The sequence below is a fragment of the Nymphaea colorata genome, chromosome 9 (genome assembly GCF_008831285.2).
Source record: "Nymphaea colorata isolate Beijing-Zhang1983 chromosome 9, ASM883128v2, whole genome shotgun sequence".
Classification (NCBI taxonomy): Eukaryota; Viridiplantae; Streptophyta; class Magnoliopsida; order Nymphaeales; family Nymphaeaceae; genus Nymphaea; species Nymphaea colorata.
The window spans coordinates 24,565,216-24,687,111 of NC_045146.1; the positions used below are offsets into that span (position 1 = coordinate 24,565,216).

Here is a 121,896-nt window from a genome sequence, read left to right on the forward strand (position 1 = left end):
GGTTACAATCAAGAACAAATATCCATTGCCTAGAATCGAAGATTTATTCGATCAATTAAAGGAAGCAAAGGTGTTTTCTAAGATAGACTTGAGGTCGGGATACCATCAATTGCGAATTAAGGAAGAAGATATTCCCAAAACAGCATTTCGCACACGTTATGGGCATTATGAGTTTCGAGTGATGCCTTTTGGACTCACAAATGCCCCAGCAGCTTTTATGGGTCTCATGAATCGGATATTTCATGAGTACTTAGACCGATTCGTTATAGTATTCATTGATGATGTGCTAGTATACTCCGAGTGTGAAGCGATGCATGCGGCACATCTCGAGTTAGTGATGAGGATTTTGAGAGAAAATCAACTGTATGCCAAATATTCCAAGTGTGAGTTTTGGCTTGACAAAGTGAATTTCTTGGGACATGTAATATCTAAGGAGGGAGTGGCAGTTGATCCGGCCAAAGTGGAAGCTGTACAACAATGGAATGCGCCAACTAATGTGTCAGAAATCAGAAGTTTTCTTGGCTTGGCAGGTTACTACAGAAAGTTCATCAAGGATTTTTCGAAGATTGCAACTCCATTGACTAAACTGTTACGGAAAGGAGTGAAATTTACGTGGACAGAGGATTGTCAGAAGAGTTTTCAGATGTTGAAAGACAGTTTGACTAGTGCCCCAATTCTAACACTGCCAAATGGGAGGAAAGGATTTGTGGTGTATACCGATGCTTCGGGAACAGGATATGGAGCGGTGCTTATGCAAAAGGACAATGTTATAGCTTATGCCTCTAGACAACTAAAACAACACGAGAAGAACTATCCAACACATGATTTGGAATTAGGAGCGGTGGTGTTTGCACTAAAAATATGGAGACATTACCTATATGGTGTGGAATTTGAAGTATTTTCTGACCATAAATCCCTCAAATATTTGTTCTCACAGAAAGAATTAAACCTAAGACAAAGAAGATGGCTGGAATATCTCAAAGATTACGACTTTGAAATAAAGTATCATCCAGGAAAGGCCAATGTGGTAGCCGATGCACTCAGCAGAAAGACGACTGCTAAAGCTAGTGGACTATTAATGCAGACATGGAATTTGGTGGAAGACTTGGAAAAATGGCATCCATTGCGAGATGATAATGGAAAGGTGAAGTGTGCAGGAATAATTCGAGATAGCTTCCTTGATGAGATTATTGAGAAACAAAAACAGAGCCCGGAATATGCGAAGTTGAAACTTGAATGTCACAAGAAAGAAGAAACTCCTTATTTGGAGGACGAGGATGGATCCGTGTGGTTCAATGGTAGATTGTGGGTTCCGAATGATCCTGAAGTGAAGAACAAGTTATTAGAAGAGGCACACAAGACAAGATACACCATACATCCAGGAAGCACAAAGATGTATCAAAATTTAAGGATAAACTTCTGGTGGCCAGGAATGAAGAAAGAGATTGCTGAGTTCGTCTCACGATGCTTGGTGTGTCAACAGGTTAAAGTGGAACATCAGAAACCAGGTGGATTGATGCAACAGATAGAAATTCCTCAATGAAAATGGGAAGACATCACCATGGACTTTGTAGTGGGGTTACCACGTACTCGACGACAACACGATGCTATTTGGGTAGTGGTTGACCGCCTAACAAAATCTGCACATTTTCTTCCGATCAAGATTTCACAATCACTAGAAAGTCTGGCAGATTTGTATGTGGATGAAATTGTGAGACTTCATGGAATCCCTAAATCAATAATCTCTGACAGAGATCCAAGATTTACATCTAAGTTTTGGAGAAGGTTACAGGAAGCATTGGGAACAAAATTGAAACTGAGTACAGCATTTCATCCGCAAACAGATGGACAGTCTGAGCGAACCATCCAGACTCTTGAAGATATGTTAAGGGCTTGTGTTTTGCAATGGAAGGGTGAATGGGACAAACATGTGAAGTTGGCTGAATTTGCCTACAACAACAGCTATCACTCTAGCATTGGAATGGCTCCGTTTGAAGCTCTTTATGGCCGACCTTGTAGATCACCATCATGTTGGACAGAGATAGGAGACAACAAGATTGAGGATCCTTTGGTGATTCAACACTACACTGATCAAGTCAATATGATTAGAAAGAAACTTTTGGCTGCTCAGAGTCGACAAAAGAGTTATGCAGACCAACGACGAAGAGAGTTGGCTTTTGAAGCAGGAGATCATGTCTTTGTCAAGATATCACCCACCAAAAGTGTTTTTCGATTCGGAAAGAAGGGAAAATTGAGCCCAAGATACATTGGTCCATTCGAGATTTTGGAAAAAGTTGGAGAGGTTGCATATCGAATTGCACTTCCACCGCAGTATAGTCATGTTCATCCAGTATTTCACGTGTCGATGTTAAGGAAGTATGTACCTGATCCTTCGCATGTGATAGACTATGAAGAAGTCGATTTGCAAGAGGACTTGACAACCGAGGAAAAGCCGTTTCGAATCATAGACCGAAAGGAGCATGTATTGCGAAAGAAGACAATCCCACTAGTTCAAGTGGAATGGCAGCATCATGGCATCAAAGAATGCACGTGGGAGCCAGAAGAAGACATGAGAAAGAGTTACCCTCAATTGTTTCAATAAGGTACGCTCAAATTTCGAGGACGAAATTTCTTTTTAGGGGGGGAGGATGTAAAACCCACGACGTTAATCCTTCCGTTTTCTTTTGAAACTGCCCATTTTCATTATAAAAGGAATAATATGGAAAGAAGACGAATGATTTTCTAACTGAAAAGAATTAAAGGGATGAGAAAGGAAATCAAGAGGCAGTTTCCTTTCTTGTGAGAAACTGAAAAGAAAAAAACGGATGACAATTAAGAAGGCCTGTAGAGGGTTATTTAACCCCATGTTTCAGAAAATGATCATTTCTTTTACTGCATTCACAGAGGAAAAAGCTCAACGGCAAAGACTTTGAGAGAAAGAGGGAGAAGGTGAGGAAGAGATCCTCATTTGTGCTGCTGGAAAGGAACGAGAAGCAAAAAGAGGTTGCTGCTGGAAATCAATCTCGATTAGAAGGTATGGGGATTTTCAGCCATGATTGAAGCATGAAGCCATGTATTTTGATCTCTTATGGATACCTATATACTTAGAAGATGAATCCATGTAGAGAAATTTCAGTCATAAACGTGAAGCCTCTGTATTTTGGTTTTCTGTACGTATGCTACTTATGTTCATCCGTGAGAACCCTAAAACTGAGTATGAATTTCTATGTTATGGGCTTCGTTCAAGGATTTGACCAAACCGCATGAAAGTTATGACCGGAGGCATGTTAGTCTTTGTTAGGTTTTGGAACCTCTCGGATGTTCATGTGATGTTGTTTCTCTTTTCTGATTTTTTTTTAAAGAGAGCATGTTAGATATGAAGGTGAAGCATGTCGTTCTATGTTGCTACGTTGTTTCTTCTTGTAGTTATTTCATTCATGAGAAATCAAGACTAGAGTAACATAGCAGATATCTCTGAGATGAAGGAGACGTTAGAGAAATCAAACCAACTTCAATAAAATTATATACAGAACCCTCACGGAGGGTTTGACCATGGAATTTGATATATAGAATGTCAGTGGGAAGACTCTATTGTCCAGAACGACGTCGACAGAGGGCAACGCCTGCTCTGCTCGACATACAGTAAAGGAAAAACCAACATACAGAAAGGAGGAAAGGAAGGAAACACAATGAGTTTGCCAACGAATAGAGGCAATCGCCCAACCAATTGGAAAACCAGCCATTGTTCCTCACGCTGGTTGAGTAAAGGTGAAACGCAGCGTCCTCCTCCTACCGTTTCTCTTCGTTGATGGTTCATCCCCGTCGCAGCGAAGGTGGAGACTAAGAGCCATTGAAGCATCGGCTCTTGGGTAGACTGCCTTCCCCACGCTGGTGCAAAATGAGGGCAGAGGAAGCGGCGATTTTTAGGAGGGAAATGTCGGACGGTCGGTGGGCGGCGCCATAGGACCCGAGCGTTGGAGCTCGCGAGAGGAAGGCGCTCCTCTCTCTCTGGTTTGTTCCCCCCCTTTGAACAAGGAGGAAGATCCACCGCCGGGCGAGGAAGGTGCTGTTGTGAAGAGAGAAAGCCAACGAGAAAAAGAAGAGGAGCTCCCTTACGAAGAGAGAGAAAACGCGGGTGAGAAATGAAGAAAACGAGTGGGTTTCGTTTTTATAACAAGACTCAAAAATTACAAAGCGGGTCCACCTCTTAAGCAGAATTCACGAAAAGGCTGTTAAAATTTTTAATCATTCATGCCGCAACGTTTTTGCTAAAAACATCTTCAAAAAAAGGGGTCCGCAAAAGTTATTTTCTATAAGAACCAAAGAACTCTTTCGAAATTGTGAATCAGTACCCTTTGAATTCTTAAAATTGTCAAAAGAGGGTTTTTATAAATTGGTTTGCAATTTCGATGGAAAAACCGTAATTTTATGTATTATTGCTCTGTGGTACCTTTTGTATTATTTAAATTTCAGGAATAGGGGTATTGAACCCCCTTGTTTTGAAATGGTGATTGTTGTGTTTAGTCTGGATGTGATATGCTCTATATTAGTGCACGTATTATCGATTTTGTTTTGGTGCCATTAAATTAAGATTTAAAATGGTTGAATTATTCTGTTTGGGAAACCGAGCCTGAGGGCGGTTTCTGAGAGGGGTATTAGACAAGGTCTAGTAAGGAGAAACCCTCACTTTTGAAATTCGAAGGCGAAACGTGGGCTTTGTGCGATGGTTTATGCGAGTGCGAGCTTTCTGTTTTACCCAGTGTTTGGTTTCGTCCCGGGAGGTAGTGGTCACACTCCTCTGGCTGTACTGGAGGGCCCACAGGGTATTGGGCGGCACAAGGGCTCGGGATTCTGTTCTGTTTCTGTTTGGGAGCGAGACTCCTGGTCTCTCCACCCGGGTTCCTAGAGAGACCATGCTGCTGCAGCGGCGATCTGGGATATCTCAGGAGGCTTCACTTCAGGTGCCCTCGATCCGTTGGATCGCCTGGTGAAGAGATGTTCTGTTCTGCCCGTGAGTGCCCACGGGGATTTCTGTTGCTCGGCACGATGACCATGACATTGTCAGAGAACCACGGTTGGAAGCCTACGAAAATTTGGAGGTTGTGCACACCTCATTCTGTCTTTGGTGATATGATATGTGTTAAGTTTTAGAAAACTTATGGATTGTAGTTTATAAGGCCTTTTTGGAATCGTTATACGAAATTAAACATTATTTTGGGCCATGTTTCATTCATGGCTGGATTTTCTCATACTCAGAGGAATTCTGACCTTTCTTTCTATCTCTACAGGTAGTCCTTGATAGATTTTGGCTTTGGAGTGACGACCTTGGTCTTGTGATGGACGGGCATTGGCATTCTGGACACTGCGTCGGTTTTGGGGACTTGTGTTTATTTTGGTTGTTTGGGTCCATTTGTTTTATTTTAATACGGTGCATTTGTTTATGTTTTGGTCATGACTCAGTGTTGCTTCCGCTATGATTTATGTTAATAATAAAAAAAAAAAAAAAAATTGTTGTCAAAAATTGGGTCGTGACAGTATTTCTGGTTGGTAGTCTCTCTTTCAAGAGGACTCGTGACTTTGTTAAGTTTCTTTGCCTCGCAATTGAGTTATCGACCCCAAAACTATACATACTAGGAGAATCAGTACTGTGTTCCTTCTGTAACAATACAGGCTTCATAGCGTTTAGGTATGGTACTGCTTCTCCCATTTGTTTACATAGCAGGACTCCGGTACTCGTTCCCACTGTAATAGTGCAGTCTACTTATACTGGTTCAGTCACTTGTTTATGTATTTCTAAGGAACCCTGCTTTTCTCCATGCATTTGGGACTGAAAGAACCAGAAGCAGCTACCAAATGGCTTACGTCCATGGCAACCTACACGGGTTGCTATCAGTTTCTGAGCTCACGCGGTCTCCGTTCTTCCTGTGAAGAATCGGTGTTGTATTGCTGCCGGACCTGCTTCGGCCTGTTTTTCAGGCGTGCACACTCAATATCCAGGCGGTCATCTTTCTTCACAGATCTACTACTTGCGTCTGTTTTGTTTAAGCATCGTTGTTACATGTGGAGGCACAAGCTCATTTCTTGCAGATCTGAATAATCGGTCGAACCATATTCTTACATTGAATCTGCCGATCAGATTAGATGGTGCAATTAATCATTAACGGGCAATGTGAAACGGATGATAACCATTCGTATCCTTGTCAATATATCATCATAAATATACTGGCAAAGGTTATCATGACATACGTGTGTTCCCTATTCTGAGATGTGGAAAAGCACCTGGTGACCTAGGTGTCCTGACCGCAACTTGCTGCTAACTATTCTCCATCATAAATACACTCGTGTAAAGCACCTGGCGAGCTTATCAATCTTTGATGCTAACTATTCTCAAGGCATGATGTACAGCTTATGGAAAAGTTCACCACTGCTGCTCACACTTAGGTGGCTATTCATCGTCAAAGTGGGTGATGCAGATTTTTCATCTCAGTAAATATGTGGTTTGGCAACTTATTTGTGGGCAGACTTGTGAGATTATCAATAGATTGCTCCAATTCTGGTTCTGATTGGTTTATCTTCTCCACCAACCTTATATGCTGCTTCCAGTTGGCGCGTCACAAGTGTGAAGGACTCCAAAGGGAGTACCTGTAACTCGTATTTCACAAGCATTCGCTGATGGGTATCTCCATGACCAGTAAACTGTGGGTGACTTCACCAGGAAAGCATCTTAATAAGATCTGCCCGGTAACCTGAATGTACCCGTACCCCCATTCATTGCTTATATGGAATATACCACCAATGCGTGGGCCTATAGAGATGGCCTAAATTTATTTAAGTAGAACTTTATACACATCTCATTCGCATAGATTCATATCCATTGTTATTGCTTCCTACTCACTTTGCCTTCACACAAATGTTTCAAGAATTTGAAATGTCTGCAGATTCTTGATTCTAATTCCCGTAGTGCTCCCCTTTTAGGGTTGCCGCTGGATCAGATGGCGATCAATTGAAAGAATAAAAAGCTCAACTGTGCAAAAGTATATGCAGGGTCACACCTAACCTGCTTAATGCTCTATATTTCGGGGAGCAACGGTGAGATGTCAGTTTAAATTTGAAAGTAATTAAGAATTTCAGTCTGATCGTGGTAGATTCCACAAGCAGACGCATCTAACTATTAGCAATGCTGAATGCTGTATTGAAACTTCATCACGAACCTGAAGAAGGTTATTATTGCAGATGCACCATAGGAAAACTTCCACGTCATCCGTATCCAGGAAAAATTATGAGGGCATCCGCATTCTTTTACAGAAAATGAACTCAATGTTTGTAGAGGCAATCAGAAATCCAGTAATTATTTTGATGCCAAGATAATCAAGCTTCTTTCACAAACCTGAATTTCCAAAATGAATCATGTCAAGTTCTGAATGCAGAAATCAAGAACTGATTGCAAGAACCAAATTACAATGGACACTGCTGATACTATTGAAAGCAGATGACTGTTGAGGACTAAGAGCAACAGGTGGAAGCGATCCAGAGAAGGGTATTGATGATCGCCAAGCCAGAAGCTGGATAGTCAAGTGAAACGAAAAATACCATGTCAATATATAGCAATCTTAGTTCTAACCTTATGGAGATTTCTCTGCACTGAGAAAGAAGAGATTGGTTGTGACTATTGAAGTTACCACTCAGTATTGGACACAGTATGAAATATAAGGTTTTGCTGCCATTGTTACTCCCATTCTTGTCTACTACTCGGTTGCATTATTTACTCGTTGAATGATTCCTTACAAATATGTACATGTCTTATTCTTTTCCAAAAAGTCTCATGATCTCTAGTTCCTTTCTCCGAAGTCTTGAGCGTATCTGGACACGGGTTTCCCTCTGGACCTAAATTGTGATTCAGATCCTCGATGGTTCGTATGTGACAGGTACGCAACATTTGTGAATCGTGTGGGTTGGGCAAGAATTTACATGTGATCACAGGTAGAAACAGGTTTTACCTGTCTAGTTGAGCGGATGAAGGCTGTCAATAATTGATTCATTTATTACATGCATGTCATCCGCTGCATATGCTCTGCAACTGTACGAACTTTGGATTCTCATGTTCAATACATGATCTACTGAGAGAATAACCAGAACTTCCAGTTTAGAGCATTCATTTCTTCATAAGCAAATTAAATCCCGTGTATGGCAGGTGTGAGAGGGAACCTCCCTGCTACGAAGCAATAAATCTCAAAGAAGTTATGTAGTTATGAACATATTATTTCTTGAAATTAAACAGCAAAAGACAAGCTCTTGAATGGAAAACTTTCTCCATAAATTTTCTTTTATATTCTTAAGGACAAAAGAACTCGAAAACCCATATAACCTTTTCAAGCAACTGGTTGCGTGGAAGCGCTCAACTTTTTATGAGTGGAAGATTGTTGTAAACTGTATATGAGTGGAAGGTTGGCGATCATCGGAATGTTATCGGATTCCTGTAACTCAAACCGCGTTTTTTCTTCTTTTTTCTTGAAAAGATAGGCCCACCACGTAAAACTGCATAATTCCCTGCGCTTTCCATGGCTAACTAGTAGGGTTGGAGGCAGGTTCTGATGCGGGGGAAGATCAATCAATAGAATTTACTTTAGAATGACATCCACTATCAGAAAAGAAAAGAAAAAAAATCCTTAAAGCAGATCAGAGAAAACCAAAACCATGTTTGGTCACTGTGTTGAGTCGACAATCTCATCAATATAGGTTTCCTATTGTTTTATTATTTTGATGTTTACAACAAATTTAAAATACGACCATGATTTTTTAAATACATAAAAAGTAAAAGTGGGCGACACGAGCCGCTTTTTACAACGTTTGTTGGTTTAAGTAGCTAGCAAGCAACCAAGAGAGGGAAGGAAAGAAAAAAGAAGGGAAAAGGACGCCTGTTTTTTTTGGGGAGTCGTCATTTGTTATCACTTTGACTCACCTTTGACTATCAAAAGATGAACTGTTTCTTACGCCTTCAATAATAAACCGTATGTAACTTCTACTCCATCTGCCACCCTTTCTTTTGCAGTAATAAAAATATTAGTGATGATAAAAATACACAGCGAGTTCAGATGGATTGGAGAATCTTGTAAGTTCAATGGATGCCAAACCCTTTTCCAGTGGGTCCTTTTCAATCAATTAATTCCTATCCAAACTTACATTGTCTGAATAAGCGTAAGTTTGATGGATCCTTTTGGTGCCTTATTTGAACAAGGTTAAACAAATGTAACCTCTGAGAATAAGTTTCCAAATGAAGTGCCAATGAGATATTAAACATAAAAGTAGCCACCGACGCACAAGTTGAAGCATGGTGGAAGCAGCATCTCGAGGCACTTAAATTTTGAGGCACTTAAAGTGGATCTCTTATACCGAATAAACATGAAAGGTTGGGTAGGAGCTTGGACTTGATGATGGTAGGTTTCCCACATTCACCAAAAGTGTAAAAGTAAAAAATTTTGATCTTCGGTGGAATCCAAGATGGGGTGCAATTTGTTGTTGGGGCCCAATCTGATCCAAATCCAACTCCCCATGTATTCAGCCCCGATAACTTGGTCAAAGACAGGCATGTGCAAAGCTAAGATAAAGCTGTCTTGAACTGTAAAAAGAAAAGAGTAAAACTTGGATTAGTCCATTCCACATGAGATCAGAAGGCATCGAAACGGATGGGTTCAAACTTATTTGGATCTTCAAAGATCCAAACCTGTTCTTGGTTCTGTTTGTGTACTGTTTGCGTGGAAAAGGAAAATGAGGCGCTCTCATTGTTTTTGCTGGGGGTTTGCTTGTGCCCCAACAGTGCTTCCAATGGTTAAATTTTTCAAGAACAATTATTCCCTACAAAACTGGCGAGCTATTTATTTATATATTGATTTGTTTTATAATAATTGTTCGATATTTTTGCACAGATAATATGCTAAAGAAGAGGCATCATGCAACAAGATAAAAGTGGGAGAGGGCTCTTCCTTTTTTACTCGAAACAGCGAAACATAAAGCCACAGCCTTGTCAGTAAGCAAATGTCTAACAAAACAAAAAGCCAGTGCTCTGATATCGACTACCAAAAAGAAAGTTACTTCTAGCGAAGAAATATTGAATCTGTCATCCCCAAAATTGCTTGATCCAATTATAGTTGAAGACAAAAAGTTCAATGCTTGGGTTGCAAATCTTGATATAAAGCCAGTAGGATCTGCCAAAACTCACTTGTTTAAGGACAAAGGGAAAAAGAAAACGAGAAATCGACCTATGAAGAGGCCATATAATAGTACGAATATGCCAACGTCGCTAAACAACTTTTTTTTTTTTTTTTTAATCTCATGATGTTCCATTCTTTTGTTTAAAAAAAAAATTACATGTATTTATAATTCTATAAGAATTAGGTTAGAGACGCTTGTCATCTTCATTCTTATTGTAAGAAAAATAAATCTTGTAGAAATGAATCGGTTTTTATTTTACTCACTGCAGGTTTAACTCCAAGTAAATCTCACATTAAAACTGCAGAATTTGAGTATAAGAAGGACCTCTTAGTGTGGTCCAAGCCTCCAAGGCACACAAAATAAGCTTTCCGGGGTGAGCACAAGATTAACAATCTATTTACTTGAAAAAGACCCAAAATGGTCCACCGCCTCCTTCCCTCCCCCGAAAACAATTCCCTCTACCTCTGAGTTATGGGATGCATCGGGGCCTGAGTGAGGTACAACCATTCAACTTGATTGTCACGATCCTAGCTTTTACAGTCTAGGAAAGTAGTATTCATGGCAATCGACCAATTGATACGCCTTCTATGCACGTGCCTGCCGACTACCTGCGTTTGTTTCAATTTCATTCCTGTTCTAATAAAAGTTTCATTAATTGTGGTTTTATATTTTAGGGTTGTGAACATAGAACCTAATTTTATTAGACCAAACAGTTCAATCTCCTAAACTTAACATATAATTTTTCTCTTAAATTTTGGAAAAAGTAAAAGGAGAAGCAAAGTTAAGGTTCTAGCTGAAGGACAGAAGGGACAGTCTAGTCAAAGAAGTAAAACTCATTACATAGAACACTTTCCAGCCTCAAAGTCACGGGCGGGCGATACCCCACGAACACGCAGAAATTAAAAGAGAAAGGCATGAATGATTAAGAACTTTTCTTTCTAATAAAGATGGAGACGAAGGGCCACCACTTGTATCAATTATTATCATCAAGCATGCTTCAATGAACAATAAGAAACTCACTCTTGCTCCAAATGGAAAATTTCTTATTTCCACTGTTTAATATTAGATTCACATCTGGTTCAAAGTCTCATAACTAAGCATGCGTCGTTTGCCACAGTGTTGAATTTTTGAACTACTTTTAAGTCGAACATGGATTGAGGTCATCGAGCTTCATGCAACCGGAGTTTAGGGGCTAATTTTATTATGCTTTTTAAATTTTTTGTTTTTCTTTGTAATTTTAGTAGTATCGAGGAATGATATGCATAGGTGGTTGGTATGATCGTCGCATTGACGATACATCTTTTAAATTGTAAATGATGGTATGCGCAATACTTAAATTGAATGGTGTACCATAAAACCATCCCGACCAAAAAAATCCTACTTAGGCTTAAACCAGGCAGGCAGGCCTACTAGGTGAGGCCCATTCACAATGCGGACCAACATACTCCGTTCCGTTGGACACGGCACAGGAAGTTGCAGATTGGAGCACAAATGGTGGAGGAAGTTTTTTTTTGCTTTTTCTTGGCTTTGAAATGAAGAGAGAGAGAGAGAGAGAGTCTCATCAATTATGCTTCTAACATGGAGCAGCTGCAGTTGCTACTGCCAACAAGAAATGATGCAGATTTATTACTGGGCCGAGCAAATCAGGATCGTTGGAGGTGCCAGGTGGCAATCATCCGCTGCATGGACCGGTCTCCTTTGGCTCTCCCTCCCTGATATAAATGAAACCATGTAGTGATGTTGCGGGTAGAAAAAGCATCTGGTAAAAATTTTCGTTGCTTGGCTTTTCTTCATTAAATTAAATGTTTAAGCATTTAGTTCATCCGCTACTCCGCACTTCCGTTTGCGTGTTTCCGGGTTTTTTATTCTGTTTGCAAAATTTACATCAATATCTGAACAAATTTGTGTGAGAAATTACTTATATTTCGACATGAATGCGATGTATCAGAATTGTCATCCCAAGTCAAATTTTTTGGATGGCATGCAATAAAGTTGCGGTTTTAATGACTGGATTCCGATACGACATGACTTTCTGTTCACATGAATTAAAATCCAAATATTTTATCCAATTCTGGATTTGGGTAGAAGATGGGCTTCTGAACTTGATGGCAGAAAAGTTGATGGCAGCACTTGAACGAAATGAAGTAAAATTGATTGGGATATGAATGAAGGCGGCACTATTTTATAGCAAAAATAACATTGAGATTAATTGATTCAAAGAATCTTTGAACAAAATCTATCAGCATAGTAGCAAAGCAATAAAGTTGTCCTGTGGGCTTTCTAAAAATAACCAAGGGATTCGAATTTCTACATCTAAAAGCTTTCTTGGTGGTAAAGTTGGCCCATGTTTAAACATGCTTTCCAAGAAAGGGATACAAATCTATCTTCTTATCATCGATGATGCTGGCAATTTTTTTTATTAACTGCTTGGGGTCGGCTCTCTTCATTAAAGCATTTATATCAATAACTTAAAGATGTTGTGTCTTACTGTCCTTCACTTTACTCACAAGTTTTTTTCTCCGAAGCCGATTCAGTCTCTCGATGAGACCGATCCCTTGGGAGAAAACCGATCCTATTGGCCCTCACCGAAACGATTCGGCCGATTCCATTTCCCGGACCGACCAGCATCAAATAATACCTGATTTATTTCTTAGATCCGAAGACGCCTAAGAATTATTTAACATTTTTACGAAGCGAAGCGAGCGAGGGAGGGAAAATGGTCTTCCGTGAAACTAGGGCTTGACTGTGGGGTCCACACTCGCAGCCAACTTTACTCTTCACCCCCAAAATTTCACACTGCTGCTGCTCTCTCACACTCTCCTGTATAAATCCTCTGCTTCTGCTCCCACTTCCGCCACCGCCGGCCATGTCCCCTCTCCCGCTTCTCCTCGCCCTCTTCCTCTGTATCGCCGGCGCTTTAGCTTCCGGTGCCGGCCGGAAAACCTTCATCTTCGTGGTAGACCACGAGTCCAAGCCCTCCGTTTTCCCGACTCATAGCCTCTGGTATGCCTCCGCAGTCTCCGACCCTACCCGCCTCCTCCATGTCTATGACACCGTCGTTCACGGTTTCTCAGCTTCCGTTTCTGACGAGGAGGCGGCCGCTTTGAGGGACCACCCCTCCGTGCTGGCTTCCTTTGAGGACCAGCCTCGGAGCCTCCACACCACCCGATCGCCGCAGTTTCTCGGCCTGCGCAACCAGCACGGCCTGTGGTCCGAGTCCGACTATGGCTCCGATGTGATAATAGGAGTGCTCGACACCGGGATCTGGCCGGAGCGCCGCTCTTTCTCCGACTTCAATCTTGGTCCGGTGCCGGCTCGGTGGCGCGGCGCGTGCGAGGAGGGCCAGGGCTTTACGGCGGCGAACTGCAACCGGAAGGTCATCGGTGCGCGGTTCTTCTCCAAGGGGTACGAGGCCACCGCTGGAACACTCAACCAGACTGCGGAGTTCCGGTCCCCCAGAGACTCCGATGGTCATGGTTCGCATACGGCGTCGACTGCGGCAGGACGCTATGTTTTTCAGGCTAATATGTCCGGCTATGCGTCCGGAGTCGCCAAGGGCGTTGCCCCTAAGTCTCGCCTGGCCGTCTATAAGGTCTGCTGGAAGTCGGGGTGCTTCGACTCTGATATCCTCGCGGCGTTCGATCGAGCTGTTGCCGACGGAGTTGATGTGATATCCGTTTCCATTGGTGGCGGCTCTGTTCCTTACTACCTCGACTGCATCGCCCTCGGCTCGTTCGCGGCCGCTTCCAAGGGCGTCTTTGTCGCCTCCTCCGCCGGGAATGAAGGTCCGACCGGAATGTCGGTCACGAACCTCGCCCCTTGGATCACCACCGTCGGGGCCGGGACGATCGATCGGAACTTCCCCGCTGAGGTCAAGCTCGGGGACGGTCGGACGTTCTCCGGTGTGTCGCTGTACTCGGGCAAGCCCCTGTCCGGGAGCATGTACCCTGTCGTCTACCCGGGCAGCAATGGCGGCCTCTCTGCGTCGCTCTGTATGGAAGATTCCCTCGATCCCAATGCCGTGCGTGGAAAGATCGTGCTGTGCGACCGGGGAAACAATCCTCGCGTGGCGAAGGGTCTTGTCGTCAAGAAGGCCGGGGGCGTCGGAATGATACTCGCCAACGGGATTGCCAACGGCGAGGGCCTCGTCGGAGACGCCCACGTCCTTCCGGCGTGCACGGTGGGGTCACAGGAGGGAGACGCCATCAAGTCTTACGTCGCGTCGACTCCCAACCCCACCGCCACGCTCTCCTTCGGCGGGACGATTCTCGGGGTGAAGCCCGCGCCGGTCGTCGCCTCCTTCTCCGCCCGCGGCCCCAACGGGCAGACGCCCGAGATCCTCAAGCCGGATCTCATCGCTCCGGGCGTCAACATCCTCGCCGCCTGGTCCGACGCCATCGGTCCCACCGGCCTCTCGGGCGACGACCGCCGGACGGAGTTCAACATCCTCTCGGGCACCTCCATGGCCTGCCCGCACGTCGCGGGGGCAGCCGCGCTGCTGAAGGGCCTGCACCCGAACTGGAGCCCCGCCGCGATCCGATCCGCTCTGATGACCACGGCTCGTATCCAGAACAACCGGCTCCAGTCCCTCACCGACGAGTCGGGGAGGAAGGCCTCGACGCCATACGATTTCGGAGCGGGCCACGTGGACCTCTCCAGGGCGTTGGATCCCGGGCTGGTCTACGACATCGGGACCCAGGACTACGTGGGCTTCCTCTGCTCCATCGGGTACGGACCCAGGACGATCCAGGTGATCACCAAGACCCCAGTGAGCTGCCCCGCCCGGCAGCACCAGCCGGAGGACCTCAACTACCCGTCCTTCGCCGCGGTGCTCGACGTCTCCCGCTCTCCCTCCGCCACCAAGACCTTCGTCCGCACCGTCACCAACGTCGGCCCCGCGACGTCTGTCTACTCCGCGAGGGTCAGTCTCTCGGACAACGGCAAGGGCGTCACCGTCTCCGTCCAGCCGGCGAAGCTCGCGTTCACGGCCGTCAACCAGAAGCTGAGTTACACCGTCTTGGTGACAGCGAACCGCCCGAACCTCTCCCCGGGCGAGTCGGACACGGTCTTCGGCTACGTGACGTGGTCGGACGGCGGGGTGCACGTCGTCCGGAGCCCCATCGTCGTGTCCAGGATGCAGCCCTTCTAAAACTAACGCCCCTAGGCTTGCGTGTAGGGAAGGAACGGAACGCGCGTGTGCTGCTGGTGCGTGCTCGACCCAGTTAGTAGTAAGTACCATTTCGTTGGTAGCAGACACTAACTGACGGAGGGAGGAGGTGTGGGAGCCCGTGGCTTGACGACAGGGATGGTACCGTGGGGTCCGCGTCCCCTTTCTTCCTTCCGAGAGACAAGGCTTGTGTGTGTGTGTAGGTGTATGCGTGCTTGCACTGCGTGTAAAATCGTGGTTATAAAAATCTGGTGTGTGTGAAATTGAGAAAAGAGATGTCTTCCCTTTTTTTCTTCTTTGCCTCTTGGAAGAAGTGTTGTTTTTCTCGAGGGGAGGGGCACACAGGGTGGGTTGGTGCTACTTATCTTCTATCGATAATGGAAAAACTTGTGTACTAAACTGAAAATATAGGTGTTGAGGAGCGGAAGTCACGAGAATGTAAACCGTCTTACTGTTTTTGTTTTCTTCTCTTTTTGTTTATCGGAACATAGCATGCCTTTTTGGGTTCCAGATTGATCAGTGGCTTGAGTTGAATATTTGGGAAGGATGATGCGTCATCGACTAATGATGTTCTACTTTTAGTTAGGGAACGAAGATTACCCTGCCGTCGATCGTCTCCAAGACTTACTACTACTCAACTAGGGCGGAACACCGTCTTGTCACGATAATTCTTACGGTGTATAAAGAAAGAGGTGTATATGACAAAAGGTCTATGTATTTAGTGTCCTAGACTGTGTTTTGTTGTTTCGTGTGGTGGGCAGGCAAGCCTTCCTCCTACCTACGCAGCAGCGTATAGTGAGGTGTCCACAAGAGAGCTAGCTCATCAATGTTTGATTGATTGATTGATTGATGAGGTTCCCCAATTTGAAGAATAAAAAAAGATGGGCAGCACCGCGACAACTAGATATTTAGGCGACCCCACCTTTGATTTTTTCAGTCCCCGTTTGGAAAAGCCATGTGAGCTTGTCCTGATTCTTCGTGTTCGTGTTAATTTACCCTTTGTCATGTCATGGTCCAACTCCTTTTGATTGAGGGCGTAACGTTCTCGGACGGTGGAGAGAAGACACAAACATGGTCGAGAGTTCGCCAAAAACCACTCCCCGTTTTGAGGGATGCGACGGGAAGTAAGTAGTGGTGTATTTCAAACACGCCCTAGAAGGGATGGAGAACGGACGAGACACTGCACAGCTGACTTCGGTTTGGTCCACACCAGCTCCTGAAATCCCTCCGTCAATCTCGTCGGCATCCCACCGACCACGAAACGATTGGTTGGTCCCAGGTGCACTTGAACTGGACTCGATGAGTGAACCCAGTTCAGGTTCACGAGGATCATGATGCAGACCTTGCCAAACGTTGGCACTTCACGGGCATTTTGCTTGGTTGGTTGGATAGAGAAAAGCTAAAGAAACTCCATTTAATAATGGGCATGTTTGGATGATGACTCATTAACCATGTTAGAAAAGTTAGCTTGTGCCAACACCAGATTAAAACAGAGGCCATTACTGGACTAATCTTTTTCCCTTCCACAACATTGTTTAAGCTAATGCCTTCTCTTTTTTTTCCGGAAAAAAAATATATACACCCAGAAGTCGAAACATCCAGCAAGGCCGAGATTTTTTTTTTCCTGAAACCTTTATTCCGGGACAAACAAAAAGAAAAATTTACGCATCCATCGCTTTCTTGATCTCGCTTTCGTTCTGCAATGCCGCAAAAAAGCATGACAAGAACGACGTTCACACATTATTATTTGATACCCAATCCTACTTTTCTTGAGGTTCTTCACTAATTGGGCTCTGTCTGAAAATCTATTGTAAATTCATTGAAAGCTAGCAACGGACAAGTGCGCAAAATAGTCGTTATCCATAAAAATGATTCTCCTCCGTTTTTCAATTTTGACCATCCACCTTTCAAGTTTTCCAAATACCCGGCCGTCCTCTCCGTTATGGACCGTTGGCATATTCAATCTTTCTGAGATGCACATGCCTTTTACCTGCTCTAGTTTGACAAATTCTAGCACGAAATCAAATCCATTGCGAGTTTTATTCTTTTTCCTTACCCTCTGCAATAGCTTGTGAGTTGTGTATATCCATTTTCAGCTATTACGGGTGGGTGGTATGTTTTCGACTGTAACAGACAAAACAAAACAATGCTTGAGCAAAGATTCAGAATTACCCAGGCTTGGTTTGAGGTTCAAATCTCAAGCCATTAAAACCTTGGCCTGGTCTGACACATTAAGTAGTTCATATGTTCTGATTCGAAGTAGTTAGATAGCAGTTAAGAACTTAAGGAAGAATTCAAATCAGCTAACTACTGGATGGATGTTGCTGGATGATTAGATATTTAAAAACGGCAACTAAAAGCACTACCCTTTATGAGCATTAGGCAGTGATTGTTCATGGTGATTTTGGTGATGGTTCATGGTGCTTTCAGCAATGCGTTTTAAATATTTAGCCATTTGACAACATTGGGCAGTCGGCTTATTTTAATTTTTGGGAACTTAAAAGATTGTTAGACACATGGATTCATAAAACTGTTTACTTACAATGAATGTGGTTTATGATGCTAAAGAACTGGTCTTAATTAATGTGGTTTTTAACTTCAGCAGTTGGATCTTCGAGACTTGCGTTGTAGAAACTGGCAAAAATCCACATGGAGCCCATGACATTCTTTGACTCTGTCCACAGTGGCCAAAGATCCCACAGAGACAGAGGGGATCGGACTCCACTGTTCCTCAACGTACATATTGGGCATGGAATTAAAAAATTGCTCCTCGGTCCCCGCCATTGTACTTCGAAAAGAGCACCGGCTTCTCTCCCACAGTAACGACTATCTCTTCTCTTTCTTTTAAACAATTCTTGCTTGACAGCAGCAGCAGAGAGTGAGACGACTGTAGGAGCAGTAGAAGCAGAGGGGGAACAGATGGTAACGGTCGAATTATTGGGAGTGGAAGATGAGGAGGAAGGGAGAGGGAAGCGTCCATATGAGCCCAGTTAATGAATTGTTGGGGACAGAACGGGTCCACCTCCTCGTGGGGAGAGAGAGAGAGAGAATAGCATTTTCGCTTCTGCAGAGATTGCGTATTTCGAAGACTCCCTCTGATCTTTCCTCAGAGAACGGCGCCGGACAGATCCCCCGTTCTTCAAAGCTTGCCGTTTCTTCCCGCCCTTTGTCTCAATGCAGCCAATCGGTGTGCGGATAGTTTATTAAAATGCACTGCTGCGTTTGAATGCGTTCGTGTGCGCGATGATCTGTGAGTGATTATTTTATCTGTGGAGTGATTAAATACACGAATCACATGGCAAGGTTCCAATTTCATGACTTGGGTGTGTTTGTTTGAATCGAGAACCCAGCTTATGTTTGAATGAATGGGTGAAGATCTTCAATTTGTTGATGATCTTTGGTCGTTTGGCGTATTAAGAAAATTCTCATATTTGGTGGCCGTTCTGAAGCTCTTTTATCAACTAAATCGATGTTGTAAATATCGGTTTCTATCAAAGCATCTGAGTTAAAAATTATGCGCCACACTGGCTAACACCAGTGGGCACATGCTGGGCTCTTTCAGAAAGAGATATGTATATATATTCGTCCTTGCATGTGTGAAGGGTCAGACCATTCGGACGGCTGGAGAAATCCGTGTCCAATATATATAATATATATATATAACTTTATTAAAATATCAGCTGATATTGTTTTCACGTGTCGGTCATTTTCCAATAAGAACGTTATAATGTTATTTTATTGAAATATCAACACATACAAGCCAATATAGCCGGAATCTGTGTCATCCTAGCTAGATGATACTTAAGACAACGCCATCTATTGGGCCCTGGCTCATTATGGAGAGGGACCTGTACATGAGCATGCGCCCTGGCTCATTATGGAGAGGACCTGTACATGAGCTTCGGCGATATATGGCCAGATAACCACAAAAAATTGTATGATCTCTGGATGAAACCACTTATCAATCTACGCCGCGCCGCAAGTCTACTGTTCACCGTTGTTTAACGAAGGCAACCTCATTAGCGATCTCAATTATTGGTAAGATTTCCTTCCACTTCATCATTTATTTTCTCACTTTTTCCAACTGCAGATTTCAGATCCACGGTTATCCAAGGCCACCAGGAGCTCAGATCCCCACAAAAAAAAAAAACCATTGGCTCTCAAATCCATGGTTTTCTACATATAGATAGATTTGAGATTTTTGCTAGTGAGATCCCTTAAATGCTACACCTTTTAAAGCAGTAACATCCAATTTGAGATTTGATGTTACAAAAAACTACCTAAGTATATTCTGTGTCCTTGTGGACAATTGGGAGAAAAAGAGGTCATGATTGAGAAAATGAGTCCGACTCATAGACTTTGATCAGTTGACTAAGTTCATAACAAACCAATATCTAATATTTAATTGATCATATAGAAATGATAGGATAACTATGTGATGGTAAGTAACCATTCTATAGTAATTAATCATGATTTATATTTCATAATTAAGGATGGTACTTTAGTTGGGAGGTATTTGCTTGACAGTAAGCCATTTATGGACTGTTCCAAATTTTAATTAGACATTCGTAAGCTGCTGGTGCATTCATCTCTGCCCAAAATTGTGAGCGTCAGAAACACTTATTGTGAGAAAATCTTGGATAATATTGTGAAGAAGTTCTCTTGGAACGACAACGGGGTCGCAATATTGAAGAACATTTGTCATGAGCAAGCAACGGGCAGTTGAAGATAAGGAAAGACTGGGCTTTAATTTGCTTACGATGTCAATGTCAACGATATCGAAGGCGGATCATTTTGTAAAACAACATATTAAAATTCGTAAGGTTAGATGCTCGATACCCTGCCATTTTTTTGTCGTAAAAACAATTCTAGATTTTTATATTTTAAAAGGAAACTCAAGATTTATATTGGCCTAGTTGCTCGTTTTGGCAAGGGACAGAAAATATCCTTGCTTTTATCCTTCTTTCTAGATGATACATTTCGTTTTGGGTAGGTATTCAATGAAGTTGCTTACTCTTCATCTTGGTATGAGATTTCTGGAAAATATTTAGTTGACCAAAAGCATTCGATGGTGCAGCTAAGTTCATGAAATCAAGACGTGCGGCGGTGACTTATTTTGGTGAGAAGGAATGCCTCTCAAGGGCAATTCACATTTCCAAAGGGATCCGGAAGCTTTTGATCATTCGTTTTAGTGATGAACCATTATGCCAGAATTTGAATTGAAAGGACCTCTACAAGGGGAGAGAGTGAGAGAGAGAGCTCATGAGATGCTTCGTACGTTGAAAGGGGGTGAATGTATTTTTGTACTGAGAATTTTTGTAAACGTCACATACTGATTGCTGCTGATCTTCTTGTCACAATTCCAGACTTCTACTTTGCAAAAGGAAACGAAGAAGCCAAGCAATTGAAAGTTGATCTAGAGACAGGCCTGTCCTTTGTCAAAAGGCTATCGGCAATAGCTGGTTAGCTAAACTAAACAGCTACCAAGGAATTTGCAGAGAGATGTGGAATATGGGTGAAGCGCAGAAGCAGCCAACTTTTCCTACCTACGAACCTCAGCCTTCTTCCCCGTCTCTTGAATGCTGGTCCCAGATTGATATCTCAGCTCCCCAAAATAGTTCCGGTACTGACAACTTTTCAAGCAGGCAATTTGTTAAAGGTTTTAGCTTAAAAGATGAGAATATAGGGGAAGTCTAAGGCTGCCGTGTCGGGAATGTTGCCAAATGGTTAAAATTTGTTACTACAGCAACTAAGTGGTATTAGGCTATTAGCCATAGTTTATGATACAATTATGGTTTATAGTGGTTTTAGCAGCGATTTGTGGTTTTTTGGTAATGAATTTTAAAATTTAAACATCCAACAACTATTTGACACATGACAGCATTAACTTTTCCATATACATGTAAATCTAATTATCCTTCCCGTCCTACAATTCACAATGCAAGCGCGGGGCAATGCATGTTCTCAAAGTGGACGGTAGAGAGTTTTTACACTCTTGCAGGAAAGTGTTGTTTGGAAGATTATATGATTTTCTCACACCTAGGTGACCGCAACACTCATGGCTGCAGTCGAGGCTCTTACATAGCTCCGGACGTGAATAGAGAATCACTTGAGCCTGTGTAGGTGCGTATTTCTGAGGATGGTTTGTAAAGCCAGCCGAGAAGAATAATCACCAGAGGGCAACGATCAGAAGGTCGAATGTGAAGGGTGACAAGTTGAAGTCCGTGGATAAAAACCATGTGATTTGTTGTCTGAACTTTTTCATGGTGTTCTGAACTTTTTCATGATGTTCAGGTAATAAAATTTGGTGGTCGGAAGAAATTCCAAGTCCGTTGCCTCTCTCTATGGACATAACTGAATTACTCCAAACCGTCTTCTGACGAAGGCAGACATTGTTTCTCTCAAGAATGATAAGTCAGAGCGAGATGCCTTCTATCTTTTCCATGGCCTGGGATCCTCCTACCCATTATCTCTATTTATAGTCCACCTACCAGTTGAAAAAGATCTTGAATCCAGATGCATCAGGCATGCATGCATCTTTGCATGGACAACAACCGTTGGGACCTAAACACTGCCTATTTAACTTAAATGCAGAGGTCTCATGGCATGAATATCTATCTGCTTTACTGCTGCGACCAATGGCTACGCCACCGAGTTCGGCTTACTTTCATTTCTCTAAAAGCTAATACAAATCATCATACTTCTAGCTCCTCGTTTTAGTGAAATCACTTGCCAGACTATGCCAAGAAATGCAGAACCTTTTATCTTCTTTCAATTTGAAGGTCTGCGATCCAGCGCCATAACCACATGTACAGACCTTCAAATTGTAAGAAGGAGATGCCCAAGATAGTAATGAGCTTGGCCTTTTAAACTGAAGGCTTTTATTCCATCAGGTATCCCATGGTAGAAAAGAAGTCATCATCAACGACCTTAGATGGAGAAAGCGTCTCACTAGCATGATCAAAGGGAGGAGGAAGATTTCTGTGCAATGGGAGGCAATTAGAGGTAACATCCACCGCATCAGTCTACTGTCTTCATCGCCGACAGCTTCAGCTGGATCTATTTTCAACAGCTATGCGGTCAAAGATGGGAGAATGACACATGTTAGAAAGGCCAACAGTAGCCCTCTTGAGTGTCTGTTTGGTGTTTGAGGTGCAAGTCGCCCAAGATGTTTTCCTCGTCTTGGAAGGATTTCTTCCTCAGCCTCCTTTTTTTGTTTTGTGCTGCTAGTGTTAGCAGTTTGTTTCTTTGCTACCCCGTTAAGCCTTGTTCGATGCTCAGCATCCCCCTTTCGTTGTTCTTTGGCCAATAAAACCAACTCCCAGCATACCTTACGATTGGAAGTGAAACCGAGAAACTTATTAAATTATGTTAAATTAACACAGCAAAATAAGTACTTTGATTACTTTGCCTCTCATATGTCCACCAATATTTTCCTTTGAAGTCGTTAGCGACAGGTATTGGATTCACGGGAGCTGTTTATCGCCTGAGTGCATGGAGAATTTTAGATCTCAAGAGTGCTGAGACAAGGATCCGCGCCTCTAGGATCGTTTTATGGGTGATCATCGTCAATGGCCAATGGGAAGCCCAAAACTCAGTTTAGGACCTTCACCCCGTCGCCACACCATTTTTTAACTAAAACTAACCTTGGAGTTCTGACAGAACAATTCTCGCATCCGCATCTCTCCCTCCCTCTCTCTCGTCCTTTAGATGCAGAGCAGAAGCACCGTAGCCTGATTGATACTACGTGCGATTCTGGTCAGATGTACGTAAGGTATGGATGATGCACATGGTGGCCTGCAGATGGTGCTACACGTACAAGCATGTGCACCCGCAAAACCTTGAACTGAAAGTGGAACACGGATGTTCATCTAGGGTGCAATTCATTGCGTGTTAAAAATAATATTATATGGTATTACATATACAGATAAGAGGAACTCAGCTTCACCCGGCTACAAAAGACATTCATGAACAAAATCATAAGCAATCGCATTACATTCACATCTTGCCTTATTATACGGTTAACATGGTCCCCCATCACTGACAGCAACATTTCACTCTTTATCCCTGTCCTTGAAGCACAAATAACAGACAAAATTCCCTGAAGAGAGCAGAATATGTATGAAGAAAGACATGAAAATTCAAGGGCATCAATATCATGCATGCCAAGGTGCTAATTGCTTGAAACCAACGGGATAAGGCTCCCACCCACATTCTGGCTCCTTGCGCTTTAGGGTGGGGCCAGAACCAGCAACCTGCAGTCCTGTTGTCTTCCCCGTTTCATCTATCAATGGACCATGGCCATGGATAAATACAGGCCTTGAAACCCCCTCCCTCTTGTCACTATCTGCCAGTGACATACCTGAATTTAGGTCTAGGCTTGGACGCATAACCCCAACACCGTTCATACCAGAAGGTGTGCTTGTAACACTCATAAAGAAGGGGGGCCTTGAGAATGCTGAAGGTACAGGGGGGGCCAGAATCTGGGGTATAACTGTCGCACCCCGAGTGTCAACCATGTAAGGGAGATGACCTGGAGTGTAAACTGCCGAAGAGAGAGACATGGCAGGACCGACTGCAAGTCCATTGTATGCAAAAGGCAGCTGAGCTGTGGTGTAAGCCAGTGTGGACCTTGGGGCTTCTCCAACAACTCTTCCTGAGGTTGCTGCTAAAGATGAAAGGGGACCCCCTTGCCCAGAAACAAAAAATGGTTGGGCAGGGCTGGGGAAATCCTTTCTTTCCACATCCATTCTTGAACCCATAATGGAAACAACAGGGTCATCCAATTTTCTGTCTGCAAAAGATTTTAAAGGTTGAAAAGGGAACTTATCAATCTTCTGTTGATCATAGCTGCATGGATCCAAGAAAGTTGGGTTGTCATTCAGGTCGATGTTTCTCATGGCGGATTGCCTAGACGATGATGACGACGAAGCTGGAGAAGGAAAATGTGGTCCATTTTGCTGCTGGGGCAAATTCCGGTCGATTCTCCAATCAGAGGACTGGTATTGGCATCCGTCATCATCATCGACACGATTAAGATCCAGATTTAACCTCTCTACTCGTTTGGAGTTCACTTCAGTGGAGGAATCACCAGGATGACGATTAGATGTGAACGGAATCTGTTTTCCTGATGGTGGAAGATTGGTTACATCAAGATCACCATCCGCTACATTCAGATCAATTTTTAGAACATTTTGAGACTGCTTTGCAGTGTGGGTGCTTGCATCAGCCTTCTCTACTTCAACAATTTTTCGAGGAGAAGCTGGACGGAATGCACTGGTTGCTGCTGTTCCCTTCCAACCAAGCTCTCCTTCAAAATGAAGTGGGGTGACGGGCAAACCTGCAACTCCCTTTGAAGCAGCAATTACTTTGATCGGATGATTAGTGTGGGCAGCTTTTGGGCGATCATCTTCTACCATCAGAACATCCTCATTCAAATCAAAACCACATCTAGGCACAACAGAGCCCAGTTCTTGAGAAGCTGGCTTTGATTGAGAAGAATCCTGTTCATGTATCTGAGTGTCTTTCCCCTGCTCTAAGTTTTGAGCCTCTTGCGGGGCCTGTCCTACATCAGAAGAGCTAACCTCAGCCAGTTGCTCATTCCTTTGGATGGGAAGATCAGATGGAGGTTCCTCAGGCGCATGAATATTAGACTCAGGAAGAGTTGGCTTCACAAGAATGTTATTCCCGTTGTCCCCATCATGAGAGCTATGAAGAGGCTCTACATAAATTCCCACTTCTTTCTCCAGGTCCTTAACTACTTGTCGTGCACATTCTAGAATTTCATCATCAGTCCCACAGCCTAACCTCGTTTCTGAAAGCTTCTTTTCTGGATCTCTGACATTCTTCTGATATCCCTTTGCTAAAAGCATTTTATGACTTGTAGTGGCAAAAGCGCTCTCATCGGCCTTTATCTTTACGTTTGCCTCAATACGAGACCCTTTTTCATGGCTAGCCTTCATAAAGCTATCACCATCCCTGGGAAAAACTTCTGGACCCTCAAACTTGTTCAAAGTGCCCGCAACTCCACTGGAACACACAACTGAATTCACATAACCTATTTGACCTTCAGGCTTTGGATCCACCATGCTCATTGTCTTGTTCCTTGAATGGAGCTCATGTGTACCATCTTTACCAAGAACCACAGAAGATTTTCTAGGACTAGTATTACAATCATTAGCATCTGATTTACAGGATAAAGTTGCCTCATCAATTCCCTTTGGGTAGCCAATGTGTGAAGGGAAGACAGATGTGTTGGAAACTGACTTCTCTTCCTTTTCTAGGCTCACAGTCACCGAGGACTTACATGAGGATCCTTCCCTACCACTGATTACAGATTCTGTCCTTTCTTTTAAAGAACCATTACCAACATCTGGCTCTGAAACCGTGGAAGCCTTGTTATCAGAACGTTCTCTTGCAGTCAAAGAAACACATGAACTAGCAGAAGCAGATCCTTCCACTGATAAAGCAACTGAGGCACCTGCTACAGCATCCACCTTATGCACCATAGCACAATATCCATTTGCTTTTACCCCAGCTTGACTGGATGACCGGTTCGCATCACTGATAGATTTATTCTGGAACATATCCAAGTTTGCAACCTTTACCTGTGAGCTCCCACTATCAAGAGTATCCGAACATCTATCACTGGAGGTACCTTTTGGAGGAAAGGCACTAGGAACTGCAGTCTTCAAGGACCCACCATACACAATAAGCTTGGTTTCAGTTGAATGCTTGCGCTCAATTTCATGGCCTCCACCGTCTTTTCCTACATCAGACTTTTTACTTGTTTCTTTCACCTGAGTCCAGCCTTCCAATAAATTTCTTGCTCTTTTCTGGATCTCCATGCTCTTATGCCCAAAGAGGTGTTTGACTGTAATTCCTATGCCACTTCCAGCTGACCTTTCTCTGTTTATCGGTAGTTTCTCCAGGGCTCCTAGTAATGCACTAATTGCTTCTTCTGATCCATCATTCCTTGCATCACCATTATATTTCTGTGCTTCCTGAAGCCACTGATCAAGAAAACAGAGACCTTCCAACCGGACAAAATGATCAAGACAATCTGCATTGTCAGTAGCTGCTAAGATAGCTGCAACAGTCGACCATTGCCTGGCTGCATCACCAAAGTTCTTTATTGCACAGTTCTTCTCCTTTTTCATACCTGAAACTAGCTCTTCAACCCTACCCAGGCTTGACAGCCCATCCTTCATCTCAGTCAATGTAAAGAAGTCCTCCAGCGTCATAATGGCTGTCCACCCTAGCTAGATGCTTCTTTCCTTAATAATCAACTTCATAGGATAACATTCACCATCAACTTCTAACTTGCTTCCGTTGGCTAGGTGCACAAATTAATAGAGAAAAACTGATGATGATACAAAGTTCTGTCCACATTATCTGCAACAAGAAAATAAACAAATATTATCACTTCAATATGATAGTGATAGCACTTTGAATAGTCTAAATTAAGAAAAAGTCTACTAAGGCAAGTTTTTCTCTTTCACTATTTCTTCAATAAATTTGTTTCACATTTTCTTCAATCATGGTCATTTTGTGTCTTACTCATTTTATCACCCAATGGCTGTGTCCAGTTCCATTTTTTGTCAAAAAATTGCAAACCTTGAACTTTGTTGATCTACCTACTTTCCTATTACTGCTACATGACTGCAAACCGATACATCATGTCTATTCTTTGAGACTCTGCACTGCAGAAAGACTCTGCACTGCAGAACATGGCTTGATCAATAACAGTAACATTTACAGGAAATGTAGACACATATTATTCATTACCATAACTTTCTACTTTGTGGAGTCAATTGTGGTGGATTCATTGAGCAATGCCATTCTGGAAAGAGAATGAGAGTGCACAGATGGCAGCGATAGAACCACTAAGATGAAGCTGATTGGACAATCAGCCACTTAGTCATAACACAACTTGTAATAACTAAGTAACAAGTGCAGCCACTAGACAAATTGCCAAAAGACTGACACTATGAAGGGCCGAAGGTTAATGATGCTATGATGGGAGTACATATATAATAGATGAAAAGAAGAAAACAGCAACACCGAAAAGAAGAAGAAGCAAATGCAATTTAAGACATCTGAATACACACAGGCAAAAAAAGGAACAAAAGGGATTTGATAAAGCTTTCTGCACCTACCTGGCTTCACCACGCAAAACCTTCCATAGTCCATAGGCTAACTCGACATCCCAGTGCAAGTTTAATTAAACAACTCCAACCAACATCCAATCCTGTCGTGAATATGACCTACATGTGTATACTTGATGTCTTGAGAAGATGAAGCCAACTCTATTGGTACCTAACCCATTTTTGCTGCCACTCAACATACCACAACTTTTTAGGAATGACATTTCAGCAATAAGTTGTAATTGTTGGGTTAGAACACCAAAAAAATCATGGGTATCCTAAGCCTAGGATGAAATGCGTCAACATGGGTATCAGAAAAGGACAAGGTTGTTTGAGCATCTAAAATGAACAAATGCATATGTGCAAGCAGAACCACACCTGCCTGCACAAATAGCACATGAATAGGATGTAATTAGGAATACTGCTGCATCCCAGATTCCTCAGGTATGTTTCTCCAGAAGCAAGCCACCCTTTTGCATCTTTTACCAGATAAGTCAATCTGACAATCCTATAGACCCCAAGAAGGAAGATCTGCTAAGTCAACCAACAGAAGCACTACACGTAGGTACAATCAGATCATCCTTTGTAGTGTCTTTTGAGAGGTGAGCATGAACTATCCATTCAATCCATTAATGGAAGCAGCAGAAAATCCTTAGCTACTACTCCAATAGTTCTCCTAGCAGGGAACGATTGTAACCATAATGTTGGATCCCATTTTCTCTTCTAGGCCAGTAAAGCATGCAAATGATCCTAGCAAGAAGCGGAACTCACATGAAATCCTAAAGGACAACATTACCAAATATTTTGCAGTTTAAGTAATTTCAATAATATCCTGGGGTTCCCTATACTTCCCAAACCCAACATGATGGGATGACTATTAAAATAATACAAGTTATTAGAATTAGAAAACTGATATTCACAGTAAATGTTGCAACTCCATCATACATCTTCAGCCAAACCTCCAAGACTTTAATAGTTTACAAGGGTTCTATTCTTCCTGCAATGACGTGCTAAAATCACATTGAATTATCCTTATAGCACATTCTAAAGACAGCAGTGCAAATGTGCTCAATCAGTTTGCTATTTAGAGCAAGAATCTAGCTTCTGGTACAGGAGACAGATGCACCCAAGCATGTGTTATATACTCAAAGGAGCATAACAAGACAGAAGCATAACATGCACAATATCAGTAACACAAGAACCTTCTGCTTGTTGTATGAACAAACTTAGCATAAAAAGTTAAGCTTATTTCACTTTGCAGAAAATATACCATGAGCAACCAGCTCAATCATAACTACAAAGCAGATGGTTCATCCCCTCTTCCTGATCCCATCCACTCAAAAGTCAGCAGGCCAGGCAAAACCTAATCTTTCTACCCCCTGCTGATTCAATCCAAGTGCTGCATCAGCTGCCCTATAGGTCAAGTTCACCACCCAGGAAGCACCTACTAGGGAACAGCAAAAAGGTAAGCAGGCAACATCAACCAGCTGATGATCAAGGCAAGTTCGACCAAATTATTTCATTACATGGTTGGACATGAGGTGAGTTCTAGAATATGCAGGAGGTTGCAGAAACAGGTGACATTATGACTACTCAGTTTAACATGAACAGAAGTGCATTATAACGGGTTTACAATTTGGTCCAGAAACGAGCAGGCTCACACATGGATATTCAGCAGCCAAGAAAATATTTAGCAAGTCATCCTAAGAGGTTCGGTCAATTATCTGTTTATAAGCAATAGGACATTCAATCATGTAGTATTTGTACCCTGCCAGACCATTGACGATTCTCTCTTCAGTCGAGGCTTATATTGTAGTGTGAAGCAAAGGATAGATAACGGTCTCCCTAGCTCAACTTAATCTACTACAACAGCAGAACACAGTCGGACAGACTAGCAACCTGTGCAGCTGATGCCTTTCAATCTTGAGGCTCCTCTTATGCATCACTCGGACAGTTACTTGGAAATCTAAGGTAATGTTTATGATAATCAATTATAGCATAGGGGCAATGGATTTTTTGGAAAAGATATCTTCCTGCGTCCTCTAATTTGCTCCACAGCCTCCCCAAACAAAGCTCAAGCGAAAAGCAAGCTTTCCACGGGATACATCATGTAAATCCAGACAAAATCCTTGAAAAGGCACGGACAGACATATATCTGAAAGCATGTATATTCGAAACTGCTCAAAGTCGCTTGAAGACCATAAATAATGTGTCTTGAAGCATATCAGCACCACGGACATCCGGAAACGTGAAAGCAAGTGAGACCACGATCTTAGTGCATCGGAAATACCACCAGTTAGGAAACTCGTCCTTCACAAGGCGAACTTGTACGATCAAAAGAGTATCAGAAACAAGAAAGAGGTTCACAAATAGTCGATGATCAACACACGGAAAGAAATATTTTCACCAACATTAAATTGAGCCCATCACCGATGGTAGCCACCAATCACGATCTCAATCCCATCAAAAGGATTCGTCTCCAGAAACGCCGCCGAACTTAGAAACGCATGGTCGCAAAAACAGATCCCCAGAAATGATGTCGATTTCCAGTGATCCGAAGAGCAACACCACAACGGCCGATCGATCAGAAGAGGCCGTGAAATCTAATTGCAAGGAGCGTTACTCCCCGTAAGAAAAACGGCTTTGTTGAAGAAAAGGGAAATCAAGCTCTACCAACAGGAGCGCGCCCACTCAAAACCCTCAAAGAAGAATGGGAAGGGAAAACCCCGCACGCAGAGAGAACCAACCTACTCCACATCATCAACATCATGCACTACAGGAAATCACCGAAAACCAAGAGAACCAGAATTTCTTAAAGACAAAACCCCAGAGGGGGAGAGAGAGAGAAAGGAACCTCGTCACAATCAAGAAAAGCAGGGGCGGGGCACGGGGAACCGCCAAGGTTCCTCCAGTCTTATTACGAAACCCTAAGCTCCACGATCGAGATCACGAGTTCCTCCAGATCTCGAGTTCCTCCAGGTTCCGCTATGGCGAAACCCTAGCTCTCCCTCCCTCTCTGTCGCTCCCGCTCTCCCTCCCCCTCTCCTGCTGCTGCTGTTTCTTTTTCCTCTCCGTCTCTCTCATTTTAATTTTTCTCGCACTGCCAGTTCCTGTACGCACGTGAGAAGAAGGCCCCGCACGCTTGAGCCAGCTGACGGGGGGCGAGTTCAGAGGCATGAGAACGTGATTCAATTACGAAAGAACCCTCAGAGGGATCTAGAAATTACCGACCTTGGACCCCAGCGAAGCGAGCGAGGCTTCGGTTGCCCGGTGTGGGGCCGCAGGGTGGGTCCCACGAGCGGGTCGGGCCTAATTTGGAGCGGGGCCCAGGGACTTTTAATCTGTGGAGGGGACCATGGGGTCAGATGGTTGCGGGGCCCACAGCCGTGTTCCCTTCCAAGCGAGGTGGGCTCCACACTTCCTTCTCCATGTCGTCCAACTGCCTCCTCGGTGTGCATGCTCGGATCGAATTTGAATGGGATTTGAAATACAAATGAGGAAAAGTTACATTTGGATCCAAATTTAAATTTCGAATCAAAACTGATCGATTTTCAAAATCGAAGAGTGTTTGATATGAGATATTTATTTAAATCCAAATTCAATCTAAATCTAAATCCAAATGTGACATGATTTAGTATATTAATTTTTTTTTTTTCTATATGTCGAAACGGTTCGATTGAATATCAAATAGGATATATTAACATTCCTAGTACATGTTTGAATGCAGTTACAGATATATTTTAAAAAGCCTTTTTGTTATGATAAACTTAATTCTAGGTTTTATTCAGGCTTTTATAGTGACTTAATCACGCCGTCAGCATGGTCTTTTATGTTGCACTTGTTTGACGTCCTTTTTAACTCTTTTCGTAACAATCTTTTGCTTAGAAAATAACTTTCCAGCATTTTAATAAAAAATAGTAGTAGTGATTTAGAAAAAGATAAACTAGGAAGTGCTAAGCGGCCCATGATTTAAATAATAAAATATGTCTTACCTCTGAGGTGCAACGTAGTTGACCCAGTTATGGGCATGAAGGCCTTAGATCATCAATTTGGATGTTATGTTCTTATGTTGTTGCATGAATAGAACTGGACTTATCGGACAAGGTGGATCTTAGATCTGACACTATGATTGATTGACTTTCTCTTTCAAATTTTGGATCCGACTTTACACGTGTAGATCCAATCGCAAATCTAGACTTCAAGAATGATGCATATAGAAAAAAATGGGTCAGTCAACCAACCGTGCACCGTTTCGTTCTATGTAATCAATGATTGAGATGGACCAGACCAGACCCGTTCCTGTAAGGGAATTATATTATTGTTTTCGCCTAGACAAACTTCAATTGGCTCAACATCAGTAAGGCAGACCAGCCTCGGTGCATGTCCATAACATGTGGACCCTATGTGTCCAGTTTTTAGGTTTTTTTTTTTTTTTTTCTTTCTAATCATATAACACAAACCATAGAGCATTCAACAGGAAAACCTCTCTTTCGTTATATATATATATATATATATTCCATGGGAGGAGGTAGTTTAATAAGGGCAATAGAGCTGGCAAGAAAGGGAAGGAGGGTAGGCATGGCTTTTGTGGCTGGCACGACCATGGAATGTCCCACGATGAGTCACTAAACGTCAAAGTCAATGGTCAAACTGCCATTAACCCAAACCCAACAGCGGTTAATCGGTCTTCATCTTGTGCGCAAGCAGCCAGATCTAACATGGCCCCGTCAAGCCACCATCACTTTCAGTGGCCCATAGTGCCGACGTACTTGTCGGTTCACATTTTCAAACGAACTATATATATATATATATATATATATATATATATATATATATATATATATATATATATATATATATATATATGTTTTTAAATGACGAAAATGAAAATGAAATCGAAGGTTCTACCAACAGAGCGATAGGAGATAAGATTGGTTCATAGGCACTAATTTGTTATGCCTAGATTGTTATAATGTTGGGTAAATAATATTGCTTACACTAAGTGTCATTAGCCTGGATTAAGACATTCTTAGAAGCTATGACATTTTTTTAACTTGCCAAATGACTCTATGGCAAAAAGTGCGTTTCCTACTTTAGAGAAAATAACAAAAAAAAAGTCCAATTATGTGAAATGGAGACAAGCCGTCAGCATTGAAAAGGCAAGCATTTGATTTCGAAAAGAAGTGTCATTTCTTAATATATTTATTTCGTTTGAATTAGTTTGACATCAACTCGTATCATTTTTTTTTTAATATGCTTCGATCATTTGAATTAGTTTATTACCAACCAATATAAAATGTTCTAGCTAGATATTTGATTTGATCACCCTTCTCTCTCTCTCTCCATATATATATATACACATATATATTATGAAAGTAGCAGTAGGGCAATTTTTTTTGCTCTGGGGGAGAGGACACCTTTAAAAAAGAGCAGAGGAGAGGAGAGGAGAGTAGGTCAACAATGTCCCAAGGCCACAAATTTTGTTGCTTAAAAAGGGTGCAAGGGGGTGGTGGGTCAGCTTTAGTGGAATATTGCTTCAATGGCCAACCTTAGCCTAATGACAGCAATCAAAGGGTGATTAAACCCCCTTTGAAAAGGAGGAGGAGGAGCTGAAAAGCATGTTTCTCTTCCAAGAACGTGGTATTAACCATGGAATTGGAGAAAAGTTTACCCTAACTAAGATGAGTTCGAGACTTTAGCATTGTAGTGTGGTGTGAAAGAGAAGATAGTGGAAAGGTGTTTGAGTCCAACTTCTTTTGCTTTTGCTTTTTCCCTTTTTTTAAGTTGTTACATTCTTCCAAGAGCTGAAGAGTGCGATGGGAAAAATTGAAAATCGAATCATGTGGGCTAATCTAATCAACTGTGCATTGGCATAAGGATATTAGTATATTTACACAAAGAAGAATGAAAATAATATATAAGAACAATTTTATAAGTTAAGAATGCTAAAATCATTTAAAAATACTAAAAATGAATAATAAATTTCATTTCAGTTCCTGTATAATATCTTTGAAATATAATGAGACACCTAAAAACAGCCTTGAATCCTAAAAAGATAGGAAGGGATTGCTTCCAACTCACTTGAACTGTGAAGAAAATTGCACCCATATTGTCCATTTAGGAGGTTTAGTATCAAATTATTGACTTCCATATATATATATATATGCATATACATGATCGACCCACTTGGGCTCGGTAGCTCTATTGACATTTAAAAACAAAAAGAAGAAGGAAAAAAGGTGAAAGTTAGGCTTTAAATGAAAAGGGGAAGAATCGATAGAACCATAACTTTCTTCAATGAGTGTCATTTATGAGCGTTGCCACTTGCTCCATGTCAATGATCAAGATAAATTCTTTTTGCTTCCTAGAGTCAATTTCTTGCCATATTAAACTATCCATACTTGTCTGCCCATATATTTTCCTTGCAAAAGACCCCCATTGTATTAGGTTTTTGATCAACAATTGTTTACTCCGTTTCTCTCTCTAGACTATATATATATATACACAGAGAGAGAGAAAGGTTTTACATGGGCTTTCGTGCAGGGCATTCAATGTCATGGAGTAATTAATGCGGGGAAGAAATTATTTTAACTATTCCTTGCAGAAGGAAAATATTTAACGAGAGGAAAACGAGGAAGATGGAACTTTTCGGTGTGACACAGCGACCTCCACATAAATGACAACCCTCCGAAGCTCTTTCATTAAAATACTAAACAAACAATAAAGTCTGACCAAAGCACATTCCCAGAAATATATTATATACTTAAATACGGACATTGATAGTTCGGTCCAGAGTAGAGTATGATCCCCACCATTATAATATCACCTGCGCTTAAGCCATCCAACCACGGGCCAATACTATCATTAACCAATAAGTAATCATGTTTATCCTTTAATGTACTGAATTATCGCAATAAAAAATTATTAACTAAATAAAAAGGTGAGCAAGAAACTGTCAAAGGCCGGTACGGAAGGGGGTGGGTGGGGCCCGGAGTCGTACCCTGACCGGTGAGTGCACGAAGTGACGTTGTGGAGCCGACTGACAGCTGTCCCTTCCCCACCCTGCTTGTCGGCCTTCTACGGGCCACAAGTCTCTTCTTTTTCTGACCATGGGGCCCGCATATCCCCTGCCAGCCACGTGTCCGTTTTTAGTGGGGCCCGAAAAGGGCCGCTTACGTCAGTGCGGAGCCCAACCGATGCTCTTTAATTTGGATTTGGGTCGCATTTCTTTGTTCGGATTTGAATCTCGGGTCCGGACTGCGTGTCCAACCAGATGGGATCCATTTAATGATTCCCCTGTGGATTGAGGCAGCCAAAAGAGAGCATGAGAGGGACTCGGTAGAAGAATCTAATTCTCCTCCTATGGGGCTCCACATTATGTACATTAATAATATTCCCAATTATTAATGGACATCGTGGATCCTCAAGTGAAAAAAAAAAAAAAAGATTGGCACTTGAGAAGAATTTATGAGGAGAACATCAACTCACGCCGACTGCATTTTGGCCTTTTTTTTTTTTTTTTAAACTTTTTGCAGTACTGTTAAATGTATTTTTGTCGTGCTCCACCTGCCATGAATAGGCGCTTGAACAACTTCTATTGATTCAAACTAAGCTCCTTTTTGCTTGTTAAACTGAAAAAACATATTGTTAAATGCATGTAATTTAGTTCACATAAAACAAACTCCCAAGTCCCACCAATTAAATTATGCCACCTTAAACTTATTTCAACTCATCGCCAATCTCATAAATGACAACCATAAGAACGGATGAACATATTTGAAGCTTAGAAGTGGATGGAGGAATTGACGAGACAAGTTGGGATGGAGGCAGTGGAGCTAGGACCCCGATGGGGCCGACTGCCCACTCGGGTGGTGGACCGATGGGACTCAAAGTCTCGGAAAAACTGGTCTCTATCGCCCTCGGAATTAAAAATCTTAGGACGCGGGAGACGGGCCCTTGCGTTGTGATGTGATGTGACTGGGAGAAAAGCACTGCGTGGATTGTCCGAATCTCCGACTTGGCATTTATTTATAAATGATTAACAACAACAGGAGGAGGAAATTTAAGCTGTACTTTGTCGATTGGAATGGAATAAATGAATCGATTAGAATAAGTTCGGACCTTTAAGCGGAGCCGTGCGTTTGGCAACTTGCAACTCACTCTCATTAATTGCTTTTGTTAGGTCTAACAGTGAGAGCCCCGTCTACTTCGCTAACGGGTTCGGACTCAAAGCCATCGGCTTTGAGCGTTAGGGATTTAATAGCCCGTCTTTTTTGTTGTAACTAGGCGAGTTATCAAAAGAAAATAAGAAAAAAATCATATCCTTCTCGAGACTTCAAATCTCTTACGTCTCAAAATCTTAACCTTTTTCATTAGCTGGCGCTAGGTTTGACGTGATTGATTAGCTACCGGCCCGGGTCCTCTTGATGTTTAGAAGGAACAAAAAGTCCCTGACGATTTGTCCCTACAATATGGTCCTTGGATTTACGAAGAAGAGGGTGAATGGAATATATTAAGTTAATAGAGAGGCCCGTTTAACAAGTACTTTCACCATTAATGCGGCAAATCTTTTTCATACCCACAAACGGTATAGAATAGATGAAGGTATGGGTGGCCACAGCTAAGTAAGTACATAGGGAGCCGGTAAGAATCAGATTTATAGTACAGAAAAGAATGACTAGAAATGCTTTGCTCGATCTGTCTGCATCCTTACTGCCAACCTCGGCCTAGCTCAGGCTCTTCTTTTAATACAATTAATTGCACCAAAGAGTACAATTGCACAGGTACTCCTTTGGCAACTTCGTCTATTTTACTTCTAATGGCGGAGTAAAAAAAAGCAAAGGAATAGTCAATACCGGAGTAACCTCATGATCTTCTCTCGCCATAAATAAACCCAGGGTTTTCAAGTTTGGCTCATTCTGTGGAACGAGATGAGATCGAAGCTTCTTCAATGTCAAAGCTTTGTCTAAATCAGCAAGCCTAGGCTGAGCAGAAGCCAATAATACACGCTTGAACCAGCTCAAGCTGTGGTGTCTCTTTGCTTCAATGTTTAACGAGACAAAGAGTTGAGCTTGGCAACAAAACCACTATTACATATATGTGACATTAGTTTATAGTTTTCGTTTGAATTTGAGGATACATACGTGAGCTTTGTCGAGATCGAAGAAAGTTATGCATAATTGAGTTGGCTCATGTAGTCGAAGTAGTGGTTCAGATTGACTATTTAATGGGCGAATCACGGTTCACAAGCGAGCTTAGCTTAGGCGAGTCAAGTTCAAGCCAACTTACCTCGGAATCTAGGTGGTTCTATCGTACAGCTTTCAACTTGAATGTTGTTCCTGCCATGCCACTTTTGCCCACTTTTGCTATATAGAAGAGTAGCACTAACTAAAAAGTGAATTAAGCAAGTGTCGTCTATAGATCCTTCACTCCTCTCGGCATAATTTTATAAACTGAGTACATTTACTTTAACACCGGCCTTTTTGAGTGAAGCTTGCTTTAGTTTAGTTTGTTATTGAACAAGCGGAGCAGTTTCAAGTCCGCGAACCTCCTTCTTAAGATAAATTTTGTAGGGGTGGGGGTAAGGAAGATCAAGACACACCCGCCGCCGCCCGGTGACAGAGCTAGGTGTGGGCAGCTGCTTACACGGAGCTGATGTCATGAGAAGTGCCATTTGGATTCAACAAAAAGCTCTAAGACGCATTGTATTATTTTCTCCACCATTCATACATGCCCTAAGTTTGATTGGTTCAATCATTTTTATTCATGAACAAGTTCATAGACTTTGGTAGAATAAGAAAGCGGAAAAGAATAAATAAAAAAAAAAAATCGGCACGTGACATACTGGCTTTCAGATAGGCAAATAATTAGAATGGTTGAGAAGAAGAAGATGGCGACAATAATGAATCGACGCTATCATGGACCACAAAAGAGTAACCAAAGTAATTACTAAGGCCATGCAGATAGATCCTTGACATCACATGGTCCACATCTTGATGGTTACTTTTCTGCCCTTGCTGGATACGGATCTGCTCAAACTGTTCGGACTCTTACTGAACTCAGACATGTATGGTACTACGTATATACTAATACGAGGATGGGCAAGACCCAATTGTTTCATATACGGATCCATGACATTCTTCGGTAGATGCACCACAATCTTAGTTGATGGGAGTTCTACTCTCTATTCATATTTCGACGCAGCCCAATACCCCAAAAATAAGAGAGAGAAAGGGCTTCGGCTTCCTTGAGTTTTCGGACAATAAAGGTCATGAAAATGGTAAGCAAGAACCACCAAAGATTTGGCAGATCCATGTTTTTGTCCGCCAGTATGAAACATAACAATCATAAAAAATTGCCAAGACGTTAAGATATGGAGATAGAGAGAAGTAATTAAGTCAAGGCAGGTTCTTGACAAGGTTAAAATCTTGGGTGGCCACTGGTTTTGCCTTCATCGGAACATGACAAAAGAGGAGGGACGCATGTTGTTGATCAAACTCCGGCGACCCAGTCTCGATTCAACGTGACCTGTCTGGAAAGCTGCCGAGGAGGTCTTGATGCTACTGGTGGGGTTTGATCTTGACACTTTCACCATCCCGGTTTAATGCGAAAAAGAAAAAGATCCATCATATAATTTATTCATGGGGACAGCGCCTCGCAAAGGCTGACCATGGTCTCCACTCTCAAACAACATAACATGTCATGTTTATATATATATATATATATATATATATATATATATATATTTTGTTTGTTTTTCTCTCAACCATCTATTACAAAGAATGAGACGGTTCTCTCGGTGATTTTGAGTAGCCAATCACCACTCACTTACTTTTTCTCTCATGTATATGTACATATTGGTGATTTACAGAGATATTTTCAGTTTAATTAGCAGCACTACAATTAGGAGCGTGTGTGTAAGCTAACATGGGAATGAGAGACGAATGGCTCTATTTTGCTTTGTCTTTGATAACCTCAATCCCCATCTCGGTTGGGTCGGTCGCCTGTAGCTCATAATGAATCCCCTCTAGAGCCCTCCTCAAGCCATCCTTGAAAGTTGCATACAACATCTTCGCTCTTATTTTTGAAGCACTTGGGGACCTGCACGGAAAAGATCTCGTGAATCATTTGAATTAAGTTGCCGGAATCAGTCAGCATTCGGAACGAGAAGTTCGACATATATTTAACTTCGAGAAAAAGGATAAACTTGTTTGATCTATATGCCTCGCATATATGATGATTTTTAAGCTTTTCATTGTCAATTTTAAATGTTTGTTTTCTCCTAACAAGACACAGAAATTCCCCAGTGTTGCATGAAATTTCCCCAGAAAGATCAGACAGACCTCTTGTTAAGGATGAAATAAGATTTACTATACATGGATAAGATTTACCCATCATTTCAAAGCACCTCATCGTCCTTTAATTTCTTTATCGATGATCTTGTTGATAACTGGCCATACATGAGCTTATGAATAATATGATGAATCAGAAAAAATTACTTAACATTAAAAGTAGGAGATATTCATAGTAAACGAAAACAATGATATTATATATAGATATATGAAAGAAATACTATTCATCGTCCTCTCACCGTGGAATTATTATACTATGCTTGTGTAACGGTGGAATCGAAGACACAGTCATTAGATCGATCGACTCGAGCATACCCACTTTGCATAGTGGCGCAACCGAGTCAACCTATCTCAGAATTATAGTGCCAAGGATCATAACGTTACCAGGTGATCAAGAAGATCTTGCTCATCGGGAAATTGTCAATCGTGACAAAGTCGAAATCGAAGACGGCATATCGGCAATCGTCGCTCGGAAGAGACGCGGCGAGTTCTTCATAACTTGCAGCGGATCCGCCGACCTGGTCGACCATCACCAGCTTCGAGTGCTCGTCGATCTTGAAAACGATGAACTTGTGCGCCTTCTTCTTCTTGAGCTCCGTGAACATATTCTTGCACTCATCAGAGATCGGCAGCCCAATGTTTCTCTTGTGAACCAGAAAGCAGGAAAAAGGAGACCCTTTTGTTAGAAATGAACAGGTGGGCATCTCGATTAACGAGACATATTGTCTCCAAATTGAAAGTGAACGGCAACAATAACAATAAACCTGTACCATTCTGAATGCCAATGCCATGGAAGAAATCACAGAGCAGGCTTCCTTCTTCCTTTGCTTTTCTTAAAGTTTACTTGCTTTATAGGATGGCTGACCCGAGTGTTATATATAGAGGAGCCTTTTCTAAACGCCCCTTCTTGTTTATATATATATATATATATATATATATATATATATATATATATATATATATATATATCAAAGGCCCAAGTGAGAAAATCGTTGGAGGTGCTGTTTGACCACGATTAATTGAATGAGAATGATTGGATGAGTCCTACTAATGATGGAAGTACCAAATCTTTGGAAGCATATATGGACGATGTTTTGTTGTCAAGCACGAACAAATTTAAAAAACTTCGTAGCAAAGTGCTTCACCATCAATTGCGTAGTTAATGGGGAAAATATTTGGTACGTAGTAGTATTGAAGGTAGAGGAAGTAATTAGTAGCTGATCATATGAAAAACCTACCAGGCTTAATCCAAATATGTGGGTTTTGGCAGTTTATCTAGAGGAATGAATCTTGTGTCATGATTGTTTTATAAAACAGAATGTAGTGAAGCTTCGAATTTTTGTTTATGGTGGGCTAAATTATTGAGCATTGTAGAAGCATGTATGCACTTTGGAATCGCATGTTTAAAGTTACATGAGGCGGATGCCCATTATACCCCAAGGTGCTTTAGCGCACATGGCAGCAAGGTAGTTGGTTTTTTTTATAGGGACTATAGTTGTGTTCAAGTCTTGGAGTGATCGCTATCATGTTCGAGTGTTCGAGTGCGCTTCTCCTATAAACCATAAAAATTCTAAAGTATGTTATGTCTACCCTCAAGGTAGAGGACACAAGGGGTAGTGGCCTCTATTAAAGGCAGTGAAATGAACCACTCACTCGTACCTTAAAAAAAAAAAACAAAAAAAAGACCCAATATCAAACCAAAACAAAATTGGAAAGTCCATTAAAATATCAAATATTTCCATGCATTAATTTTCAATAGTACCAAATATTTTTTTAAGAGAAGTTTAATTCCCCAATGATGGACCTACACGTTTCGAGGGACACATTATCAAGATGCACTTATATGCTTTGTCTATGCACCACTACACTTCACATTTCAAATGCATTTCTTTTTGCTTGACTTACCATTTGATTGGATCCCACATGCTTTTCGAAAAATTTTGAAGTTGACCAAACAACATCTTTTATTGCTGGCTTGCCGGGCCAGGCATAGTCGGTCCGGAAGAGTAAGATTGAAGACCTTAAGTTAAAAGAAGGTCAAGAGTTGAACAATGAAAATACTTTCCGATTAAATAGAATGAATGCAACAAACATTGAATTATTTTCGTACCACTAAAACATGCTAACCGTTGACAATCTGCGGTTTATGAGTTGTGTGAAAATTCATTAGCAGGAGGTGTGAGGATGTAGAGACTGCTTTCGGCATCTCCGAATTTCATTGGATCCCAAGATAAAAACAGGAACTTGGAGGAACTGGATACTTCTTTGCGAAAAAATGATCCATAGAAGGACCACCCACATGCACTAATTAAATTAGTTCTTCTTTTTCTTAATGAGAATGACATCCAAGATAATGCTTTACGTGGTTAGGACCACCTCAAGTATTAGGATAAAAGACATGATCAGAGTTCAACTTGGAGTGAAGGTGTCGGATTTTGCATTCTGGTGCCCAAAGTAAATTATTGGCTCAACTTTAGTATCAACCACAGATCTTATAGGGGAAGGTGTACAGGTGCATAGATGAATGCACACTCGCACCTGCAACATGGATTTGAGAAATAATTCATATTCTGTACATTGTAAACCCTTAGTCAAGTTGATAGGATGACTTATAATAATTAGTTGATATATTCTTAATATTTAACTAATTCACAAATCTTTCCATCGTTCTTATATATCTTGACAGTGCCATTTAAAAGATTCGACATGCTTCCCCATGCCCAATTGTAATTTGTGCATATCAGTAACACCAAAAAACAGTAATTTGGTTCTGCCAAGATAGTTTTTTATGATTTGGTGGATTACTATTGATGCCATGAAACATATGGATATCTGAACATCAAGCCATTGATCAAATCTAGCCACATTTTAAAAGCAAAAATGTCATTGGAGTAAGAAATTCAGAGCTTTTCTTTTCACTCTGCCTCTCACTTTTTCCTGCGCCGGGCTAGTCAATTTGAACCCATTCTTTTGAAAAAGGAAGAAAAAGGCCAACTCTCGGGATGCAACTTTTTATTATACCTGCAAAAGTCCCCCTTTTTTTTTTAGAGGGAAAAAGTTTCTTCTCTTCAACCAAATTGATGCATTATAAAAAGAAGGAAGTCCATGCTTGTGGAAAAAGTAAAAGGAAGGAGGTGCGGGCCTCTCTGTCTCTGGAAATTCAGAGAAAAGGAAGGCGGAGTCGTGTGAGATCCTTCTCGCTATAATCGCTGCAGAATATGATGGAAAACTGTGGGAAAAGTGTTATGGGAATCGGTGTCCCTCATAAAGTGTGCCATTGAAAAGGTCTGTGGTCCGTCCGGTCTGAACGCCCCATCAAGACATTTTACGAGGGAAATCTGCAATTCTGCTTACCATGGTAAATCTACTTTTCGCAGCCTGATTATATTCAAATTACTTTTCACAGCCTGAGCCGGTCGACGGGGTCGTCCGGCAACTTCGGCTGGAAGATCAGGCGACAAGATGACCTGTTCCGTGACCGTGATTATCAGGTTATCTCTCTTTCTTGCTCTCTCTCTCTCTCTCTCTCCTTTCTCTCTGCTGTGGGCCTGTGCCCGTGGGTACTGGGTAGGCTGTAGCATGTAGCTGGTAGACGGTAGCCGACCAGATGTTTCCAGCGAGCAGCCTTTCGTTGCCTCGGGTCCTTTTGAGGATTTCTTCAGCGACCTTGCCGGGAATCTATGCCGATGCCATGGTTCCTAACTTCCTTGACTATGCCATGTTGGTTTCCTTTTTCAGCATTCATGATTCAGGTTTCCGAAGATCACGTAGGATATTGATGGAGGTTCATCATCAGTTGATTTGCCAAGCATATATAACATAGTAATGCCTGTCAGTAGTTACCTTTCATTCAGTGATGCACCGTCCCACTGAGTAGAGTATGATTTTAATTACTTTTATTTTTCTGCTTTACCTTTATGTATACATGACTAATAATTTCGCCCGTATAACAAAGAGGCCATCACATTCATTTTCTCAACTTTGTCGTTCGTTAGACAATGGCAGGTATGCAATGAAGATTTTGATCCATTCAGGGGAGGAACTAGAGTTGGTGAGGCAAAAACTACGTGTTTCATCCCTTTTGAGTCATCCCAACCTACTTCCTCTTCTTGCCCATGCTAGCATCGCAGTGAAGGTACTTGCTTTAGATTACTTTGTCTTTTCCCTTCCCTGGATATGTTTACCGTTGTATCAGCTTGATAACATCTACTGTTCAAGTGCTTGACATACTGTGGAATTATATGATTGATTGATTGTGGTATAGCAAGCAGTTTTACAAGAATTTAATTGTTTTATCTGCATTTACTTAAAACTAGTCATTTGGTGTATTACATGATTCATGAGTCATGATAGATCTCTCACTGTCTCACATTGTTAGCTTCTATTCAAAATGGACGAAAATGTCTTCATGCTCTTGATGTGAAGGAAGCTGTGTGTCTCCAAAAGCCAGATGTAGGGTATCAGGCATGAGTAACATGTTTGTTTATATGGGGTTGGGATGTGCTTAAATCCATGTTTTCTTTATTTTTCAGTGATTTCTCTGCACATAAATGTGTACTTCATGTTAAACATGTTCTGCTTTATTGCATTTCTTGGTTTCCTTATAAAAGTAACGTGAATTACTTTATCCAATTCTGATAGCACAAACATGAAGAACCTCTTATCTCTTGTCGAACCAGTCGATTTTGAACTGTGGCATCTTTGAAAAACTTCTATCTGTCAAAGTTGCATGGGTTTTATGTCCCCAGGACCTTCATGGTTTTAGACCAAGTTAGTACTCAGTTTCTTCTTGTGTCATGTTAGTTGAATAGATGCTTTAGTTAGGTATTGTACTTATCCAACATAGGTTAAGGTCATTTGTTTGATTTGTTGTCAGTAGGATCATATTCTGGTTTTGTTAGATTGTTTTAGTTTTGTTGAGTTGGGCAATTTTTGGTTTGATTTTATAGTTGGCCAGTCTTCTTCTTTTATTTTTTGCTTTAGTGGTTTTCCAGCATAGTGCTTGTCATGTTTAGTTTTCACTTTCATTGTGACATAGGTTGCATACTTGTTTAGGAGCTTTGTTGTCTTAGTTGCTTCGTTTTCATTTTTCAGTGTCTTTACTCGAATCTTTTGATAAATAAAATCTGTTAAGTTCATGGCTATGTTGGTTGTGTCACATTTTGATATAATCTTTAAATTGCACATCATACATTGCTTTTGTTTGTAGGTTGCTTGACTGAATATCTATGACAGCAGCGTTGCATCTAAGTGGTCAGCATGTCAATCGTGAGTTATGGTTTAATCGTCATAAGTCATGCTGTTCCGGTTAGTAGTGGATATCTGTTTTCATTAGTTTTAGGTTTCTGGAGATAGGAACTGGAACTACTAATGGTGCACTGGTTGAATGGTTGAAGGTGCTCTCTCTCTCTCTCTCTCTCTCTCTCTCTCTTGTGATACACGTTCATGTGATTAACCTAGCAAAAAATCAGTTTTGTTGTTTTTAATTATGGGATTTTTTTTCTTCACATTGTTCTCTTACCAAAGTTTTGATTAGCCTTATGAACTTTATGTTTGGAAGAATGCTTCATTAACAGAAGGGGCACTTGAGCATGTTCGATTCCAAGATTTCAGAAATAGGTGGCTGAGTTTGGCTAGGTAGATGTACTTATTTCTCTCCTTGCTAAATAATGAACATTCCTTTTCTGCTAAATGTTTAAGTTTGAGTTGGCAATAGGAAACTTGAGCATGTTTGATTCCAACATTTGAGAAATAGGTAGCTGAGTTTGGCTAGGTAGAGGTACTTATTTCTCTCCTTGCTAAATAGTGAACATTCATTTTCTGCTAAATGTTTAAGTTTGAGTTGGCAATAGACAGTGGTTTCGCATATTCAAACTTGAATTTGGGGACTGTCTAATCAATCTATTTGTTGAAGCTTGAAATTTTGAAGCACCTTAAATTGATTGAAAAGTCATTAACCACTGGCTGGTTGACAATAGACATTTTGCATTGCCCACATTCTTTTCAATGGTGTTGCGGACCATCATCATGCAATAGTTGGTCAGCCGGAGATTGTTCGCACAACGTAGAAGGTGGCTTGGTGTTGATGTCAGGAATTTGATTGCATCTATCACTCTCTTCTTTTGGTTGATGATGTGTCTCGTTCAAATTTAGACACTCCTATAGTCCAAAGGAAAAGGAAATCTCAGTTGCACTGTTAAAGAAAAATTTGACGATCGTGAGATTTTATCAGATTGCGTATAACATTTGAAACATATGCATAATGTATCGCCAAGGCACATCACACGTAAAATGGCTTTGCATATTTAGAGTGTCTGCTAATACTATGCAAACAAAGGGATGGTTGTTCGTACTTCCTCAAAGAGGCCCCACCATTCATTTTGATGGTAGATGACAACAATCAACCGAGACTGAGAATGGTTGAATGAACCCCAGCCATTTATTTTAATGATAGATTGCACAATTGACCAAGACTGAGAGAATGACCCTAACCGAAGGTTAGTTTGTGAGACCCCTGTTTGAAAGAACTTTAAATGAACGGATGTACTGCAAGCCAAATAACCTTATTGAATTCAGTTCCGCTTCTGAATCACATTGACCGTCACAAAATTTTTAAATAAGACCGGGAAATTTTTAAAGAAGCCCAGCAAGCTGAACAAGAAAAGTTTCATCTTTGACGGAAACAGGGTACAAGTAAAAATATATTTCACCTCACAGTAGTTCTTGCAAATAATGACTTCATAAATCCATTAGTTTGAAGACAATATTTGACGTGTTTAATTTGTCTATATGCCACTATAGGTTGGTAAATTTAAAGGTTACTTTATTATTTTTAAGATAAATGGCTGAGGTTGGGCAGACCTCTAATCGAGGAACTTCGATCAATTGGTTCAATTTACCTGCCACCACCGGCTATTGCGGAGGTCACCTCTCTCCCTTCCCCTCTAGGACTTGACGGTCCTAAGCAGGCCCACCTAGCTATGCCAGCAAAATCTTCCTGTTTAGATTATGCTTCTTGAAACAATCTGACAGGAGACCTCAACCCAGCATACTAATAGGGACAGAAAAAGTACGAAAGCTTTAGAAAAAGATGAAAAAATGCAACTTCTCAAATTAGGAACGACAAGCGATCAGACTCAATTCAGATACGGTTAAGATATTACCCTCAACCGTATATGCTTTGAACACGTTCAAATTTAAATTTGGATTTCCAATGTAAACAAAACAAGATCATATCCAAATCCAAATTCAATTTTCAGTCATGTTAGAATCAAAATTCTAAACCGAACTGAATTTTTAAATGTAAAGAGCATCATATTCCAATTTTATTAAATGTCATTTATTAAATCTTAATCAGATCTAACTTTTTTATCCAAATATTAAAACTTTTTCATATCCAGATTTTTAGAAACAGAAACAGTTCAATAAAATATCCGATCCAAATCGGATTTATTGACACCCCTAAGGCAAATGATAGCCGCCACAAGGTACGTGAGTCTACATAGTTATCAACCGTCTAAATCACATGAATAATGTTAAACTCGACAAAAATAACATAAACAAGAGGGATTCTCGAGATATAAACTTTTCATGATCAACTGGCACATGAAAGTTGAAACCTGTATTAATAAAGAAAAGAGAAAAAACGCAGCCAAATCTTAATAGTTACGCAGGCCGCACTTGCAAACAAATACATAAAGTCAAAAAGCTTCTAGTTTTTCACAGCATCTGGATAGATTCTCACGAGATTTTCCCCTTCCAAAAGAAGTTTGACGGCATTTGTGAGTTGTGACTATGGTAGATACATTTCAAACAAAAGGGGGCTAGTCCTGAATCTAAGGATACCTCCTAAATGGAACAACCACCAAAGAAAAAAAGCTGACGCCGATGTTTGAAGCACCAATGAAGCTCAATTCTGAAGCCAGCCAGATGTCCACGATATATTCACCTTGTAATCAGTGCTCTGCCACTATGTTGTACAAAGCAGATGATGAGTACAAAATCATTACCAGATGCAAAAAGGAGGGTAACATGACAAGAAATGGAAACTAATGCGAGTGAATTGCAATGTGCATGACTCAAAGAATTCTCCCAATAAATATAACATGGAGTAACACAAATCTTCCCAGAGTTGACCCAAGGGCCAGAAGAGATGATAACATGTATTTTTTTTTTTTTACTTTTATTGTATGCTTCCATTTTTCTGTTTATTTTTAAAAATTCTGAAGATATTTAGAACAATGTAAATACATCTGCAAGGAAATTATTAAAGCGCAAAAGGTAAATATTTTCCTAGTCATTTGTTTTTTATTTTTTGAATTTTTGACATCTTCCTGAGAAAAGCAACCTTGACAAAAAGTACCTGAAAAGCTCATAAAAACCGGGGAACTGTATGTAAAGACAAAATAAAAGTCACGAGTGCCGTAAACCACATGCCTGGTCACACAATCATCAGAACAGAGAACTCTAAAACCTGCTGTTTCCATATCAGGAAGAGTGTGCACATTTGGCATTCTCTTGCACGGACATGAACGTAGATCATCTTATTCCAGTTCCCACAGAATGACGATCATCTATTGTGTCATGTCAGATGTCCAGATGTTACCATGAATCCATGAGACGCAAAGAAAAGTCACCAATTTTGAATGAAGTACAAGACGTAGATAATCACCACCGACTAATTGCTCTAAACTACAAAACGTACTTAAGAGTTAAGAGTTAAGATCAAGATCACCAAAAGAACCCTGGCCTGATTTTGTGTAACAATGAGCAACTGCAAAGGTAAGGCTACAATGGTACAGTCGAAATCAAATTTCCTCCAAAATAGCAATTGAAAACTAAGAATCAACAGTGCAGCACTATAAGGACCCCTTTACCAACAACATTCAGTAGGATGAAATGTACCATAATACGCCGAAAGGAACTATTGTGCTTGGTACAGTTAAAAAAAAATCTTTTCCCATATTAACAATCAAAAAAGATTATGAGAAGAAAAGAGAAAATAAATTTCTGACTGACACAAGGCTAGAAAGCACCTCCCCAGAGCAAAAGAAACCAAAATACGGAAGGTAGCAACAGCAAAAGCAGCACAGACTGAATAATGCAGCATTTGCAAGGGGCAAATGAAAGGTCACATGGAGAAGATACACCACATTTTTAATAGCTAGTGCAAACAATCACCTGCACCTCCACAAAAGTATCAAAAGAAATATGGACCAAGAAGTAATCAATTGCCAGCATCCTTTGAACCCTCCCCTTCTTTCTTCTCCTCTTCTTTCTTCTCTTCCTCTTCTTTCTTCTCCTAAGAAATGTGGATGTAGGTCAGACTACAAACCAGAAAACTATGTAGCAGAACAAATAAAAGCAAACGTTGCACAGTATTTTCAGTAAATTTTCTGCATATACCACAAAAAAGTTAGATATGTCCAAGCATAAGATAGTGTACTTATACAATCAAGAACACATATCAAACTCAGTACGTTTATACAATCAATCACATAAAATCACACGTACCAATCCCCAAAGTCTAACCACATAAAATTCATTAGCATATTTAAAAAAAAAAAAAATACGTGCCTCTAAAAGAGCAAGTGATGAACCAATATTCTATACCAACAAAAGAGATTTAGGAATTATCCCATTGCTCCAGACTCCACAAATTATATGTTTCTGTTACCTAGATAAAACCAAGTTTGGTTACTTAAAAAATGTTATTTAATTCCAAAAACAGCTACTGTGCTACACTTTAAAACAACCTGAAGTTCCATTATATAAAAACATGAACAATATATTGCACTTAAAATGGAGAAAAAACAAGAGTTGGATGCTTCTGGGTTGGATCTCATGTCGGCATTTGAAAGTCCTTGATCCTAAATGTGGAGACCAAATTATGGATACAAGAATCCACTTTTAGGAACAAAGCTTCATATCAGACTTGACATGGCAGCGAGGCAAAGGTTCAAACATTCAATTTGAATAAGAAAAGAATGAGGAACAAACTAATCATCTTGCTTTTTTTATTCTTTTGGTGTATCTTAATTTTGCAAAGTTTAAAGGTGGTCAGCTAAACAATATGGAAGCCAGCCAAATGGACCTTGTCAGTGGTAAGAAGAGCATGCAAACATTCTTTTAACTGGGTTTACAAACTGACCTGACATAATGACAAGGCAAAACACATTCAAGATTTTGCAAAGAGTATCTGTTTGTGGTATGGAAGCGTTCATCTCTGACAACAATCAGAGGACCAAACCCTCAACTGTCATTTGTATAAGCTTGAGTTGAGGTGAGCCTACCCCTTACAAGGCCTGTGAATGAGTTGACCAATTCAAGTCAACACATTCAACAAACCAGTTAAAATCAAGCCAAAAGTGTAAAGTATGACGAAGTCGAGCTTTTTTTTTGTTTGTGGGCGCGGGGGGGGGGGGGGGGGGGGGAGGGGGGGGGGAAGGAGAGAGAGAGAAATAGTAACTGCTAGATCCATCAGGAATAATCTGGGCATTTGATTTAATTCAAATGAATGGTTGGGAAAAAAAGGATGAGGAAAAGAAGTTAGGGATTTTAGTCAACCAATGCAAATTCACAACTTTTTCTCCTTACATATATACATATACATACATATATATATATATATATATATATATATATATATATATAGAGAGAGAGAGAGAGAGAAAGAGTGAGTGAATGAATGATGACTCTGGCTATCCCGAGTCACTCAGCCATCTAACCAAGGCCATCCATCTGAAGCTGATGGATGGATGATTAAGACAAAAATAAGGAGAAAAAGGTGCAAACTTATACTAGAAGACGAAAATACCCATTACTTTTTTTTTTTGTTTTTCTTTTAACCGTCCATCTATGTCACAGCGGTATGTGGGGAAGGGCAGTGCCACAGTGTACCTGTACCGGTATCCCAAGTACAGCAAAACCACTACGTGGAAAGTCAAAACCGATCCAAACCATATTAAAAAAATAAAAACTTACCCAATGCATCTAACTCTCTCCACCTGTTCTTCAGCATGCCACAGGTCCACAATCGGCAGTGGGGAGCTTCGCCAGCCAGCAGATGCAGTCGCTATCGCTGCCAGCGGCAATCTTCAGCGTCGCCGACAGCATAAGATTTTATTTTTTCATTTGACGTTTTTTAGGGTTTTTGTATTGTCCCCCTTTTTGTTTTCCATATGCTCTTTCACCCTTCTTTTTTCTGATTATGTTTGTTGTGATGCTGTTTCCCCTTTTTTTGTGTTGCCTTTGTTACTAGATTCATGGTTTATGTTTACTAGTTCAGCTGTTTCCTTAAAATCTGCCTTAGTGTTGTTCTTCAAAATCTTCTTTTGCTGGTCCTTCAAAATCTTCTGCTGCCGTTCTCCATAGGTTATGCTTGTGTAATATCTGCTGTCGTCGTTCGGCATAAGGCAAATCTTCCTTCGATGATTTTCCCTCTTGTTTAGGTTATGCTTGTGTGATACTGTAAATACCATTAATCTTTATTGTTAAGTTTTACGTAAGTTAGGCTTGTTGCCCTCTTGCTTAGGCCATTTGCCCTCCTGCCCATGCTGTTGTTAATTTTTGCATAATCTCGTTATGCCTTCATCGTTCTGTCTTCAACTTAAAAGTCTTAAATTCATATATGTTTTTCTACTGTATTTATGTTGCTTGTTTGTTTACTTAACTATTAAACATTGTCTTAATGATGTGATGAATATGAATTTTGCTTTAATTTTATTTTTTTGAAGTTTATAAATATATATAATATATATCTGCCGTCCCAATGTTTTCTAAAATTGTTGTACTCATACCCGTACCTATGTAAGTGTAACATAGCTGTCCATCATGATGGATCAGACTGTCCTGATTAGATGGCTAGGTGATCCTGATTAGATGGCTGGCTGGGTACGTATGCATGTGTGTGTGTCCCCTCTTTCTCTGGCAGAACCTCTGGAGTTTTTATGTGCAGCCCTCCAGATGCTGATGCTTTCATGCATCTCTGCCTCTCCCCCTCTCTCTCATGTAACATGCAGGAAATGCCCTGCATAATCGAAGGTCCCCAACACCATAGTATGCGGAAGTTTAAGTTTCAGATACAACAGTATATCAACCCACCTCTGGTTTTCCCTGAAGAGATGCCAGCAAGTCCTTTATTGAAGAATCATCACGATTAACTCCAGGAAGCTGCATCAACAAACACTCATGATAAGAAAGAACACCTTCCAAACTAAATTGAAACTTGGAAGTTGGATTCCTTACCGAGTCAATAATGGAAGAGAGGAAATTTTGGTCGCCCAAGACCTTGCTCATCTCAGATTGTGTAGAAGAATCTTTTGCAGTATCCTGCATAGACATTTGTAGTGCTACACAAAGAAAAGATCACTTAGTCAGGCAATTACAGATAATGATACTTATTTTTTAAATTAAGACAACGACAGTAGAACCCAATGATCTTCTCGTTAATATGAAAACATGAAAGATGGTAAGGAAAAATATCATTTGAAATGAAAATGGTATTTTCTGCTCAAGGGCTTTGAAAGGGAAAAAAACCTGTTTTGCTATGCTCAAAGGCTTTCACATATTCCAGATGAAATTGAAGATATCATGCTTATTCACTCAAAATGAAAATAAGTTGGACAAAGTCACAAAAGGTTATGAGTGGTAGAACATATGGCTACAAAAATATCCACTAAGGCTTTATTTGTCATATTTGTGCTTTCAACTTGAAAATCGAAAAGGATAAAGCAAGACACCCATCAAAGGCAAAGCAGCCAGTCTAGCTTCCCCACAAGTTGCAATTATGAACATCCTTTTCCAAACAAGTAATGTTTTTTCAATTTTTACGAGTCACTGAAGAACAGCAGAAGGTTTCTTCTTGAACTGATAATGTAATTTTATGATTTTTGGCAAAAAAGAAATTCTTTTTTTTAGGGTTGTAATTTACTTCAATCTGCTATGTAATATGGTATCAGTGAGAGAACCAGAAAAGTAAATCTAGACAGGCACAAACTCACAACAGCGAGAAAATGATTTACTTATCCAAAGGAAAAGTGCGCTTGTTGAATTTTGCAACGATAAAGAATGAACATGTTAATATTCTAATGTCAAACATCAATAGAGACAATAGTACTTTACAAATATGATATTTTTCTCCATCGTGGGTTGTGACTTTTGAGGCATTGGGTTATGACTTTTGAGGCATTGGGTTAAGTTTGATGCCCTCGGATCTAAGATCCGAGGGTTGATTTCGAATCCTCGGATCTAAGATCAGAAGATTTTAAAATCCAATGTTAAAGAAGCCATGTTTGGTTTTAACTTTAGTTGGGTTTTCATTTCATAGGCTCTCTCTCTCTCTCTCTGTGTGTGTGTGTGTGTGTGTGTGGGGTACAGCCATCCGACTAGCAAGAGGAGCGGCGGTGGAGCGCATCCGATGGCCGAACAACCGACGGAGCACTGGTGGTTCGCACTCCTCTCTCTCTCTCTCTATATATATATATATATCCCCCTCTCCCACTATGTGTGAACCAGAAACAGAGGGGTTTGAATCCCTCTTTTTTCTTGCTAGAAAGAGAGGGTTTCAACCCTTTGAAAACCTCTGATGGCCGAAGGTTTCGATTCTAAAACCCTCAATGCTGGCGGAGGGTTCCTTTTTGGTGTTTTAGCAAGCCCTTTGTTGAAAGATCACGGGAGGGAGGGAGAGAGAGAGAGGACAGCAAAGGGCTTGCCATCACCTCTTCCCGCCATCACCCCTCCTGCGGAGCTGAGATCCAGGGGAGAGGTGCAAACCCACCCCCCCCAACACACAAAAAAAAAAAAAAAAACCCTTCCGACCTGAATATTTTTAAGTCAAAAGGTTTGTGTGCATGAGGACATCACCTCAAAAAGCTAGACCTATATTCAGAATGCCGCTTTGTGAACAGGAAAAACAATAAGTTATTGCTGCCTTTTTCCTTTTGTAGACTATCATAAAATTGGAGGAATGAAAGGGAGAAGCCCAGTATCTTTAGTGAACACTGAAACTTCAGATAGTCAAGCATAAATAGCCTTAGCAGGCATACTATGTTCACAACATATACCATGTACATGCACATATGCACATTTATACATTAACAAAAAAAGAAAAAGGAAAAAACTCACCAAGGGCAATGTCTGGATCTTCTGGAGTCGTGTCTGACATTATTGTATCACCACCTGAAGCAGAACCAGTCTGACCTGAACGTGGATCATCCATTGACATTGCAAGAGCTTGTTCTAGCAAGGCAGTCTCTTCATCCTGCTATGCACAACTACAATTAGCATCTGAATGATATGGCTTGTTGCAAAATACTGGAGACAACAATTGTTTCAGATTATCAGCAAATGAATGAACACATATCAGGATGGCTCCCAAGTCTTTTAAAGAAGTAAACCAGGACACAGGAATAGAGTTAAAGACAAACCATAAGTTCAGGCCCCTTCTTCTCCGCAACTGGATCAGAACTGCCAGCTGCTTCAGCCATAACCGCATCTTGAGAGCTTGATGCCTGCTCTGTACCTTTTTCTTGTCTAGCAGCTTCTTCTGCAGCTCTCTTAGCAGCAGCTTCTTGTCTTGCCCTCTCCTCCTCCATTGACACACGAAGAGCAAGTGCCAACTCAGGATCTAGGTTAGGATCCACACCAAAATCAAAGCTAGACACCCCTCCTGCAGCTGCAGCAGCAGCTGCCGCTGCAAATCCACTTCCTCCTTCACCATCTCCGGTGAATATAGGGGTGCTGTAACCACGTGATGTGCACAAATTTCAACTATCAACATAACATGGGCAAATATGGGAAATTCAAAAAATACAAGGGAAACAACAAATAATTCACCTTATGAGAACATCAGAAAGTGCGCTAGGACCAGAAGGAACATGTACAATGTGGCTGCTATCATTATTATTTACTGCAGCAAGAAGGGCCTCCAGCTTTTCCGGCTTTCCGTCATCCTCTTCACCAAAGTCGACTATATCAAGAGCAACACTATTCTTTTTCAACTTCTTTCCAATTGCCTCCAAGACTTTTTTATCATGCTTAATTGGACTACAGCCACAGAATTTCAAGCAGAAAATGAATACAAAAAACTTTTCATGGTATGTCAAATTATGTTAGTTACACACACCTTCCAGCAAATACTATGATTCGCTGTTGCTGCTTTTTGTTCTGGCGATGTTTAAGTGCTAGTTGAGCCACTTGAATTCCAGAAGTCAGATTCATTTCACCACCAATCTCCAGACCTGCAAAGATGAAGTGACCAATCATTCAAATTTAGTGGCAAAAGTTACACCTTTAAATGTATATCTTCAGTCAAAATTGTGTAGGCCTTGTAGGGTCTTTAAAGGCATGCACCAAACGTGAAATCTAAGGGTCTTTTTACAGTTTGTAGGAGTACTAACAAATGAAGGAGCCCGTTTGAAAGCAATGAAGTCCACATAAGCATTTAGCTGATGCAATTGAGTTAAAAACCATGACTTACTCAAATTGGGCCTAGTAATAATAATAAAGAAAAACTATACATTGCAAATCACAAGAACAATGAAATATAAGTAACATACACACACATTTGGAACTCACTGTAAATAACTTACCAGAACTCAATCACATGCTGGAGACACATGAACAATAATAGACCAACTTTCCTTTGGCAACTTGGTTTTCCATGAGGACCACATATGAATCAATATCTTAGTATGCAACAGCAGCACCAGACTACCAACAATAGTACATTACTACTATACCACATACATGCAATAGATGAGTCATCACTCATCAGTTGCTTGGAAAGCACACAACGTGCAGGCAGGAAGTTGCCGAACAGGTATATGATAAGAAAGGCGGAAACCAATACTTGTTACACTCTATTAGCAAAGTCAGCAACTATTTTTTGGCCACTACTGACTCTATGAGAGTAGACTAATCATCACTAGTTAGAACACAATAATTAGTTCAGAACCCTCACACATGATTCCGCCATCCTTTTTTTTTTTGTCATCTAAAAAATAGTTTCTCCTCCTGCCTCAGACCAGTAAAAGAATTATCATTACAATTAAAGTTTCCAGACAAAATTACAGCGTGAAACAGATTCTTGTGCCGTTGCCTATGTCACGGTTATCAGACACCAAACAGAAGAACTACTCAGATGAATATTTGGCGGTCCCTAATGTTATGAGGTTGATCAGAGGTAGGTAAGTCTATCGCACCTTTTTTCCCCCGGTGCAGATTTTTTGTTTCGCTTTGCTTTATGGAAAGGTCGACAAATTGATTAAAATGGTAGAGAAATGAAGAAGAGGAGGAGAAGAATGTAACGGTTAGAACCCCAAGAAGCAAATCAAATGGCTACCAAGCCTGTGTTCACCTTGTTTTGCAAGCTTACCGTGCATACACGCCAAAATCTTTCCGAAATCGCTGGTGGGTGTAACAAGAACGCGGACGCCTTTCCCGGCCATCGTTAACACCCCCACTGTGTTCTCCGGATTAGACTGCACCACAAAACCACAATGATCAAACAAAACCCTAGAAAAGAACCCATCAATAATCATAGAAATTCATATCCGGGTCACATGCTAAGCAACGTCCTAGCTCCTGCTTTCAGCTACCATAACAAGAAAGAATCCTCTTGGATCAATCATAAACCCGTCAGAGAACGAGGACCCAAAATCAAGTGACAAGAAGATAGGGGAATGGTGAAACGAGAAGAAAAGAGGGGAGGTTGGTACCTGTGTTTTCGCCCCACAGATCAGATTAACCGCTTCGGCCTGCGCCTGAAATCGAGTGGGAGAGTAATCACCGTTCCTCATCCACTCAGAATTGTCAATGCAGATCATAGTAGCCTGCTCATCAAGAAACAGAAGATCTCATCATCCGAACTTCAAAATCAAGACTACGATGAATAAGTAAAGGCGAAAAAGCGAAAAGAAAGAACCATGAAAACCCCAAATCTTATCTATTTACTCACCTCGAGAACCATGGTGGATGACTTGGAAGACAGGCAAGCGACTCGGTGGAAAAATTTCGCTCCCCGGCCTTTGCTTTCTTTCTTCTTCCTCTTTCTTAGGATACAGCGCCGAGTTTCGTTCTTATATAGTAGTACCAGAGATTTGGATTCGGGTTGATTGTCTGCACTATCCGACAAGGCGTATTTGGATCTCAACTAAAAGGATTTGGCTGCGAATGCAGCAGAGCTATCTGGATTTGAACACGAAGTCTAACTGGGCTCGGTGAACTATGTTCACTTCACCGAATGCCTTGAACTATGATTTAGGTTCCAGTCGTATGCCTTTGGGCTACATAAAATCTGTGCATTTTATGTTTTTTAAACCCAACTTCATCTCGGACCCAGTTATGTGGGTTACCGAACATTGATTTGAATCTGGAAAGGGTGTGCCATGTTTGCTTCAGTCAGACGCTAGTTCGATTTTCATAAGCGTTATTCTTAGGCTGCACATGATGAAATCTGCAATGCTCGGTTGATTGACAGGTATCTCATTCTTCACCCAACTCCCAAAGTAGTTCTACGTGTCAGTCAGGAAGAAATAACGAAGGGCTTTGGCCTTTTTGAGATATCCCTGTAAAAAAAGAAAAAGAAAAATATCTTTATCAATGAAGGATCCAATTGAATTTCGTTAGATACTACCTGTTTAAACTCCCTTTACAATGTGAACTTACTGTTTAAGCGCCCTTTACAATGTGATCATCAGTCTCTTAATAATAGTGTGTTTGATATAAAAGGACTTAAAAGAAACCATTTTGATCGAGAAAGGGGTATCCATTTTGGTGTTACCATGTCGAAACTCACCTAGTTCAACTCGAATTGAATCGAAGGAAAAAATAATAGTTTATATATATATATGGTGTAGATGCTTTTCAATTGGACAGCCATTGGTTGTTATTTACTTCGGCGTAGTAACTTTAATCACGAAGCTCTTTAACTTTGTAATTTTTTAAAACTTTTTATTTAGTTTTTAAGATTCCAAGAAAAAATACACACCGCCCTTTTCTGATTAACAATATTTGAAGAGTCGATTCAGTTCAATTGATTCTCCAGACCTCTGTGAAGGACGATTGGATGCAAACGCTAAATTTAACATTAGAAGATGGGGAAGAGATGCATGAAGACGGAATTCCTGGTCATTATGCTTCAAGGGCTATACATGAGAATGGCACCTGCGCATCCTATATATTGAATCAATGCCTTTGTTATCCAATAACGACATACCGACCCGATGATATTCAGTCTCGTTGCCTTGATTGGTAGGAAATGGAGGGAAAATCATTATATACAAAACCTCAAAAGAGTTACAGATGACGAATTCACGGTGACAATAGGCATAATTCATCATCTTCATCACTATAAGTGTCATAGATCGGTTCGTCAAATGAAGGATCATCGTCTTCTGGTCTGTTATTTTCCTGTAAGCTAAACTCATTTTCATTAGGTGAAGTGATTTCACTTTGATGGATCGAGTCATCAGCATGCATCTCCTCAACCACGGTTTTAAAAGAGGTTGATCTCACAGCTCCAAAACGTGCTTCTGGGTGATGTTTCCTTGTTTTTCTCTTCACTCGTTTGCGCCAGCCATGAAGTGACTCTCTCACATTTTCAGAAATTAAAGCCTTCTTAAACTTGGATCCCATCTGAATCAAAAAGAAAGGGAAATAACAGAAACATAATCAAGACTATTGAACTCGAAAGCATTCCAATATGCAGTGCAAGTAGCATCAGGAAACCAATCTACTTGATACTTGTGGTCCATCAATAGGCAAAACAGAATTTTTTGGGAAGATATGGAGAGGAGCAAATGAGACCTGAGTTTTCAGCATTGAGGTCCAGCCTTGAATCAATTATGGGAGAGCAGGATTGTCAGAAATATGTTGCACGAGGTAAAAGTAGCCAGTGTTTCATATAGGCAAGTAAAATCTCGGTATCAGCAATGAGGGTAAGCCCAAGTGTGACATAGGTAGGACATTGATGTTTTTTCAAATAAAATGCTAAGTACCAATCAAGCTAAGAAGTGCAGGATAAAATTTTGTGTTACAGATCTAATGCATATCAAACTTTTTAAACCCAAAATATTTGAGATCTGGCCGCAATCAGTAGCCATGACAGAATTTGTTTGCCTAAAAAAATAGCCTGATTGTCCTTCATTCAAACTAATAAAATACATAACTCACAAGTGGTAACGGCCATGGCTTTGTTCACTAATCTCTTTCCAATCATGACAACTATGGTGGACTAGTTATTTATGACAGCTTATGCTTTCAAGTTATCCAGTATGCACAGCAGAAATAAATTAAACATTTTTTGATGCATAAATCATTCATGACCACAAGTATTAAGCAACTTATCATGCCAAGCTTATTCCTATGTATGAAATAATTGTCATTATCTCTTCAATATTTCTTGAGACACAGTGACGCCAGTCAAACTTTAAGTTGGAAACCGGTAGTTTAATATCCCCAGTGCCTCAGCATAATCTGGTGTCACTGGCTAAGCTGCTGAGCAACACTGAAAAGAAGAACAGAAAGAAGAAAAGAACACCATCCACACTTAGTTAGGAAGACAGAATAATTTAACTGCAAAATCTAACCTGTGCAATGAGCACATAAAGAGGAAGTACACCGTAGCTACACCAGAACTGCACCACAACCCTGAAATGGTACAGCACATCCTTAAATTGAGAAAAATCATTTGCAATGAAATATTCTTACACTTCACGCAAAACTATTATAAAATGTAACTGGCAAATCTCTGTTAAACAATACGTGGATATTCTTATGCAATATTCTTTAGGTCATATACAGACCTTAAAGGCTTAAACGTTGGTTGTTAATCACAGTCGAACATTATCTATTAATCATTCTTCTGATTAGTGACCTTGTAATTAATGAACACAATATAGACTCATAGACTACCACAGGTATGATGACAAGGGTTTGCCGAGTAGAAATTACAGTAAATGTCTAGACTCTAGAATACTTCTGATTAAGCTTGTAATTTCAACGTCCCTGTAAATGTTGCCATGTGCCTCATTAAAGTATAAGTCCAATAAATAGTGCTCTTGTCATCGTAAAAGAACAGCAACAGTCTACATAGCAAATATACGCATATATGTGTATAGCCAGTATGGATAGCACTCATAATCTTGCTTTTTACAACAAATGCTTAATTAAACATTTAACCTCACACCTACTCAACATGAATATACTACAATAACCAAGGATCTCATTCTCAGAATTAGTCTATTCCAACGCATCATAACCTACAAAATCTAGTTAAACCAGAACAGATCATTAATAGAGACTTTTTCTAGTTAGCTCTTGTACAACTGTCTTCTTGTAACAATGCTTAATAAAATCACAAACTACCTCAGCATGAAGCTATTATAGTTTTTAACATCTCATTCTGACACCTCTCCACATGCAAGGAGAAGCATCTGGACCATTCAAGATCCTTTAGAGAGAGAGAGAGAAGTACAAACCCATCATGACCGAGACAAGAAGCCAAACAAAGAGAAAGGACCTGTTGGTGCTCCATATTCTATTTTTGAATGGAAAATTTGCTTTAAGTACAGTCACCTTCAGCTCACCAAACATACAAAGTTCTATCGCATTAGTAATTAGTGATCAACATTAGTGGTGTCCATGCTATACAAATCATCACAGGAGCAAATTGAACACCAGAAAGATGGAAATGTGAATAGAGTGAGATGATATTCTGCTGTTCGTACATTGACATACTTATCTATTTACTTGCATGATGGAAAATCTGTCTCTCATACAACAGTATAATGTAGTGGAATAGGAAACATGTAGCATTAATCTGTTAGTGATGGAACTTCCAATACTACCATTCATGTATAGTCCTAACTTTTAACCATGTCCTGATCACCATGCAATGTGCGTTGAACCAGATAGGTAAAAAATGGAAGAATATTTTATATGGATCAATTTTAACATAAGAACCAGCCTGTCTGGAATCATCCTTTCAGTATATTCTGGAAGAACTTTGGGCAACTAAATCAAAGATAATATTTTCCAGGTTTGATCATGAGACATGTAACATACACTATTAGATGTCATAGTAGAAGTTGTACGCTATACATCATATAAGTGTTTTGTAGCTTTTTCTTCCAGCACCGTTAGTTACACATAATCAGAGTGCACACGGTAATAATTTCAAGTTGATAAACACCTAGCAGATTTATGATCAACTTTCACTTAGGAACTAGAAATAGTAATGCATGGTAAAATCATAGTTGTAAGTTCTTTCTCAGAATGAGAGTAATGCTCATATATTTTAGCCACAAAACCATGAATTACAAAAAAGGCAAACAAATTAGTAAGATATTTTTGGTTCTTTCTCAGTAAGAAAGGTAAATTATCATATATTAGTCAAACACCCAGATATGTGGAGAAAAAACAAAGGAAATTCTAATATGTGAACACATACCCTGATGACAAACGAGTGACAAGGAAAACACCGTCCCTCATAAAACACCTGGAGGATTTTATTTCCCACTGATACAGAAAAACAAGCATGTGATGACCAGATAAAGATAGAACACAATTTTTTATAAGGGAAAAAATGGCATCAAAACTGGATTAGATCATATAACCCGAGTGAGACCTACCACCACAACTACAACATTCTACCAAGGCAATATATCAACAGAGCCGATAAGAACATTAGGGATTGCAATCCTGTTTGAGTGAATATACAGTTTTGTTACCAAGAGCTAAAGCTAACCATAAAAGATAAAACTAAAAAATAAGGTCGTAATCTGTAGAATATTCCATTAATATCAGTTGGAAATTTTATTAATAAGTTTTAAAAAATAAACAAATTTATCTAAACATTCTGTCAATGAACTTTCTTAGACCACAAAAGAAATTGTGGCTCATTCAAGATGCTGCTATATGAAGGTTGAAAAGAATGTTATATAGAAAGCAGGCTAGCATAATTGTCAATGTCAGCTCATGGCCTATGTGCAGAGGTTGGTAAAATAACCACAAATCAATATCCTCTCCGTTTATAATGCACATGTTGTTCACTAAAGGAAGAATAACCAGGCACACATGTTGCTATTTGCTGGCTTAGAAATTTACCAGAGACCAGATGAATGTCGCCATTTCAAATGCATTCTGCACACATCAAGAAAAATATGGATAAACATACTGACGAAATTAAAACTGGAGGACATACAATCATGCCCATTTACCTGGAAAGAAATAAACTGTATTAGCCATGAGAGCAACTTGGGCTTCCCAAGCCAAAATAGTTCATCACGGGGCCTTGGTTTCATCTCTGTGAATTCACTGTCTAATGTCACTATTTCCAATGCCAGTTGAACCACTACATGGTGCAATTTTGTACCAACTAGAAGTATCAGCTTTACCAGTACAATCATGGAAAAAAACAGCAGGTCAGTTAAACCATATACACAACATCAAAATGTCTATTAATTGTAAAACAGTAAAACATGATCAACTTACAATGGCAGGTATAAAGGACAGCCAGAAGTACAAGTTTGTCCCTGACCAATTTAACAGCCAATAAATTTTCACAATAATTAGGACAAAAAAAATGTACATATAGTAAGGAAATGCATATTTTTCATGATTTTACTGAAGATTTCCACAGGAAAATTACCATGGAAGTTTAGGAAGATGCATAAAATAGCATACGCCCAGAGAAGCCAGCTGCAAATTGCACGTGAAAACATAACTTAGGTAATAATTTCGAACTGGGTTACACAAATATTTGCAAGAAGTTCATAGTGACATAGGTAATAGTTTCAAGTTATGGTACACAAGTATTTGCAAGAATCCATAAGCAACCACAGTGACCTTATAATAGAAGTATACATCACTCCAAGACATGACTAATTCATCCTATGATAAATTTTATTATGAAACTTAAATGATGATAAGTAAGCCAGATATCATACCTGAGCCCCACTATGTCACGAAATTCATCCTCCATGCTTCTTGACAAATAATTGTGAAAATTATATGTGAGAGGCAGATTATGTTTCTACAGGAAAATCAACTTGTAAGTTGACAATAAAATAACCGCAAATCATAAAGTGCTTATGTGCCAAATTGGAACGCCAAATTGGAACACTATTTGCAAAGGGATAGCAAGAAACATTTTATAAAGGAAGAAACAAATCCGCTAAAATCCAAATCCATTTTGATCTGTCAATATTCAAACTTTTTCAATTTGCAATGAAAAACTACAACTGATGTCCATGCAAAATGTTAAGAAGAAGAAGACAATGATAATGGTAGGAGAAGATTTTCGTGATCATGCAAGACGAAAATATTGTGAATAAAGAAAAACAGTAAGGAAATGTAATCTACCACATGATGATTTTGCTGTTAATGATGAAAGACAAAAAGGAGATGATGGTGAAAGATAGCATGGCCCGCATGGCCATGAAAGAAAAATCAGGTGACAGATGTTTAGCTCAATTTTGTGTTTCCTTCATTTGGTTAGTTCAGTTTGCACCATTTTTACCCTAAAAAATAGGATAAATAGGAATTCTGATTTCTAGAAGTGAGAATGGGAATCAATCAGGTGACCTATTTCTATAGACAAGAATCCCAATTTCCATGTAATTTTACTTTCTTGTGGACTTAAGGTAGCATTTCATATGTTTTGGTCATTATTTGTTAAGATTTTTAACTTATTTGAACCAATGCTTCCTCCTTCCTGATTTTGGTTTCTCTATGTCTTCCTGCTTCAATTCTCCTTCAGTCACCAATAGCTTACACTAAGCTGTATGAATTCCCTTTCTTCCTTAGATATTCATTTATGAGCTCTGTTTGATACTTCTACACAACATATTATTAACTTTTGCTGAATGTGTACCACACCGTTGTTAACCATATTGTGCTGTGGAGAATATCAAAGAAAAAAGGATCAAACGTGTGCATGGCAAGAGAACGCACCATGATGAAACCTATACGAAGTGCCATATAGTCGGACATTTTTACGGAACTCCAGAATTGACGAAAAAAACAAAGCTGCAAAAGAAAGAGCTTCTATAAGTGAGAATAAAAATAAACAGATACAATGAATTGCCTACTAGTGTCGAGGACTTATCCAATTCTACCAACAATGTTTTGTTTTCTTTTTCTTAGGCTGTATTTGCATGGGGAAAATTCTCCCTTCAAGGTGAAGGTCCACCTCAGCATACCACAACAATCAAACACTGGTGAAATTTCCACAAATAAATTCACTCACCATCCCCATTTAATCTCTAAAACTGAGAGAAAAGCCTTGCTCTGTCCTTTAATTTTTTCTTTTTTCTGGTGAATGTACATGCTGGTGAGAGTCCACAGGGGTGCATATGCCTTGCTTGATAGCATACCATTAGAGCAAAGAATCCCCAAGTTCTCTTTTTGCTTTTTAAAGATAGAAAGGCGAATTCTATCCATAGGGCTTTTTATCTTGTGACATGGTTTTCATAGCTAACATAGTGGTTTCTGTTCTATACTTTCACATTCAGGTTATCAGTGATCAACTATCATTTCCATTAAACTGAACTACATTCTAATGAAAAATTTATCCATGAGACTGTTTGTTAAAACAAATAAAAGCTCTATATAACATGTACCACGAGCACAGATAATAAACTGCAACACTGAAAACCGACATTGAGCATTGGATGTGGGTAGTACCATCCAGATCAAAACTTTGTTCTTACTCCAAGGGTGTGATGTATGATGGAAGACAAAAGAGGATTGATGCCTAGGGATCATCTTCTTCTTTTCAACTCCTGAAAGAAATAAACCATAAGCAAGAATAATGAATAGAAGATGATATCATGTTACAACAGTAAAATGCATGTGAAACACAGAACCATAGTGTATGGATGCAGGAAAAGAACCACATATGATCCATGATAACATGAAACACTAACAATCTATGACACAAAATGGAAACAGGAAAAGGAGAACAGTGATAAAGAACCAGCGGTACAAGCAGAGGAATGAAATTTTCTTAAAGTAAATACAATTGAAACATTTATTTTCCACAGATGTGTTCCAAAAAGATTATCTGGTAGTCCTACAACTAAAATTTGCCCATGCACAAAAAACAATACTTTTCCTAATTAACATGTTTCACAAACTCATATTTGCAGTTTGCAAATTCAAAAACTTTTATTCTGACTAGTTTTGACACATTCTCTAATGCTTAGTTGCCTGTCTACCATTGTTCCGGTGGCCCAAAATTTTGTCTTCAAGAATAACCTCAAAATGAACTACATGAAGAAGCATGCTTAAAGCACAATCAATACAATCTCACAAATAATATCGGGTGCATTAAGGTACAAAAGTAACAAAACATGAAAATAAAGCAAGTACTGCTTAGCAAAATCATTGGAAACTAAAGAGGGGATGATTGCTCTATAGACAAGAAGGGAGAGCTAACTAGCTGTTGGCTGAGCTCCAACGACCAGTCCAACACCAGAGGCCCATTCTCGACCAAAAATAAAACCGAAAAAGGAAAGGATGCAGAAAAATACAAAAAACCAAAAAAAGAATATGGAAAAAAATAAATACATATTCAACCTATATGTTTTACATATCTACCTAGTATGTATATATAATTATATGGACATACAAAAAACTATGTATATATTTATTGACACGCGTAGGTATTTAAAAAATTATAATGAAAATACTGTTGGTCAATCCCACGAAGAAGAGAAAGGAAAAAGAGAAAAGAACATGAAGGCAATTTCTCTCAGTCAATTTCTACAACATTGGCAGCACATTACAGGCATCACTAGCACTTTCTAGCCTGCTACTGAACTCTAAAGCAACTTGCCAAAACTTTATATAAAGAACGGAACTACACATCATTTTCATGGATTTAGGAAAAGCAGACAGTAGACTAGCAAGGCACCGACAATTTTGGCCAATATGTAGGAAAGAAAAAAAAAATGGAGAAACACAGCCCTGGGCATTATTATGTCGAAATAGCTTTATATTCTTTTAGGCTGTAAATAACTTCAGCGAACCGCTTCAAATAATGAGGTGTAAGCATAATACATAGAGGAAAATTTATCTAGGTATGAATTTGGTCGGATGAACAAATAGGGAAAATTCCGTTAACAAACTATATAGAACAGTAGAATCCCCACCTATTGAGTTTTGGACAGTTCCCGTTCTTGCCTGACTCTCCCAGGTGCTCCAGCTGTAAATCTTTATAATTGAACTTCGGCTTAGCAAATACAGCTAATATGTCCGTGCTCTATCGATTATGAATAATGTAAAACTGACCTTTATCATGGTCAGAGCAACGGACATGCAACAGTAGATGACATGAGTGATGCCAAGAACAAACAAGAAATGGTGTAATTGGACAAGGCTTTCATAGGAAATAAATGCTTCATGGCCCTGCATCATAAATCGCACGTATAGACAACGTTACATACAAATTCCAGTAAGCTGGATGAAACTCGTAAACGAGCGGAAAAAAACTTCAAACTGAAGATACATGTTTCTCAAAGAGATCGACACGGACAAAATAGGGTGGTTTCTTGAAACAGGGTCTTTTGGTGGTGTTCTGGAGAATGAAGTCATAGAAGGAACTTCCTTGCAGAGAAAGAACCAACTAGGGCAGCAGCGTGCAGCTTATACGGAACAAAACTGAAGCAACAAATTAATGTCAATAATACAAGAAACAGCTACCTTTGGACAGAAGGATTGCTGAGCAAGTGCCCTCTTTGTCTTCCATGACTCATGAAATGAATGATTTGGAAACTGTACACCAGCGTCCATCAGCAAACGTCTTCGCTCATTCCCTCCGTAGTCCTGTACCGAGCACATATAGAATCGACTACTGAAGACCGAAGATTTCAGACATATTTTTGACACCCATTCTGCCCACTGACCCAAAAGTAAAGAAATGAGTCCGAACACCATCAACTCTGTTACCCAAAATGCATAAAAGCAAAAAAAAGCAGGTTAAACAACTTTCGCGGGTGGCTCCAAATACAGGAGACAATCCCATGAAACAATGAAACGAACACCTTAATTTACCTTCCTTAATCTTTTCCAGAGCTTCTAAGAGGGCCCTCCTTTTAGTTTTTAACAACCACTGCAACCAGGAAGATTTCATTCAGATGCAAAAGGTAAGAAGCAGAAATCCGGAATAGTGGATCATTTGTTTCTCACATTGCCAAAAACATGAATCAGTCGTTGGGCCAAGAATCCAATGCCAACTAGAATGGTAGTGACTGCTGCAATAGACCACGTGGGAGTATAGGCTAGTGACCTCCCCAACTCAACCTCCTCATGCTGCTCCATCTAGATTTTCTTTCTTGGTGTGAAAACTTTGAAATCTGAAAGGATTACAGAAACAAGAACGTAGAAACGGCGTCTGTTTGCAATGGCGACGCACTCCCCCTTTCTTTCTCTCAAACCGCATTAGCCGGTACTAAAACCTTCTATCTCTAGACCATTGAACTTCACTTCACTTCACTTCAGCAACGCGATGAATGCGGTGGAATGCTGCCACTGGAGACAGAGACTGCAAACCTAAAAGCATGTCTTCGTTGCCCGAGGTCAACAACGTGATCGTCATGCACCCTCCAAGTTCCAACTACGCAGTTCAAGAAGGCTACACAGAATTTTTCATGTATAGAACAATGTTTTATAGCTAATTTAAAAACTCCATTAATTTTTTTAACCTTTTCTGATATAGGCATGACAGTTAGGCCGTTTCTCCGAAAACCTGCCATACAGGAATTGCTATTATGTAAGGGAATGAAGCGGTCGCATTTAAGCTGTTTGTTCAAACATAGATCAGTCTAGGAGGTGCCGATAACAAGATAGATCAGTCCCAAGATAATAATCGTAGGCGGCAAGACAGCATAACAAACATTTTCTTATGACTTTGAAAAATGGGCTTTTTACATATGTGCGTTGTATTTATTCTTTAATGTAGAAACATTTGTTCTCTTCTCATATCTCCCAAAATCAGGAGTTACCCCAGATTTTATTAGCCTGTGCTAGTCACTTCAAAAAGTTTTTCACCTGGCTTCTGGCCCTTATGTATCTTTGGAGGAAGCTGGAGGAAGTTGATTAGTCCAATTTCATAGGAAGAAGTACTTTGGGCAGTGATGGGCACTAATCTTGGTTGTGCCCAGGCCCTGACGGCCTTTCAAATGCATTTTTGTAATAAGAACTAAGACATTGTGAGGACACCAGTGACTAAGGCTATCAAGATTTTTTCAAAAAAGGGAAGTTCGTTAAGAAATTAGGCAGAAGTCATATGATTTTAATTCCTAAAGCAGATGTTGTTGTACACATCTCTATTTTCAAGCCAATTACCCTCGAGAACAACGTACTGAAATTTATACACAGGATTATGATTCTTAAAATGAAGAAGATCTTAGATAGAGTTATATCTAACAAGCATAGAGTTTCTTGGAAGGCAGCAATATCCATCACTGTCTTCTTCTTGCGCATGAAATGGTTCATACAATGTCCAAGGGCAAATCTCCAAGTCTATGTGTAAAGGTTGACACATTGAAAGCATATGATAGGGTTAACTGGATTTTTTTTTACAGGCTGCCCATGCTATACTTGGGTTTTCATCATATTTGGATTCAAAAGTCATGGCAGTGGTGTCCAATGTCTTCTATGCTTTAGCGATTAATGACCATTAAAGTGAATATTTTGGATGCTCTATGGGCCTAAGACAAGGAGATCCATTATCTCCTCTCTTATTCCTTACAGTCATGGAAATCTTTTCGAGATCCTTACAGACCTGAAATCAGGGAGGAATTGCCTTTTTCAGTTACAGCAGATTTTCGCTCGATTTGAGCATCATGCTGGAATGAAAATTAATCAAGATAAACCATCTTTCTTTCCTTTTAACATGAAGTGTAACATGATTTCCAGGAGGAATCTACCTCATTAAATCAGTCATGGTAGCACTTTCAAGCAATTGGATGTTAATGCTAAAAATGAACCCCCCCTTGAACAATTTATGTGTGGTTTTTCTTGGGGTGATTCTAATTCTAGTGGCAAACCTCAGCTTATAGCTTGGAATGTCTTGACGCTCCCTATGCCTAAGGGTGGCATCGGAATTAGAAAACTTAAGGAAGTTATGCTGTTATCTCTCCCAAGACCGTGGGCCACCTTATACAGAGGAAATATTTTTCCAAAAAGAGTGCATGGGATGAGCATATGGGCTCTAATATCTCCCCTATTGGGAGAGATATAATGTTGGCATGAAGACATATTTCCAAATCAGTGGCTTGGACAGTTAAAAATAGTGGGTGTGCCAAGTTCTGGATTGATCTTTGGAGGAAGGATGTTCTTTTAAAACAGATTCCTGTGGATATATATGGTGAGGTTGAGGTTTTGCTGCAAAAAAAAAAAAGTTAGGGGAATGTTGACTCTCCATAGGGTTATTTACATCAATGGAGACACATTCAATGTATTGAAGACTGTATGCATTTTAGTCTTTCGCAGTTAGTTTTAAAGGAAACCTTAAGGAATTGAAGCTCAAATGCCAGGTTCAGAATCATGTAAGAGTCAAAGGGCCAGAATCCAAGTCGCGAAGCAGACTTTGGATTAAGAATTCCCTCCCTAGAGCCAACTGGTTTTCTTTTGTGTGCAGCTACGAAAGCCTTTCTTCTGAAGCCAGTGGGATATGCTATTGCTTTTGTTTGCAAACTGCGTGGCAAGGCCACTGAAAATCAGTCGCACCTTCTTTGCTGATTGAGCAAGAGAGTTTTGAGGCCTAGCCTCCTTTCTTTCTTTCTTTCTATTGTGATCTGTACATATATATATATTTAATTTTTTTTAATTATTTGTATTCTTTCTCAATATTAATGGAAGGGAAAACCCAGCCCGATTGCATTTGGACCTCCTCCCACTTAAATGCTTCTAAACCAAATGCATCTGAGAATATTGATGAAAATTTGGTGAAATATTGAAATGTTCCTTCTTTTTCTTTCCACACATAAAGGCAGAGTACCACCTAACCATGTGAATGGGAGGGAAGACATTCCCGGACTTCTTCTGTGACGAGACGCAAAGTTTACGGGGTTGAGCGCCGAATCCGCCGTGTGGTAAGCAATCAGAACAGAAGTCCCCAGTTGCACCTTCGCTAAATGCGATTTCCCATCACGAGATTTTGTCTGCAACAATGTGTCGTTGTCAGATGTACTCGACTGCAGAAGAAGCCAACGACAGAGGGGACGTTTGGACTTCACTGCATGCATGGGCTGGGAAGAGAAAATTTTAAAAGCAGAAAACGAAAGTACACGTGAAACAACGGTCTTCATTAAGTGTTCTGACAATGAACACTTAAATATGGGAGAAATGCACTTGTCTCAATGTTCCTAAATGTGAAGACTAAAAATTAGAAACTAACAAAACTATTCTGATATATGCCTTTAGTTTTAATAGAAATGCAACATTTGGGGCTCAATATTCTAATGAAATAAAAATTAAAAGGCCTAAAAAAAAAATCGAATGGCTCATAATTCATCAACTTTGTTGGTTTCACAATTTTACATAAAAAAGGAAATTCAAAGATTGATTTCCGGTTAATCATCTCAGATCACCGCATGACACTAAATTGATCGAAAGTATTTGTTTTTTAGCTCAACACACTAAGGCCCAGAACACCGAGTGGCACATGAAAAATCATGTAAATTACCAAAGTAAAAATTTGAATTAATCCTCAGAATAGACACACAATCAGATTCTATAAGATTAACATGACCACAACTATGATTTATGACCTTCAATCGTGAAAATTACACTTGTAACTGAGAATCACGTCCAAGAGGCACTTGCTTTTACGTGCTGAAATAATACGAACAACAGATCTTTCGTTCGTTCCCCATGTAATTTTTTTTTGTCCTAGTGGTAAAAAATCGCGAGAACGTGAGAGAGGTTAAGGACTGATCGGCCAAAAAAGACGCGCCGTTAGGAGGGATCACATCGCCACGATTTATTAGCGTTCAATCGGTCAACAGACTCGAGTTCTGGGCCCATGATCTTCATCATTTACATGAGTTCATATCACAAAACATAACGTAGACAGAAATTGTTTTGGTACTTTGGCGAACTTAACCAACCCATAACATTACATAATTAAAAATCTATTACAACTCAACCTATTACTAACGGAACAAGAGATTTCAATTGCAAAAAATATTGTGGAACTCCATTCACTGGAAAAAACTTCATTCATTTGATGAAGCTACCACAGAACTTACTGGTCGGATAAACCAGTGGCAACATTCAGCCTTGCCATATCCACCCATGTAAATCTAAGCAACAACACTCTTACCACAGTCACATAACAAGAAATCCACAACGTGAAATACCTTGGAACATTCCACATTAATAGCAGATCACAGGACACTAGCCAAAATGGTTTCCATTTGGATAGAACAGACTGCCAAAAGCTGATCAGACCAAAGAAGTTCTTCCCGCAAGTAAAAGCCTCTCTCTCTTAGTTAGAGTAAGTAGACCATACACTTGATGCACGTCATGCTTAGAGACCTCCCCTTTGTCCCTGTCTATGGCAAAGCAGACATATATAGTGTTGATGACATTGTCTAGGACATAGACAAAGCAAGAAAGAACCACAAAGAGAAGCAGCCATGCATGCATCGCCATAATGTATACGTTAGTTCCCAGCTTACTCACAGTCATCAATATTGCACAGACCTATTACAGGTTGCAGAAACTCAATGTTAGAAAAGCCATAGCAAAGACTTTTTTTCTCAGAGAAACCTAGTAATGAAGCCACTTAATGAATACATAGCAGAATTTGAAGAAAGTAGTTAAAAATTTATACAAGTAGGACAAAACAGCGAAGTACACGGACAATCATGGCTCACCATTATCGCATAGATCGTTGATATAACAAACATGATTCCCAAAAGCATATGTGTGGAGACTTCAACAAAGCCAACCGAGAGAAGATTGCGTCTAAGGAGTTCATATGTCATCTTAGAGGCAGAACAATAGCCTTCGCCAGTTATAGCTACGAAGTGTATTGTGAACTTGTTCAAAAAATCAATAGCTGAGAGTAGGAATTCAATGCAATGCTGTAGAACAAGATTTATTCCAGTTGCATCTTCTCGTCTTGCACTATCAATGATATTTTGCACACTGCGGACAACACAGATCAACAAGCCTGAAAAGCAGACAGTGCCAAAGGAAGGACCAAATGCATTCCTGCAGCAACCAGACAGCCATAACACTTAACAAGCATGAACGAAGATAAGAAACAAAAAAAGTCATAATAGTTTTGCTCATTGACTGGTATCATTATCGTATAATTGATTTTACAATTTCCCAAGAGACAAACTAACCTCATCATCAAGAGGGGAAGAAAAAAGAAACTGGCATGGCATAAAAGAAACAATATTCAGAGGTCATAAACATTTCTAGCTCAGCTGAGGAAAAGGGAGAAGGATAATGCACCACCCAAAAAAATCTGGCACACAGACAACAATTGAATGGGTTAGCTAGCTTCTCAAACAGCGGCCATGCACAAAAAGGGCAGCATGTGTGATAAACATCTAGAATCCATGGGCAAGGTCCAACCATTTCGATCTATGTTTAACTTCTAGTATTTAGAAGTTAGAACATAAAAAGAACAGAAGATTCTGTCTCTGACTGAACATATAGCTGCAACTCAAGGCCTTATTAGGATGCTCCAGTCACGCATAGGCACATAAATCAAATGAATTAGGAAAATGCACTAGGGTACTGCTATGTATTTTATCAATGTGTTTTGCTTCATAGGTATAGGTTTAAAAGCATACTACGTAACAGACTAACAGCAGATGACTGTAACACCCCTATCCAAGAGACACTCACTACAATCATAACCATGTAGCAGACAAGCTATTTCAATCCTATAACACGTTAAACACTTCTTTCACTATTAGTTGGTCAAGAAAAACATATGCTTTTTTTTTCCCCTTCTGGAAACAGGATGATCACTATAAATCCACGCATTTTATGTACTTAAGGGTGTACTGGATGCCTCTCTAAGTGACGGTAGTGGATGAGGCAACCGGAAGCAATTAATAAGATGCTACTAAGGCTTTGACATAAATTTGTGAACTTGGATCCTTTCTTAAGATTTGTCAAATAAAGATTCCCTTTCCTTGATATTGATTTTATGTAAAGAAAATAACGAAGATGGTGGAAGTTCCAGAACTCATGGACTAAAAGTCTAAACGTGACATATTTTTCCCCTTATTAACATGTTCCTTTGTCTCTTAACCATCAACTTATTTAGCATTAGAATTAGAATCACTACGCTTAGGCAACATACTAGAGGTCTCTTGGTGTCCACAAGAAGAAAACTATGGAACTACTTTGTAAAGCAATATTAGGTTTCTTTTTTTAAGAGGGACAATTTCAAGAACACACCTACCAAAGGAATTTATCATAATGCTTATCTCCACTTTGATATGAACATTTAAAACCAAAAAAAAAAAAAAAGGAAGCATAAGAATTGTTGCACTGAACATCCTGGGAGGTGATCTAACTCCATAATTACAAAAGACAAGCTAAAACATGATAGCTCTTTCCTTTTCCCCTAAAAACACTTATAAAAGGTATTAAAACCTGAAGGTTACAGGTTATCTCAATCAACCTAACATGCCTACACAATTGATTATTCATCCTCCATTATCATTGTTCCTTTTAGGCAAATTAAATTGAGTTAAGTAAGTTATAATAAAGAGGAAAAGGAGCAGTTCGCCTATATTTGCATTTCAAAATTTATGAAGAAAATAATTAGCAATTGATATTTTGGATTCCAACAGAAAATAAGAAACTTGGCCGCCTATACGAATGTACAACTATGAATGAACGTTCCTTGTGAAGAACAACAATCATTTTTATTATATAGCTCTTCGAGACTGTAACACACACAATTAAGGTTTCCATGATTCCATGATATAATGGCATGCATGGATATAAGAGGTAAACTTCCATGGTTCACCATTAATAATTTCTATGACATAGCACCACATGTCCTTGTTACCTTAATAACAGAATTCAGGATGGAAACTGTTATGTAATGCACAATTTGCTTATGTTCAGTTAGTGGGATGCTGGAAGTTTATTTGTCAAACTGTATGTCTCTTTCTGTACGTATTCTGAATATATAATCTTCAAAGTTCAAAAATATATACATATAGTGTTCCAATATATATTGTCTCCTGTATATTCCCCCTTTCCGTCTTTAAAACGTGAAACTGTAGTATGCATGTATTTTAGGTCTATGTGCCTCCTATTTTATTTTATTTTAATCAACAGACTTGGCCAACTCAAACCGACTATTCCCAATTAGCCTTTGTAGAGCCTTCACCAACCTGTGTCTCACTTCTGACTTTGGCAACTAAGATTAGAAGCACCTGCATCAAGCACACTGCCATATGCAATAGGAAACTTGGATGAAAAAAAATTCTCGTTCTTTCTTTCGGCGTTAGAACTTTCAATCGTCCTCAGCATATCAGTTCAATGGATCAACTCAACCAAAAGTACTACCACTAAGTCTATTCCCTAATCTACCTCCTTGCCACCTCATGCAACACTTCTGATTTGAGTATAGCCTTGAAGCTAGTGTGAAGTTTCAGGTTTCATTCTAAATTTGCATGTTTGGAATTAAGAGGGTAAAAGTAAAAGAAAATCACATAACCAAATTCCAGGAAAGGATTCGGAGACCAAATATAAAAGATACTCTAGTTCTGTGCATAAAGTGCTTTACTGCCGAAGCTGGATAGAGGGGAATGCAGAAGAATGCATGCATGATTCGTAAAGGTCAATTGGGAGTTCAGTAGTCACATACTACAAAAGGAAAGGAAAGACGGGAGAAGAAAAGTTTTGCCTACTGTAGGCAACTATACCTGACTGAACTCCGAATCCTACGGCGCGTCATCGAAGCATCCTTAGCGAAGTACCATTGTGCAACAGTTCCACTGATCATATACACTTGAGCTTCAATCATCATCGCCATCGACCAAATCATTGTAATGATAGCCAGTGCATAATATGCCGGCACCCATCGGTCTTGCTTCCAGACGCACAAGTGCTCATCATAGCTACCACTCGATCGAGGAACTATCCTGCCATTAAACCGTGCAAAAACCAGAAAAAATATTACCGGCGCGAAGAAGACGAGCAGAGCAAACATCAAGCTCGGCATGACGCCAAGCAACCCGAGATTCTCCTCCAAAGCATGCACCGAGATCCCCAAGATCTTCGAAGTGAGGTCAATGCTACGCCAATTCGCCAAAATTATATACAAAATCACGCCCACCACTCCAAAAACGAACACTAGCACGAAGATGCGAAGCGCGAGTGGAAAGGCTTCCCTACAACTCTCGCTAAGGGTGCAAGTGATGAACCAGAAGACATTAACGAGAAGCGGGATGATCACCAAGAGTGGAAGCGACAAGAAGACCGCCTGCTTTGCGTAGTTCTTCAATAGCCGAAGAAGAACCAACATCAGTGGCGTGCTCAGCGCCAGAGTGATCGCCAGGGTCGACACCAGGTATTCCAGAAGCAGCTTGGGCACGACGTTGGCGGCATTCAACCATGAACATGTTCCTCTTTCATCGACAATGGTCGAAGATTCGACACAGGAAGATGTACTGTTGTCGAAAGCGAAGTACCCCAACTTCCGGTAGTCGGGATTCCGGTGCGCAACGCAGAAAACGCCAAAGGCAAATGTGCAGGCGACCAAGATGAAGAAGATAAAAAGGAAAGGGAGATCGCGGACGCGCCTCGGCCCATGGTTGAAGCCGAAGGGTGGGCAATGGTATGAATCGATCTCACCCTCCGTAGTTGGTATTGATGGTGAAATCTTATGCAGAAGGGGCTGGGATTGCTCCTCCAAGCCACCAGCCATGGTTTAGACGATGGTTGGGAAGGGAAAGGCGAAGGGAGGGGACATAGAAGAAGAGTTGTCTGCATTGTGGGTCTGCTGGTTCGCGCCTGACAGATGGTGGGAGGATGACGAAGATGGGTGGGCTGATTTCACCATATGTAGCAACAGGGTGATGAAAACGGCGTGGACGCTGATATAACATTTTTGTAAAATTTTGGCCAAGAAGCTTCGAGCATTGATGATCACAATCACCATTGTAGCGATCTTGCGCTTACGGTTTGTACTTGGTTCGAATTTGAAGTCATCAAGCCCACAAAAACAGCTTCTTGTGTTGTCGATTTTGATTCAGACGGAAGTTTTCAAAACTAGAACCAGATCTAACTTGCATCAGAACAAACTTTTATCTGGTCTTTGTCTGTGATTGTAATTCACGTTCGGACAACTAGAACGTTATACTAAGTGATTAACTTCAAACTCAAATTACCAATCAAATATTTGATCGGATTCATTAAGCATCGCTGGATAAGCAGGCTGAGGATCGGCAGAGTTCTCTAACTTGTGCCCATAAAAAAATAATTAACCAGAGGATGAAACTCCTAAGATTCCTCAATTTGAAGGGTTTACATATTAAATCTATCATTGAATAAAGCTCTTTTAGGTATAAATCAAATTATAAATCAAATTCATCCACATCTTTATGCGGTAAGCCTTTTAGATCATCTTGCCCTGAAAAACAAGAAAAACGAGAGAAAATGACAGAAAAAAAGGACATGGGGCGTGTGCCATTAGGACTAGAAATCTAACCAGGTAACTTGTGGCTTGAATCTCCAACCATGCTTGCACGTCAACTTGTTCAACAAGTTAATGAACTGAACGTGACCGACCAGGGTAACAATAGTAATCAAAGCATGAACAGGTTGTGCGCCTTTGAACCTAGGTCAATTGAGCCCATTAGTTAAATGAACTTTTAATGAGCTAGTCGACTGCCCAAATTATAGTTGATCCGCCTAAGTGATGTGCTGTTGATGCATTGGCCATTTGATTTCGTTATGTGCAAAATATGAACTGTCTTATGTGCAAAAATAGGAACTGCAAACAGTGACATGTGCAACACTCGAGTTGATGTGTAAACTAAGCTTGAATGATCCTCGTTCGTTCTGCTTTGTTCATCATTCATATTGTTTCCCATTTACATTTACTATCCTTCTCATATGAACTGCATGATTCATATAGAAACGGCCAACTGGAAGATTGGCATCAATTTATTAATTATAAGGGCCAATACAAGAAACCAATAGAGATTGTTACAACATCAAGAAAAAGGAAAGTGACTAGCTAATGCTCTTTTATTGAGAAATAGGCTCATTATATCGAAGGTGAAACCACAGGCATGTTCTTTACATTTTGGATCCATCCTCTGGCTTTTTCAGCTCAAAGCCATTGCTCTCCCAAGCTTCAAACCCTCCTCCCATGTTCTTGACATTCTTGAAGTCCTGAAATCCAATTTCATATTTTTCAATACTGCTTCAATAGAAAAAATGATATCAAGCAGCATCATAAATAATTTGAGAACTAATCAAATTGGACTAGTTTGGTGCTTAAAAACTATAATCTGAACATAAATTACCAGAAAAAGAAAAGGAAAACACTTACCGCACTGAGGAGAGCAGTGCACGCCATTGATCCACGATTTCCAGTTTGGCAGCTCTAAAATATCGCCAGAAACAAGGATCAGGATATCAAAAAAACAACAGCAACGACAGCGGCAGGAATAATAACAGTAGCAAAAATTATAATAATGCTAATGTCAAGAAATTGATCAGGAAAAAATAAGGCAATTACCACAACAATATGGTCGTCTTTGCAGCAAATAGATGAAACCTCCTCCAAAAATTTAGGGTTCTTCTCTCGGCCTGGAAATCGAAAAGAGAAAGGAAGAGCAAATTAAGAAGAAGATCATAAATAAGAGCAGCCAATTTCTCAGTCGGAGCAGTTGAAGGAGAGTAGGTTTCACAATCAATACCTTGAGGTGTAAAGAACAAGAAAGGAACGTTGATGGAGTTTTCCAAGTGTCCATTGCTAAACTCTTCCTTGGTCCTGAAACATTTTTAATTTTCTCATGTATTAATTTCGTGACCTTATAATCCCACAAATCACTACCCTATTTTAACAAAACAAAAAGGAAAAAAATGTGATAAATAGGAAAAAAGGGAAAAGAAAATTCTGATAGTGGCTCAACTTTAAAGCAGTCGCCTGTATTCATGAAATATTCAATAAACCCATATGATTTTTTTTTTTTTCAACAACTTGTAAATGTTTTTTTTTTCATTGATTACTTTCTACCGGATCAATACTAATGAATCGAAAGTTGAACTCGTGGCCTTCTCAAGAGTCTTATTCAAAAGTCTTGGCCGACAGATTCTGGTTTTCTTCCCCAAGTCCAATTAATTACTTACATAACCAACTGTTACTTGAAATTTCACCAAGGTTTAAATAATAATTATAGAGGAGAGTAAAAGAATAATTTGTTTACCTGACATCAAGGAAGCGATGACCAGAAGCTATTAGATCCTTGGCTGCATGGACGTTTACCGTCACGATTGTTTCTTTGCTGCACAATATCAAAATAAACCTTGAGCCAATATGAACTATATACATATACATAATGGTGATACGATTACAGAATATAATTGACATTTATAAACATGTTAATGGAGAGACTATGACATAATTGGAAGCAAGAAAAGAAGGGGAGCGATCGAAATAATTAACCTGCACGGCGGGGCCGGCTGCGCAGAAGCCACCGGTTCCTTCACCGAGAGAGCGCTGAGCAACAGCGTTGCTTCCTTGCTGGAGAATGGAAATCGAAAGAAACTCATGAGGAGAGAGACTATATAAAAAATATATATTTGGAAACAAATACAGTAGAATTTGAGAGACGAAGAAGATAGCGCAGAGGAGAGGAGAAGAAAGAACAACCTGACATCAACGGTGCTTTTTCCTGCAGGCTGTACTTCGTTTGCTGCATCATCACTGGAGCTGTTCCCGGAAACCTGTACGTCCTTTGGAGCGATGTCGCCGTTGACAGTTGCTTCATGGCTGCAGATGATATCGTTAAAGAGACAGAAGAAGAAAGCAGCAGTTCGTAAGATGTACGTAGTCGAAGGAAAAGAAATGAAAAACGTGATGCGAATATTGAAGAAGAAAGTGAAGAGAAGAGAAATTCAGAACAACCTGCAGACATCAGGGGAACGGTGCTCGGCAGCAGCCTCTACGTCCTTTGCTGCTTTGACTTCGATGGTACTTTCTTTGGCTTCATCACTGCAGACAGAAGAAGAAGAAGAAGGAAGAGGAATAAGGCATGAGTTTCAGAAAAAAGAAAGTTAAGAAGGACAAGATGCGATTCGGTGATGGCCCGCTTAGGACGGAGGTGGAGACATTACCATTGAAGGGCCGCCATAACGAACTTCGTTTATAGAGAGATCCCACAGGATCGAAGCTAAGATTCCCTCGGAGGCCAAAAAAAACAGGTGGTCGCGCTGATTGATTTTGCTTGCCGCTGGTTTTCTAGTTAGCGGGAGAAGGAGAGAACGAAGAGGAGACAGAGAAGGATGAATTGGTGAGCGGAAAAGTACCGCACACGTCCCGTATTTAAAGGAGACCGGCGGCTCCCTGTGATTGTGAGAAAAATAGTGTGCGCTTTTTAGAAATAAGGATCAAGGAACTCATGTGTGAAGCCGCTTGGCACGGTCTTGGCCGTCCATCTCATTAATTGTTGGGGTCGGGGCTCCGTGTTCATAACGTGGATAAGGAAAAGGAGAAAAATTATTTCGAGGCAGATGTGAAGTGGCACTATACGATAGAAATGAGCTGTTGCTATTAAAAATGAATTCTTGTTATAAAAAAATGGAAAAAGTGGGCTTGAATTTGGAAGCCGTATTTTTTAGTAAAGCACCTCTTGATTCATGCAGCTGACTTTTTAGTGGTCAAAAGCTAATTTTTTAGACAGATACACGTACTTAGACTAGAAGCCCTCCATAGTCGTGTAAAATTCACACGCAATTAGATGATAATTTTTCTGCGCGTTGAGATTTGGTAGATGGGAAATAAATTGCCTGCCAATCAGTTTCGAAGCTTCCAGACTTTCACTTTTTTTGTTGAACATATATTTTTTTTTAATGAGAAAACTTATAGCCAAGAACCCAACAAAGGGAGGAAACATGAAACATAATCAAATAGAAAAAAAAGAAAACCCAAACTCATGCACTGTATTGAAGAGCGAAATTGTTTCTCTGTCCCCTGATACCTTAAGAATAAGAAAATATATTAAACATTTTGGCTTTTGAAACCACCAGTTTTATCTTGCTTCTGCGAAATTCTGAACAAAAGCAAAATCTGTTTAAGCTTTTGATAGCAGAAGCCAAATATATGGCTCCTGAGCCTGACAAGAAGAGCCTGTGGCTCTCCTTAGATGCTCATCCAGTCAATCGTTCGCAAAGAGAAGAGACTTTAAGGAGTCGGCTTCGTGGGGTCACCCGTAGTTATCATCCATTAAGCAGTTAAAGCTCGATCTTCGTGGGCGTCACTCTCTGCGTAAGCGGAAACCATTTCTCAGAATTGAACGCGCGAAATCAAGGGCGTTTTGGTTTCGTTTCAGAGATTCAAGCTTGTTTTTTTTCCTTCAAAGAAGTTAATGAAAGAGCAACCGAATGATGGAGAAATACAGAGCTGAGGATCACAATTTTAGTAGGTTTGAATTGAATTAGTTCTCCACCTAACTTTACAGTGCTTTTTCTTCGAGACCCATGTCTCGATTGTGAATGATCTTTTTAACTTTAAATGAGATGTACATCTTCAACTGTTGTTGGCTGTGCTGCATATTTGCAGTAAATCACAGGAATAATGGCAATGACTCGTGAGTGAGGGGGCGAGGCGAGGGGCCATGGAGGGCTCCCATAATATTATCTATACAGCCAAGCTTGTCTTCCAAGAAAGGGAATAAGAGGCGGTGGGGAGAGAGAGGCGTCGACGCCATTAATATTGACAATTAATTGTCTTCACGATTCGTCAACTCAAACTGATTCAAGGCAGCTGCAATGTTTGTTTTAAAAAAAGGCAGAAAAGTGAGTCTCGGCCATTCCCCGTGAGCTGTCTCTCGTTTCCACTTGAACTGGAAGCCTTAGTAGCCCTAATAAATGAATGAGCTGTGCCTCATTGATTCCAGTTTAAATTTGGTAAATTATTTGTCTCGTAGAAGTTTGTATATTTCCGGAATAGTTGGTAAGTTCAGTCTATTATAATATTACCGCAATAGCTTGCATTGTAAGGATGATCTTCAATCATGGTATGTTTGTTTACTTGGGACTTCAAATTTAGGGTTGTTATTGCTCAAAGTGATTTTGAGATCTGAAATCCACTGTTTGTTTAAACAGTGAGTCTCAAAAGGTATGCATTTCCAATCAACTTCATATCTTGATATCTATCAACGGGTTTGGCCACCGGCAGTACTCAAAAGCTACGATGGATCATAGTCTTTAAGGGATACAGCGTAGCTAGTTCGTCAGATGGCTTATGAAGGCGTGTCCTCAGTTTGATTCCTGTGTATCCTTCTCTAAATTACACAAGAATGATCGAGCATTAGTTGTCCGATGGTGATGTTGTGTTTTTTGATGAACAAATCAGAAATACGAAGTGAATAGCAATTGTATATGACACCAACAAATTAATTGGGTGGTCAATAGGGATTCGGGTACTTAAAGTACTCAATAATAATGTCTTTTCAACTTAGTTAACACTTGAGCAGGAATAAAATATGGGAGATGATGCCTTGTTGACGCACTTCTCGGCCGAGGGAATAATTCGTGTTCACATTGTTGTAGTTGTTGTAGCTGTAGCCCCACATGATTCAGATCTCCTTCCTTAGTTTTAAATAATTGTTTCTTTGGAGGCATGCCCATAAATTAAAGCGAACGGAAATCTTTTGAGGGCTCTCTGCCAATAAAAGAACCTCGAAGTTCAAATTCATTACAGGCAACAAGCATGCACCCATCTTGTTGACCCGAAACAAATGCGAAATTTCAAGTGAGAAAGTTTAGTAAGCCAAGAAACATCCGTGGGCTTTAGTGATCGGGAAATAGAGAGGGAACTAAGAGTTATGACATTATAATTAGATTGTGAGTTAGGTTCTATGTGTTTATTTAATAGAAAATAACAGTTTTCTTTTATTGCAATTGAAAATGAAGAGCATTCAATTAAAATGTGAAACATGGCAGAATTAGTCCTGGAGTTTCGATCAAATGAGAAAGATGACCATTCATTTACTTCGGAAGAATTGAAGAAAGAAACCAAACTTTATACGCTGTGGCAAAAAACAAATTAACTTGTTAGAGAGGCCTTCCATCAGCTGATCAGGTTCCAATAAAGCCATGTTCTTTTCACCTGTCAGATTAATTGACACTTAATTTTGGCTGCGTCGCTGGTGGCATAAGTAGGATCTAATGCTCATTCTCACATGCAAGTTTTTATTTTTTATTTATTCTAAATCCAACAAAACTTTTTCCTCTCGATTTTCAAGGTCAAAGGGCTCTTCTGATGATTAAAGAATCAGAGAACGTCGTCCTTGAACTGATGCAGATGAATTATATATCTTTTATTATGGACTCGAATTTGGACCTGATCACACCTGCGAGCCTCGTATGCATTTGAAGATAGTCTCGTATACTTAAAATTCATTACAAAAGATGTAAACGTGTATAACGAAAGGACTACCGTTGCCTACTGTCTAGTTCATAACTTTTTCCTGAACTGACGAACTCAAGGAGATCTGGTGAGATTGAGAGTGATTTGCTTTTTATTTGGTCATTATGTATTTGAATCAAAGTAACATCTGACTTTACTTTAGAAATACATAAACTTCGCATTTGTCTCCAATTTGCCAAATGATTTTGCAAATTTTTCACTTCTTCTGTAACTTTTTGTTACAAAGCAATAGAAACTGGATCAACTCTCAACCCTGCCATTACACACGTCTGGTCTCTTTTTCCTTCTTTTTTTGAGAGAAACCTAGTGACGGAGCCAGAAAATTTGGCATGAGGGGCACTAATTATGAAACTCATATTTTGAGCACACCTATATGTATAAAATGTTGGAGTATGGAGCTTGATCCATACTTGTAAGGGCATTTAATGTTTTTTTTTTGTCTTTGGCGAGTTTTGCCATAATCTCATGTTTATGAGGGGACTGTTTTGGCTTGTACTATGCAATTTTTTTTTATAGTGAAAACTGCTCTGTGTGGTGTGGTGGCCGTGGATGTAGGAGAACATTGTATCCATTTTTGTACATTCTTTTTTTCTTTCTCTCTTTCTAAATCGATTTTCTTGGTGTGTTAAGAGAGTGTGAGAGAGCTGAGTTCCTAACATAAAACAACAAACATTGGGAGACACCTATGAAAATAAAGAAATTTGAAGGGGCAACTGCCCACACGTGATCCTGACAGGCTGCTACTGGACAGGCCGTTTATCTCAACTCTGCAACCCTCATTCAAACATGGCCGAAGATGTCATAAAGAAATGAAACAAGACAAGCAGCTTCTCGCATTCAAACACGGCAAAACATGTTACCATCTTTTTCTCTGAAATGGGTTTTATCCGTTTCGAGTGAAACGGGAAAACCCGACTCGTGGCCTGTGCAGTCGAGATAAGTGATATCTCACGAAAAAGTATATACAAGAACGGCTACAGTCATATTATATCCAGCAGCTCAAGCTGTTGGATCATTTAAGCCTAATTAAAGCCTCAACAGAAAGAGATTCGGTCTAAAAATCTCTAGCCTCATAATCCAACTATTTATGTACTTGGGGAACTGAGTTCTGTCCAAATCATGTTTGTATCCCAAACTTAAGATGCAAATATTTGACTGATTTTCAAACTTTTCACGTGATTTTCAAGAGTTTTAAGGTTGGGATATGAAGATAGAGATGAGAACAGGGTTGGACGGAAGAAGCTCCCCCATGGACTCCTCACAAACCTCTCATTTTATGGGTGAACCCACACTTCATTTCCTTTCATTCTTAAAGTTTATAGTTACTTCGAGATTTATTACGGTACACCTTTCAACTCAAGCGTCACACATGCTACCCGTTTGCAGTCTAAATAAATCCCATCCACAAGAATCAAACTAAGGATAGATCAACACTTGAATTGACTTGAGACCAGCATAAATTAGTGAAAACCGACCAATTAAACCACACATGTCCTGTGAAAATACACAACATTCTCCCCCTCTCCTTTCTTATCCCCAAGTACAGAAGATAAACAACTTCTCGCCTTCACAGTTACACAATAATGCAAAACAAAGTGAGAAAGAATATCTCCTTCATCTTTCTTGTGCGGGAAGCTTATACATTTAAATATCACAAACAAGGCCACTTTTTCTTTAATCTTCATCTTGTGGTTTCATCTTCTGGGCTTTCCACGTCGAAGCCACTGTCCACCCAAGCACGAAACCCTCCACCGAGGCTTTTCACATTCTTGAAGCCCTGCGCCCATTCAATATTTCTCATTTCCACCCACATGGCAACTACCAATTAGTCCACCAGGCAATGATTTGGAAATCGTAAGCATCTAAATGTAATCGGAGAAACTTAAAGCAGTAAGTTGAAATATATTATATTACATTGAATCAATAAGCCGAAGTGCTCAAGAATTCCTTGTTCTCAAACAGGCCGATCTCCCATGTCTTTCTGACTTTAGTTTGAATTTCATTAATATTGTTTTAACATTGCATGCGGCTTGTTACGTCTATTAGCTTCTTGTTTCGAAATCGTTTACCAATTTAAAAGTACGTCTGTTTCTGATCAACTCTGAATTTCGCATGTTAATTTTCCTGCTTCAATTTGGCATCTATTATATAAATATTACCTTGTTACAGTTGCAGAATGAACTTACCGCATTACGAAGATCGGCGGAAGCGCTCGATGATCTACCACCACCATTACAACTCTGGATCACGTAAAAATTGATTCAACAGCATTTTATCAATACAAACAAGAACAGGGAAGCTCGGAGTATTTGATTACACGATTTAAGAAAATTAATTTACCACAATAATATGGCCGTCCTTACTGCAAACGCCTGAAACCTCTTCCAGAAACGTAGGGTTTTTCTCTCTGCCTGGAGAAGAAGTTCGAAAAGAATAGTTTAAAAATGAAAATTAAATATATGGCATGCTTGCACTTTTATCTGGTTAGTAGTCACCGTAAATTTAGATACCTCTAGGGGTCAGGCATACGTAGGGAACATTAATGGCGTTCTTGACATGTCCCTTGCTAAATTCTTCCTTGGTCCTGAGACATCACCATCCATCAGGCAAAAAATTTCAGAAAGAAGCCACCAGTACTCCCTGGTTCATGGGTTCATAGCTGTATACGTAGTCGATTGCAATAAATTAGTCTGTGTGTGCGTGTGTATACATGTCGAGAGAGAGAGAGAGAGAGAGAGAGAGAGAGAGAGAGAGAGAGAGAAAGAGAGAATGGTCTTGACTAAACGAAAGCTGCATTAGATTATAAAGACTGCTCATTATGAAATTTTTATATTACGTTCTTCGGCAAAAGTTATTGTGCTATATTTCAAACTAGACTAAGACTACTTACTATGACATTTTTAAATGTTCTTCTGCAAGAGTTATTACAGTACGGGATGCCGTATACTATTATTTTCGTCAAAAATGACACTTGGTTTATCAACTAATTCTGCAGTATACGCAGGTTCTAGTTTATAAAGATTTGAAACTAACATCCAAAAAATTTCACAAGTATTTTACAAAAGAAAATCATATTTTAAAGAAAATGCATAGCTCAGGTCACAAATAGACCACGACGAACATGTCTACCATAATGGAAAGTGAATCAAATAATTTTTAAATTTGTACAAGTTTCAGCTGCCACATTTCAGTATACCCATGACCCTTGTTTATGTTGTAAATCTTAGTTGCCACAAAATTCCGACTTCTTTTGCTTTCCCTATTCCATTTCTTATCCTGGTAACCGTGCCCTCGACATACTTCATTGATGTATAATTAAATGGAGGACAATCTATCCTTGGGTTGCCAATCCATAAAAGCAATTGCAAAAAGAAAGACAGGGCTAAGATAACCAGAAATAATGATAAGAAGGGAAGTAGAGGAGCAACCTAACATCGAGGAAACTGTGCCCAGTAGCAAGTAGATCCTTTGCTGCGTAGACATTAACAGTTACGACTGCTTCATTGCTGAAAAAAACAAAAGAACTCAGAAGAAATGAACTCCATATTTGTCATAGAAAAAAAAGAAGATGAAGATTTTAGTGAGCAACAAGAAGAAGAGAACAACCTGACATCACGGAATCGGCGTCCACAAACCAGCTTGCTGGACATCCACGATAAAAAGAAGTGTTAGAAAGAGAAAAGAATCAAACATGCGTTTCGCGCTTGCGCATGTGTGCGGTTTACTCGCTCTGTAAGTTCACCTTCCGGAGAAGAACTGCTTTGATTTAAATTCTTCTATCAGATAATGGAATGTTAAGAGCCATCAAACTGTGGAATAGAGATGAAGCTGAGATTTTGAACAAGGGAAGGAAATTAAACCATGCCTTATATCAGCCGATCCCGTTTCGGCGCTGCCGTTGACCTTGGCTGACGTTGCTTCTTTGCTGCACAACACAAGCACCATTTAGAAGAAGAAGAAGACGACGACGAATCAGAACAGGTGGGAGGTGAGAGGAAGGATGATAGAAAAGGAGAGGAGAGAGGAAGGTCTCACTGCTGCTCGGCGGCCATGGATTCTCGTTCAGAAAGTTAGGGGTGCTTCAGGGAATTTGTCCGCTACAGGGACAGAGAGAGGGAGAGAGATGACAGCTTTCTGTCATCCGAATCTCATGTTTAAAAGGACGGCGGTAGCCAGCTCGTTGCACTTGTGGGGCCCACACATCAGGTCATCCGATATTGGCATTTCTACCGTCCATCTTACGATGAACCGAGGAGGATGCATCTATTCGTCAAAACGATATTACACAAGTTTCGTCATACGTCTAAAAACTATTTTTTTTGTAATTTTTAAACATATTTCAACGGTACGCAGACAAACGTAGTTTCAATACTTTTAGCGAATATTCTTCAAGCGGTCCACGATGTTCTCATAGGACTTTCTAACCATAGCACAAAATTTTTTGCTATTATTTTATAGAAAAAGAGTCGACGAAGTCTGTGTCAGCCGATGTACGTGTATTGATATTTATAAAGCTGATTATTGTTGTGACGATTGATTTTGGCTTAGCCATATGATAAATCAAACTGGGAAGCATGATCTTCAAATTATCTTTACATATTTTTTCAAATAGCTTTTAAATTAAGTAAAAGAATAAGCACCAACATGGATGTACCCTAATTTTTGATAGGTTGATAAAACGATATGTAATTGTGTTCCATTAGTCCAAAGATCTTGGTTGTTTGCTGAGACAAGAATTGTGGAATTTAAAAATTAAAATTTTTAATTTTGAGAAAATGAAAATTGTGTTATAAGAATTTGAGTTTCAAAATTATAGGCTCAATTTTTAATCAAAATTTCACAATTATGATTCTACCCTAAGGGGGTAGAATTATTATTTCGGAATGTTAAAACTTTTTCACCATATGCATGATGGTTTTAATTCATTAGCTCTAGAATTTTAATTCATATTTTATCAAAACACGTCATTTTCAATTTTAGGATCAAAATTCCAAACTGTCAAACACAAAGGGAGAGTAGAACTAAAATTTTCTTCCAATTCCAATTCTATTTGAGGTAGAATTTTGTTTTTAAAACTTTATTTCTCGAATCAAAATTCAGGCCATCAATTGACCCCAAAAGAAATTCTGAATAAAGAGAAATGGATCGATCACTTAAACATAAGATATGATATAAAACTCAACGAGCGTGATGCCATGCGTCATTCAATCTGACTTCTTTAACTGTTGGCCCTTGAGGAACGCGAATCGTACTTTTGTTCTTTCGTTTTTTGTTTTACCTTTTCGAAGTCAAATCGTTATTGACGAGTCGGGGATCGACTAATAATAAATCTGCTGTTGACATTTGCAATCTCACGTTGGAATCATATTTTTGTTGCCTCAACTACGTAAGGTTTTCATCTTGTTTTGTCAGGCAAAGGAAATGAGTTGGTGTTCTTCAACATATGTCTGTTTTTTCCACTTTTCAGAATTGAAACCCTCGTTCTCATTAAATTATGGACGCCACTCATATCAAAACGATACTAACCACGATCACACATCAAAAGAAATAAAAAGTTTGAGGGTTGTAACTTGTAAGCATAGACATTAATCATCAACCATCTAATTGATGTGTTATAACTTGTATAAACTCATCGAACTTTTCTCGATTCTGTGAACTCTTTTGAAGGGATGATCCATCGGAGCAACTGAAGAAAGATGTTGATCCGAAGCAACTCCCCCTCTTGGATTGAATTCAAAATAGAGAAGCCAGTGCAGACAAGCTCCCCTCAACAAGAATTCGCTTCCTTTTAGCAAAATGACTTCAAAAGATGAAATTTCTATCATAAAATGGTTAGGGATTTCTCATTGAAAAGAAAGAAGAGAGAAATTTTACAGACATAGGAAGAGCACCATGCTTGAGTTTACATCAAAATTTTAATCGTTGAAATTCTATTGCTGTACTTGCAGGTCAAGACCATTGTCTACCCAAGAAGCAAACCCTTTTCCTACGTTCTTCAGATTCTTGAAGCCCTGCAACAAAAGGGGAACAAAGACCAACCAACATTGTCACTTTGAAAGCTCGATAACAGCAAATGGTTAAAACCACTGTCTTTGAAGAGATTGGAATCGCAGCAATTAACAGTACGTGGGTGCAAAATGAAGAAGCTGGCGGTCACAATAGCAAAAACATATAATTTGCATGATGAACTTACCGACTTGAGAAGATCATTGCACGCACGCGGTGATCTAACGCCATTTCGGCAGATCTTCAACACACAAAGATTTTCTTGTCAGATCTCCAAAATTGAAACTTTGTTCAAAAGGATACGATGTTGGAACATCCCAACATCCTACGGTAAGTTCTGTAATAACAATGGTATAATCGGGAATAACTTGAAAAGGACAAAATTCTCAAAAGAGATGAAAGAAATTACCACAACAATAGGATCGTTCTTACTGAAAATCGCAGAAACCTCCTCTGTAAATCGAGGGTTCTTCTGTTTACCTGCAAAACAGGAAAACATAAGATAATATAAGAAAACCGGGAAGACTTTAACGGTTGGGCATCTCTGCAATTTTCCTCCTAGCAAAAAAGAAAAGGTTGATGATAGCTAGTACCTTGAGGGGTGAAGAACAGATAAGGAACATTTATGGCATCCTTCACGTGCCCCTTGGCAAACTCTTCCTTGGTCCTGGAACAGAGATCACCCACTCGAAATTGGGTCATTCCATATCAATCTCCTAACATAAATGTCAAAATTCTCAACAAAAGAGAGAGAGAGGGAGAGTAGAATTAAGGATGACGATGGAAGTTTAAAGAGCAGACCTAACATCAAGTAAGCGGTAACCAGAAGCAAGAAGATCCCTTGCAGCATGGACGTTGACAGTGACGATGGCATCTTTCCCGCCGGAGAGGAAGGGAACTGTCAGGGAGAGGGAGAAGAGGAAGGCGACCACCAGAGAAACCGTCAGAAAGAAAGAGAAGAAGAAGAAGGCAGCCCAGAAAATCCTCATGGACATAGCATTGTGGGAAATAGCCATGAGCGCGTGAAAAGATAGAGAAAAAGATCAAGAGGGTGCCGGAACGGCGTTTGGCGCAGCCCAAAATCAAACAACCAAGAATTAAAAGTTTCTCTCCATCTCTCACCCAGCGTGCCACAGCTGAAGAAAGGAAAGATAGTCCAACCGCCCACTGGCAAGAATTCCAGTGAAATCCCCGTGCCTGGCCCCTCGTTTTCATGAAACGGTGCTACGAGAAAACCGAGAGAAGGGAGAGAGTTGGTCCTCTGGATGCAAAGCCTGTTGTTTTGAGCTCAGCTGTAGAACGCAATCGGCCAATCTATGTTGAATGAAACGATCCACAGAGTCTGGCAAACCATCTGCTGGAATAGGAATAGATATAATCCCTACCGCCCCGTTTTTCGACAGACGATTATCATTTCAACTATGTTCGTCTGACTTAGTAGGTACCTTAGGTGTTAAGGCCAAATTCCTCTTTTTCACATTCACGTTACGATTTGTTTGGATGGAGGGAAAAAGAATTTTTTTTAAAAAAAAGGAGAAAGTATAAATGACAATGGAACGAAAAGGAAGGAAAAAAAATAGAATTTATAATATTTTACAATAATATTTTTAATATTAAAAAATAATTATTTACAATAAAAACATTTTAAATTTGATTTTTTGATTCAATAAAAAAGTAACCACACTTACACTCAACATTTCCTTATATAGTAATAAATATAATAAAAATTTATATCAATCAAACAAAGCGCCATTTTCAAGTGCACTAATCAGATGACATAAAAATGAAAAAAACTTGATTTTGGTAAAGGGGCCGTTGTGAAATACCATCCAAGTCTCGAGCAGTGGCGAGAATGGATAAAGAGGCGAACCCGATGCCCATCGGAGTCTTGACCAACAGCAAAGAGGGAGAAAAAGAGTCACACAAGGTCGGTTGATGTCTCTTTTGTTTTGTGAGCGAGAGTATAAAAAGGAATATTCCCAATCCCTCTAATTTTGGAGGGATTGAATTTATATTAGAGCTCCTTTCATTTTCCTGTCTTTCGTTTCCCTTTATTTACAACCAAACAATTTTTTTGTTTTCCTTTCTTTTTTTTTTTAATTAATCAACCAAACAAATGATTGATTGGTCTTTCCTTTCTTTACCCTCCAACCAATTCTTTTCCTTCCAACCAATTCCAACCAAACAGAACGTAAAAGTTGAACTAAGTTCATTTCAAAAAAACAAAGTTGAACTAAGTTCATTTCAAAAAAACTATGCACCAAGATGTACCATGGATTTAAGCTAACCCGATATATACAGAACGGGGAGAATTGAAATCTGCCGTTGCCATTGCCACATGTCACTGGATGGCAACAACATTTGAAAATCATGGCTGAGAAAAACATAAACTGTAGCTAAAACCATCATAAAAATCGCTGTATCATACCGACAACATTCGGCAGTGGCAGATTTCAATTGCTCTATAAAATGGACCATTAATTAAAACACGTCTGTTTTTGACGTAATCGCGCTTGGCGGTAAGAGTTCATGGCTCAGGAGTTATGCGCCTTGGTGGTGGTGTTCATGGCTCAGGAGTAATCGCATAAAACGTTTTCTGGTAGTATGGTCGATTGAAATATTCAATGTCACATGAAAAGCATTCGTTATGGAGTGTTCTAGAAGCTTTTTCCAGCATTATCACCCAGGCAGAAAAAGTAGCAGGGCATCCGTCCTCTGGTTGTGATGATCAGAGTTAAAAATGTTTTAAGAGACACACGGTGAGTAGATGAAAAAGCAACACAGTTCTCCCGAATAGTAAATCCGGTCTGGTCTTGGCCGTCCCTCCAAAATGGGCACTCAAAAATGCAATTAGGTACACAGTGTGCCTTCTCTGCTGATCCCTACTTGCCATGGACAAAATGAGTATTTTAGCTCGATAGACCAAAAGAAAGAAAAAAGGAACAAGCTGAGCTATTTGATAAGCATCTGGTGAACCAATTCAAAGTTCCCGTCAACCGCTCTGACAGAGGAAACCCTGTTGCCTTGGAGTCTTAGAATCGAACGGTATTTCAACTTAAAGAAGTTTGAAGAAATTTGAAGACCCAATAGATATATCCTCACTGTTGATAAAGGTCTGGGTATGGGTACGACAATGCAGATATGTCCATTTTAAAAAATAAGGGGAGAGAGACGAACATACGAGAGGAAACATCCATTTAAACACAACAGTTCAATCTGGAAAACATCAATTATGCTTTAATATGGTTTGATAAATCCCCACGTGACAAAGATTTACAATTGAAGAAAGATCTTACACTTTACTTGGAGAATGTCAGCACATAGCATAATAATATCTTTAATCTTCCCATCCTCCGATCCCCAGTTTGAGTGCTTCTAGTTACCTTACTGCACCACTAGAAAATCATGTACTGCAACAGCAAGCTTAGAAGCTCTTGTGCACGGCTGAGCTGGGCTTGATCACACCATGTCCGGGTTCAAATTGTGAAAACAATGAATACTCACTACTCCACATTCCATTCTGCTTTCGGTATTTGACCGGAATCAACTATGTAAACCTTTTTCCGAGGCTTCCCACTATAGGTACCCGCTCCACCCTCTATAGCATAGACTGTATCCATGCCATCAATAACCTTCCCAAAAGCTACATGCTCACCATCAAGCCTGACATGCAAGAATACCAAAAGGCAAGAAATCACTTGCAGGTCATCGAGAAGCTCCCCCCAACAGAGAGAGAGAACAAGAACCAGAGCTAAAGAAGTTAGATACCAGTAAGTCTTCACTGTGGTAATGAAGAACTGTGAACCATTTGAATCAGCCCCAGAGTTCGCCATTGACACAATACCTGAACGGACAAAGTTTGTTACTGAAATGCTTGAAACACAGAAATGAAAAAGTATGCTTCACATTTCACATTCACAGCTATAATACAGAAAATGTATATTAGTATTACCGTTGCATTTAGATCATTCTTAATCGCATTATGTAGGATCCTAAAGCAGATAAGGGGAATCTAGAAAAACTATAAATAGCAAGACAATAGAAAATAATTCTATTGCTATGTTACATGGATGCAGGTGAGGGTGTAGACACTGGTGTAGAACATTTTCCAAAAGCTTGAGTGCAGATATATATATAATTATATGTGTGTGTGTGTGTGTGTGTGCGCGCGCGCGCGTGTGTGCGTGTGTAGAGCAAAAATATAAATTGCTAAACAAAAAAGACCTAAAAAGGCAAAAACAATACAAATTATTATTTTGCTATGTCCAAGCCATATTGACGTGGGTATGCAACCTTCCAAGTGTGTACAAGTGACATCGACATAGTTCTATCGCCAGTTAAAAGAGAATCAAGTTAACCAATTCAACTAGGGAAGCATATAAATCTTCAATACATGACAGCAGCAAGAATCAAAACAATAGCAAAAACAAAGAAATTCCCCAAACTAACCATTTGGAAGCATTGAAAGGAAAAAAAAAGGCAACAATTGCAGGTGTTTTATGCACAGATCTGTTAACAGCTTTAAAAAACTAAATAAATGTGATGGGTCAAACAAACAGATAGCTCTATGGATTATGTTCCTTCTTCAGATGGTAGCTTCAGTTGACTATGCAAAGGACCCAAAACATATTTCCTCATGATGTAGGACAAGATTTTAAAAAAAAAAGAACACCAAAAATCAAGGGTGTTTACTTTGACAAATATATTTAAAAACAACGAACTGGCATAACAGGAGAAGGTAAAATATGATCGCATCACATATGGAGAAAACCAAAGTTTATGGTTAAAACCCACAAACCTGGGCTAGAATGCTTTATCTTAAAATTTTCATCAGGAAAAGTGCCTCCATAAATAGATTCATTCCCTCTCCCATCTCCATAAATAGTATCTCCTCCTTGTATCATAAACCCAGGAATTATACGATGAAATGGTGTTCCCTTATAATGTAGATTTTTTCCCCTTGATCCTTTTCCCTTCTCACCTAAGAAAAGAACAATCAGCGAAAAAAGGTCCAATTAGCTACAAAGATTTAAGGAAAAAAAAAGTTAAATCACGATATTAATGTAATTCTGATTGAACAAGTCCTACAGTTCTTTCCAGACAATAAAAGTGACAACAAAGATAAGAGCAGCTGCACATGCACTTGTTCATCATGAGAACTCAATGGAATGAAACAAATACGAGAACAAGTACCTGTGCAAAGAGCCCTGAAATTCTCTGCAGTACAAAAGACAATTAATTTAGAAAGCAGTATAAGACAAGAATATAAATGCAAGGAAAAAAAAAGGAAACTAACAAGGAATCCATACAATTCTTCATTAATCTCTGAGAATTTTCCAGAACTGGAATAAAATATCCCACAAGCTTTCACTTCTGTCGATGGTCATACCAGAAGAAATTTAAGGAAGCTATTGCAGTCTCAGAGGAGCTTAGTTGCAAAATATAACATGGATCATCTCTTGAATTTCCATTTCTTGATGATGCAAAAAAATTAGTTCTAGATGTCAGACAGCACTTTGTCTTCAATCCAAATAAAAAATTATGTTAGAAAAAATTTCCAGGACATAATCTATGACATGAAAATAACAATTTTTTGCCAAAAAAGGAAATTTTGCCTGAACGTACTACCTACAAGTTATCTATTCTCCTCTAAGAAATTACTTAGGGAGTACTCCTTTTGAGATGCATAAATTCATATGTTTATGCATGTGTGTGTGTGTGCAACGTTATTGTTAATCTTAATATAGTATCAACAAGAGTTTCTGTAGAGAAGTGGCTCCTGTAGAGCATTCCGAAACACATGAAACAGATAAGAGAAAATTAGAACTTGAATTTCTTCCTTGGTAGTTATTATATATTTAGATTTTAGAGACACTAAATTCATGATGCTACAATTAACAGGAATACATAACTAGAACTAGACCATCAGCCGATCGGTGGAAACTTCCACTACATTGAGATTGTAGGGCGTAAAATTTAACCATGAAACTCCATCAATTATAACGAAGCCCTAGTAAAAACCGATCCTTTCATAAATAAATCCATGAAAAAAAAAAATATTGTTTGTTCTCAAGAAGTTCTTGAATTAAATAACACATATCCATTTGGGTACTGCAGTGACAGAAGGAACAGGACATACCAACAGTTTTTGGCACCACCTCACCATACAAGCCTATAATGATTCTACCTACAAAAGATGAAAAAGAAGTCAAGCGAGCTATATTGAACTGAATGGGAGAAAAGAAATAGAATTAACAAGACATAAACATGAGAAACAGATAGTGCAAATTTTTAATAGGACAATGTGCTTATATCCAGTTAAAACTTCTCCAAATGAAAAAGGGAAAAAAGAATTAGCATAAACAAAATAAAAAGTTATATGAATGAAGACTTGGTGCAGAGGTCATATATATATGAATTCTAAATAACAGGACTTTCAATATCAGAAACCTTTAACATGAAAAGATGCAAGAGTTGATATCATTTATCTTCCTGAAATTCCTGAAACCTGCTCATGCCTGGAGTAAGAGCTACCATTTTCTATCAATATTGGCCACAAAAGTTCACTTATTCATGGGTCATTCTTCAAAGTTCAAACTTCCAAAAAGGGTTTGTGAGTGAAATAATTATTCCCATGGTTACATACCTCATGAGTGAATCTTGAAAGTTCAACAAGAAAACAGCAAACAAACATAGTGTACTACCATATCGCATAGACAGATATAACCATGTACATTGCTGCTGAGCCACTTGTCCAACTGATGACAGAACAGTGAATTGTGGTCAAAATGTTTTCACACATGTTCACATAACTTTTGACTTTTTCTCTTTTATTACAATGTTTTCTAATGTTCTTGAACACAAAGAATATCTTACAGTAGTCACATGCATGCATGGCTTCTTGCTAATCATTATAGACATAGACAAAGATGGGTGAGGCAAATATAGTGTATAAATAAAATAGTGAACAAATGGTTAAAAAAAATATATGCAATAAAACAAAAAAGAATAAAACCTGCACAGAAGTTGTGCAATGCAAACATTATTTTCAGTGGAAAACATAAGCAATTTGCTTACCAGCATGTTGTCCATCAATATCAACATCCAAATATACTTGATGAGTAACCGCCGGAACCTCCTCAATCTCCACTTTCTCCTCCTAAAATCAGACGTGCAATAGATGGGTAAGATTTTTGCTACGAATCCAATATATGAAACCATCCACATTTTGAAAGACAATATCTTACGGAATGGTTCAAGTCAACAGGCAACAGATAAAATCAGAAGTAACAATTTCATCTTAACACATTAAGGTTGGCATGACAAATAACAATAAGGGTAAAAAATGTCTTCTAAATTTTAGTGCTACCTGTGGACAAATAATCAAATACGAAATCACAGGTAATGTGTTGGTAAGGTCGACAAGAATCCCACTCATCAATAGAAATAAGTTGCCCAAATCTAGCTGGAGATTATTTCGAAGATAAAAAAAGTACAAAGCACAACGCATAATGCAAATATGATTATAGATGCAATTAGTCACTTGTAGATATAAGACTACCAGTTACATGTGAATCAACACAAGAAACCTACCCAGATCATAACTCCGCGCTTCCAATTAGCAGCACTATGTAACTATTTTAGCGATGTTTCATTAGGCATATCCCATTCAGAACTCATTAGATCCAAGTACCAGCAATGTGTGAAATGGCAGGATTGTGGTCTCCGTAGATTTTCTTCCAATATTAAGATAAAGAGTCAATTCCAAAGGAAATAGGAAAATAAAAGAGGAAAAAAGGAATAGCCGGAAATCTGCACAACCCAGGTAATCACGCGGTCGAGATCAAAACCAAGAATAAGTAGCATCCAATGACAAAGATCCACCCTAGAGGACCTCGGAACTCGGAAGGTAGCAAAATGTAAAGATCTGATCCAAGTTTCCAGCCCCAGCACCCTCGGGCAGAAAGCTTCCAACCTTACGTAATGGATTTCTTCAATTAATTAGCTTGCCTTCTCCACATTCTCCAATCCGCAGAACCATTTTCAAAGATGCATAGAAAAGGGCAATGAAACATAAGCAGATTCACTATATGGAGCAATAGCCACAAATTTGTCACTCCTAAACTTCACTTTCAAAGAACCCAGAGTACCCAACTGAATTAGCAGAAAATGTAGACCACCCACATGAGAAAGCACACACAAAATCCACCAACTGAAAAAAAAAAAAACTGAGAAGACCAACAACCCAATTTCATCCATAAGGAAACGCCTTGAAAATCAAAGATGAAAACCAATGCAAAATCTATTGACAACGCAAGAAAATGTTCCAGAGATGCAAGGGGAAAGGAGAGGGGCTACCTCCTGAGGGAAGGACCACACAAGAACCACAACAACGACTACGACCGACAGCAGAATTAGCAGCCCTTTTCTCCTCATTGTAGTATCAAATTGGCGCGATCCACTTTCTCATCACCACTTGTTTCAATTACAAGAGGACCGTTCTCCTTTCATGGAGGGCTCACCTTCTCCGGATTCACCCTATACTTCCTTCGACAGCAAAGACGATGCAGCAAGATCTTCGACCAGTCTGGCCGACCGAGACTGTGGAAATGGCTGCGTCGTCAATTTCCGACTCTATGTAAAGGATAATCTGTAATTTCGGATAGTCTGGCCGACCGAGACTGTGGAAATGGCTGCGTCGTCAATTTCCGACTCTATGTAAAGGATAATCTGTAATTTCCGAGTCTTTCAAGAGTAAGACTTTCACCACAGATACACCGGCGTGTTTAAAGACTCAGTCAACTGTATTTGCTATGCTGGAATTTGCGATCTGCAAAAGGGCCTGATGCGGTTCGAGGATCATGTTCACCGTGGTCCGTGCCTGCTTTTTAACCAGAATGTCTGATTCTGGATCATGATCCAATCTAGATCCAGTATCGATTGTACAAATCAAGTATATCTGGACGTGGGCATCGCTGAATTCAACAAAATCAGATCTTTACAGTTCTTTTTCATAAAAATTGGCCACTATATCCAGACATGATTAGTTATTTAGATGTATCAAATATGCCTTTTTTATGTGTACTCACATTTGGATGTTATTCAAGTTCACTAGGATTCTTACAAACTCTTGAGACTAACTCATTCCTAGTTCTTTTCGTATAATCTCTCCTTGTATATATATTATTTCCCCAAAAGGCATCCCTTTATAGAATTTGGTAGGTCCATGCCCCGTAGTCCAGTGCCACTGGCATTTCTAAATGATGTAGTTCTAGGGCTTAATAATTTCAGATCTGCGAACCCTGAAATTCCTCAGACGTTTAGAGCCTACATTTAAAATAAAAGCACCCAAGATCGATTTGAGATCAGACATGATACAAGGCATGATACTAATTGAAATGAGCTTTAGATCCCAAGACCAAGAGCTTTCGCACGTGGACTATGCAAGCCATTCGGGTTTGATCCAAACCCTGGCAAAGGCCCGACATATAACACTGATCTTGAAAGACACCCAATTTCATAAGCCACTGATCTCGAAGCCGGCAAGTCTTAGAACAGAACAGCCTAACGATTCTCATGGGAAATCTATGGGATGTAAATGATTCAGACATAAATAAGCTAGTACGTACAAGGGAATTGAGTTTGGTTCTGTTAGAAAATGGCATTTCTCAAGCACTAATGCTGGTAGCAGTCCGGTCCGTAATTTTTTTTTTTTTAACCATCTTCTCCATGCAACATAAGTCGTTTTTTTTTAACTAAGTCAAAGGTAAAGGAGCCTCATGGGAGCAACCATAAAACCTCTTGCTTGCATCTCTCCACCTCCAGAAGATAAACGTATCTTTAGGTTGCCTAAGGAGTGAAACATCATACGGATTCGACCTACAACCGGCTGCCTACTAGTCATGGCCTGCACCCACTGCACCAGCTCTTTTGGGTCTTCCACAAATGTAGTTTTTTAAAGGGCTAAGTTTCTAAGGTCTTCAAAATAAGTAGTTTCTTAGAGGGCGCCTGGAATTCTGTCCGACCACATTGTGCTTAGGTTGTTTTCTGTCGTTTTGTCTTGAAGGACGTCCATTCTCTTTTTTACTCAGGAGCACCCAAAGGAAACAAGAAGAAGAAGAACAAGCTAATCTGCTTCCATTCTAGAAACATATTTTTTACACTCTATCTCTTAGCAAAATTATGGAAGACAATGAACATTGGAAACAAAAAAAAAGAGATCACGCTTCCAAAAATTTTCCATCAACCTGTTGAATGGTGATGAACCCTCGTAGCAAAATTTGCCGTCTCTAACAAAATTATGGAAGACAATGAATAACACGAAAAAGATCATGCTTCTTGAAATTTTCCCTCGACTTGTAGCGTGGTATTAAAACATAGGCAGATCACAACACGTGCCGGTTATAATTCCGTTGCCACCGTTTCCGCTTAAGAAGTTGAATGCAAACTGCTGCAGAAAACAACCCAAATGAAGATAATGCCATGATGGTTGAATTCTCAAGCTTCCGATTATATCCACCCTGAAAATTTTTAGGGACGGACGAAAAGATTCAGGATTAAAAGGCGAAAAAAATATAAAAAATAAGCCAAAGAAAACGTTGCGCACCTGGATCAAAACATACAAGATTCCAGCATTTGCAGGTACCAGAGACAGGCTCATCATGCCAGCACGCAATTCATTCGGAACATACCTGCAGTTACGAAGTGATATGAAATCACTTGCATAGATGACAGAATCAAAACATCAGATTAATAACTTTTTAACAAATTTACATGCTCCGCAGCCTTGCAAGTGAAGGTACAATCAGGCCGAAAGATCCATGGATAATGCAGAAGAGAACCACTAGGACTGCAATTTCCTGCAATAAATGTTTGTGGAATCTACTCAAAAAATGTCAAACATAAAGGAGATTTATTTTGCATTCTCCAAATATGAAAATGCTGCAAAAATGTGAACGTGCATATGATTTGTCTTAATTGTTCTTCGAGTAATACTCTGAAACCCAAAGTTCAAAAGATTCAAATTTTTTGAACTTCACGTATTTGAATCTTTTCACATTGCAAAATTGGATCCTTACAGTTGCCAATATGGAAATGAGACGCCAACTATTTCTAAGAGATTTAAGTGCATATGGTCCAAGACCACATAGGTTTCTACTGTTCTACCTCCCCAAAATATGCATTGGATACAGGGAATTATATGTTTCTCATGTTGAGCTAATCCAACGGATACATCATAGGCATGGATAAATAAATACTAAACATGGAGGTTCATGTTCAGTGTGTTGTTCTAAAAAATTTTACCTGATAGTCATAAGCTATAACAGAAAATGAAAAGCCAACCACCATGAAAGCAATAGCCAAGCAGTCTTCTATTTCAACGGAAAAAACACCATTGAACATCCATGGAACCATCGTGCTACCAAACATTCTTGCAGCAAGCAGACATGGGTATATTAATCCTAGAGCCACTTCTCTCCCATCTGCCTGTACGAAATGAAAGAATGAGTGGCCAATTTATTTGGAAAATAAAAGCAGCTTATGTGTTGCTATGACAAATACATAAGTTCAGTTTAATATTTAAATGACGAGTTAGGATGGAACTTGTCCAATAAGAATTAGCATCTATAGCACCATCAACCTGGACCAGTGCATGGCTCAATTATATTAGTGCGAGGATCTCGTATCTGTTGTTGCAGCAAAGGACGTTCAATCAGCCTTCATGAATCACGATCCACAAAGACATTTTATTGCTTCCCTTTCTAGTTTTTCTTCCTTGTTTTTCTTCCGTTTTTTTCTTGGCTTCAGTGAACAGAAGTCAGGAACAGTGTCACAAATATTAGGGAAATTTTCGAAAATCTCATGATATTTAAGAGAAAATCAAATAAAACAAAAAAATTGGAAAAATTCGCTCGCAATATGTATGAGAAAATCAAATAAAATGAAAACATCGGGAAGAAGTCACAAGATTTTGAAAATCTTGCCAAAACAATAATCTCATGATTTTTTTCCAAGATTTTAATAATTTTTAATTTTTAAAAATTTTATGGGTTTTAATTATTTTTATGATTTTCTTAATTTTTAAAAAATTGTCAAGATTTTCCCAAGATTCTCCCAAGAAAAACAACTTTGCTGAAAATTACTCCAAAAAAACCTCACTGATATTTCTCCGAGAACGGTATTTGTGACAATGGTCAAGACTAAAAGAGATTCAGAACCTTAGGATCTAGATCTCAAGTGCAAACAAGTTTCTTGTTCATTTGGTACCAACTAAATTGCTTCTACGACTGTAAGTACAAGCATGCTTTTCTGTGGCATTACATTTTAAGGTTATTAGCACTTAAAGCATAGAAAAGCCAATGGAAAAAATAATACCACTACAGTTGGTGCCCAGAGAAGCCAAAAGATTGCCATGGAGAAGTGAACAGCTGAATGAGCACAGGCCAATAGCAATACCCTTCTATCTGGCAGGAAATTACAGAACTTGCTTTATAAGTGAACAACAAAGAAACAAAGAAAGAACATAAAAATGCACAAACAGAGACATACATGCACGAATAAAAAGAAAGAAGAAGCATGCAAGAGCATACAACACAGGCATGTATTCATGCATGATCAAGACATGCATGTCCAAGAAGCAACAGAAGAACACACATATGTATACATAAATGGAATGTGACACCTTGTTAAAAATGATTCTTTTTTCATAATACATGGAATAATTAATTATTACATAGACAATCTCTAGTTATGGGCCTAGCTGGGAATATCCATTAAGACCAAAAGTTGGACTGTATTTTGAAGATAGTGGAGACTGGAAAGTTAAATCCCAAAATTGGATATCAACAACGTAGTAGTAATTTAACATCAGTGTCATTACTCTACTACTACTCCAAACGAAAGCTTCCTTGAATATCGACATACTAAAACTTCCATGGATACAAAGATTTTCAGTTACCATTAAGAAAAAGCGAAGACAATGAAAGCTTGTAATTCTTGAAAGTAGATGTTGGTACATGTTCATCCCACCCGCTATTGATATAAAGGATGCAAACAATCGCCAGAGCAGAACCGAAAACAGTAGGGGAGGCTAGCCCACTCTCAGAACTCCATGAAATAAAGGAATTTGCCATAACCTGGCTTCCAACTAGTGAAGCTGATTCCATAAAAGTCATCAACCAAAAAGTGCCACTCAACAATTCCTTCCTGAAACCCAACTGAAAAAGAAACAACCAAGTGCACGAAACATTAACAATATAATAAACCAAAGCCTTTCAATACTAAGTTAGGAAAAGCAGTCACATTCACTGCAAACCTTTTCATGTTCAGAGACCATCCATGTCTCGAAGCTGCATGAATATATTGATAATGACAATGACAAGAAGATGCATGTCAACCAAACACTTGGATATTTGTTCATGCCCCTTATTATGCCACCCGCAAGTTGCAGAAGGCAAGCAAACATGCATGCTTTCTTTTGCCCTCTGCAGTGTAGGCGAATCAATCAGAACACTGACATGACACAAGGTTAGTTCTCAAAAAGAAACAAACTTAAGCCTGAGAATCATCAGAATGAAGAAACTTATCACCACAAACATTCTGAAAATAATTTGGGGAGTATACAAGATGTATTTATGATCAAAAAGAAGGAAAATGAGGTCAGTTAAAGGCCTCAAAGGCATTATTTTCCAACAAAAAATTCATGCTTAGCATGTTTTGCTTTAACAAGCCAAGAAACTGATGGTCATCCAAATTGTGATAATCAACATCACAATGACTCTCTACTACACAAATATATGTTTATGCTTATATAATAGGTTCACATAAGCTACCACTTATAAGTCTTCTTTCGCTAAGAAATTCTTCAAACATCATTTGGTGCAGTTACATATGATATTTGGCCTATATTATTAAACCAATCCTCATGTTTTCTCAACATGATGGAGCAGCACAAATGTGCTGCATTACCACATTCGTTTGATTACTCATGAAATACTCTTGTGTATCACTAAACCAAAGGAATGGAAGCACATCACATTTTTTCTGTTCATTTGGTTCCTTTGATAATGCTTACCTGCTTTGGATTCTCCTAGTGACAACGAAATGAAATCACAAAGGCATATAATGGTTGCTAACAAGATCCTTTTAGGCCCATAATTCAATCATCCAACACAATAAAGGGAATAAAAAGGGTAAAGAGGAAGCCCATAATGGTTGCTTTCAATTGCTAATTTTGTTTTGTCCTGTTTTTTTGGTCAATACACATCTTTCTTCACTTGCTATAAGCAAGTCTTTTCTAGGACTGAACACCAAGCCAACCAGTTTATGAAATATGCCTCGCAATGAGTTTTTAATTCTTCAGGAAGGGTGTGTCTGACAACGCTATGAAACAGATTCAGTTGTAAATGGACCATGCCAAACAGAGGGTTAACAATGAGGATTGCTCCAGCTCCAGGTGATTTTTGTAAATCAGAATAAAAATCTTGCCTATACTTGAAAAAATATTGGCCATATAAAGCACAGTATTAAGAGCAACTCCCACAGCTGCTATTTCCTCCCCCTCTTAATCAGGGTAACATCAAGCAGCCATTGGATTTGGTAAATGCTATCTGAAGCAAAAAGCAAGGAGCTTACAAAATGTTGTGGAAAGCGTTATTTTGCAAAAGGGTGTGAGCATCCTTCACAACCAGAAGCGTGCTTCGCATTTAAGGGAAGCATGCTTCCTTTGGAAGGGGCGGGACCTTCTTTCGTGAAACTAACCCTTTTTTTCCAAAATTTTTAGTTCCATCAGTGCCCAAACTTAATTTTACAAAAAAAAATTGGAAATTGAAACATGAGCATTTCATTTTTGTTAGTGTGTGCGTATATATATATATAAATATACATATATATATATATATAATCCGCTCGTGGTTCAATTCCTGTGTTTAACAGACGAAGCGAGTAGCGGAATCAGTAGAAAGGAAATTCAGAAACATGTGCAGGAAGTGGGGGAAAGTACTAGTAGTTCTAGCAGCACCTTAGTACCAGTCAACCACTAAGAATGTCATATAAAACTCCTGACAAACTACAGAATTCAAGAAGGTAAAGATCTGAACTACAGCTACAGCGAACTAACAATTACAAATGCAGAAACGAAGACGAATTGCCACTAAAGACACATGAGACAATAGCAAAGTAAAAACTCACAGAACATCTGAAAGAGGCCCCAAGAACGTTCCAAGAAGAAGAGAAGCAACACCACCATGTGAGAGAACCAGAGCCATTTGCTCCCTGTTCAGACCCTGAGCAACATACTCGATCTCTCCGAAGACATTTTGAATCCCTTCGACCACTAAGCATCATCCCAAAGGAATTGTAAATCACTAAAAAGAGGCGATACCCATCAAAGATGGAGGCCGGCAATCCGTAAAAGAGGCACAAGAAAAGCACAGTACCTGACACCAAGCAGTACGCAACCAAGAAGCTCCATTGGAACCGAGGAAACTGAGATGGGTAGGTCGAGGAGCCAGCCTTTCTAGATGAGATCTTTGAGAAGAAGAATGGGAAGAGGAGGATCGACGCTGAAGACGCAGAAAAGAGGAGGAAGTAGAGCCAAGGACTGGGCTCCCAGACGTCAGGCGGGATGACTACCCCCATTTCCTACTGGTTGGTTGAGATGGTATCTGCTAGGTGATGATGATGATGATGATGGGTCGGCACGCCATGACCGGAAGGCTCTCCAGGAAGCCGAATATGTAACGAGAAGTCGGAAGCTTGCCGTTTGTTTTGCAGATTCTTCCAACAGGTTAAATCGGTTTCAGGTTCTCAATTGGACCGGCTCACCGTCGTCTTGAAGCTTGGCTATCACGAAGGCCGGGAATCTCCACTTTCTCCTCCTGAAATCAGACGGTGCACCAGATGGGTAAGATTTGCGCTACGAATCCAAAATATGAAAGCATCCACATTATGAGAGAGTATCTTATGGAATGCTTCAAGACTTCAAGAAACAGATAAAATCAGAACAGTTTCATCTTAACACATTAAGGTTGGCATGACAAATAACAATAAGGGTAAAAAATGTCTTCTAAATTTTAGTGCTACCCATGGACAAATAATCAAATACGAAATCACAGGTAATGTGCCGGTAAGGTCGACAAGAATCCCACGCATGAATTGAAATAAGTTGCCCAAATGTAACTGGAGGTTATTTTGAAGATAAAAAAGTACAAAGCAGAACGCATAATGCAAATATGATTATAGATGCAATTAGTCACTTGTAGATATAAGACTGCCAGTTACATGTGAATCAACACAAGAAACCTACCCAGATCATAACTTCGCGCTTCCAATTAGCATCACTACGTAACTACTTTACCGATGTTTCATTAGGCATATCCCATTCAGAACTCATTACATCCAAGTGTCAGCAATGAGTGAAATGGCAGGATTGTGGCCTCCCTAGATTTTCTTCCACCATTAAGATAAAATAGTCAATTCCAAAGGACATAGGAAAATATAAAAGGAAAAAAGGAATGGCCGGAAATCTGCACAACCCAGGTAATCACGCGGTCGAGATCAAAACCAAGAATAAGTAGCATCCAATGACAAAGATCCACCCTAGAGTACCTCGGAACTCGAAAGGTAGCAAAATCGAAAGATCTGATCCAAGTTTCCTGCCCCACCACCTTCGGGCAGAAAACTTCCAACCTTACGTAATGGATTTCTTCAGTTAATTAGCTTGCCTTCTCCACATTCTCCAATTCGCAGAACCATTTTCAAAGATGCATAGAAAAGGGCAATGAAACATAAGCAGATTCACTGTGGTGCAATCAGCCACAAATTCGTCACTCCTAAACTTCACTTTCAAAGAACCCAGAACCCCGTAGTCCAGTGCCACTGGCATTTCTAAATGATGTGGTCCTAGGGCTTAATCATTTCAGATCTGCGAACCCTGAAATTCCTCAGATGTTTAGAGCCTAAATTTAAAATAAAAGTACCAAAGATCGATTTGAGATCAGACATGATACAAGCCATGATACTAAATGAAATGAACTTTAGATCCCAAGAGCTTTCGCACGTGGACTATGCAAGCCATTCGGGTTTGATCCAACCCGTGGCAAAGGCCCGACATAGAAGTAGAACACTGATCTTGAAAGACACCCAATTTCAAAAGCCATTGATCCCGAAGCCGGCAATCCCTAGAACAGAACTGGCTCCACGTAAATGCAACTTCTCTCAACTCTCACATTCTCATGGGCAACCTTTGAGGATGTAAGTGATTCAGACTTAAATAAGCTAATACGTACAAGCGGACCACCCCAGCCCACTTTCGTCGGAAGCTAATACATAAAAGGGAATTGAGTTGAAAGTATTTCTCAAGCACTAATGCTATTAGCAGTCCTGTCCGTAATTGTTTAACAAAAGGCATTTCTCAAGCACTTACGCTGCTACACTCCGGTCCGTATTTTCTTTTTAACCATCTTTTCCATGCAACATAAGTAGTTTGTTTAATAAAGTCAAAGGTAAAGGACCCTCATGGGACCGGTCATAAAACCTCTTGGGTGCGTCTCTCCAACTCCAGAAGATAAACGTATCTTGGGGTTACCTAAGGAGTTGATGCTCATGAAGGTTCGACCTACACCAGCCATGGAACCCATCTTGTGGATCTTCGACATGTATATCTTTTTAAAGAGCCCTCTGGGACATCAAACTAAGTAGCTTCTAGGCCGTTCAAAGTAAGTAGTTTCTTAGAGGGCGTCCAGAATTCTGTCCGATCGCATCGTGCTTACGTTGTTTTCTGTAGTTTTTTTCTTGAAGAAAGTCCATTCTCTTTTTTCCTCGAAAACCCAAAGGAAAGAAGAAGAAGAAGAAGAAGATCATCTGGTTCCGTTCTAGAAACATATTTTTTAATCTCTATCTCTTTAGCAAAAGACAAAGAACATTGCCAAAAAAAAAAAGAGAGAGAGAGAGAGAGAGATATCGCGCTTCCTAAAATTTTCCATTAACCTGTTGAATGTTGATGAACCCTCGTAGCAAAATACTCCCTCTAGCAAAATTATGGAAGACGATGAACATCACGAAAAAGATCATGCTTCCTGAAATTTTCCGTCAACTTGTAGGGTGGTGTTAAACATAGGCAGACCACAACACGTGCCAGTTACAATTCCGTTGCCACCATTTCCCCTTAAGAAGTTGAATGCAAACTGCTGCAGAAAACAACCCAAATGAAGATAGTGCCATGATGGTTGAATTCTCAAGCTTCCGATTATATCCACCCTGAAAAATTTTAGGGACGGATGAAGAAATTCAGGATTAAAAGGCAAAAAAAAAAAGTATAAAAAATAAGCCAAAGGAAACGTTGGGCACCTGAATCAAAACATACAAGATCCCAGCATTTGCAGGTACCAGAGACAAGCTCATCATGCCAGCTCGCAATTCATTCGGAACATACCTGCAGTTACAACGTGATATGAAATCACTTGCATAGATGGCAGGACTAAAACATCAGATTAATAACTTTTTAACAAATTTACATGCTCCGCAGCCTTGCAAGTGAAGGTACAATCAGGCCGAAAGATCCATGGATAATGCAGAAGAGAACCACTAGGACTGCAATTTCCTGCAATAAATGTTTGTGGAATCTACTCAAAAAATGTCAAACATAAAGGAAATTTATTTTGCATCATCCAAATATGAAAATGCTGCAAATGTGAATGTGAGCAAAATGCATATGATTCATCTTAATTGTTCTTCGAGTAATACTCTGAAACCCAAAGTTCAAAAGATTCAAATTTTTTGAACTTCACGTATTTGAATCTTTTCACATTGCAAAATTGGATTCTCACAGTCGCCAATATGGAAATGAGACGCCAATTATTTCTAAGAGATTTAAGGGCATATGGTCCAAGACCACACAGGTTTCTACGGTTCTACCTCCCCAAAATATGCATTGGATACAGGGAATTATATGTTTCTCATGTTGAGCTAATCCAACGGATACATCATAGGCATGGATAAATAAATACTAAACATGGATGTTCATGTTCAGTGTGTTGTTCTAAAAAATTTTACCTGATAGTCATAAGCTATAACAGAAAATGAAAAGCCAACCACCATGAAAACAATAGTCAAGCAGTCTTCTACTTCAATGGAAAAAAAACCATTGAACATCCATGGAACCATCGTGCTACCAAACATTCTTGCACCAAGCAGACATGGGTATATTAATCCTAGAGCCACTTCTCTCCCATCTGCCTGCACGAAATGAAAGAATGAGTGGCCAATTTATTTGGAAAATAAAAGCAACTTATGTGTTTCTCCGACAACTATTTCAATGATGAGTTGGGAGGGAACTTGTCCAATAAGAATTAGCATCTATAGCACCATCAACCTGGACAGGTGTATGGCTCAATCATATTAGTGTGAGGACCTCATATCTGGTGTTGCTGTAACAACCCGACCCTTTGGGGTGTTACAGTTGCAGCAAAGGACATAATCAGCCTTCATCAGCCATGATCCAGGAAGACATTTTATTTTTTGCCTTTCTTTTTGGTTTTTCTTTCCCTTTTCAATTTTCCCCTTGTTTTTCTTCCTCTTATATTTCTTGGCTTCAATGTATACATAAGTCAGGACCAAGGTCGCAGCACATATCATGATGACTTTTGAAAATCTCATAATATTTACGAGAAAATCAAATGAAACAAAAAATCAGGAAAAATTCATGAGATTTTGAAAATCTTGCCAAAATGCATGATGGATATTGTCAAAAATATTGCAATATTTACAAGAAAATCAAATAAAACGAAAAAAATAAAGAAAAAGCCAAATTCTTGCCGAAACAAAAAAAAAATCACGATTTAATAGCAATCTTTTCCCAAGATTTTAATATTTTTTAATTTTTAGAATTTTTAAAGATTTTTTTGGTATTTGTATGATTTTTTTTAATTTTTAAAAATTGTCGAGATATTCCGGAGATTCTCCTGAGAAAAGCAACTTTGCTGAAAAATACTTAAAAAAAACTTCGCTGATATTTTACTGTGTGACAATGGTCAGGACTAAAAGAATTTCAGCACCTCAGAATTTCCATCTCAAGTGCAGACAAGTTTCTCGTTCATTTGGTACCAACTAAATTGCTTCCATGTGACTGTAAGTACAAGCATGCTTTTCTGTGTGCAGTACATTTTAAGGTTATTAGCACTTAAAACATAGAAAAGCCAATGGAAAAAATAATACCACTACAGTTGGTATCCAGAGAAGCCAAAAGATTGCCATGGAGAAGTGAACAGCTGAATGAGCACAGGCCAATAGCAATACCCTTCCATCTGGCAGGAAATTACAGAACTTGCTTTATAAGTGAATAACAAAGAAACAAAGAAAAAACATAAAAATGCACAAACAGAGAGCCATACACGAATAAAAAGAAATAAGAAGCATGCAAGAGCACACAGTACATGCATCTTCATGCATGGGCAAGAGCATGTCCAAGAAGCAACATGAAAAAACACATACATATACATAAATGGACTGTGACACCTTGATTAAAATGAAAAAAAAAATCCCATAATACATGGAATAATTAATTATTACATGGACATCCTCTAGTTACGAGCTCAGCTAGGAATACACATTAAGACCAAAAGTTGGATTGCATCACAAAGAGAACTTTTAAGATAGTGGAGAGTTAAATCCCAAAACTGTGTAGGATGAAATTGGATATCAACAACGTAGTAGTAATTTAACATCAGTGTCATTATTCTATTACCCAAAAGGAAAGCTTCCTTGAATATCAATATACTAAAGCTTTCATGGATAAAAAAAAATTCAGTTACCATTAAGAAAAAGTGAAGACAATGAAAGCTTGTAATTCTTGAACGTAGATGATGGTACATGTTCATCCCACCCGCTATTGATATAAAGGAGGCAAACAATTGCCAAAGCAAAAGCAGAAACAGCAGGGGAGGCTAGCCCACTCTCAGAACTCCATGAAATCAAGGAATTTGCCATAACCTGGCTTCCAATTAGTGAAGCTGATTCCATAAAAGTCATCAACCAAAAAGTGTCACTCAACAATTCCTTCCTGAAACCCAACTGAAAAGAAACAACCAGGTGCAACAAAGATTAACAATATAATAAACCAAGGCCTTTCACTATTAAGTTAGGAAAAGCAGTCATATTCACTGCAAACCTTTTCATGTTCAGTGACCATCCATGTCTCGAAACTGCATGAATATATTGATGATGACAATGACAAGAAGATGCATGTCATCCAAACACTTGGATACTTGTTCATGCCCCTTAATATGCCACCTGCAAGTTGCAGAAGGCAAGCAAACATGCATGCTTTCTTTTGCCCTCTGCAGTGTAGGTGAATCAATCAGAACACTGACATGACACAAGGCCAGTTTTCAAAAAGAAACAAACTTAAGCCTGAGAATCATCAGAATGAAGAAACTTGGCACCACAAACATTCTAGAAATAATTTGGGGCAAGTATAGAAGATGTATATCTGTATTTATAGAAGATGTATTTATGACCAAAAAGAAGGGAAATAAAGTCACTTATGGCCTCAAAGTCATTATCTTCCAATCAAAAATTCATGCTTAGCAAGTTTTGCTTTAACAAGCCAAGATATTGAAGGTCACCCTGATTATGATAATCAACGTCACAGTGACTTTCTACTACAACCTATTATATATATATATATATATATATATATATATATATATATATATATATATATATATATATATATATATATATATGCAGACTTGTATAATAGGTTCACATAAGCTACCACTCATAAGTTTTCTTTCTCTAAGAAGTTCTTCAAATATCATATAGTGCAGTTATATATGATATTTGGCCTATATTGTTAAACCTCTCATATTTTCTCGACATAATGGAGCAGCAAAATTGTGCTGCATTATTACATTCATTTGATTGCTCCTTAAATTATCTTGTGTGTTGCTAAACCAAAGGAATAGAAGCACATCACATTTTTTATGTTCATTTGGTTCCTTTAAACTATTTGATACTGTTTCCTGCATTATATTCTCCCAGTGACAAGGAAATGAGATCAGGAAGGCATATAATGGTTGCTAACAAGATCCTTTTAGGCCCATACTTCAATCATCCAGAAAAATAAGGGGAATAAAAAGGGTAAAGAGGAAGCCATAATGGTTCCTTTCAGTTGCTAATTTTGTTTCGTTTCTGTTTTTTTTTTTGGTCAATACACATCTTCCATCGCCTACTATAAGCAAGTGTTTTCTAGGGCTGTGGACACTAAGCCAACCAATTTACAGATTATGACGAAATATGCCTCACAATGAAGTTTTAATTCTTCAGGAAGGATGTTTCCGAAACCATATGAATGAGATCCAGCTGCAAATGGACCATGTTAAACAGAAGGTCAACAATGAGGAGCTCCAGCTCCAGGTGATTTTTGTAAATCAGAATAAAATCTTTACCCATACTTGAAAAATATTGTCCATATAAAGCACAGTATTAAGAGCAACTCCCACAGCTGTTATTTCCTCCCTCTTAATCAGGGCTACCACAAGCAGCCATTGGGTTTGGTAAATGATATTCTGAAGCAAAAAGCAAGGAGCTTACAATATCAACAGTCAAAAACTGGTAAAGATCTGAACTACAGCTACAGCGAACTAACAGTTACAAATGCAGAAACGAAGACAGAATTGCGACTAAAGAAACATGGGACAATATCAACAGTCAAAAACTCACAGAACATCTGAAAGAGGCGCCAAGAACGTTCCAAGAAGAAGAGAAGCAACACTTCCAGATGAGAGAACCAGAGCCATCTGCTCCCTGTTCAGACCCTTACCAACATACTCGATCTCTCCGAAGACATTTTGAATCCCTTCGACCACTACGCATCGTCCCAAAGGAATAGCAAATCACTAAAAAAGGCGATACCCATCAAAGATGGACCAAAAAAAAAAAGAAAACAACGCCGGTCCGTAAAAGAGGCAAAAGAAAAGCACAGTACCTGACAACAAGCAGTACGCAACCAAGAAGCTCCTTTGGAACCGAGGAAACTGAGATGGGTATGTCGAGGAACCAGCCTTTCTAGACGAGATCTTTGATAAGAAGAATGGGAAGAGGAGGATTGACGCCGACGACGCGGAGAATAGGAGGAAGTAGGACCAGGGGTTGGGCTCCCAGACGTCTGGCAGGATGACTACCCCCATTTCCTATCGGTTGGTTAAGATGGTGAATGCTAGGTGGTGATGATGATGATGGGTCGGTACGCCATGACCAGAAACTCTCCAGGAAGCCAAATATGTAACGAGAAGGCGGAAGCTGTCTGTTTCGTTTGCAGATTATTCCAACAGGTTAGTTCGGTTTCAGGTTTTCAACGGACGGGCTCACCGTCTTCTTGAAGCTTGGCCGTTACGAAGGGCGAGCAGGCAGGCATGCTAAACAGGTTAGCTTTCTGCTGCTTCTAGTTCACACTATAAATATGTGAGGAACCCAACCCATGTTATCAAACACCTTTTATCACTATTAATCTCTGTATTTGCAGTTGATGCGTGTGTCTGTGTGAGTTTTCTTTAAAATTTACAACGAAAACTACAAGTTAGGTAGAAGGAGATTGTCCCTTGTTCAGATGTGGGAAAATCATGTGGCCCTTACTTTAGCCTTAGGGTAACCACCTGCTTTGGCCTATCTATACAGAAGGCGTTAAATGAAGTTTAACTTTACAAGTTTCAACATCCTGCCTCATAGAAATGTATGGTCTAGATATTATCTGTTTCTGAAAAAGTAGGACACGAAGGTAAATTAATTTGCACTTGATTGAATTTTAACTGCTAAAGAACAGTCAGGAGGACCTCTAGATGGGAGACTAAAACTCTGGTTTCATGTTAGATCCGATCTCACGGATTCTGACCTTGGCCTAAGCAGATGCCATGTAATTGGATTCAAATTTAGAGGCAGAGTTCATTTTTGAAACCAAATTTGGATCCAATTTGCACAAAACCCAATATTTATTAGTGCAGGGGTTGAGTTTTTTTGTCAGGCCTGAAATCAGAATCTTTTATCTGCGAAAACACAGGGCAGATATGAGTCTGATTAGTAATGAAAATTAATTTAAATTCAATTTAAAGCGTCATGGCTGATATGATATACCATATTGGTATATTTTAAACATTGCTTGTGGCTAAAAGGTCAATAAGGCTATGATACACCATATCGGTATATTTACAGAGTACCATGTGGATAAAACGTGATAATTCAAAAGCAAGCAATATTTCACGTTTCAGGCGAAAGCACCTGCCTTCAAGTATTGCCAGAATAGTTTAGAAAAAAAGATGCTCAACTCTGGAAGGAAACAGGTTTCAATATTTTTTTGTCTCTCTTGATCGTTTTCCAAAGAAATCATTCAACACGTATTCCAACGGAATGTTTCAATATAGCCAATATTATTTGCGCAGGAGCAAGATGAAGAAAATCCAATTTGGACCCAGTTTGCCAGTTACCCTATGGATGTACAAGTGCATCCTCAAGTTATACATCTTACTAGATTTAATATTAATCTTATCAAAGTTTATGTTCCAACTTAAAAAAATATATACTCATAATGTAAGGCTAGTAGTTTCTTTAAATTTGAGATTTTGATTTTGCTATTTCAATCAGCAGTTAGTTCCGGAAATGGCAAACTAAGACAGAGTTAGACTATTTCATTCTTCCATTTGCCTTGTTTTTGGGAACTAAATACGTCTTAGATAGTTCCCTCAAATTGTTTTTAGACGATAAGCCTCTTCATTCTGTTGATCCTCAAGCTCAAGCCTGTGAGTTTCTTTCTTTCTGAAAACTGACGTAGCAATATTCTGATGGTTTCACCTACATTGCGGAGGGGAAAAGAAAGCGTCGATTGTTGCGTGCCTTCTGCAATTTGTGAGTGGCACAGTAAGGGGAACGAACAAATATCCAAGTGTTTGGATGTCATGCATCTTCTTGTCATTGTCATCATCAATATATTCATGCAACATTGGAACATGGATGTTGGCTGAACATGAAAAGGTTTGCCTTCAACGTGACGGGGTTTTCCTAAATTCAGTGTTGGAATGCTTTGGTTTATAATCTTGTTAATATTTGTGCACATGTTAGTTGCTTTTTCAGTTGGGTTTCAGTGAAGGCATTGTTGAGAAATCTGCTTCACTAGTTGGAAGCCAGTTTATGGCAGATTCCTTGATTTCTTGGAGTTACTGTGGGTGGTCTGGTCTCCTCTGCAGTTTCTGCTTCTGCTCTGGCAATTGTTTGCGTCCTTTATGTCAACAGGGATGTGATGAACATGCACCAGCATCTACATTCAGGAATTACAAGCTTTCATTTTCTTCACTTTTTTAAAGTGGTAACTGAATATCTTTGTTTCCATGAGAGCTTCAATATATGATATTCAAGGCAACTCTCTTTTGGAAGGACAGAACAATGACATTCAATATATGATACACAATTATGGGATTTAACTCCCAGTATCTTCAAAGTTCTCTTTATGTTGCAGTCCAACTTTTGGTCTTAAAGGATATTCCTGGCTAGGCTTATTATTACAGGATATCTATTTAATACTTAATTATTCCATGTATAATGGGAAAAATAACTTTGCAAGCACTTGCTTTTGTAATATGACTTTAAAACGTAATGCACGCGTGAAATCATACCTGTACTTGTATTCTCATCGAAGCAATTTAGTGGTACCAAATGAACAAGAAACTTGGCTATGGTTCTCAATATCTCTTTCAGTCCTGACATATCTATCCACTGGAGCGGGGAAAAAAGGAGGAAGGAAAATAAGAAACGAAAGGCAAAAGAAGAAGGGGAACAAGAAAAGAAATGTCAAAGATAAAATGTCTTCGTGGATCATTATTCGTGAAGGCTTATTAAATATCATTTGCTGCAACGATGCAACCACATGCAAGATCTTCACGTTAATAGGATCGAGCCATACACATGTCCAGGTTGATGGTGCTATAGATGCTAATTCTTATGGGAAAAAAAATCCCCTCTTAACTCGTCACTGGAACAGTAAACTGAATTTATGCATTTCTTGTTTTGCAAAGAACACATGAATTGCATATATTTTTCAAATAAATGTTTGCTCATCCCTTCATTTTCGTGCAGCAGATGGGACAGAAGTAACTACAGGATTGACATGCCCATGTCTGCTTGGCGGAACACGGCGGTTTGAAGGATGTTGAGCGGTGTGCTGCCCACTGAAATGGACGGCCGCCAACTGCTTGACCAGCACCTTCATGGTGGTTGGCTTTTCTTTTCCTGTTATAGCTTACAACTATCAGGTAAGTTTTTTACAACACACTAAACATGAACATCCATATTCATTATCTATTCGTGCCTGCCCATTGTGTAGCCATTTGATTAGACCAAATAAAAGGAACGCACAGTCCGCTGTATCAAATTCGTCTTTCGGGGGAAATGGAAACCTCTCTGGTATTGTGTGAATCCAAGTTTGCAATGTGAAAAGATTCAAACATGTGAAGTTCAAAACTTTCCGGCTTCTTGAACCTAACGTTGAGAGAACTTTTTGCGTAGACTTGAAGCATACATTAAGACGAACCATATGCATCCCTATTCACATTCACATTTGCAGCATTTTCATATCTGCAGAATGCAAAATAAATCTACTTCACGCTTGGCACTTTTTAAGAAGATTCCACAATCATTTATTGCAGGAAATTGGAGTCCTAGTGGTCCTCTTGTGCATTATTTACAGGTCTTCTGCCTGCTTGTACCTTTACTTGCAAGGCTGCGGAGCATGTAAATCTGTTACACAGTTGCTGATCTGATGTTTTGTTTCTGTCATCTATGCAAGTAAATTTCGTATCATGTTGTCATCGCATTTATGTTCCGAATGAATTACGTAATAATATGATGGGCCTGTCTCTGGTACCTGAAAATGCTGGGACCTTGTACGCTTCCTTCGGCTTTCTGTAGTTTTTTGCCTTTAAATCCAGACTTTCTTCATCCGTCAGTAAAAATTTTCAGGGTGGATGTAACCGGAAGCTTGGGAATTCAACTATTATGGCATTATCTTAGTTCGGTTGTCTTCTGCAGCAGTTTGCATTCAACCTCTTGAGCGGATATGGTCGCAACGGAATTATAACCAGCAAGGTGAAGGAAAATTTCTGGAAGCACGATCTCCTTTTTTGGTATGTTCATCGTCTGCCATAATTTTGCTAAAGGAAAAGAGAGAGTATTTTGCAAAGGATAGGCTTCATTCAACAGGCTGATGGAAAAAATCTCAGGAAGGATGATGTCCTTTTTTTGCAATGTTCATTGTATTCCATAATTTTGCTAAAGAGAGTGAAATATTTTGCTAGAGGGAAGCAGATAATGTTTTGATTTTATTTGGTATTCTTGAAGAAGAAAATCAGCATAATATAATATGATCGGACAACGTTAGGGATCGTCCGAAACCAGTAGCAAATCGCTAAATAGGCGATACGCGTCAAATATGGAGGATAAAACGACGGCAATCCGCCGGAGGCAGAAAGACACAAAGCACCTAACATCAAGCAGTACGCGGCCAAGAAGCTCCTCTGGAAGAGGAAATTCAGATGGGTAGGTTGACGAACCAGCCTTCTTGGAGATCTTCCAGAGGAAAGATAGGAAGAGGAGGATCAGCGCGGAGAAGAGGAGGAAGCAGCGAGAGGTTGGTCTCCCAGAAATCCGGCGGGATGACCACACACACTTCCTATCCGTTGGCTGAGATGGTGAACGCTAGGTGATGAGGGATGATGATGGGTCGGTCTGCCATTACCATAGGCTCTCCCCAAGAAGCCAAATAACCATCCGGTATTCGGCTGCTCTGTTTGGTTTGCAGATGAGTCCAATTGCTTCGTTCAGTTTCCGGTTTTCAACGGACGACAGGCATGCGAAACCAGGACTCTGGTGTCAAAACGATACGTTAATCGTGTTTGCATTGTTGAAACATGAGATCAAGCATATGGCTTTTCACCACGGAACGCCACCATCGTCCTATGAACATTACAGCCTTCAATATTTATATGATGTTATTTGCTCTTTATATACTAAATATCGCCAACATTAAATCTAGATTTTATATAATCACAGTCAGATGTGATAAAGATGGACAATCTTATCGATGCTCGCAACATCAGCTTTACTCTTATCAACAGCATAATCTTAATAACCTCATTTTTATTCGCCATTATCTTCTTTGCACTATTTTCCTTAAACAATTACAATTTAATTACTTCCCTTAATGATGGCATAAATATAGTTCTCATGCATTTCACGAAAATGATTGGACTTGAGGTCCTGAGGAAGTTACGCAAACTTTTATTAAAACCTTCATGTTTTCCTTAACAGAAAAGTCACAGATGTGCTTTTGCGATGTAAAGTTTCAAGAACATTATTCCATTTGATTAACAGAAAATATCCTGAAGATATTTTCACCCTAATCCGAATCGAACAAACGATCAAATACGTGGCACCATCAACGAGTTACAAAACACCATTTTACAACAGAATTAGAACAATCACGCAACCACAAGATGCAATGGCGAACGCCATAGCCATGAAACTTCACACAAGAGAAGCTTCTTTTACCCGCAGAAATGAACGGGAGTGCCTAACAATGTAAGGCAAGTAGTTTCTGTAACTTTAGGATTTTCACTTAGCCATTTCGATCAGCAGTTGGTTCCCTAAAATGACAAACCAAGATGCTGCTTCAAGCAATATGTGTAATCAATAAATCTGATTTTCCTGAGAAAGAGAGCACGTATATTCATAATCACATGCATAACACCAATCAGTTGCTTCCAGAATTATGTCCTGGAGGTTATTAACTTGGAACAAACTAGACCATGTACACAATACCACAATTATCAACACTTTGACATACCATGCAGATAGGCATGGGTTGTTATCCTTGACGAATACTCCAGGGCCTCAGAGAGTCCAGAAACCAGGCAGTGTCCTCAAGGCTGGGAATGATTAGACTGAAGAAGAATCTACTGCATGCTCTGAAAAATCAATACCAGAACAAATGAAAACCAAAGGAAATGTAGGGTCAAACAAAACCAAAACTAGAACCAACAATCGACAAAAGAAAAGGTAAGAGAGTGGGAAAGAGGCCTATTTGTCTTCACGCACCCCACTATTGTCAGAGTTGACTAGGCCTGGCGTAGAGAGAGCCAAGCACCGAACCCAAATTTGGTACCCATATGAATGATTTAGAGCATATCGACAAACTACAGTAACACAAGGATCATATAGCCTATGTTTATGTTGTACTTGATGGAAGCATGCAACTCGACCAACATCAAAAGCCACAAATGCATATGGTTATAAGACTGTGTATCAGCCATATATCATGTAGCTTTTATCAGTACATCAATTTTTATTTTCTAAAAGCTTAATAACTAAAATCTCTAGAAAGTATAAACAGATAAAAACAAACACCTAAGCACTACCACACCAGAGGTGAGCATCTTACCGATGCCATAACTGGCTAATTGCTGTGCAGTAAAACTTTAAAGTTGTTATCTATCTAAGATCTCGTATATCTCAAGATCAACTGGCCTACACACACACACACAGAGAGAGATTAAAAAAGGAATAATCAGAAAAAATTGCACTGAAAGCCAAACTCTGTTGTTTAAAGTCCTCCCTATGGCATCATAGCAATGGCCAATAATACGATCACAAACAGTTCAGTAGCTGATCTTCAATTTTTCATTGTTAGCAATTTCAGTATGTGAAGCTAATTAAATCTCCACAATGAACTTGCCCGGTGTGGAAAACCGACTGAAGTAAACGAGTAAAGGCTGGTGCTGGATGGTGTAATGATCCCGGCACAGAGGTTCGCTTACCCCTCCTCAGCCACCAGCCCCACCATGCTTGCTGGCCATGTCTCGGCCAGCTGGCCAGCCAAATTTGGCTCAATCATCGTGCTAATGACTTCAACTTGTAGCCTACACATGGTTGCCATTAACGTTATGGTGATGCAGGTATCGACATGGCAATTTACAAGAGGTGGGCACGAGGTTATGGCAAGGTATGTGTGCCCATTCACAAAAAAATCAAAATTTGAAGCAAAATTATGGTTGTGTCGCAAATTATGTCATCTTCATAGTTCATATGCAGCTCATAAATATAACCATACAGCAGAATTTGCTTAAAAGATAGAAAAGTAAATCATTAAAAAAGTAAAACATACCCCAGGTGTATCTGCGTACCCCTACCTGTGTATTGGTACTGGTACTCCAGGGTTTCCTAGGCACCCATGTGACTTAGTATTGGAGCAATGTAACTTGACAATGGACCGCAAGCAAAATAATGTGATGGAGCCATAACTTAGTGGTCCCACGTAAGACATCAGTATTCAAAATTTGTTTGAGACTGGAAATGGGAAAAGAAAAGGCAGGACAGAAAGAGTGGCAACCAACATTGGGAGATAACACATGAACAATGACCATCACAGTATACAAAGCCTAGGAAAAGAAGAGGAATACAATAGGGTAATACAACAACCAGTCCTTGATGTTGTGAATATGTTGCAAAATAAATTTATTAATATTTTGAATAAGAGCTGAACTTTAAGAGATGTAAAGCGTCGGACAATTCTTCCTTCAAATTCTGTTTTTCTTACCAGGTGAATCCATATGACTGCTCCTTTCTGTGAACTTTAACACAGGAGAATCAGTGCCTCCAACATTGCATGCGTGAACGTTTACCTTTCTGCAAATAAAAAGTAGCTGCTTTTACAATATATATTATGTTGGCAGAAAAGGAAGTACATCCTAGGTGAAAAGAAAAGACAAGCAACAATTGGGTAAGCTATAAGGCATAGAAGACACAAGAAACAACAATTTGTGAAGGTACAAGCTAACTATTTAAACTGCTGCTCCCCATAAAGCCTGACAGGATCTAAAGCTTTTGAATGGATAAACTAGCAAAAAAAAAAGACAAACAAAGAACCTTATTGTTAAGGTCACCAATGAACTGAATCATACCATGATCAAGAAGAAGCAACACATAACTTGAGATAAAGAAAACACAAACCTCATCTTCTAAAATTCAATGATTTCCAAGGTCTTAGATGCATCTACTGCTCATGTAAAAATGAAATGCCAAGACATGTTCCAATGCTACAAAAAACTAATTTCAATCTCTTCAGGCCATGATTCATCTATGATCATATGAAGAACAAGTAATTTTTTCAAAACCAACAAAAATGAATGCACGTTACACCAATGCCTTTACTTCACAAAGTAGCATTGTAAATGAATGCAGGTATACTCAGACAACTATAATTGCGGGTACAAAAAGGGATGATAGCAATAGGCCAATGTTGCTCATAGAAAACAAATTAGGGCATATCCAACTTTTGTAATGTCCAGACTTCAAGTGCAAGACAGACCATTCTACCACAGGAACAGTATCGCTTAAATTTCATCATTACAACTGTTTCAGTTATTCTTGTACTTGACACACCAAACATATAGACGATTGCCCACTAGGCTGAAAGTCAAAGCTAGTGTTTCCTAGCCCTGGTTAGTTGCCCTTGTGCAAGAGATGAGATCCAGAAAGTTAGCCACCAATTTCAACTAAATGTCTTCAAACACAACATTGACAAATCCTTTTAAGATTCGTATAATTTATATAAAGCTCCATATAGGCGCAACTAAACCTGTATTCATCCATGGTATAGCAGTGCAGGCATACGAATGACAAGAACAAGGGCTTTCCATGAACTTACCTTTGGGCATCTAAGATTGTGTTGTGACCTGTAGATGAGCTTGAATCTGGAGTTGCCAGTACAGGTGCTACCATTCCATCATAGTCTTGATTCCCCTGAATCAACAAGGTGTGAAAATGCTGATCTTGCATTTCCCATTAGAAAATAAAAGTAACTAGCTACAACATTCTTTAAAGAAACACTTGCAACCTACCAGTGATACTGAGGCTCTCCACTCGGGAATGCTTTCAGAAAGAAGTGCAATATACTGCTCCATTGCCATCTCCGGACTTATGCTCCCCACCTTTTGCCAAGCATTCCTTGCACACGTAACCAGTGTCCTCCATCACTCAAAGATCGCAGCTCTCTACCCTGTTAGTATGACTAGCAATCAAACTACACCCTAAAATGTAGGGTAAATAACCCCCTACACATCCCCTGGCTGTCCAACGTCAAATGGAGATAGTGTTGCCAATGCCAAATAGGACAAGCTCACCACCTAATACACATTACATTTAGCTCCCATTTGTCCTATACCTATCGTAGACGCTTACAGCGTCAGCTATGAATGACAGGTGTCTTCTTTAATGACGTTTGAATCCCACCAAACGGCAGAAAAGGAGATGGAGGAAGATGATGAAATGGGAGAAATCATCATCTAAGAAAGAGTATAAAGAATCGGCAGAATCCATCCAGATAATGGTAATACACTTCGAAAACTTTCATCCTATCCCTTCTATTTATCGAGGTTATCTATAAAAAACTGTACCTGGTTGCACTATAGATATCGCTACCTCGCAAGGAACGCAGTAAAAAGTAGGAATTTAAAGAGAACAAGAGGTATTAGTAGTTAATACCACTTTGCACGAGCACCCGGCTTCAGTGCCGAGGGCGAAGACTCATAGCAGGGCCCTTCTGTGGCCGCCTTCTGCAGCCCGTACAGTTGCATTTGAACATCGTTTTCCAACTTGGATAACATCTCGTTGCCGTTGGGAGAAGCAATGAACCTCTCTGCAACACTGAATTGCTTAGACACTTCGCTTCTCTCGATCCCTTCCCAATCCTCCTCGTCACTAATCTCTCCTCCCTGCCCATGTGCTTCAGACTCTCCTGCTTCACCCTTCTTGCCGCTTCCTTCCTTTTCTTCGGCCTCCTTCGGCGATTCGAGATCAAATTCACGAGCAACATTCGGCTGCTTCTCTGCAGTTTCTTCTTTGCAAACGTCCGTCGTTCCAATCTCGCGCAGTTCACCAGCTACAGACTTGTCACCACGATCCTCTGTCTCCATCATCTCCGCCGACAACGCAGGTGGGGATTGTCCTCCCTTGGTTTGCTCTTCGACCGCCAATTTTTCTTCACTAATCACATCCGAAGGTGAAGAAGCCAACTCCGACACGTGACCCCCAAGGACATCCCGCTTCTCCTCCTCCTCTAGTGCGACGACCCCGCCCTTCTCCTCCTCCGCGTCTCCCCCCTCGAAAACCCGTTGCAAACCACAACCTTCACCCCCTCCGGTCCCGAATTCCGGCAACTCACGAACCACCACCGTCTCCGTCGTCTCCCTCACCCCCTCGTATACAACGTCCCCAAACCTCGCCGCCTCCTTCTCCTCCTTCGCGAATTCAAGAGCCGCCACCTGGCGGCTCTCACCTCCTTCCAACGTCGCCGGGACCGTTTCCATAGCACGACCGAACAGCCTCTCTCCAACCACTGCGGGCAGATCATCGTCAGTCGTGGTCTGCTTCCGGGTCTCCTTGTCGGAGTCCGCGGCCACAGAGACGAGCTTCGCGAGGAGGAAAGCGAACAGGAGGGAGAAGAAGGCCGTCAGAAAAATCTCCTGCAACACCTCCATCTCTCTCTCTCTCTCTCTGTCAACAAGACGTGGGGAGGAAGAGAAAGAAAGGAAGGGAAGGAAAATAGTGAAGGGGAGGTTGAAGTCGGGTGAGAAGTGCTAGGAGCAAAGCATATTCTCTTGCGCTTTGTACCTCTCCTGCAGGAAGTTTTAGAGAGAGAGAGAGAGGGACTATTCCGCCACCTCCTTTTGATCGGACGGCGATTGATGGGGAGAGAGAGGAGGCAATTAGAGAGCGAACTGAATTGTTATGGGGTGTCGCCCAAGAGAGACAGTTGGTGGGCAGTTCTGTTCTCGTTTGGGATTTTCCTAGTTCCGGATCGCGCCTGCCCACAGCCTAATCTTGAGAGGAAAGTCCCGATTTCGTTCAAATTTGGCAACGATAATCAGCATTTTTAGATTAAAGTTCTCCGGCTATTCTATTTTGTTGCCACGTTAAACGAGGAAGAAACTTTTCTTCGTTATCCACGGCAGTTAAAAGGCGTGTCTCCCGGCCCCGGGAGCTTTTTTAACTTTTGGGGGCTTCCTAAAAAATTGGCCCTCAACTTCGATCCCATCGTTGCTCCCATCTTCCCTGCAATTTAGTGAAGATTTATAAGCAGCGAAATGAATCCGATTTAATGCGTATAAAAATATCGACACCCTTCTGCATCCCTGCCTGCACCATGAAATTAAGATCATTTAAAAGAAACGAGAACAATCGTGTATAATAATATAAAAAGATCAGGAGGAGTTCTGCTTCTTGTTGTTAAAATCGGATATGCAGCCCGTTTTCGTT

The 121,896-nt window shown here is 39.6% G+C and overlaps 12 protein-coding genes and 1 long non-coding RNA gene across 31 annotated transcripts in view; 3 read left to right on the forward strand and 10 right to left on the reverse strand.

Annotated features, from left to right (window-relative positions):
• LOC116260386 (E3 ubiquitin-protein ligase CIP8-like) overlaps positions 1 to 5,440 on the forward strand; it is a 14,361-nt gene extending 8,921 nt beyond the window's left edge. Inside the window, exons 2-3 of one of the 2 annotated variants that reach the window (XR_007574253.1) lie at positions 2,905 to 3,034; positions 5,289 to 5,440. The gene's annotated coding sequence lies outside the window, so the exon portion shown is untranslated. The remainder of the gene's footprint in view (positions 1 to 2,904; positions 3,035 to 5,288) is intronic. The other variant, XR_007574254.1, reaches the window with a different exon arrangement.
• A 7,583-nt stretch (positions 5,441 to 13,023) lies between these two features.
• LOC116260758 (subtilisin-like protease SBT1.6) lies at positions 13,024 to 15,668 on the forward strand. The gene has a single exon (XM_031639225.2). It carries the CDS (start codon positions 13,076 to 13,078, stop codon positions 15,356 to 15,358), a length of 2,283 nt encoding a protein of 760 aa, XP_031495085.1. The 5' UTR covers positions 13,024 to 13,075; the 3' UTR covers positions 15,359 to 15,668.
• A 7,574-nt stretch (positions 15,669 to 23,242) lies between these two features.
• On the reverse strand, positions 23,243 to 30,592 carry LOC116260360 (uncharacterized). The gene is made up of 2 exons (XM_031638653.2): positions 30,377 to 30,592; positions 23,243 to 26,770 (listed from the first exon to the last, which is right to left on the reverse strand). Exon 2 carries the CDS (start codon positions 26,617 to 26,619, stop codon positions 23,533 to 23,535), a length of 3,087 nt encoding a protein of 1,028 aa, XP_031494513.1. The 5' UTR covers positions 26,620 to 26,770; positions 30,377 to 30,592; the 3' UTR covers positions 23,243 to 23,532.
• Positions 30,593 to 38,395: 7,803 nt separating this feature from the next.
• On the reverse strand, positions 38,396 to 39,677 carry LOC116261233 (actin-depolymerizing factor 5-like). 2 transcript variants are annotated; one of them, XM_031639902.2, is made up of 3 exons: positions 39,644 to 39,677; positions 39,258 to 39,517; positions 38,396 to 38,622 (listed from the first exon to the last, which is right to left on the reverse strand). In XM_031639902.2, exons 1-3 carry the CDS (start codon positions 39,662 to 39,664, stop codon positions 38,472 to 38,474), a joined length of 432 nt encoding a protein of 143 aa, XP_031495762.1. In that variant the 5' UTR covers positions 39,665 to 39,677; the 3' UTR covers positions 38,396 to 38,471. The 2 variants fall into 2 exon arrangements, with proteins under 2 accessions (XP_031495762.1, XP_031495760.1); XM_031639900.2 differs by having other exon boundaries at positions 39,258 to 39,659.
• A 2,316-nt stretch (positions 39,678 to 41,993) lies between these two features.
• Positions 41,994 to 45,039, forward strand: LOC116261102 (uncharacterized). 4 transcript variants are annotated; one of them, XR_007574305.1, is made up of 4 exons: positions 41,994 to 42,158; positions 42,251 to 42,364; positions 42,612 to 43,008; positions 44,083 to 45,039. It is a non-coding gene; the product is annotated as an uncharacterized LOC116261102 (long non-coding RNA). The 4 variants fall into 4 exon arrangements; XR_004174240.2 differs by having other exon boundaries at positions 42,280 to 42,364; XR_004174241.2 differs by having other exon boundaries at positions 42,251 to 43,008.
• A 1,390-nt stretch (positions 45,040 to 46,429) lies between these two features.
• Positions 46,430 to 55,946, reverse strand: LOC116260540 (26S proteasome non-ATPase regulatory subunit 4 homolog). 4 transcript variants are annotated; one of them, XM_050079588.1, is made up of 11 exons: positions 55,831 to 55,946; positions 55,592 to 55,705; positions 55,249 to 55,354; positions 53,998 to 54,112; positions 53,709 to 53,918; positions 53,300 to 53,612; positions 52,998 to 53,133; positions 51,120 to 51,223; positions 50,976 to 51,044; positions 48,054 to 48,171; positions 46,430 to 46,836 (listed from the first exon to the last, which is right to left on the reverse strand). In XM_050079588.1, the coding sequence occupies exons 1-10, from the start codon at positions 55,840 to 55,842 to the stop codon at positions 48,100 to 48,102; spliced, it is 1,251 nt and encodes a 416-aa protein (XP_049935545.1). In that variant the 5' UTR covers positions 55,843 to 55,946; the 3' UTR covers positions 46,430 to 46,836; positions 48,054 to 48,099. The 4 variants fall into 4 exon arrangements, with proteins under 4 accessions (XP_049935545.1, XP_049935544.1, XP_049935543.1 ...); XM_050079587.1 differs by having other exon boundaries at positions 46,430 to 46,842; XM_050079586.1 differs by having other exon boundaries at positions 48,054 to 48,174.
• Positions 55,947 to 57,024: 1,078 nt separating this feature from the next.
• On the reverse strand, positions 57,025 to 66,484 carry LOC116259979 (MLO-like protein 4). Of its 2 annotated transcripts, none has more exons than XM_031638018.2 (15): positions 66,066 to 66,484; positions 65,931 to 65,988; positions 65,580 to 65,818; positions 65,169 to 65,285; positions 65,030 to 65,090; positions 63,561 to 63,658; positions 62,829 to 62,903; positions 61,823 to 61,908; positions 61,525 to 61,574; positions 61,368 to 61,408; positions 61,094 to 61,264; positions 60,981 to 61,016; positions 60,325 to 60,392; positions 58,463 to 58,523; positions 57,025 to 57,509 (listed from the first exon to the last, which is right to left on the reverse strand). In XM_031638018.2, exons 1-15 carry the CDS (start codon positions 66,195 to 66,197, stop codon positions 57,186 to 57,188), a joined length of 1,617 nt encoding a protein of 538 aa, XP_031493878.1. In that variant the 5' UTR covers positions 66,198 to 66,484; the 3' UTR covers positions 57,025 to 57,185. The 2 variants fall into 2 exon arrangements, with proteins under 2 accessions (XP_031493878.1, XP_031493879.1); XM_031638019.2 differs by having other exon boundaries at positions 57,026 to 57,509; positions 65,580 to 65,777; positions 66,066 to 66,116.
• Positions 66,485 to 69,981: 3,497 nt separating this feature from the next.
• On the reverse strand, positions 69,982 to 75,266 carry LOC116260040 (uncharacterized). Its single transcript, XM_031638114.2, has 3 exons — positions 73,796 to 75,266; positions 70,763 to 71,102; positions 69,982 to 70,589 (listed from the first exon to the last, which is right to left on the reverse strand). The coding sequence occupies exons 1-3, from the start codon at positions 74,797 to 74,799 to the stop codon at positions 70,329 to 70,331; spliced, it is 1,605 nt and encodes a 534-aa protein (XP_031493974.1). The 5' UTR covers positions 74,800 to 75,266; the 3' UTR covers positions 69,982 to 70,328.
• Positions 75,267 to 76,006: 740 nt separating this feature from the next.
• LOC116260996 (thiosulfate sulfurtransferase 18-like) lies at positions 76,007 to 78,411 on the reverse strand. Its single transcript, XM_031639566.1, has 9 exons — positions 78,222 to 78,411; positions 78,013 to 78,099; positions 77,758 to 77,877; positions 77,551 to 77,628; positions 77,312 to 77,389; positions 76,802 to 76,875; positions 76,621 to 76,691; positions 76,432 to 76,485; positions 76,007 to 76,271 (listed from the first exon to the last, which is right to left on the reverse strand). Exons 1-9 carry the CDS (start codon positions 78,236 to 78,238, stop codon positions 76,176 to 76,178), a joined length of 675 nt encoding a protein of 224 aa, XP_031495426.1. The 5' UTR covers positions 78,239 to 78,411; the 3' UTR covers positions 76,007 to 76,175.
• A 4,617-nt stretch (positions 78,412 to 83,028) lies between these two features.
• LOC116260717 (uncharacterized) lies at positions 83,029 to 88,965 on the reverse strand. The gene is made up of 13 exons (XM_031639153.2): positions 88,345 to 88,965; positions 88,137 to 88,210; positions 87,953 to 88,023; positions 87,731 to 87,784; positions 87,471 to 87,548; positions 85,573 to 85,607; positions 85,403 to 85,462; positions 85,144 to 85,179; positions 84,966 to 85,043; positions 84,048 to 84,121; positions 83,878 to 83,948; positions 83,724 to 83,777; positions 83,029 to 83,314 (listed from the first exon to the last, which is right to left on the reverse strand). Exons 1-13 carry the CDS (start codon positions 88,557 to 88,559, stop codon positions 83,219 to 83,221), a joined length of 996 nt encoding a protein of 331 aa, XP_031495013.1. The 5' UTR covers positions 88,560 to 88,965; the 3' UTR covers positions 83,029 to 83,218.
• Positions 88,966 to 90,739: 1,774 nt separating this feature from the next.
• On the reverse strand, positions 90,740 to 96,290 carry LOC116260090 (peptidyl-prolyl cis-trans isomerase CYP21-1). Of its 2 annotated transcripts, XM_050079436.1 has the most exons (8): positions 95,902 to 96,290; positions 95,137 to 95,279; positions 94,621 to 94,702; positions 93,683 to 93,730; positions 92,737 to 92,760; positions 92,342 to 92,524; positions 91,312 to 91,387; positions 90,740 to 91,206 (listed from the first exon to the last, which is right to left on the reverse strand). In XM_050079436.1, exons 2-8 carry the CDS (start codon positions 95,143 to 95,145, stop codon positions 91,047 to 91,049), a joined length of 582 nt encoding a protein of 193 aa, XP_049935393.1. In that variant the 5' UTR covers positions 95,146 to 95,279; positions 95,902 to 96,290; the 3' UTR covers positions 90,740 to 91,046. The 2 variants fall into 2 exon arrangements, with proteins under 2 accessions (XP_049935393.1, XP_031494039.1); XM_031638179.2 differs by lacking the exon at positions 95,137 to 95,279 and having other exon boundaries at positions 95,902 to 96,284.
• A 1,370-nt stretch (positions 96,291 to 97,660) lies between these two features.
• On the reverse strand, positions 97,661 to 111,015 carry LOC116260088 (uncharacterized). 8 transcript variants are annotated; one of them, XM_031638177.2, is made up of 10 exons: positions 103,850 to 103,946; positions 102,981 to 103,421; positions 102,733 to 102,877; positions 100,859 to 101,027; positions 100,502 to 100,760; positions 99,919 to 100,007; positions 98,848 to 99,030; positions 98,317 to 98,402; positions 98,150 to 98,234; positions 97,661 to 98,063 (listed from the first exon to the last, which is right to left on the reverse strand). In XM_031638177.2, the coding sequence occupies exons 2-10, from the start codon at positions 103,180 to 103,182 to the stop codon at positions 97,929 to 97,931; spliced, it is 1,353 nt and encodes a 450-aa protein (XP_031494037.1). In that variant the 5' UTR covers positions 103,183 to 103,421; positions 103,850 to 103,946; the 3' UTR covers positions 97,661 to 97,928. The 8 variants fall into 8 exon arrangements, 7 of the variants coding, with proteins under 7 accessions (XP_031494037.1, XP_049935391.1, XP_031494036.1 ...); XR_007574183.1 differs by lacking the exons at positions 97,661 to 98,063; positions 98,150 to 98,234; positions 98,317 to 98,402; ... (4 more) ...; positions 102,733 to 102,877; positions 103,850 to 103,946 and adding exons at positions 105,532 to 105,801; positions 105,892 to 105,976; positions 106,059 to 106,144; ... (4 more) ...; positions 110,266 to 110,410; positions 110,531 to 111,006 and having other exon boundaries at positions 103,185 to 103,421; XM_050079434.1 differs by lacking the exons at positions 102,981 to 103,421; positions 103,850 to 103,946 and adding an exon at positions 110,531 to 111,015.
• Positions 111,016 to 116,268: 5,253 nt separating this feature from the next.
• Positions 116,269 to 121,356, reverse strand: LOC116260810 (acyl-CoA-binding domain-containing protein 3). 2 transcript variants are annotated; one of them, XR_004174174.2, is made up of 6 exons: positions 120,124 to 121,356; positions 119,481 to 119,586; positions 119,288 to 119,382; positions 118,178 to 118,266; positions 117,023 to 117,108; positions 116,269 to 116,549 (listed from the first exon to the last, which is right to left on the reverse strand). XR_004174174.2 is itself a non-coding variant. In XM_031639313.2 (5 exons), the coding sequence occupies exons 1-5, from the start codon at positions 121,116 to 121,118 to the stop codon at positions 116,521 to 116,523; spliced, it is 1,314 nt and encodes a 437-aa protein (XP_031495173.1). In that variant the 5' UTR covers positions 121,119 to 121,353; the 3' UTR covers positions 116,269 to 116,520. The 2 variants fall into 2 exon arrangements, 1 of the variants encoding a protein (XP_031495173.1); XM_031639313.2 differs by lacking the exon at positions 117,023 to 117,108 and having other exon boundaries at positions 120,124 to 121,353.
• Positions 121,357 to 121,896: the final 540 nt, after the last annotated feature.

Bases quoted from the DNA above. Each gene is read 5' to 3' on its own strand.
- LOC116260360 (XM_031638653.2), bottom strand. From the start codon at position 26,619: ATGACGCTGGAGGACTTCTTTACATTGACTGAGATGAAGGATGGGCTG.
- LOC116260540 (XM_050079586.1), bottom strand. The intron at 55,355-55,591 runs GTACCAACCTCC...TTTGTGGTGCAG, and splicing joins TCTGTGGGGCGAAAACACAG to TCTAATCCGGAGAACACAGT. The intron at 53,134-53,299 runs GTTTGTCTTTAA...TGTGCATAGCAG, and splicing joins AGAAGGGGCCTGAACTTATG to GATGAAGAGACTGCCTTGCT.
- LOC116260996 (XM_031639566.1), bottom strand. The intron at 77,629-77,757 runs GTTGTTCTTTCT...TCCATTCTCCAG, and splicing joins AAAAGCACCGTTGATGTCAG to CAAGGAAGCAACGCTGTTGC. The intron at 76,486-76,620 runs GTAATTGCCTTA...GCGATATTTTAG, and splicing joins AAGACGACCATATTGTTGTG to AGCTGCCAAACTGGAAATCG.
- LOC116260090 (XM_031638179.2), bottom strand. From the start codon at position 95,979: ATGAGGAGAAAAGGGCTGCTAATTCTGCTGTCGGTCGTAGTCGTTGTT. The intron at 93,731-94,620 runs GTAAGCAAATTG...CATCTTTTGTAG, and splicing joins TATTGATGGACAACATGCTG to GTAGAATCATTATAGGCTTG. The intron at 92,525-92,736 runs GTACTTGTTCTC...TTCTTTTCTTAG, and splicing joins TTTCAGGGCTCTTTGCACAG to GTGAGAAGGGAAAAGGATCA.
- LOC116259979 (XM_031638018.2), bottom strand. From the start codon at position 66,197: ATGGAGCAGCATGAGGAGGTTGAGTTGGGGAGGTCACTAGCCTATACT. The intron at 65,091-65,168 runs GTCAGTTTTACA...TCAATTATAAAG, and splicing joins TTGCTCTGACCATGATAAAG to ATTTACAGCTGGAGCACCTG. The intron at 63,659-65,029 runs GTGGGGATTCTA...TATTTCTTTCAG, and splicing joins AACTGTCCAAAACTCAATAG to GAGTTGAAAAGAAGAAGATG.
- LOC116261233 (XM_031639900.2), bottom strand. From the start codon at position 39,646: ATGGTACAGGTTTATTGTTATTGTTGCCGTTCACTTTCAATTTGGAGA. The intron at 38,623-39,257 runs GTAACGTTATGA...TTTTCCGTGCAG, and splicing joins AAGATCTTCTTGATCACCTG to GTCCCCAAGTGCTTCAAAAA.
- LOC116260717 (XM_031639153.2), bottom strand. From the start codon at position 88,559: ATGGCTATTTCCCACAATGCTATGTCCATGAGGATTTTCTGGGCTGCC. The intron at 84,122-84,965 runs GTTGCTCCTCTA...GTGATGTCTCAG, and splicing joins CACAGTTTCCTCGATGTTAG to GACCAAGGAAGAATTTAGCA. The intron at 83,949-84,047 runs GTATCTAAATTT...CTTCTTCTCCAG, and splicing joins CGTATGCCTGACCCCTAGAG to GCAGAGAGAAAAACCCTACG.
- LOC116260758 (XM_031639225.2), top strand. From the start codon at position 13,076: ATGTCCCCTCTCCCGCTTCTCCTCGCCCTCTTCCTCTGTATCGCCGGC.
- LOC116260810 (XM_031639313.2), bottom strand. From the start codon at position 121,118: ATGGAGGTGTTGCAGGAGATTTTTCTGACGGCCTTCTTCTCCCTCCTG. The intron at 119,587-120,123 runs GTATTAACTACT...TACGTGTGCAAG, and splicing joins CCGGGTGCTCGTGCAAAGTG to GAATGCTTGGCAAAAGGTGG. The intron at 118,267-119,287 runs GTAAGTTCATGG...TTTTATTTGCAG, and splicing joins ACAATCTTAGATGCCCAAAG to AAAGGTAAACGTTCACGCAT.
- LOC116260040 (XM_031638114.2), bottom strand. From the start codon at position 74,799: ATGGCTGGTGGCTTGGAGGAGCAATCCCAGCCCCTTCTGCATAAGATT. The intron at 71,103-73,795 runs GTATAGTTGCCT...TGGTTGCTGCAG, and splicing joins AGGATTCGGAGTTCAGTCAG to GAATGCATTTGGTCCTTCCT. The intron at 70,590-70,762 runs GTGAGCCATGAT...AACCTGTAATAG, and splicing joins CAACGATCTATGCGATAATG to GTCTGTGCAATATTGATGAC.
- LOC116260088 (XM_031638173.2), bottom strand. From the start codon at position 110,732: ATGGGGGTAGTCATCCTGCCAGACGTCTGGGAGCCCAACCCCTGGTCC. The intron at 107,847-108,353 runs GTAACTGAATTT...ATTTCCTGCCAG, and splicing joins GTCTTCACTTTTTCTTAATG to ATGGAAGGGTATTGCTATTG. The intron at 106,145-106,596 runs GTAAAATTTTTT...CATTTATTGCAG, and splicing joins TTATAGCTTATGACTATCAG to GAAATTGCAGTCCTAGTGGT.